The sequence below is a fragment of the Nuphar pumila genome, chromosome 14 (genome assembly GCF_984573655.1).
Source record: "Nuphar pumila chromosome 14, dmNupPumi1.hap1.1, whole genome shotgun sequence".
Classification (NCBI taxonomy): Eukaryota; Viridiplantae; Streptophyta; class Magnoliopsida; order Nymphaeales; family Nymphaeaceae; genus Nuphar; species Nuphar pumila.
The window spans coordinates 16,543,775-16,681,309 of NC_143262.1; the positions used below are offsets into that span (position 1 = coordinate 16,543,775).

General features: G+C 38.0%; 1 protein-coding gene across 1 annotated transcript; it reads right to left on the reverse strand.

Annotated features, from left to right (window-relative positions):
* Positions 1-24,117: 24,117 nt before the first annotated feature.
* Positions 24,118-82,015, reverse strand: LOC149816509 (F-box/LRR-repeat protein 15-like). Its single transcript, XM_089987175.1, has 17 exons — positions 80,786-82,015; positions 73,940-74,198; positions 73,712-73,844; positions 73,472-73,571; positions 73,158-73,355; positions 72,777-73,047; positions 72,579-72,677; positions 72,383-72,471; positions 72,201-72,300; positions 71,942-72,112; positions 45,346-45,498; positions 41,562-41,722; positions 41,232-41,430; positions 29,972-30,441; positions 29,791-29,854; positions 29,403-29,489; positions 24,118-24,438 (listed from the first exon to the last, which is right to left on the reverse strand). Exons 1-17 carry the CDS (start codon positions 81,319-81,321, stop codon positions 24,367-24,369), a joined length of 3,162 nt encoding a protein of 1,053 aa, XP_089843301.1. The 5' UTR covers positions 81,322-82,015; the 3' UTR covers positions 24,118-24,366.
* Between the last annotated feature and the right edge of the window lie 55,520 nt (positions 82,016-137,535).

The window sequence follows — 137,535 nt, forward strand, 5'->3', positions numbered from 1 at the left end:
TATGTGTGTGTGTGTACTTTATTTTTTATACACAGGTTATATAAATTGTATAACGAGAAATTTTTTTCTCGATATTTATATTTCAATAAATTTTTTTATTTTTTTTAAAAATTTGTAACGGATTAGCGACGAATATTATTTGTCGCTAATATCTATCATGAATTTAGCAACGGATTAGGGACGAATATTTATCCATCTCAAAAAACTGAATCAATCGATGTTTTGCAACGAAATGTAATCCGTCGCTAAATTCACGATGGATACTAGCTACATATATGTATTCATCATTAAATTTTAGTGATGGATTATCAACGGATATGTATCTATCACAAAACCAAATCAGTGCTTATTTAGAGACATATTAGCGATGAATCATGAAATTCACTAATCTGTCATGAATTAATGACGAAAGTAGCGACCAAGAAATTACGACAAATGCTATCTGTTTAGCGACGGATTGACGACGGCTTAGCGATAGATAGCATCAAAATTCTTGTAGTGGGATGACTTAGGGGATGAGTAACAGCCAACTTTACGTAAAGTTGCCCATAAACAAAGCTATGTTGCAGCATACTCTTGTAGTTGCCTTTATTTTTGTATAAATTAACAAAAGCAAATGACGTGGGACGTAGTCTTTTATGTCAAAGCAGATTATATGTTCCCCCCCCCCCGAACAGGGCAATTAGCTACATCTCATGATCGAGGGTCCCAAAGAGCACCACGTATGTAAGCATATGCGTCTCGTATCCCCATGTTTGTCAGCATTAATTAGCGTTGGAGTTTGATAAGATTGCAAAGACTTAAGTACCCTCTCCTCCATTGGTGCAAAAAAAAATGACGGTTCTTGAAAATGAGTGGTTGTAAAGACTTAAGTGCCCCGAAGATGATTATTTAAGACCCAGTCTCTGCACTGCAGGATTATCCGAGAAAGAAATCTCCCCTGGTGGAGGCCATGAACATCAACCCTCTCACTCTCTCTCTCCCTTCTATTTCTGCTTCTGTGCACATCCATTAGAAGATCATACATTGCTCCATCAAGCACCGACTGACCTATAAATTGACTCTTGTGAAGCCTGATTCAGAGTTTTTACCCTTACAGGAGAAGGGTTTGGGGGCTCCTCCCAGCGTGGGTATCATCATTCAACTAAATGAGTTGTAGATCCTGATTCATAGTTTTTACCCTTACAAGAGAGGGGTAAAACCTCATCTCATTCTCTCTCCCTTCTCTCTCTACTTCTGTGCACATCCAACAAACGATCTAACATTTCTCCATCAAACACCGACAGACCTGCACACTAACTGTAGCATCGTTCAACTTGATGAGTTGTGGAACCTGATTTAGAGTTTTTGCCCTTATAGGAGGGGGGTTTGGGGGCTCCTCCCAGCGTGGGTAGCATCATTCAACTTGAAGAGTTGTGGAGTCTAATTCAAAGTTTTTATTCATTCATATTTTAAGGCATTAGATCTCATTTTTGAACATTCACGCATGTGCAGTTTGCTTTCATCATGTTCAGTTGCTTTCTAGATTATACTTTGAATTCTTGTGCATTTTAGATCTATCGATTTGTATGTAACCAGAGCTCATTTTAACTTGAATTTTTTACTGCAACTTCATGCATATGTCTTCATGCTCTCCACCAAAAATCAAATCATTATGAGTTTGTTGGCCCACTTTAAAAATCGAGATTCAAAACCTGTTATTTTGCACCGTCAGGATTTTAGCAGAATCAGGACCAACTTGCGGAAGTGATTTCTCCCTAACCAAAGATGATCTTTCCAATCCGTAAAAAGGGTTGTTTTCTAAATTGAATCTAGTTTGTTCATTCCAAATTTCAGCGATTTCTATGGTGTTTTTGTACCAGTTTCGGGTCAAAAACCATAACCCTGTCACCTTGTGTCATTTTAACAGCTTAGATTTTGATCCATTTTGTTTTAATTTTATTTTCCTAATGGAAGATCATTTTTCAATTCTGTAAAACGGGTTCTCTTCGTTTATGTGTCTAACTCATACCTGTAAATTTTTAGAATTTTTCATGGTCAATTATTATTTTATTTTGATTAAATATCAGAACCTTATATCCAGATTTTATAAATGTTCTGATTTTGGCCCCCATATCATGACTGTTGTAGCACTTCTTCAACAAATCATTATTTGATTGACAATATTTTTCAGCAAATTATTATTATGATTTTTTTAAGTCTCTAATGAGTCTCTACTATGATTTATAATATTTTTGGGTCTCCAATGAGCCTCACAATGATTTATAGTGTTGTTCGATCTTTTAACTATGATTTATAGTGCTTTGGGGTCTCCAACGAGCCCCACAACGATTTGTAGTGTTTTTCGGTCTTTTAACTATGATTTATAGTGTTTTCGGGTCTCTAACGAGACCCACAGTGATTTATAGTGTTGTTGGACCTCGCTATAGCGATTTGTAGTGTTTCTCGCTAAACACTACAGCGATTTGTGATACAAATCGCTATCCGAATCAGGACCAACTTGTCAAGGTCATATCTCCCTAACCAAAGATTGGATTTCAAATCCGTAAAAAGTGGTGTCTTCGTTATGAAGTCTAGTTTATTTATGTAAATTTTTAGCGATTTCTATGGTCATTTGATACCCCATTTGGATCTAAAACCAGACCCCTATCAGTCTGCCTTATTTGAGTGACATAGGTTTTTATTTCATTTTGTAAGAGTTATTTCCCATTTGGATCTAAAAACCGAGAAATATTATAAAATATTATAAAACTTAAAAAGTTTGAAACTTTCTCTATGTGTCTCGATTTTTAACAGGTTTGAAATATCAAATAAGCATAAAAAGTTATAAAACTTTCCAGATATAAACTAGACACATAGAGGAAGAAAACCCTTTTTACGGATTTGAAAAATGATCTTCCGTTGGAGATATATGACTCTTACAAAATGAAATAAAAACCTATGTCACTCAAATAAGGCAGACTGATAGGGGTCTGGTTTTAGATCCAAATGGGGTATCAAATGACCATAGAAATCGCTGAAAATTTACAGAAATAAACTAGACTTCATAACAAAGATACCACTTTTTACGGATTTGAAATCCGATCTCTGGTTAGGGAGATATGGCCCTGACAAGTTGGTCGTGATTCGGATAGCGATTTGTGATACAAATCGCTGTAGTGTTTAGCGAGAAACACTACAAATCGCTAAACACTACAGCGATTTGTGATACAAATCGCTATCCGAATCAGGACCAACTTGTCAGGGCCATATCTCCCTAACCAAAGATCGGATTTCAAATCCGTAAAAAGTGGTATCTTTGTTATGAAGTCTAGTTTATTTCTGTAAATTTTCAGCAATTTCTATGGTCATTTGATACCCAATTTGAATCTAAAACCAGACCCCTATCAGTCTGTCTTATTTGAGTGACATAGGTTTTTATTTCATTTTGTAAGAGTCATATCTCCCCAACGGAAGATTATTTTCCAAATCCGTAAAAAGGGTTTTCTTCCTCTATGTGTCTAGTTTATATCTGGAAAGTTTTATAACTTTTTATGCTCATTTGATATTTCAAACCTGTTAAAAATCGAGACACATAGAGGAAGTTTCAAACTTTTTAAGTTTTATAATATTTTATAACATGTCTCGGTTTTTAACAAGTTCGAAATATCAAATGAGCATAAAAAGTTATAAAACTTTTCAGATATAAACTAGACACATAGAGAAAGAAAACCCTTTTTACGGATTTGAAAAATGATCTTCCGTTGGGGAGATATGACTCTTACAAAATGAAATAAAAACCTATGTCACTCAAATAAGACAGACTAATAGGGGTCTGGTTTTAGATCCAAATGGGGTATCAAATGACCATATAAATCGCTGAAAATTTACAAGAATAAACTAGACTTCATAACGAAGACACCACTTTTTACGGATTTAAAATCCGATCTCTGGTTAGGGAGATATGACCCTGACAAGTTGGTCCTGATTCAGATAGCGATTTGTATCACAAATCGCTGTAGTGTTTAGCGAGAAACACTACAAATCGCTATAGCGAGGTCCAACAACACTATAAATCGTTGTGGGTCTCGTTAGAGACCCGAAAACACTATAAATCATAGTTAAAAGACCGAAAAACACTACAAATCGTTGTGGGGCTCGTTGGAGACCCCAAAGCACTATAAATCATAGTTAAAAGATCGAACAACACTATAAATCATTGTAAGGCTCGTTGGAGACCAAAAAATACTACAAATCATAATAGAGACTCAAAAAAATAATAACAATAATTTGTTGAAGAATATTGTCAATCAAATAACGATTTGTTGAAGTGCTACAACAATCATGATATGGGGGCCAAAATCAGAACATTTATAAAATCTGGATATAAGGTTCTGGTATTTAATCAAAATAAAATAATAATTGACCATGAAAAATTCTAAAAATTTACAGGTATGAGCTAGACACATAATCGAAGAGAACCCGTTTTATAGAATTGAAAAATGATCTTCCATTAGGAAAATAAAATTCAAACAAAATGGATCAAAATCTGAGCCGTTAAAATGACACAGGGTGATAGGGTTATGGTTTTTGACCCGAAACTGGTACGAAAACACCATAGAAATTGCTGAAATTTGGTATGAACAAACTAGATTCAATTTAAAAACAACCCTTTTTACGGATCGGAAAGATCATCTCTGGTTAGGGAGAAATCACTTTCGCAAGTTGGTCCTGATTCTGCTAAAATCCTGACGATGCAAAATAACAGGTTTTAAATCTCGATTTTTAAAGTGGGTCAAACAAACTCAGAATGATCTGATTTTTGGTGGAGAGCATGAAGACATATGCATAAAGTTGTAGTAAAAAATTCAAGTTAAAATGAGCTCTGGCTATATACAAATCGATAGATCTAAAAGGCACAAGAATTCAAAGTATAATCTAGAAAGCAAGTGAACATGATGAAAGCAAACTGCACATGCATGGATGTTCAAACATGAGATCTAATGCCTTAAAATATAAATGGGTAAAACTTTGAATCAGACTCCACAACTCTTCAAGTTGAATGATGCTACCCACGTTGGGAGGAGCCCCCAGACCCCTCTCCTATAAGGGTAAAAACTCTGAATCAGGATCTACAACTCATTTAGTTGAATGTTGCTACCCATGCTGGAATGAACCCCCGGACCCCCCTCCTGTAAGGGCAAAAACTCTAAATCAGGCACATAAGTAGAGAGAGAAGGGAGAGAGAGTGAGAGGGTTGGTGTTCATGGCCTTCTCCAGGAGGAACCCTTTACCTCCCTTGATTTCTTCTCTAGAGAGAGGGTTTTACAGTGTTTTACGAAGAAGGAAGAAGAAGAAGATGACGATGGAGCAATGTAGGATCGTCTGTTGGATGTGCACAGAAGTAGAGAGAGAAGAGAGAGAGAGTGAGAGGGTTGATGTTCATGGCCTTCTCCAGGAAGAACTCTTTGTTTCCCTTGATTTCTTCTCTAGAGAGAGGGTTTTACAGTGTTTTACGGAGAAAGAATAAGAAGACATGTTTGTCCTTTTTTTGAACAGAAAAAGAAGAAGACTTTGAAGAGTCAACATCATCCTCGACTTTCTGGATGGAGGACATGTTTGTCCTTTTTTTGAACTGTTTGTTTTTTCTTTTTTGAATGAAGGGCATTTTTGTCATTTTTTCAAACCATCACTTTATGAGAATAATAGCAAGAAAGGGTACTTAAGTCTTTGCAACAACACCAGAGTCCGATGCAAAGTTATGTCAACATACACGGGAATACGAGCCTCATGTGCTTGTATACGTGGTGCTCATTCAAAGCCCCGAACACAGACGTGGGATTCAGTGAATCATCGGGGCGAACATACACCACCTTCTAGCTCTTGGTATAGTAAACACGAGACTCCAATTGAATGGATGGTTGCCTTCAATGTTATCAGCCTGTATCAACAGAAATTCGATATGTGGTAGGCTTGAATCGGCTATTTTTTAATATTATTATAAAATTATTTTAATGGTTTTAACGTGTCACGTAATCATTTGTTATTAATTCTGGGCCCATACAGAACGATTTAATTGAGTATCGCCGATGAAGCTGAATCGGTGGCCCAACGTAGTTTTTGCCCAGCTATAGTGCTAGCATAAAGTTTCTTTTACTGGCGCAGAAATAGACGGCGCCACAGAAAAATGTTCTCTGGCGCAAACTAACGTTGCGCCAGAAAATTTGCAGTGCAGCTCAAGCCTCTTCTAGTAAAAACCTTTTTTTTCAAATATTTTCCCTCCCTTCTTTCCATTTTTTGCGCCAAAACATTTTCGAGACGTGCGGTTCTTTCTCTCTTTTTTCATTCTCCCGTTTTCATTTAAACCCTTACCCAAACCCTGGCCTCTTTCTCTCTGAAACCCTTCCCCCATTTTCGCCGGAACTCTTCCCCACCGGAGGTAACAATAGGACTCTTCTTCTTCTTCTTCTTCTTCTTCTTCTTCTTCTTCTTCTTCTTCTTCTTCTTCTTCTTCTTCTTCTTCTTCTTCTTCTTCTTCTTCTTCTTCTTCTTCTTCTTCTTCTTCTTCTTCTTCTTCTTCTTCTTCTTCAGCGTTGAAGGCGCTTCCTGATGCCGGTACCCGTGAGGTAACTGGATTTCGCAGAGATGTCTCCTCTCTACTTCCAATTTTTTTTGCCGACATTTTCTTCCATTTTTCGCAGAGATATTTCCTCTCTACTTCCTTATTTTGTCGTCTTGATTTTTTTTTCTCTCTGAATGATTCTTCTTCAATACGTGAGTTCGATTATGGAGTTTTGCTCTTTGGGAATCACGAAGACGATGTTCGATTGATGGTATTCAGGTTTCTGTGTTTTTAGAATGAATCTTGAGGTTGCCTCCTTTCGTTCTTGGTGTGAGCAAATCACCCAATCAAGATGGAATATCCCGATGGTCTTTTCCACTAGTACTTTTCTTCAGGTGGTACTTAGAAAATGTTTTTTATTTTTTTTATGAAGGCAATACATGTAAAAATGGTTATTTGTTAAGACTTTCATACGATAATGTGAACTTTGCTTTCACCTTGAGAGTAATGTAAACTTTGGTCTAACATACACAAAATGATAAAGTTCCAAGGCAGGTGAAAAGGAATTGTATAAGATTTTAATACTAATTATCTGTTATCATTTTCTACTTATACATTCCTTTTTCCTTTTCTTTTTGGATTTGTTGGGGTTAGCATACTCCTTTAAGATGGTTTAGTGCTGTCCTTGATTGGATTAGCTCATCATAAGTTTTTCTTAATTCAGGACAGGTAGCCAACTGTTTTTTAGTGCCATGATGTATTAATCAGCTAATTTTTTATAAAGTTTAGTTTCGTTGAATTTTAATTTTGATTCCTGTTATTGTGACTATTTTTCTTCCTTTGCTCCCAGAGCACGAAGTCTTCTAATGCTATAGCAGTAAGATCATCAGCTCAGACAAGGAGGCTGTTTTTCAATGCTTTGCCCAAGAAGGTAGATCTACTTACTGTTTTCACAGCATTGCTAGTAAGATAATGATGGATGTATCATAGCATGTCATGTGATGTGTCCATGTGTCATGTTGTATCATGGGTCTTACCATTTGTTTTTGCATTTTTTGTAGCTTCTAGCTTCCTTAATTGCTTAGCTTTGTTCCTTTGAATCACAGGAGGGTGAGATATAAAGTATTGGTCGAGTTATGTTCGGAGCTGAGCTTCAAGCTTCCAATGGTATGTTCTTCAGCTTCCTTATTCTAATTTTTGTGTCTATTTTTCTGAATTCCACTTTCTGATTGCATGGCATATATCTTTTGCTAACTGTTATTATAAATGAATTGGACTGTAGCGTTGATCCTGAATATGCATGGACATTGGTCTCATGCTTTTGATTTTCATTGCATCCACAGTAGGGGGCATCTTTCTACAATACAATATGATCGTGCTTTCATTGTTCCACTTTGATTGCATTCAAATGGCACCATTATCTTGGAAAAGCGACATAAACCAAAAGCCTGAGACAGAATTATTCTATTTTTTTATCCTATTTTGTCTCCCCAAGACCCTGCTAATGGTTTGTTTTTTTCTGTTATTTGAGATTTGGCATATAGGTGTGATATTGTGTGTTGTGCTTTTGATCCACTTGTGGTACTAGTATCTGCAACTTGTGAGGCCATGAGTACCGTTCATTATAATTCAATTTGTGAGGCCATGTGTACCATTCATTATAATTCAATTTGTGAGGTCCCTGCAACCATCATGTGCATCTATTCTCAACTTCATATTCATGTAAGACTGCTTGTTACATGTCTCGCTAGTTTTCTTGCCCTGTTTATGGGTTTTACAAATCAATAAGAGTCGCCACTGAATATGTATGAGTTAGATCACTGTTTATGAGTTAGCATGAGTTTACTTTCTTAAACAGTCAAGTGCTGAGTTGTAAAATTCATGTTATATTTCTAATTGATTACCTTGTTTCTGCCCGTTTACACCTATCATATTAGGTTAAAAAAGAAATGCAGAAGTGATTATTAATTGCATTCATATCATGAGACTTTGAAAATTTTGTTCTAAGCTGACTTTCATTCCTGGCTGCTGTTGTATTCTCATTGTTGCTCATCTTTGATTCCCCAAAACTCGAATTTCTAGGACTCATTTATTTTTGTTTTATTTGCAGCAGTTGGTACTGTAGGACAACCTGGTAGGCTGGTTAGTGTGTTTATGCTATCTGTCATTGAAGTAGGTTCTAGAGCTGAATGTTTTCAGTTTGTCATAGCTTCTTCATTGAAGTAGGCTCTTGAGCTGAATGGTTTATTATCCACATATGCATTCATAGTTTTCACCATGTCTAGAGTGGCTGTTACATGATCATGAATGTATTTCTTTCATGTATTGTAACAGGAAATATAATTAAAAAAAAGATTTAATGCTTTTATTGGCGCAACAACTCCCAAGTAAACATTTTTTGCTGGTGCAGAACTGCGCCAATAAAGGCACTTTCAACTTTGTGAAAGATCTGCGTCAGTAAAGGATTTTTGCTGGCACAGAACTGTGCCAGTAAAAGATATTTCAAGAAATTGAAAGAATTTTACTGTCGCAGTTCTGCGCCAGTATTAACTTTTTGCTGGTGCAAATTTGCGGCAGCAAAATTTGATTTTTCCTGTCAGTGTAAAGTTACATCATGAAATGCATTACCGATGGTACATTTTCTGGCGCTACTGCTGGTGCATTCTTGCACCAGCAAAGGTTTTTGTTGGCGCTATTTGTGCGCCAGCAAAAACTGTTTTTCTTGTAGTGACATTGGTTGCCTTTTCCATTACGTGTGTCACAGCAAAATCTTTGGTGGTATCCCATGTGGTAAGCCGGGTCATGTGTCAAGCTAAGGCTCAGGATCGGATCCCTCTCCACATTGGTCAGCTGTTGTTTTGGTAGGGTCCGCCTAACCCCATCCTGCCTTTCAAAAAAAAATCTTTGCATGGAAAACGATCATATTATCTCTTAGGGGGCATGATTTCGCCTATCTCTAGGGATGTTAACAGATCGGATGCTATCCGACATCCAACCCCAATCAAACTCTGTTTAGTTGGAGTTGGATTGGGTAAAGAAATCTAAAGCTGACTAATAATCAGATTTGGGCCCAGTTTAGGATTTCATAACCAAATCTGGTGGATAATTGATTTTGACAGATATCCGAATCTGACTGCATTTATTAAATTGGATTCAATATTGGCCTTTCTCCATCAGAATCCAAATATCAATCCAACTCCGATTAGCCAATATTTGATTAGTGGGATCTGGTATTGGTCACATCTGGCCCCAATCCGACCCATTTGCATCTCCTACCTACCTTGTCAATTTGAGAGGGTGATAAGCATATGTTTGATGGTGCGTCTTGCCCACCGCACAGGACAAAAAGCCTCAAAATCATGCATTTTTTAACAAACGTGGGATGCGGGTAGGGGTGGCAAAATCTGACATGACCCGCCAACCCGTTTCTTATGCGGGTTCAGGTTTGGCTTAAACAAGTTCGTGTCGTAAACGGGTCGGGTTCGTGTTAGGGGTATGCCAACCCGGCTGACCCGTTTAATAAACGGGTTAGGCGGGTGGGTCAACCCGTTTACTCGAACCTGACCCGTCAACCAGTTTACCCGAACCCGACCCACTCACCAACCCGCCTGCTGACCCGTCAACCCGCCCCTAACACGAACCCGACCCGACCTGTTTATAAACGGGTTAACCGTGTCGTGTCGGGTTACCCGTTTAATAAATGGGTCGGGTTCGTGTTTGCCACAGTCGACCCGTTTAATAAACGGGTCGGGGTATGCTGACCCGCCAACCCGGCCTGATTGCCACCCCTAGATGCGGGGGACCCGCCGTGTCCATATTCGTAAGATATTTTTGTTTCGCCTTTCCTGTCACAAAAAGAACAGGGACGGGAGAACGAAGTTAAAAAAAATAAATGCCTTGATGGGCGTGCCCCCTCTCTCTCTCACACAAGTGTAGGGGCTTCACCACATGGCAGCAGGCCGGGATGAGGATGACGACGGCGCCCTGTTTCCATTAAGGGACTAGAAGAGATCCCCCTCATGAAAATTAAAGGAGAAGGAGCTCAAAATCCGGTCTCATCTTGGATTTCTAAAAGGAGGTTGGGGAGAGAGGGTTGACGGGGGATGGCTTGAGGAATTTAGTGTCGGCGAGGCAGAAGGTCTCATCCTTGTGGGTGGGCCATGTCCCTGCTGAGGAGGGAACGGGAAGAGGACTCTTTGAGTCTGAGGAAGAGGGGCAGGGATGGTGAGGGAAGGGAAGGAACCAAATCTTCGATCTTCTCAGTGAGGGAGAAGCGGTAGTGGTGGTGGTGCGGAAGGAATGCATCTTGTCTTCAGCGTGCCCACCATTGCCGCCATCTGTGGACACCGTCGTCGACATGAATTGGAAGAGGGATGTTTATGCTAGTTTGAGGGCGATGGCCTTTTTCGCTATCAAACAACGAATTTTTGGAATACACGGTTCAAACAATCGTTGGACTTGGTATATATGTTACGGAACCAACATAACCAACGTTTTGTTGTCTTTTTTGTTCATTTTGTCTAATCCTGAACAAACATACCTTAACGGAACTGCGAAGATCTCCTACCATCCACTTGATCCATTTCATGAGAGCAGATTCACTAACAGGGTCTGAACCCAACCATGTACTGGATGTGAGGGGGGGGGGGGGATGTCCGGGACAGAGCCTTCGGAATGGGGCATTGGCAGTCTATGGAGTAAAAAATGCATCGAGTGCAGGAACACAAGACATGCGTTGGCTTGATCAATGACGTGCGGTGATAGTACGACATGCGTTAAGCAACGATATCATTGTTAGTGCATCATTGTGCGGTGGCACAGATGCGTAGCATAATTTAATTAAGCAGTGTCAGCGGATCAAAAGATGTTGCCTTTGGAGATTTGGTTAAAGATCTATTGGCTTGCAGGATTTTTCACGCATAGCGGTTGGATGCACGGAGGTGCATGTGGGTTAGGGCTAATTCTCCTAGGGATCACCATAGGTGGTTCCACCCGAATATGGTAATTCGGGGCTAGACGAGTGAATGCTTAGGTGTCGGCGAATGAGTCTGGGTGGTGCCCATCTTCGGACTGGAGGTCGCAAGGTCTTGTTCCTTCAGTGGTGAGATTTTGTTGTGTTGTGCGCATGAAATCGCAATACGCTTCATGGTACGCAAGGCTAAGGTAAGTTTGTGTCATTTTCGGAAGTAATAGCTGGTATGGTACGGCTATACACTAAGCGGCATGGACTATATGAAATTCACATTTGAAGATGCGCTTGATCAGCTTCCGCTGGGCAGTTGCGCACGATGTGGTGCGCAAGGCCAATGAAATGATTCAGCACATGAAAAAGTGTTGGTGCACGACCTTTGGCCGTTAGGCTGGCCAAACTGGGCAGTCTGGCGTGTTGCAGGTTTGCAAAAAAATCTATGCCAGTGACAAATTGATATCAAAGCAGAAAGATTCACAGAGACTTTGTTGTTCATTATATGCGACACTGAAGAGGATAATGATGGTTTATCTTGGTTACGCAATTTTGAGCAGCTGAAGTGTGGTTGACCGAGGACAGAAGCAAGATGTTGGTATGGGTCATCTTGTCGATTATAAGCAGAAGTGTAAGAGTGTTGTTCAGTTGACTAAGAGAATATGAATAAGCAAAAAGATTCCTACTAGTTGTGCATTAGGCTCATAGGTGGAGTGCGACATTTGCCTTGTGCATGTAGAGAATGCATGTTGGATTCAGCTGGATGAATTTGCACCTTTGGGTACGAAAGACTCAACTAAACTTCTAGATTATCTCTCAAGAATGTATATTAGCGGAGTGCCCATGTTGAGAAGAATGGTCATTGTTTTGATTCCTTGAGTTGGCAGTTTCTCCGTGGATTGTGTGTGCAAAAAAAGTTGTTATTTGTGGCATGTCGATTTAGTTCCTGCGAGAACGTTTTGCTGACTCCAGATGAGAGTTGCAACATGTTGGCTTTGGATGAGAGTTGAAGTGTTGGGTCGTGTTTTCCTTTATGTGGACGAGTGCTTAGAAAGACGCTTTGAAGGACCGCTTTGGGGTGATATACAAGTAGGCATCTCTTCATTTGAGAATTAGTTTGGAGCGTTGAAAAACCGCAAGTTGATGCTTAAGGGAGTTGATATCCCTACAGCACGCATTGGTGATGGTCTTTCTTTGTGATGACCATGAAGGGCATGTAATTGCCCTTGCTGGGGTTGGAAGGCACCCCAACCATGAGCATAAAGACGACAAGTTTGTCATACGGGCGAGGATGACATGCTTGTGTATGAGACTGCACTGGGGTCCCATGAGCAAATGATGTTCGATGTTGATGGAGTGGAAGACCGTTGTCTAAGTGATCGGAGGCGCGTTAAGGAATGGGACTGGGCATGTTAAAGGTTGTGGCGATGATGAATGAAAACCAGAACAAATTGAGTAGGGTAAAGAAAAAAGAGTAAATCAAAGATAAGTACAAAGTAAAACTGACATATCAGTTAAGACTATGTTCTTACTTACATCGGCATTGTCAAGGACGACAATGGTTTGGGTGGGAGAGAATGTCTCGAACTAAGCCTTCGGAATGGGACAGTGCAGAGCTCTACAAAGTAGAAAATGCATCGAGTGCAGGAATGTGAGACATGTGTTGGCTTGATCGGTGACGTGCGGTGATAGCACGACACGCGATAAGCAACGATGTCATCGTTAGTGTATCATTATATGGCAGCACAGATGTGGAGCGTTGTTTGATTAAGCAATGTCAGCGGATCAGAAGATGTTGCCTTTAGATATTTGGTTAAAGACCTATTGGCTTGCAGGACTTTTCATGTGTAGCGGTTGGATGCACGGGGGTGCGTGTAGGTTAGGGCTAATTCCCCCAGAGATCACCTTATGTGGTTCCACCCGAGTATGGTAACTCGGGGCTAGGCGAGTGAATGCCTAGGCGTCAACGAATGAGTCTGGGTGGTGCTCTTCACGATGGTGTTCAATCATCAACTAGTCTTTGGATCGAGGATCGCAAGGTCTTGTTCCTTCAGTGGTGAGGTTTTGTTGTATCATGTGCATCAAGTCGCAATATGCTCCATGGTATGCATGGCTAAGGCAAGTTTTCGCTAGGCAGTGCACAGGGCCAATAAAATGATTCAGCACATGGAAAAGTGTTGGTGCGCGGCCTTTGGCCGTTAGGCTGGCCAGACTCGGCAGTCTGGCGAATCGCGGGTTTGCAAAAAATTATATGCCCGTGACAATGCCTCCCCACCTATTTAAAAGGGCACAACCACGCCTCCTGTTGCGTTGGTTTTCAACAACATGAAACAATGAAAAAAGCCCGAACTGACCCAGTTACACCCCCGTAGATAAGCGCTGGGGCTCTGTGCGGTTGGTAGGAGCTGTCAGTGCATGTCTCCATGTGGTTAAATGTTGTAGGTTCAAAACTCAAATGGTATGATTGAATAATAATTGGTGGGGGTCGGCCTAACCTCAGTTTGCCTTTAAAAAAAAGAGAGAAGTGCCTTAAATTTGGCTCTTATCGCTAATCATGAACCTATCTCCCAATAAGATCAATCTTTGTTGTCAAGCATTTCAATTCATCGATCATGAAAAACATCATAGCATTACAATTCCACTTTATAACATAAAAGTGCAGTAAGTTTTAAAAACATAAAACAGAAAAGACCATGAAATTCGATGAATATTCCTTTCAAAATATGCTCCCAAAATAGGGAGGGGACTTTACGAGATGATGATATCCTTGGCAGCACATGAAGTGCCTTTAGACTTTTCATATAGAAAAGAATCATACTTAAATGGAAGGAAACAAAGGCACTAGTGGTCCTCCGATCTGTCTACGTATACTTGCACATGGGTCAAGCTGATGGTGAGGCAAAAGTATCCACTTTGACAGCTAATGTGCCCCCTAACATCCCTTTCAACCATGACCATTCGACATAAGGCTATTTCCCCCTCTAGTGGGGGTGGAAAGCAGGGTTGGAGCCAGGAATTTAATCTAGGGTGGGCACAAATACAACAACAACAACTACGCCTTCATCCCAAAACAATTGGGGTCGGCGATATGAACCAACAAAGAAAATCATTCTAGGTCTTCCACATGAATCCTTCTCCTCCAATCATTTTTATCCAATGCCATGTCCTCGGTGAGGTTCAAAGCATTCATATCATTTCCTATCATCTCCATCCAAGTCTTCCTAGGCCTACCCCGACCTCTTTTAACTAATATAATTTCCCATTTCTCCATCCTTCTAACTGGAGCATCATTAGGCCTTCGCCGAATATGTCCAAACCACCGTAAATGATTCTCTCTCATCTTATTTTCAATGGGTGCAACGCCTACCTTCTTACGTATCTCCTCGTTCCGAATCTTATCTTTTATTATATTTTCACACATCCATCTAAGCATACGCATCTTAGCTACACTCATTTTTTGAATATGATGTCCCTTGGCAGCCCAACATTCCGTACCATATAGTAAAGCGGGCCTAATAGTCGTCCTATAAAACTTTCCCTTCAACTGCAATGGCATTCTACGATCGCACAACACTCCAGTTACACTTTTCCATTTCATCCACCCAACCTTTATTCTATGATTTACATCTCCATCAATTTCTCCATACTTTTGAATGATAGATCCCAAATATTTGAAACAATCATCCACCAGTATTTCTTGCACACCAAGCTTCACTACACTCCCATCACTACTTCGTTGCTTACTAAACTGACATTTCATATATCTTGTCTTACTCTTACTCAACTTAAAACCTATTGCTTCTAATGTCTGTCTCCATAATTCTAACTTAGCATTAACCTCAGCTCTAGACTCATCAATCAAAACAATATCATCAGCAAACAACATGCACCATGACACATTTTCTTAAATTGATCTCGTAAGCTCATCTATCACTATAGCAAATAGGAAAGGGCTTAAAACAGATCCTTGATGTAACCCAACCGTTATAGGAAAATTAGTTGTCACCCCTCCACAAGTGCGAACATTGGTTACTACTCCTTCATACATATCTTTAATTATACTAATGTACTTGAGAGAAACACCTTTCTTCATCATTGTCCACAAGTGCGAACATTTCCTATCTCTCATCTTTGCAAGCCTATAAATATCTTTCTCGCCCTCTTTGCTATCCAACTTGTCATAAACCTCCTTATATACCTTATCCCTCGCGTTACGAACTATTTTTTTAGCTTCCTTCTTTGCTATCATATACTTCTCCAAATTCTCATTATCGCGACTCTTACTTAGATTTTTATAACACACTCTTTTAACCTTAATAGCTAATTCGACATCCCCGTTCTACCATGATGTATCATTATCTTGCGGTGAACCGCCTTTAGACTCACCCAATACCTCCTTAGCCACCTTTCTCATGTTACCCGCTATCTTATTCCACATTGATTCTGAATCCTCCTCGAGACACCAATCAGCTTCCTTAACTATCTACTCTACAAACATTCCTTGTTTAGCTCTTTTCAGTGCCCACCACTTAATTCTAGGATCTATCCTATGTCTATCTCTTTTGCGGCATTGTCTAATTCTAAGATCTAAAATTAAGACACTATGTTGTGTAGCTACACTTTCTCCTGGTATAACCTTACAATTGATGCAACAACCCCTATCTCTCTTTCTAAGTAGGAAAAAATCTATCTGACTCGTATTAACCCTACTTTTAAATGTTACTAAGTGAGACTCCCTCTTCCTAAACCAAGTGTTTGCTAAGATCATATCATAGGACAAACCAAAATCTAAAATCCTTTCTTCACTTTCGTTTCTTTCTCATATACCATAGCCTCCATGGATACTCTCAAATATATCCCTACTAATGCCTACATGTCCATTAGGGTCACCGCCGATGAAAAGCTTTTCTCTATAAGATATCCCTTGTACTACTCCATCTAAATCTTTCCAAAATTGATGCTTAATGGAATCATCTAAACCTACTTGAGGTGCATAAACACTAATAATATTAATAATATTTGTGCCTAATACTAATTTAATAAGTAAAATCCTATCACCCTTCCTACGAACCTCAACTATATTATCTATAAACTCACGACTCATAACAATCCTTACTCCATTCCTATTTCTATTTATTCTTGTATACCAAATCTTATATCCCCAAGGTTCTATCACTTTTACCTTCTCACCTACCCATTTGGTCTCTTGTAGAAATAAAATATCAATCTTTCTCCTACACATAACATCTACTAACTCTACCAACTTACCGGTTAAAGACCGTATGTTCCAAGTGGCTAATCAAATTTTATGGTCTTGGACTAAGTTTTTTACCCCCACCCGTCCAACAAAGTGAGGGAATCCTTGCCTATTTGACACCACACCCAGGCGTCGGTGTGACGCGTCGCTTCCGGGTGACGACCTAGCAACCCTTGCCCATTTATCACTGCCTCCGGGCCTATGTGTCGCTCAGTAGGGAACACTCCAACGAAATTCTCATATTGGTTCATATTCATAGGGTATGACTAAGTTTTTATGTTGGCTGTCGCTGGCCTACCACAACCCTCCTCCTTTATCCAGGCTTGGGACCGACAGTGTATAACTAAACAGCTATACACAGGCGGAGTTTAGGGTGGGCACAAATACATAGTAAAAAAAGAAAATTTCTATGAACTATACCAGCAACTGCAAAACAATTGAGGAACTACGGAGTGTCATAACTATAATTAAAAATCTAGGTTGAAACTTAACATATTTTCAGTAATAAAAAAAATACTTAAGATTCGCAAAGTATCATAATAACATGCTTGTATACTCCAAAAATTAGCTTTGTTTGATATAAAGATAAAAAAAATACCTTTCATAAATAATATTGTGCAGCTAAGCTCAAGTTTTGATCTTAAAATGCATTCAGCAAGACTGTGACAAAAGAACACATATACCCTACAAATAAATAATCAATTAATTAGATAATCTTTCAACAGATCTACAAAGGACATTATAAATGTTTTATAAATAACTAAAAAAAGTACAAGCTACTCAAAACAAAAAGGAACATCAAACATATTTAATAAATTTTATGTTTTCAATCATTTATCTTTATCATATGGTTAATAAATGAAAGTAGTATTCAATGAACAAAAGATAATAAAACTAATAGGAAAGCACTAAAATTCTCATCTATGTTAATTGAAACAAAAAAAACATCCTAAAATTCTAAGTTCTAACCAAAGTCAAGTATTCATTATTCATAATTAATGTTAATTAAAAAAATGCATAATACCCTAAAAGCAAAATCCAAAATTCATATCATTTAAACAAATACAAATTGAAACCCTAATTCTAGTTATGCATTTATGTTAATCAAGAATGTAGAAACATGTTTAATGTTAATTATAAAATACAAAAATATTTAAATTAAATATTCATCATATTTAAAAATAAATTAAAATTTTAAATGTTAATAAAAATTTAAAAAACTCTAAAACCTATTTAAAATATTTATGCTATTTAAAAAACAAAATAAAAACCTCAATCCTAGCAAACATCATTTATAGTTTTCATACATAAGCTAATTGAAACAAAAAATTAAAAAACTCTTAAATTTTTAACTAAAATCACGCATGTGGATCATGTATAATGTTAATTAAAAAATACAAAACTACCTAAATTAAATATTCATCTTATTTAAAAATAAAATAAAATTTTTAATGCTATTAAAAAAAACTCAAAAACCTAATTAAATATTCATGCTATTTAAAAAAACTAAATGAAAAACTCAATTGTAGCAAACAACATTCATAGTTTTCATACATAAGCTAATTAAAATAAAAAATAACAAAACCCTCAAATTTATAACTAAAATCAAACATGTGGATCATGTATAATGTTAATTAAAAAAAACAAAATTACCTAAATTAAGTATTCATTTTATTTAAAAATAAAACAAAATCTAAATGTTATTCAAAAAATACACAAAAAAAAACTTTAAAACCTAATTAAATATTCATGCTATTTAAAATTATAATAAATGAAAACCTCAATCCTAGCAAACACCATTCATAATTTTCATACGTAAGCTCAAACAAAAACAAAAATTAACAAAACTTCCAAATTATTGAAATAAAACTATTTAATAAAAAGTAAAAAAAAAAACTAAATCCTAATCCTAATAAACAACAATCGTAATTTTATGTTCTAATTAAAAAATTATAATAAAAACACTAATTAAAAATATCAATTAATGTGTCCAAGAATGAGAGAGAGGACCTTGTCCTGTGCGTATTGTGTCGGATAGTCGAAGATTGCCTATATGCCTCTGGACGATGGTTAATGTTCCTGTGTTGTGTCCTATAGTTGTGGGCCCAGGTCTTTGGGGGAGGGGCCTCACAGAAAGTAGAGAGAGAGAGAGAGAGAGAGAGGTGGGTCGGGGGAGGGAATCAAGAGAGAGGGGGGGGGGGGGGCTCGGCCCTTGTGGAGTTTTGGTTGTGCCGTTGTGGGGTTACAGGTAGTGGCAGAGTGGGGGAGAAAGAGAAGTTGCTATAGGGCCATGTGCCTTGTGATTGCTTGAGGAGGGCGAGAGAGAGAGAGAGCGGGGGCAGGGGGCTGTGAGTGTGGGTGGCTAGGCAGTGTGCAAGTGGTAGCTATGAGGTTGCAGGGAGGGCCAGAGGGCGAGGAAATGTGGGAGGGCGAGAGGGGTTGTGGGGGGGGCTATGGGCCTGCATTGTTGTGCAATTGCGGTGTGGGTCTTGTCATTGCAATTATAAGATGACCAGTTTCTTAAGGCATTTTCACAATAAGCTTTTACTTTTCAAAACATTTTTTAGTGCCTCAAGTTTTGAATAGTGGTATAGCATTTTCATCTCTTTTGCCTTGGGTGGTTGTCCTTGGTCCTACAAGATCAAATGATCAACTTTTTTTTCAGAAAATGATTGTATTATCCTTATAAGCGGCGCATTTTCGAAAATGCCTCCTAATTTGCCAAAATTCTCTTCATGCCCAAATTATCAATTATTGACTTTTTAGAGCATTTTCACCCTTCACACAAGCAAAACTACTAATGTTCACGAAATAGTCATGCAAATCTAATAGTTATTGAGATATTGTAACCTTCAAATGACATATATATCCAAAGAGAATTATAGGGGGGGAAAAAGAGATTTTTAGAAGAACTTGAATAACATTTATTTACTTGAATGGTATTACATGTAAATAAATTATGAGACTACAAACTAAATAGTCGTCATAAGACAATAAGATATTAAAGTAACCATAGAAGGCATGCACTTAGCTGCCTTATCTCCTCTATGAATACATCAGAGTAGTGAGAAGAAGACAAAACTAAAAAAGATAGAGGCCAAGGAGTAGAAGTGCAAGGTTCAAAGAATTTTGTATAAGTAATGAGAGCAAGCATGAATTTCATATTCATGGTGCTCTTTTAGGGGCGGCTCAAGAGAAGTTGATTCCCTAGGCATATTTCAGTGAAGACCCATGTTTCTCCATAATTTTTTTTTTCATTGGAGGCCCTCAACATGTGAAATATAAGGTTATATTCACAAGAAGCTTTTACTTTTCAAAACATTTTTTAGTGCCTCAAGTTTTGAATAGTGGTATAGCATTTTCATCACTTTTGCCTTTGGTTGTCCTTTGTCCTACAAGATGAAATGATCAACTTTTTTTTCAAAAAATGATTGTATTTTCCCTTTAAGTGACGCTCCTAATTTGCCAAAACTCTCTTCATGCCCAAATTAGCAATTCTTGACTTTTTAGAACATTTTTGGCCTTCACACAAGCAAAACTACTAATGTTCTTAAGATAGATATGTATGTCATTTGAAGGTTGCAATATCTCAATAACTATTAGATTTGCATGACTATTTCGTGAACATGATAACATTCAAATAAAAATTTTGTAAACATGATTATCTTAAATCCTAATGCAAAAGATTCACATCTGAAATATGTGATTCTTCTGATATTCACAACCCTAATGTGAACCTTCTAGTATTTAAAAGTTTGAGTTTCGCATCATATATTTAAGTACGTTAAGGCCTTCGCAAAGACGACATACGAACCTCCTTTAACTAAAAAATCACATAAAGTTAGGATGTCTGCAAATGTCTATCATGACCTTCACAAATGTATGTTGTGAATGTCCTTAGCTTCGCATATTTTCTTATTCGAGCTCGACAAGTTCACGTCATACATTTATGGACATCTCGACCTTCATGTCAATGTCACGCTAACCTCCTTTAACTACAAATCTCATAAAGTTAGGGTGTTTGCAAATATTGTATGTGAACCTCTTGTTAATGCAATGTGAATCTATTTTAACATCGAACATCATTACCTTTTTGTGAATCACTTGACCCAAGTGTGTTATGTGTGTGAAGCTTCGTGCAGGCATTAAATGTGACCTTATGTATGTATAAAAGTTGTGTTTTGCATTTAAGGAACATTTTTTATCGCATTAGACTTTTTGTGAGATGGTTTTGTGGTCCCCAACTTGGGTTTTGGCACCTGCAATCAATTTTTGATGAGTTTTCGGCAATTTTTTTTACCTAGGAAGGATTGTTTTTGCCTGAGCACCACCACGCATCATTGGCATCCAATACATCGTCGGCCTTTTTTTATGGTTTGGCACATCATCGGCAACAAGATTTTTTGATAAGCACAAGTTTTCTCGATTGAATCAATTATTTTGTGAATCAGTGGCATGATAGGTAATTATTTTTTTCATATTTAATAATGTATTTTGTTGTTGTTTTAACTCAATTTCATGCCAGTATCCTTTGCCCGCCTTGAATTTTTTAGTATAGGAAATTGTTTATTCTAGAGATGGTGAGGGGAAAATCTGTCATGAAGGCACCAACAACTACAAGAAAATACCAATGGTTGATGATTCCTATATTCTTGTGTTGCAGAAGGTTGATTTTTTTATCAACAGGCTCTATAGCCAAAAGAATGGGTTTTTGATGTAATGCACAAAAAATGTTGCATTAGTATGAGGAGGTTGGCAAACAAATATGTATCCCCATAAAGCAATGATAGTTGAGCCATTTGTAAGAAAATTATTTACAAGAAAAAAGGTTTCTAAGTTTGTATCCAGTATCATGTCACCGATCTACAAAGCATCTAAAGAGAAGGTGTTAGTGGTAAGAAGTTTAAGGATCTTATGACTCTTGATTCCCCAATCATTGCTGACATGTAGGTTTGACTAGAGAAAGTAAGAGACAAAGCCACTTGCAATGGCAATAATGAGATGAAGAGAGAGAGAGGGTACATAATGTGAGGGTAGAGAGGGCAGAGAGAGACCTCAACAAAGGGAGGAAGATAAGACTGAAGTGAGGAGAGGCTGGAGAAGAGAGAAGATCTGCCCCAAGCAAATAAAGAAGTTAATGTTGAGATAGAGAATTGCTAGGGTGTGGGTTGTGAGACGGTGGAGGAGGAACATCAACAAAAGGGAGAGGCCAAGATTGAGGTGGAGGAAAGGGTAGAGAAAAGAGAAGATCTTCAGCAAATAAAGAGGTCAATGTTAATATGGAGAGTCGTTAAAGTGTAGGTGGTGAGAGGGCGGAAAAGGAACCTCAGCAAAGGAAAGAAACTAAGGTTGAGGTGGGCAGTCGTTAGAGCGTGACTGGTGAAAGGGCGAAGGAGGAACCTCAGCAAAGGGAGGAGGCCAATGCTGAGGTAGAGGAGAGGGTGGATAGGCAGGATGGCCAAATTAAGGAGGAAGTGGATGCTCCCATGAAGAGGTTGCAATGGGTTAAAAGGTTCAATGCACAGATTGAAGTCCATGGATAGAACTGTTTAAATCTATTGATATGTATGTAATAATAGGTCAGTTATTTGTTGATGTGTAGTTGTAACTAGTATACTACAATTAATCAATTTTTATATCGATTTAATGATTAAACTATGATAAGTTAGTGTGTATAAGGTATGTTTGTAAGAGAACCAGGTATATTTTGCAATTCGTAATCATGTATTTAATGATTTAGGTGTGCAATGGTTGTGACAATTATTTATTGTTGTAACTAATATATTATAATAAATCAAGTTTAATGTTGATTTAATGATAAATTTGTGATATATGAGTATGTATGAAGCATGTTTGTAAGAGTGTTAGTTAAATATTATTGTTCATAATCATATATTAATGAGTTTGGTGAGCAATAGTTGTGAAAGTTATTTTTTTGTTGATATGTATAGTTATAACTATTGTACTACAATTAACCAATTTTAATGATAATTCAATAATTAATTTGTGATATGTGAGTGTATATGAAGCATTTTGTAATAGAATTAGTTATATATTATAATTTATAATCATGTAATAAATGATATAGGTATGCAATAGTTGCAACAATTATTTGTTGATGTGTGTAGTTGCAACTAGTATACTACAATGAATAAATTTTAATATTAATTCAATAATTAATTTGTGATGTGATTAATTTCATATAAATTTTAGTGTTATTATAGGATTTGTAGTCATAAATGCATATGATAAACATTCATTGACACACCGGTTCTATTTGTAACAAGCATATGAGTAGTTTCTAACACTGTAAAAGGACCAAAAAGACCGATTAGATCAAATGCACTTTCAACAATTCTTGAAAGTTGCACCATAGATTAGTGGTAATAGTCTTGTAAATGCCATCATGCAATTTTAGAATCCTATTACAAACACTTTCTAGTTCTCTTAATTGAGCTCACTATCACTTTGGAAGACGTGGCATGCATCACAAGATTAAAGTATCACAAAGAACCAGTCAATGCACCAAGTTTGAAAACAATTACAAATGTCAAGTTATATTGAGAACAATTAGTGATACATTTGAAGGTAATGAGCTCAAATTGTCATAGTTAAGAAAGACATATGACAACAATAAATCAACGAGGCTAAAGGGAAAGATACCTTGCTTGGGAGGGAAGGTTGATCATAGACAAGACAAGGAGTTGAAAGCATTCCTATTATATTTCCTTGACACTTGTGTATGAAAAGATCATCCATCCATCTTACATGCAACTTATGTGAGTCCAGAATTTTGTCGATGACTTGTGTTTCACTTGCACACCTTTATACAAGTCTGAGTCGGGTGAAGTAGGAAGTTTAGTTAAAGATATAAAAAATATCTTGATTTGATTTATATGAAAACATGAATTTGTGTTCCTTGATGTAATCCGTAGCACAACTTGTCCAATTTTCAGGTTTGAATATGAAAACACAAACATTGAAAGACCCCTTAGACGTGACCTAGTGCATGGATATAATGTATGACAATGTAGAGCAGGTCACATAAGAAAGAGAACAAAGAAAAAAAGGAAAGAAAAAGGATGAAAGAGAAAAAGTCATATGATAGGAAGAGTAAAGCAAGTGGTTTTTTATTTTATAAATAATATAATATACTTATTAATGTTTGAAACTTCATTACGGAGATAAACACATGCTTAGCAATAACGGATAGATTGAAATTATAACACAAACTCTCTCTCTCTCACTCTGTTAATGGTTTACCACTATAAGGCTGGGGCCCATTAGGGCTCGATCCAGGTTGGTTCCACGTCGTTTAAAAAATAAAAATAAGAGTCCTTGCACATGGAACCCAAATAACATGTAAATACTATATATAAAACATACACGAGAATTTTCAACCTCATAGAGGTCTAAACTCGGAAGCTCGAACTTTGAGTGGGAGGACAGAGGAACGCTGCGGAACCATAATATTTACAAGACAACAGAGTTGATTCAAACATCCTACTACGAAGTCATCTCGGTCAAAGATATCTGTCATAAAAAAGGTACAAAACTTTGAATAACACGAGATCCGGTTATACAAGTAGGCGAAACCAGTGGAGTTCATGCACACGAACTGCTGAAGAGACGCTTCAGACTCGGACACACCATACGAAGATTTCCCACGCCAGTTATCTGTGACAAGAATATGGAAATTTGAGGAAATATAAACACCTACTAAGAAACAAATCGATGAGGAAAAGTAAAAGCAGTCTCATAATTTGACCTCATTATTTCAAGAAAAGAAACTCATGATGGCGAACAAAAAGCAAATTTAGAGGTAGTGGCTTCTCGATTCACTGATGAACCAAAATCCTCTAAACACCAATAGAATTAAAGAGGGTGAGTTTCAGTACGCCATGCCTTACGCAGATCCATCGAGATTTGGCTCAAAACAGACAAAAAAAACTGCATAAATATAGTTGAGCCTGTGATGACAAGTTATAAATGACATATAAGCTCCTAATATTTATAGGATATTAGAGATTCGAACATATTAAAAGGAAGAAGGGATTGCTAAAGATGATGCTAGATTAGGTTTTTGGCATACACCCAAAAAATGCACGTTCACGGATACTCTAGTGGGGGATAATTGCGACTTTGGAAACCAGTGGAAAACAGTACCCTGCAGGATCATTTAAATTAGTACAATAATTAGTTTTTTAAGGCTTAGTATGTATTCAGATGTTCTTAATTGGCATTATTATTCAAACAATTATTTAGCTGCTTCATGCACACACGTGTGTGTCTGAGAGAGATAGAGAACAGAGCAGAGCTGGTAAACGAGCCAAACAAACTGAACAGCATGTATTCGGGCACAGCTCATTTACCATATAACCGAGCTCGGGCTCATTCTGGGGCTCATGTCTACCCAAGCAAGCTTGAACCCAATCCAAACGAGCTGTCTCATCTAAAAATAGTTATACGTAATTTTACAAGTTAAGAACAGTGGGACTAGAACAGCAAACGTCTCTCTTACCTGTCATACACTCTAACCAACTGAACAAACATAATTTTTGATATATATATATATAATGTTTTCATGAGATTATATGCTCAACTAGTTTATGCTTAACGAGCAGCTCATGGCTCAGCTCACCATCTATAACCTGATCATGAACGAGTATGGGACAAGCCAAGCTCCGAGTTGCTTGACTTGTTCCCCAGCCCTACAAAAGAGAGACAGAGAGAGAGGGAGAGTTTAGCATTCAGTAACATGAGTGTCTTGGGCATGTTTAGTACCTCAACACATAGTTGTCAGACATCAAATTGAGCCGGTCAACTCGGTGACTCAGTCCGTGAGGGGACCCCAACTGAGTCACGAGACTCACGATTTGAGTTTAATTTGTTTTAGGCCAAAACTTGGGTGGGACTCCATCAAAACCAGTACAAACCGTTCTACTCGACCGAGTTCACGAGTTATTATTAACTATTTCACACGGTAATGTTAATGAATATAGAGGTGTAACTCTTACGTGTGGCATACTTCTCACATCTTTTTTTGGATCCCATTTAATTCTTTTGACCAAATAGCAATATTGGAATTTGGATGCCGATGGAATATGTGCCAGGACCAGAGTTGGTGGGTCCAAGTACCCTATGTGGATCTAGAGGAAAGTGGCAGCAATGGGCCTAGGCCAATGGGTAACTCATGAGTTTGAGTTTGGTTGACCTGAGCGTGTGGTAGGCATGAAATCTGGGTCCAAACTCCAACATGCCTCAATGTTCACTAAGAACGATTGTTCAACCCAACTTAAGCAGGAGAATGAGGCCCATATAAAGGTCAAGGTGGTGCTCTACCTATGCAATCAACAATCAGATGAACATACAAAAACCAAGATTGATCAATATTGTCCCTCTATATTACATGTATTTCGTAAAATAATTGTCAATAGTAAACCAAAATTCCATGCATATAACAAAAAACCATTTGTTACAAAGATTTTCTCGATGAATTGATTCAAGACTCATGTCACTTCATATCAAACATTTGTATATAGTCCAAGTATCATTTACCAAAGATGAATAACAATACTCCCAAGCATAATGCCATGGCTGAAACGTAACAACAACATCAGTACTCTCCTGTGGTCAATATCTATCCACGATGTTTTTGGGAGACGCAATTCTTATTTCCATATGCAAAATACTTCAGTCAAGTATAATGTTATCCCTGGAGAAAGTTTCATCTTTGTGCTTCTCATTGCACCTATTCTTTCTCAGCTATATTGGTGACAGTTTCATTTTGTGCTTCTCGTTGCACCTGATCTTTCTCAGCTATATTGCATACTGGAACAGATACAAATTTTGTAACTAATCTTCACATCATTCATACTTTAGTAGAAAGGTAACTTCCAAGAAAAGTTCCCTTGTTTGACTCGTCTGTTTTTCACCTAGATCTGATGCTACCTCCTTTTTGCTTTACTTCAGATCCTCCTCTTACTTTACTATTTGTCATTCAAATCTAGTTCTAATATATAGAACACTCATTGCATTGAAATAGACTGAACTTTCTTGTAAAACATTTAGGGCATGTTTGTGTGCCACAGAGTATTACTGCAAAAAGGCAGGATTGGCTGTTGAAAACGATATCTCTCCGCAGGGAAAGAGGAGAGCATGTTTGCATGGCCAAGGTGGCCACACAGAAACACGCAGGTTTTCACGTGCTTTCGCAGAAACCCAAGGGTTTCCATGGCATGCACACTCATGCTTAGGTAGTGTTTGTATTGCAGATGCAAAGAGACGTGGACTAGTGCATCTGGAATTCAAGAATAGGAGGGACTCGTGTCCTGCCCAAATGGGACGCAAGGCACTCATGCATCCTATTTGGGATGCAAGGGTCCAGCACTTGATGCGGGACCCCATGTCCGCCATTTCGACACAATTGTCCTGGTGTACAATTTTGTCTGTGCAATCAAATGCCAAAATTTATAATAGGTCAAGGCCATCTCATATCTGTCCTATTTTGGGTTTAAGCAGGATTGCCCATGTAATAGTGTTACCATACAATGAATAAAAGAAGAGAGGGGGTGTCAACCAGAGTTACCGGAAGCTTCTTAGGTAGGTGGGAAGCTCACTTCCCGGAAACTCGCTTTGGAAGCGCAATACTCCTCGCTTCTGAAACTTCATGGGAATCTTGATTCCCCCACGCTTCTTCTATGCTTCCCAAACACATGGTCTATGCTACCTATATGCTTACGTTTCTTTTCATGTTTTTCATGTATTTTCTCACACGCTTTCACTCACTTTCTATGTACTTTCTTTAAATTAGTAACCATCATTGTTAGATTTTAACAAAAATTTAACTCTTTTACTGAAAAATCATGAAATATAAGAATGATCAATTTTATTTTAGTTTTTATTTGTTTCTTGTTTGATTCCTATTCAATTACCATATTGCTTCATTTTTTTTAATATTTTGCTTTTAAATTGATACTTCGCTTCCCGCTTCCTATAAATTTTAAAATGCTTCGCTTCCGCTTCCCGTATCATTTCCTGCTTCCGCTTCCTAGTTTGGCAACCTTGGTGTCAACCGAAACACCAAAATTTTGAGGACCAACATCCTCTTCTCTTTATCATTCTTTCTTCCTCATTACCTTCATTCTTCTGTTTTTTGAGCATTTATACTACCAAAATGTAGAGCTTTAGTGGTCAAGACCATTTAAGTCTTTTACTTAGGGCATGTAGGTGCAATATGGGACCAAATTTCGTGAATGGCATCTCAATGCAATCCATGCGACAATTTTGTTTTATCTCAAAACTAGAATTAAAATGCCTAAAATGAAGCATGCCCAACATTGAGGATCTATTTGGAAGCAGGTAGTTGAGGTAGGAATTAAAGAACTCGGTTGGAGTTCAGTCAAACTACTCTACCAATAGTTGTTTGGGAGAAAGGAACTGAGAAGATAATGGAGGATGTAACTGAAGCACTTACCCCTTTGTTCTTGCACCCAAAAGTGGAGGCAGTATTTGCCAATTCCAGAAAGGGATTCACTTCTCCAATTCCATAAACTCTCTCCAATGGACAACAGCCAACAGAGCATAAATGAACCATGATAGCTATCACTAGATTTGGTCTGCAAAATAATCTGCAAGGTTCTGAACTCTGAAGACAGTACCAAAAAAATTTTGGCGCTAAATGTAGCATCTAACCATGCATAAACATCTTTTCCAAGCAATAGTCTATGTTTTGATTTCTTGAACCACCCCAATTTTTGAATTATTCACAAAAATCTTTCCCGACCTATGTCACACGGACTCTTCTAACAGGGCACCGCACCCGCACCCAGGCGGGTGTGATACTTGGACACAGCTTCCTTTGTGTTAGGTGAAGTCCACCACACTGAGGTCCATTTCTATCCAAAAGTAGATTCAGTTAACCCTAATCAAGTCCATTTTTATCTACATTATATATATAAATACATAAATGCACACATACACATAGTGTTAACTTAAAACTGTAAAAAATTTTATATATATATATATATATATATACCCTCCCCATACCCCGCACCCAAGTTTTTTTAAAGTGCCGCACCCGTACCAGCACCTATGTGACATAGTTCCCAACCTTAGTAGGGAAAAAAATAGGTTGGATATAGGGCATCTTGGGGTGCATCATGTTGTTTAAAAATGAAACAAACGGAACAGTTTGGACTTAGACTGGATACGCCAAAATCAACACATATAATCCCTATCAAATCAACCCACTTTCATTTAGCATTGTTGGTTTTATGCATTTCTTTTAGACGTCCGTTATTGCATTAATATAAACATCAGCAGAATTGGATTCTTGTATTATTCAGATCACCATATCTGTATCCATGTCCACATGAAATATCAAACCCGACACTTTCTACAGAGTTTAGCATCACTCTCATATTCATACAAATCAATCAGGATCAGGCAGCCACTTTCTACAGAGTTTAGCATCACTCTCATATTCATACAAATCAATCAGGATCAGGCAGCTAACTAACCCACATCAGACAGATTCTCAGCACTAATAGACTTAAATGTGATGAAGTATGACATTGAAATTAAGAAAGCCAAAAAGGTGAAAGGAAAGATGAATAGGAAAACAGAGTGGGAACCCTTACCTTCGGACAGAAGCGGATATCCAATGTTTCTAGCATATTGCAATCCGATATTGCATCTTCCACAACTTGCTCTTCAATCCCACAAGACTGCAGGATCATTGCCCAAAAATCATCAAAGGGAAGAAAAGAAAAAATATAGTTCATACACCACTGGTAAAATGTAAAATTTAATGAAAAACTTCATGATACAGAAAAAAAAAGGTATAAAATTGTTAACAGGAACACAATGGGTAGTCCACAACTATCACATCATGACATAGACTTTGATGAATAATGAATATCTTCTATAGCATGTTAGATGTATTATAAACTTATATCCCAGCCAACATATTTGCCAATTGTTATAGTTAATCTCAATGGCGTGTTTAACAGTATGTGAAGTGCCAACCTGAAGCAATAGGCTGGTCAGCCTGGGGCAATCAAGGATCAAAATCTCCAATGAGTAGCAATTGCTGAACCAGAAAACAAACAAGGAACATATTGATCATAACTAAAAGCCAAAAAAGAATCTTAAGCACAAGCACATAACCATCTAAATCTCCTGAAAAGTACAAAAAGAATAATCTAACCTCAAATTCAAGAAACACAGATTGAAACATGCTAAGTTGACTTCCTTCAGATTAGCAGACAAAGATAGGTTCAATGATGACAAATGAAAGCAGCCAGCAGATGGAGGAATAACAACTCTCTTTATGTTTGGGCAACCAACACAATTAAGATTCTGAAGCAACCGAACAGGCTCCTCATTGATCTCGCTGCCATTTCCCAAACCATGTAGCAGATGAATTGATTGATCAGCACTTGCAAACCGGAAACATTGCTCAGCACCCGAGCTCCAATCAAGATCATGCATGTTAGCACATCCATTTAAGCTCACGTGTGTAAGATGGGTACAACAAGCAAGAAGCTCTTCAATAGCAGACTGGCAGATACTCCCATAAGACAAGTCAAGCTCACGAAGGGCTGGAAGAGCACCTCCCTTATGAAGAGCATCAAGTGAGGAGTTATCAAGATACTTGCATGCTTGCAACTTCAGGACCTACAAGAAAGGAAGAACTAATTAATCAATCCTTCAAATAATTCCTCCTATACAAATATGAGTCAGATACGTCCTTTAAATCAACAAATGCATATGCATGCCCTTCAATAGAGGGGAAAAATAAGGTAAAATGCATACATATGCATGAGGTTCATGCATATCCGTGCCCCAGGACGTAGATTTGAAAGTTCACATGATATTCCAAAAACTGTCACCTGGATGCTAGTAGGGGTACGAAGGGTACGACCCAGCAATTTTTAAAAAATGGGGGTACAGGGACACGGATATATATATATATATAGAGAGAGAGAGAGAGAGGAAAGAGTTTGGGTCTAGATGATCCAGACCCAAACTCTCTCTCTCTCCCCGAAGGAGAACAAGAAGACGAAGAAGGACGGGCCAAGTGAGGACCCATCCCCCACAGCCTCTCTCTCTCTCTCTCTCTCTCTCTCTCTCTCTCTCTCTCTCTGGCAGATTAGGAGGAGGTTGTCCAGTATTCTCACTCTATTTCTTCTTTTCTACTTCTTTTTCTTCCTCTTTCATTGTCTTCTTCCTCCTCTTCCTCTTCTTCTTTCATCTTCTTCTTCCTTCTCCTCTTTCTTTTTTTTTCTTCTTCCTTCTAGTCTTTCTTCCTCTTCTTCCTCCTCATTTTTTTTCTTCCTCCTTGCCTTTCACCAAAATCAAACAAAAAAAAGCTTAGGATCAGGGTTGGACTTGATCCATAGCAATGCGGGACCTGACCCATGGTGTACCCGCACTATGTCCTGTACCCGCCCCCGTGTCGACATGGGTACGCCGACCAAACCGTCCCAGTTACTAGTCCAAAATTAGTATTTGCAATGTTAGATACAATTAACCAAATATACAAAAGCAAATCTTTTCATAAAATTCATTAATAATTTCATAATTAAGTCCATAGCAACAAAAAAGGGATTTCTCAAAAAGTTTTACTGTCCCAGATTGCAAGTGTTAGCACACGAGCCCGGTTTGAGCCAAGCTAGGGCTGGTTCGAACTCAGCTCATAAAAAAAAAACTGTTCAAGCTGAATATCTTCACTTCAAAAAAAAATTGAAAACCATTTGAGCGCTGATGGGATTCGAACTCAACGCTCTTCCATAAATGACCAACAGCAAAACCGTTAGGCTGAGACCCCTTTTCGTGGTTGTGTTATCAATAAAATATGTAAATATACTGATTTTATATGCATTATTTGTTAAGATTGTGTATCTAATATATATATATATATATATATATATATATATATATATATATATATATATATATATATATATATCTGTGTGTGTGTGTGTATTCAAATATACGTAAACCGAAATACCCATCAAGGGTATTTCAGTCATTTCAAGTTGTAATAGTGGTCAGCCCATTAGGGGCTGACTTTGTCCTTTTATTTTTTGTTTTTTATTTTTAATATTGTAACATGTGACTGATGGGCAGTCAGCCCATTAAGGGCTGACTTTGTCCTTTTTATTTTTTGTTTTTTATTTTTAATATTGTAACATGTGACTGATGGGACAGCTCCAACTAGATGTTGGAGCCGCTCCCAACGGTCACAAATGTAATTGTTGGGGTCAAGCCCAACAACTGGTTGGGCTGCTCCCACTGTCCCTCTCTTGTTATATATAGGGGTGGCAATCGGGTCGGGTTGGCGGGTCGTGTTGGCAGGTCAGCATACCTCAACACGAACCTGACCCATTTATTAAACGGGACGGCTGTGGCAAACACGAACCCGACCCATTTATTAAACGGGTAACCCGATAAGACACGGTTAACCCGTTTAATAAACGGGTTGGCGGGTTAGTGGGTCGGGTTGGCAGGCGGGTTGGGGTCAAGTAAACGGGTTGGCGGGTCGGGTTCGGGTAAACGAGTTGACCCGCCCGCCTGTAAAATCCCATTTTTTTTTTTAAAAAAAAATTCTGTTTGGACCCGGGCCGGGTCGGGTCCGGACCCGACCCGGGCCCCTTTTTTATTTTAGGGTTTTGCGTAACCCGACGCAGGGTCCCGAGCGCCGCACTCCCCCCCCCTTCTCCCCCTTCTCTTGCGGGAGGATTTGGGAAACCCACCAGGGGTTTCCCCTTCCGATGCCCCCCTTCGCCTTTAAGAGAGAGGTCGGAGGGCGAGGGGAGTCTCGCCTCCCTCTCGCAGCCCTCTCGAGCTTCCTCCCCCGCGCCGGTCTCCTTCGCTGCTGCGCCCGCCGCCGGCCCCCACTCCCAGGTATGCTCCTCCCTCTTCTCTTCTCCTCCCTCTTCTCTTCCTCACCGCCCTTCCTGTCACCTCGCCGGGAGGCCGGCCGACGGCTCACAGCCGCTGCCGCGGCCTCCCACCGCCTCCCTGTGCCATCGGGGCCGATAGGTGGCTTACGCAGCCCCTGTCGTCCCCGCCTCTCGCTGGGGATCGCCGGAGTGCCGGCAGGGGTCCGGTGGCCCCTGCGGCAACCCCCCCCCCCTTTTTTTTTGTTTGTTTTTGCTGCCACTTTGTGGCTTTCGGCAGGGGCTGGCCCCCCTGCCGTCCTGTGTTGTCGGCAGGGGTTGGCCCCTTGCCGACCTGGGTTGTCGGCAGGGGCTCAGCCCCTGCCACCTCGTGCTGTCGGCAGGGGTGGCCCCTTGCCGACCTGTGCCTCCGGCAGGGGCTGGCCCCCTGCCATCCTGTGCTGTCGGCAGGGGTGGCCCCTTGCCGACCTGTGCCTCCGGCAGGGGCTGGCCCCCTGCCATCCTGTGCTGTCGGCAGGGGTGGCCCCTTGCCGACCTGTGCTGTCGGCAGGGGTGGCCCCTTGCCGACCTGTGCTGTCGGCAGGGGTGGCCCCTTGCCGACCTGTGCTGTCGGCAGGGGCTCAGCCCCTGCCACTTCGTGCTGTCGGCAGGGGTTGGCCCTGCCGACCTGTGTTTTCGGCAGGGGGTGGCCCCCCCTGCCGTCCAGTGCTGTCGGCAGGGGCTCAGCCCCTGCCCCTTCTTGCTCCCGGCAGGGGCTGGCCCCCTGCCATCCTTATGCTTCCGTCAGGGGCTGGCCCCCTGCCATCCATTGCTGTCGGCAGGGGCTCAGCCCCTGCCACTGTGTGCCGTTGGCAGGGGCTCAGCCCCTGCCACTTGGTGGCCTTCGGCAGGGGTGACCCCCTGCCGTTGCGCTATGTTTAGGCGGGGGCTTGTTCCCCCACCGCGTGTCTGTTTTCGGCCAGCAGGGGCACACCTCTGCTGCCTCTCTTTTTCCTATAGACAGGATTGTCCTTCTTTTGCTCCGCATTATTATTAACATAGCACTGTTGCAGACCTCGCATCGGACCCTCGCTCTGGCTCCGCGGCCCGAGCCTCGTATCATCTACACGCGTAGACGCACGCAGCTGCAAGACATCCCGAGGTAGGGGAAAGTCGCACGAATAGTATGTATGAACAAAATAAAATAAGACTTCTGAGATAGAATAGTTATTTTGCATACTTGTGTATCTGAAGAAATATTGACTGGTCAAAGTTTACTCTTTGTGATTCTTTTGAAATTGCATAATGTAAATTCTTTGGGTAGACTCATCAAGTAGTTTAATTGGCATGCCTGTTTACGTGTAGGATTACTTAACTGATAATTGTCTATTTTGCATGATTACTCCTTTGAGACTGCATACTTAAGGTAGACTTTATGAATAGACTCAGAATGCACTGCAATTGCTATTGTAATCGAACCTTAAGGCAGGTACGATATGAATTTTATGTAAGATCATGGAGTGTATTGAAGTATGAAATTTACACTTTATTGGTTTTGATGTGATAATATCGGCCTTCACGGGCCAAATTGCTCAGAAAAGCAAAACATGTCATGTAGGAAACAAAAGAGTCATAAACCATTATGTTGCCTCTTATCGTAATTGTACCTCTAGGAAGGTACGATCGTACTTTTGGACAAGTACGTCCCATGCGGGTTACGATGGTGGGATGATGAGGTTGTGGCAACCTCGATGAGTGCAATTAGCAAAATGCTGAGATCACATAAAATGGTGACTATTTCGCCTTCACAGGCAAGATGCTCGAGTGGGTCTAATGGACCAGAGCATATAGGATGGGGCGGCGGTTAAGAAACCCCCGTCGTACCCATCTGATCTTCACGGTTCATCAAGGGAGAGGATGGATGGTACAAAGACTCCGATGAACAGGTTGTTAACAACCACCCCACGAGCAAAAGACTCGGTTTTCCCCAGTCATCGGAGTTAGGGGAATTGGGATTACCATAAATTATCCTAGGTGGTAATTCCCAGGCACTTCTGCAGAAGTTGGATGCATCCTTGGGCCACGAATGCCTTTGGGGATTTACTCTCTTGGTCACTGACCGTCCCCTTAGGAGCGGACTCAGTCAGCCATCCGGGTTAATGAAAACACCTGACATAATAAACCCCCGGATTGGTCTCGGCTGTTTCTACGTTTCGCGTCTGTGCGTACCCACAGGCCAGTTAATATCAGAACTTAAATAATATATTCATGAATAGATATAGATGACTGAGACTTACACTGTTTCTCTTTGCACTTATTACATTTGCTAGAATAGACTACAACTGCTTTAATTGCTTAAATATCATAATTGCTTATCTTATGAATGTCCTGTTTTATTTTCATTCTACTTATCTGTTCGTGCACCAACTAGTTTGTTATGAAACTGACCCATTTCATGGGCAGGTGAGGAGTAGGACTTCACTGGCGGCCGATGGCGTGGTGCAACGTGGATCAAGATTCATTTTCTTTCTGCTGGCGGATTGGCTCTGGGACTTTTTGGAGTTTTTCTTAGATTTATTAAACTTTGGAATAAAAGACCCATTTTGTAATAAACTGCAGATTTTAATCGATTGCCTTATTTCTTAAATTCCATTACGATGTTGTACATGTGAATGATGGTTTTTCAGCTAACGTACCCAGGATTGTTGACTTGTGTCCCTTTCTAAATGTCTTCCGCTGTTGTTTTTTAAATAATAAACTTTAAATCTTTGAAAGGTTTTTCGATAAGGTTTTCGAAATCACAAGTCGAAATTTTGGGGCGTTACACCGCCTAACCAGTTTATTAAACGGGTCAGTCGGGTTGGCATACCCCTAACACGAACCCGACCCATTTAATAAACGGTTTAGGCGGGTTGACCTGTTTACGACATGAACCCGTTTAAGCCAAACCCGAACCCGCCTAAGAAGCGGATTGGCGGGTCGTGTCAGATTTTGCCACCCCTAGTTATATATTGGGGTTCTCCCCTTGTATCCTTTAATGCTTTCTCAAGCATTTTGTAATACAAAAGCATTTATTTTTATTCTCTTGGCCCTGATATGGGTGATGTGCATTGACCCATAAGTGGTCCTTTGTGGTTTGGTTGTGTTCTTGTAAGCCCATAAGAGGCATTCATTTGCTTTTGTTCTTATTTTATTACATGGTATCAAAGCCTTTGTGCTCTTGGGTTGTGATTCATTCGGAAAGGCCAAGACGAGGATTGTGAGATTAGTGGAGCATCGGTTTGTGGGATCGTTGCATTGGAAAGAGCACCATCAAAATTCTCTTCAACAAAATTCTTGCTACATTCTCCTCTCTATCTCTATCTCTATCTCTATCTCTATCTCTATCTCTATCTTTCTCTCTCATGATTGTAAAAATGGAGGATGAAAGAGAAGTGGTCATCTCCATTCTTGTGAGACTCAATGATACTGATGTGGGCATCCATAGTAAAACATAAAACATGGGAAAAGGGTCTATGGGATTTGGTTGATGGCATCGATAGAGAGCCTAAATTTATACTCACCAAGATGAAAAATGGAAAAGTGGCTCTTCAAGAAGAAGAGATGCCTAAGATTGTAACAGAATACGAGAAAAAATGAAAAGAATAAAAGATAAGTCATTCCAAGATAATTGGATGGCTCATCAATAATGTTGACATCAAAAAATGCTTTAGCTTAGCAAAATTTGATTTTACTAATGACGCATGAAAGTATCTTAAAGATATGTATAGTCTCAAGAATATAGCTCACATATGCAACGTGCAAAATAAGGTGAGAACTATGACCCAAGGAGAGATGAGCATAAGGGAATATTACAATGCCCTCTCTCATCTTTGAGATGATTTGGCTCTCCTAGACCCAAAGTGGCATTGACCCCAAGATGTAGAACTCCGTAAAAAATAAATTAGAATGGAGCATTTATACCAATTTGTTAATGGGCTTAGGCCCGAATTTAAAGGGACCAAATTGGCTCTTCTTCATAGAGAAGGTGTACCTACCATAGTTGAAAAAGAATTAACTCTAAAGGAAAATAAGTTGAAAAAGCATCATCTTCTAAAGAGGAAGAATCTGAGCTGGATATGTTAAGGCCCAAAAATCATTCAAGGGCTTATAAGCCCCCTTTGAAAGAAGTAATGAAAATGAAAGAAAATTCAACGATTATGGAAGGAGTCAAAACGATAAAAGAGTAAATCATGAATACAAGAAGAATGGCAAATTAATATGTTATCAATGTTATAAGTTGGGTCATATCAAGCCCTTTTGTCCTAAGAGAAGAGAAGATCAAAGAGATGATAAGAGGTGACTTCGGTGAGACCATCTCTTGAAATAAATTGTGTATATGACTCAAAATGCATCAGCTCATTGTCTTTGACACAACTCATGTAGGCACTACAGCCAATGTTCAAGAATCAAGCTTCTTCCCTCTCAGACGCGGTCATATCTACGTGCATTGACCCCGGTAAGACTTCTTGAATTCTTGATTTCGGTGCTTCTTTTCATGTGACCCCAAATGAATCCACATTATCTGAATGCCATATTAACTCAAATGATTCTTATGTTTCAACCACCGATAGAACTTCTTTAAAAATCAAAGGTTTAGTGAATTCACAAAAACATCAAACCTTTTTTTACCAAATATTAGAATAGTACCAAAATTAAATTTAAACCTCCTATTGGTTTCCCAAATTGTGGATCATGGAAGCAAAGTCTTTTTTCATCTAATGATTGTTTGATATAGAATCTCCAGTCTGGAAAGTTGATTTGGCGAGGCCATAAAAAAAGAGATCTCTATGTTAATGGACAATCTTGAATTATCAAAACATATTTTTTATAATTTTGTGAAAAATAAAGATATAGAAAATTAGCACAAGAGACTAGGACACCCTGGTGTGTCAAAATTACACAAATAATAAAGAAAATGATTTTGTTTGTGAAGATTGCATTCTTGGTAAAATGAAATCTTTACCTTTTAGGCCTAGTCATTTTATTTAAAAGAAACTATTTGAGTTAGTACATTCAGATGTATAGGACCGAATCCGATTATATCCAAAGGAGCAGTATCTTATTATGTTATTTTTTTTATGATAATAGTAGAAGATACTCTTGGATATATTTTCTTAAACACAAATCTGAAGTATTTGATTGTTTCCAAAAAATTTATTGTTATACAAAGACTCAATTCAAAACCAATATTAAAATCTTTAGAACTGATTCCGTAGGAGAATTTGTATCAAAGGACTTCAAAAACTATCTTGACTTACATATCTCATGATTACAAAAGGTTGAGAGACTTTGGTTGTAAATGCTTTGTCCTTACCGACAAAAATGATAAACTTTTTGTAAAAGTTGTTCCTTAAGTTTTCCTAGGCTATGTCAAAAATAAAAAAGGATATAGATATTATGAAATTAAAAGAAACAAGCTATATGTCTCAAGAAATGTCACTTTTCTTCAAAACGAAAATGGATTTCATAAAGAAAAATTCCAAGAGCATTGTGACTATTCATTTCTTTTTTTACCTTGCCAATGAGCATGTGAGTTGTGATGGCATTCACGATGTGAATGAGAGTAACAATGAGGACACTCATGATCCACGTGGGAATGAGAACGAGGGTCTTGATAATATAAACCAACCTCATAATGAAATTCAAATCTATACTCGATGTACCGAAGACCATCCTCCATGTCGTTTAGAAAGATATTCCCAAAATAAAGATATAGATTTCTTTAGTGTTAGAAGATCCATAAGAATTTCAAAGGCTCCTAGTAGTTTTTATCTTATGATTCCTTTAAACCCAAATATAAAACATGTCTAATGGCTATACACTCATATGTAGAACCATCGTCTTACCATGACGCTAAAAATCATCAAGAATGGATTAGAGCAATGAATGATGAAATTGAAGCTTTAAAAAAGGCAAAAACTTGAAAAATTCAAAAAAAAGAGATCAAAATTATAGGATGTAGATGCGTCTATAAGATTAAAAATAAAAGTAATGGGACATTATAAAGATATAAAGTCAAACTAGTAGCCAAAGATATAATCAAGAATATGGAATAGACTATGATAAGACATTTGCTCGAGTTGCTCAAATGACTATTGTTAGAACTCTTATTTCTATAGCATCAATTAAAAATGGCATATTTTTTAAATGAATGTAAAAAATGTTTTTTTAATGGTAATCTCAACGAGGAAGTTTACATGGATCCTCTACTAGGACTAAGTTTAGCACATAGAATTCTTCGGTTGTAAAAAGTATTGTATGTCTTAAAAGCCCCCAAGGCTTGGTATGATCGATTCAGTAATATGATGACACAAGTTGATTTTAAATCTTGTTATATAGATATTGCATTTTTGTTAAGTCTTCTAATGCAGGAATAGTGATATTACTTCTTTGTGTTGATGATACTTATCACAGGAGGTGATAAGTAGGGAGTTAGTCATATCAAAGATGTGCTCAAAGTCAACTTTCATACGATAGACCTTAGTTTTTAACAATACTTTCTTGAAATAGAAGTAGCTTACTCACCTTGTGGTTACTTGGTATCGCAGACTAAGTATGCGGTAGAGATCATAGAACGGTTAGGACTCTCAGATAAAAAATGGGTCGATATTCCAGAAGTTATCAATGCAAAGATGAAAGATGATAAATAACCTCTTAAAGATTCAACTCTATACAGACAAATGATTGGAGCTTTATCTTATCTCTCTATTACTCATTCTAATATTTCTCATGCTATTCATTCTGTTAGTCAATTTTAGCATGCTCCTACGAAATTACATATGAGTGTTATAATGAGAATTATTAGATATATTAAATTTTTTATTAATTATAGGTTATTTATTTCTTCATCTTCTCTGTTGGAAGTTATTGCATATTATGATTCTGATTAAGGAGAGGGTGTGAATGACAGACACGCAACCACTAGTTCTTGTATTTTTGTAAGTGATTCTCTAATTTCATAGAGATGCAAAAAACAGCAGAAAGTGTCCCTCTCTTCCATGGAAGCAGAATATTGTGTCATGGCAACAACTACTTCTGAATTAGTATGGTTGACACAATTGCTAGAAGACTTAGTAGTTCACATTTTAGAACCCTCAAGATTATGTTGTGACAACAAAACCGCAGTATATATTGCAAGCAATCATACATTTCATGAAATGACCAAACACATTGAAATGGATTGCCACTACTTTCGTGAGAATTTTTTAAAAAAGACCATCACATTGAAATGGATTGCCACTACTTTCGTGAGAATTTTTTAAAAAAGACCATCACATTGTCATATGTTTCATCTGAGTATCAACTAGCGGACTTCTTCACTAAAGCGCTCCTGTCACCTAGATTTCACTTTCTACTTGGCAAACCCTTGGTAGTTACACCGTGAGCTTGAGGGGGGTGTTAAGATTGTGTATCTAATATATATATATATATATATATATATATATATATATATATATATATATATATTAAAATGTATGTAAACTTAAATACCCACGAAGGGTATTTCGGTAATTTTACATTGTAATAGTGGTCAAACCATTAAGGGCAGACTTTGTCCTTTTTTATTTTTAATATTGTAACATGTGACTGATGGGACAGCTCTAACTAGCTGTTGGAGTTGCTCCCAAATGTGACCATTGGGGGAGGGGGGGGCAGCCCAACAGTTAGTTAGGCAGCCCCCACTCTCCCTCTCTTGTTATATATAGGGGTTCTCCCTTTCTATGCTTTAATACTTTCTCAAGCATTTTGTAATATAAAAGCATTTATTTTTAACTCTTAGGCCCTTGTGTGGGTGATGTGCATTGACCCAATAGTGGTCCTTTGTGGTTTGGTTTTGTTCTTGTAAGCCCATAAGAGGCATTCATTTGCTTTTGTTCTTATTTCATTACATTATTAACTATATGAACCAAACTTAATCGGGCTAATCGAGCTTAATCGAATTCGATTGCTTGTTCAAACTCAGGTCGGATGAGCCTGAGCCTTTGTTCAAGCTCAGCTCATTTGTCTTTTTGGACGAATTCGAGTCAATCTTAAATGGATCGAGCTTGAGCCGAGCCCAAGCCAACTTGGCTCATTGTGCAGCCCTACAAGTGGTGGACATTTATTCTCAAATCATAGTCGATAGAATCAGCATCGAAAATTTTATTTAAAAAAAAGTTCGAGAACAATCCATATATTGCTTATTAATATGCTTATTTATCAACAAGAAAATTCTAGTAATTTACACAAACAAAAAGTGTAATAATTTTAGAAAGAAGGAAATATTTGTCTGAAAACTGGAATTTCTCATGAAAATATCATTATAACAGAATAAAAAATTCAAATAAATTAATGAATCGTTAGGATTTGTAATGCTGCATCAAGGTTTTCATTTGTAAAATGAGAAATCAAATTCTCACCTAACTTACTAAAAAATTCCAAATATGTTTGAGATGTAAAGCAAGAACATCGTTCCAGATAGGCAAGGCAATCAAAGAACTAAAAGCAAAAGGTAACTCATTTATTTCAAACATTTACAGCTGCCAAGCATACAGACATTACCTTAAGTTGCACACAACTCTCAAAAACAGGTTGCAAGTTCATTAAGAATGTATATGACAAATCAAGCAACGTCAATTTTGGAAGCTGGCGCAATGAGGACAACCCATCAGGACCAACAGATGGACATGACATCAAGATCAAAGACTCGATGTATGGACAGGAAGAAGTTGTAGCTGAGAGGCAATCATCCTGAAGTTGACTGCAAATGAAGACCACACATGTCAAGTAAACACCTGTACATCCTCTTAAAAAAATACCTATATAGAAGAAAAGTGAATGAATTGAAAAACAGATGGTACAAGCAAAAAACAAAAGATGCTGAAGCACTACCTGCAAAAAGATGCATCAAGAGAGACCAAGCTTGGACAATTTATTGCAGCTTGAGACAGCACACCGCACCCCTTCAGTTCCAATACTGCCATTTGTGATGCTTCAAGCCTAAGGGTATTCAATTTGGGACAAATGCCAAGATTAAGTGACCTAAGCCCAACCTACAAGGACCAAAAGATTAAAGATGAAAAAGAGAAAACAGTTTGCGATTGATATATCCAAGGCATTTAACATTTATTAGAGAATACTGAAAGAATGTGACCCAGAGTTACCGGAAGCTTCTTAGATAGGAGGGAAGCCCGCTTCCCGGAAATTCGCTTCGAAAGCGCAATACTTCTCGCTTCTGAAACTTGATGGGAATCTCGATTCTGCCACACTTTTATTCTTTTCATACACTTCTACTCTTCTTATATGTTTTTTTACTCTACTTTTCATGTTTTTATGTGTTTCCTCTCACGCTGCTCACTCACTTCCATGTGTTTCCTCTAAACTGACAATCATCATTTTTAGATTTTGTTAAAAATTTGATTCTTACACTAAAAAATCATGAAATTTAAGAATAATCACTTTTCTTTTAGTTTTTATTTGCATTTCATTTTGATTCCCATTCAATTCTTATATTGTTTTTTTATTCCTCGCTTCCTGCTTCCTATACATTTTAAAATGCATCACTTCTCGCTTTCACTTCCCGTGTCGTTTCCCACTTCTCATTCCTAGTCTGGCAACCTTGGTGCGACCCAAGTTATAAAGAGGCATATGTCTTAGTCCTCGTTAAAATTCTAACCTAACTTTATGAGTACATATTTGCAAAGAATGACAATTAATTCTATAAATGTTTATACAACTCAATTACCTGGTGTTGATTGGCAGAGGACGACTAATTAATTTGACAAGTTCAGAACTGATTTTTTCTCCAAGAAGAAAACATTAATGGGCTCAAATCAAAACCCGATATAGCTGATAATACTGGAAACTTGCTAATAAGTCCAGAGTTGACTATTCAGCACTTTGTCATTAAGGGCTTCCCTCAAGACCGCCAAGCATGACAATGAACTTGCTACAAGAAAACTTAAGGATCTGTCCACACTCTACAAGAAGCCTAAGCAGTACAGATGATGGGGAGCAAACAAAAGACTCCAACCAATACCTTTATTCTTGAGCCAGAATCAGTCTCAGGCATCAGACATTTTAAGAAGGGATTACGATGAACAATCCACAATTTACAAAGACAATCTAGATTACCATCATGAGTTTTCCAACAATAGGCAACATCAGCCATCAAGAATCTTTCCTGTGTTAAAAGAGCACCATTTCCTACGTTCAGTACTCACCATAACCACATGATGACAAAAGCTTGGTGAAAAACTTGAAATGTCCAATCACCAAGTCACCGACTTCACCCTGCTTCAATAAGTATGGTTAGGATGGGAATCCCGTAGAAAACTACAAATGCACTTTTCCATGTGGATTTGGACATTAATGAACATTGAAGGTGCAAACATGGTAAATAGGCAGGTCAATAAGAATCGATCTAGTCGATTCAACTGGTCGTAGATAGATGCCCAGATTTTCAGGAGCAGAGCATCCCCATATTTTTCCAGCACCCTTAAACATGTGCTTGAAAGGATGCTATCACTCTTCACAATCAAAGATCCTTGAATCTTTCAAAGAAGCCTTACTTTCACATGATATATCAAAAACAATCAAGATGCATTTAGATACATACTTTAGGGTCCAAAGAGATCTCAAAATGTTTGAGTTTTCAACTGCATAAGACAGATTTGTATGAAATGGGTTGGGCAAGGGTCAATAGAGAGGAAACATCGCTAACAAGTCCACTAGTATTAGGTATACCTTCCCATTGACCATGCCAAAGAGTAGCAGCAAAAGCAGGTAATGTATCTTTAAGGGTAAAACAACATCCCTAAGCTCCACTGACCATACAACAGTCCACATCCAAGAGAGCTACATAAACTATACTCTTAGAGAAGACCTTACCATTATCAGGTTCAAATCTCACTGGCCACTATCTGCAGCTCAGCTGGTAACTAATCTTCCTCTACGTTTCGCAAGAACTTACACTACGAGTAGAAGCGCGTCAATGGGTCGGACCTGTTTCAGACCCAGGTAGGTCTGAACTTGGATCTGACTTTGAGGTGCTGGTACCAGGTCCAGGCCCGAGTCTGATCGGATCCACATTAAGAAAAACCATACCCGAGTCCTATAAGGATTACATGAACCACACTCGGTGCATACCAGGTAAAATAATATTTTTTATCATTTTTATATTGAAAATCACGGGTCTTAATCGGAACTTAGGTCAAACCGGGGTATGGTATGAAATTTCACAAACCATACCCAGCTCCATATTCTAATTGAACCCTTTGGAAACGACCTGGATTCCAGTCGGACCTCCTTCTTTATCAGGCCCGGGTCAAACCCGACCCATTGACAGCCCTAGATTTGTGATTGCATGTGGTTTTTTCCTAACTTATTTTGTCTAGAAGATAGCACAAGGATCTTCTAAAATTGTAAAAGAAACATAAAATTACTAAATGCGTTACAAAATATATTTTATGGAATTGCAATTTAAGACATATCCATAGGTATGGAGGATTTCCAATGTGGTTCACTCCCTCACTTGTCAGTTTGTCTTATTTAGTTCTAAATTATACACAAACACACACATGCACCATACGCTTTATTAACAAGAGTATGGAGGTTTTATTTTCGGGGTCAAAAACACAAAAAATGAAAGCCTTGAAGTTCAGGCAAGTCTGTCAAAGGAAATTTTTGAATACCTGTCGAATTGACTAGTTGATTCAGCATCTATGTCACATGGGTGCAGCTGCGGGTGCGCGGCACTTTCAAAAAACTTGGGTGCGGGGGTGGGGGGTGCGGCAAAAATATAAAAAAAATTATATATATAAAGTCCAAAAGTTGGACATAAATGACCCTGGGTGCATTGACTGCACTCAGGGTCAGGTTGACAGCATCGGGTGCGGGTGCGGGTGCAGGTGTGGGTGCGGGTGCTGGTGCGGGTGCGGGTGCGGGTGCGGGTGCGGGTGCGGCACCTAGTTGGAGAGTCCCTGTGACATAGTTCAGCATAGTCAACCCATATAGGAATTCACTGGGATAACTCAATGAATGGCCCAGAAATCACACAAGACTACCAAGCCACAAGTTGACTCAGCTGGGTCACACATGCATACATATAATAGCCGATGCAAATATGAGTCACAGTTCATTGGATTCTAAAACCCAGCTTTAGGCAATGTTAGAAGTAATGCTTTCCAAGCAAAATGATCCAACAAGAACTATATGGGTCACACCTAGCCTCCCAAAATTCTTAAAAACACCTATTTGTACAAAAGACCCCCTTGGGTTAGTGCAGAAAGTATGACAGGTAGCGAATTCAACAAGAACTATATAGGTCACACCAAGCCTCCTAAAATTCTTAAAACACACCTCTTTATACAAAAGAACCCCTTGGGTTAGTGCAGAAAGTATGACAAGTAGAGAATTCATGTGGCAATGAATATGAGATAAGTAATCAAAGGTCTAAGTTGGACCCTTCCACCTCAAAACTCTCAAAACAAGTAGTGATAACCATATGGCTACCTACCAAACATTAAGGGTCAGACACAAGAGCAAATCTCATAAATTAAGCATAAAGATTAATAACTTTTATATTTACATTCAGATCAAATAAACCAATGTCAACAATGCAGAAACAAAAAAATAACTTTTAAATGTTAATGAATATATCAACAGGTTCACTTACAGGGTAGAAAGATGCATCTTCGAGATGATCACAACCATCCAAAAAGACTTGCTGAAGGTTTGGACATCCAAGTTCAAGGCTTTTCATGCCACGACAACCAACTAGTGAAAGACTAACTAATGAAGCACTCTTCAGTCCCACCTTTGTCAAGCTCTGGTTGAAAAAAGCGAATATTAGATTTGCTACATAAAAGGCTTTCCGGATTATTAAAAATAAACACCCTCGGTCACCATGCACTGGTAACTGAATTCAGACGGCTAAGGAAAGGAAACTCAAGAAAATGTGACAATCAAATGACAAAAATAATTGAATTGGTATATGAAAGGGGCAAATTGCCAAAGCATGTTTCATTATCACCAAAGAGGTAAACACACATTATGCCACTTGCATGATTCATAATAAGAGCATGAAGCCATTCTTAAGGTCAATTCCAATCATTGTTAAAAATCCAAAAGGCTTACAAGATTGTTACTGCTAAAATAATCACAAATGAATAGCACACAAAACTCAGTCAAGTACTGGGAGAGCCCCAAGTTCACAATAGGATGACCACCCACATTTCAGCTGTCTGTGCCTGAAACTCGATGACACTCACACTTATGAACACCCCAGTTTTTACTTCATGTAATGTTCAAATCTTCTTCATAAATGTGCCTTTAAACTTTGCTGTTTTGAATTTAAACATATTTCTATCAATATTTTTTTATAAATTATAAGCACCTTAATTAGGTTAGCCACTTGGAACATAGGGTCTTTAACTGGTAAGTTGGTAGAGTTAGTAGATGTTATGGGTAGGAGAAAGATTGATATTTTATGTCTTCAAGAGACCAAATGGGTAGGTGAGAAAGCTAAAGTGATAGAACCTTGGGGATATAAGATTTGGTATACAGGAATAAATAGGAATAGGAATGGAGTAGGGATTGTTATGAGTCGTCAGTTTATAGATAATGTAGTTGAGGTCCGTAGGAAGGGTGATAGAATTTTACTTATTAAATTAGTATTAGGTACGGATATTATTAATATTATTAGTGTTTATGCACCATAAGTAGGTTTAGATGATTCCACTAAGCATCAATTTTGGGAAGATTTAGATGGAGTAGTACAAGAGACATCTTATGGAGAAAAGCTTTTCATCGGCGGTGACCTTAATGGACATGTAGGCATTAGTAGGGATGGATTTGAGAATATCCATGGAGGCTATGGTATAGGAGAAAGAAATGAAAGTGGAGAAAAGATTTTAGATTTTTGTTTGTCCTATGATATGATCTTAGCAAACACTTGGTTTAGGAAGAGGGAGTCTCACCTAGTAACATTTAAAAGTGGGGTTAATACGAGTCAGATAGATTTTTTCCTACTTAGAAAGAGAGATAGGGGTTGTTGCATCGATTGTAAGGTTATACCAGGAGAAAGTGTAGCTACACAACATAGAGTCTTAATTTTAGATCTTAGAATTAGACAATGCCGCAAAAGGGATAGACATAGGATAGATCCTAGAATTAAGTGGTGGGCACTGAAAGGAGCTAAACAAGGAATGTTTGTAGAGCAGGTAGTTAAGGAAGTTGATTGGTGTCTCGAGGAGGATTCAGAATCAATGTGGAATAAGATAGCGGGTGGTATGAGAAAAGTAGCTAAGGAGGTATTGGGTGAGTCTAAAGGCGGTGCACCACTAGGTAAGGATACATCATGGTGGAACGAGGATGTCAAATTAGCTATTAAGGTTAAAAGAGAGTGTTATAGAAATCTAAGTAAGAGTCGTGATAATGAGAATTTGGAGAAGTATATGATAGCAAAGAAGGAAGCTAAAAAAGTTGTTCGAAACGCGAGGGCTAAGGTATATAAGGAGGTTTATGACAAGTTGGATACCAAAGAAGGCGAGAAGGATATTTATAGGCTTGCAAAGATGAGAGATAGGAAATCGAAGGATTTGGGTATGGTTAGATGTATCAAAGATGAAACGCAAAGGGTTTTAGTCAAAGATGAGGAGATTAAGGAGAGATGGAAAGATTATTTTGATAAGCTATTTAATGATAGTCATGCTCAAGATCTTGGAGACTTCTCCATTCCTTTTCATGAGATAAATCGTGACTTCATGCGCAAGATTCAAAAGAAAGAAATTGCAGAGGCTTTGAAGAAAATAAAATCAAGAAGGGCAGTTGGCCCAGATGGTATACCTATCGAGGCTTGGAAATGCTTGGGAGAGAAAGGTTTAGAATGGTTGACAAATCTTTTTAACTTGATTTGGCGAACAAATAAGATGCCTAATGAGTGGAGGAAGAGTACTTTGGTGCCTTTATATAAGAATAAGGGTGATATACAAGATTGCACAAACTATCGTGGTATAAAACTCATGAGTCATACTATGAAACTTTGGGAGAGGGTGATTGAGTCTAGGTTGAGGAAGGTTGTCATGATATCGGAGAATCAATTTGGTTTTATGCCTGAAAGATCAACTATGGAAGCTATACATCTTCTTAGACAACTTATTGAAAGATATAGAGAGAGGAACAAAGATTTGCATATGGTTTTTATTGATTTAGAGAAGGCATACGATAGAGTACCTAGGGACGTTCTCTGGTGGACAATGATGAAGAAAGGTGTTTCTCTCAAGTACATTAGTATAATTAAAGATATGTATGAAAGAGTAGTAACCAATGTCCGCACTTGTGGAGGGGTGACAACCAATTTCCCGATAACGGTTGGGTTACATCAAGGATCTGCTTTAAGCCCTTTCCTATTTGCGATAGTGATGGATGAGCTTACGAGATCAATTCAAGAAAATGTACCGTGGTGTATGTTGTTTGCTGATGATATTGTTTTGATTGATGAGTCTAGAGCTGGGGTTAATGCTAAGTTAGAATTATGGAGACAGACATTGGAAGCTAGAGGTTTTAAGTTGAGTAAGAGTAAGACTGAATATATGGAATGTCGGTTTAGTAAGCAACGAAGTAGTGATGGGAGTGTAGTGAAGCTTGGTGAGCAAGATATACCGGTGAATGATTATTTCAAATATTTGGGATCCATCATTCAAAAGTATGGAGAAATTGATGGAGATGTAAATCATAGGATAAAGGTTGGGTGGATGAAATGGAAAAGTGCTACTGGAGTGCTGTGCGATCGTAGAATGCCATTGCGGTTGAAGGAAAAGTTTTATAGGACGACTATTAGACCCGCTTTACTATATGGTACGGAATGTTGGGCTGCCAAGAGACATCATATTCAAAAAATGAGTGTAGCTGAGATGCGGATGCTTAGATGGATGTGTGGAAATACAATAAAAGATAAGATTCGAAACGAAGAGATACGTAAGAAGGTAGGTGTTGCACCCATTGAAAATAAGATGCGAGAGAATCGTTTACGGTGGTTTGGACATATTCGGCGAAGGCCTAATGATGCTCCAGTTAGAAGGTTGGAGAAATGGGAAAATATATTAGTTAAAAGAGGTCGGGGTAGGCCTAGGAAGACTTGGATGGAGATGATAGGAAAGGATATGAATGCTTTGAACCTCACCGAGGACATGGCGTTGGATAGAAATGATTGGAGGAAAAGGATTCATGTGGAAGACCCAAAATGAATTTCTTTTTTGGTTCATATCGCTGACCCCAATTGTTTTGGGATGAAGGCGTAGTTGTTGTTGTTGTTGTTGTTGTTGAAGCACCTTAATTACTTTGTATAAACCACATCTTCATAGTTTTTTTGAATCATATTTTATTCAGTTTTAGCCTCTTATTCATCGGCATCATCTCTCTTTTAGTTCTATTTTTTCTTTGAAAGAAATGAAATTTCATTACAAAAAAGGTGATAAAACATCACCACCTGAATCGGTTAAGTGTTAATATAGGTAAGGAGAAGATAGATTGATTATTTTAGCAGAACCAATCCAAGAAATGTGCATATTGGGTCGTTCCCTAGTCACATACACAAGTACGCCCTTTTGGATCAGACAGGAATCAAGGTGGGATCACCTCTCCTTTAGTTCAAAAATTCACACATTCATTATATCAAGGCATGAACATCATTAGCGCCAGGGGCATTATCATGCAATATTCATTATTATGTGTTTGTTATTTGTGCTAGGTATTTAAGTGGTATTATTGTAACTATTCAGGCTGTGTTGACTTTGTTGTACCGCCCTATTAGGGCCTCTCTTCATATCATACAATATATAAAAGTAGAAGCAGTGATATTCGATGCCAAAATTTCGAGTTTTAATGTCTTTTTTTAAATGACACTCATGTCATGTGCTTTTAGTATGCAATTATGAATTTATTAAGACTTCTGTATTTTTTTCACAAAAAAACAAGTGTTACTTAAATGACACGTGTAATTTTTTCAAACAATAGAAAGCTTATAATTACCATTTAAATAGGTAAATGTTACTCTCTCTCTCTCTCTCTCTCTCTCTCTCTCTCTCTCTCTCTCTCTCTCTCTAATAGGTATAGGTAACTCTTTTTCTCTATCCCAACTTCATTCTACATCTCTCTGCTATCTCTCTCCAAAAAAGGTAATTAGTTAAGTAACTTAGTTAACCCTCTCTCGCTCTAAACAGGTAAGTAGGTAGGTATAACTTAGGCAACTCTCTCTCCCTACCCTAACTCCTCTCTAAGTTTCTCTCATCCCCTCTTAATAGGTAAATCTGAGGTAACTTAGGTAGGTAATTCTCTTTCTCTATCCTAACTTCTCTCTAGGCCTCTCTCTCTCTCTCTCATCCCCCTCCTAATAGGTAACTTAGGTAACTCTTTCCCTATTATAACTCCTCTATGTCTCTCTCTTCATCCCCCTCCTAATAGGTAACTTCCATGTAATTTAGGTAACTCTCTCTCCCTATCTCCATATATATATATATATATATATATATATATATATATATATATATATATATATATATATATATATATATATATATATATATATATATATATATATATATTTGTCAAGGAAGGCGTGTAGATCTTTTGATTGTGATTTCCGTGGCGCTTTATCTTCACAAATTAAACGTACAGTAATTAAAAATCTATGTTTGCTTTATGAGCTTAGTGATTCGATGAATTTTATTAAAACAAGAATTGATATTTCGGTGGGATTCTTATACGAGAGATCTCACCGTAGAACGAGAAAACTATAAGCCAACATCGATGGGAAAGAAAAGTGCAGCTCAATGAGCTCAAGGTAGCGGCTCTTCTCAATCATTAAAGGAGTTGATTTCATTAAACTCGACGTTATATAACCCTGTTGAACACCTTGGTGGATAAGTCTGATGACTTATTTTTCTAGGTTCTTTTTTCTTTTTGTTCACTCCATGATACATCCCTAGATAAGTAGAGCGAATTGCTGATTGCTTATGTACCCTTTCGTATATGTTGTATCTTTTTTGGTTATTCTCAAAGTCATTCATAAAGATGTTTCCAATGCAAGCTCGTAATGCCAATTAATCTTCTAGATAACCATATTAAAGGAAATCACTTCACAATTTCATCCCATAGAGCAATAAGACAAGGTTCCTCGAATGACCGGACTCTCTTACACAGCTTCCCTTCATACGTTAATACTGTCATATCAATTCATCCCATCTGAGGATACAAAAATTTATCCCGCCAGCTAGATAGCTAATGCCTATAAACTATAATGAAAAAACTCGCTTCTTACCAAAATTACGTTCAGATCAACTTCTTAAAACAAATGAGACGCATAAAACAATGATACTTTACAAGAGATCGACAAGCTCTTTGATGAGGCTCAAATTTCATTACAACAATTTCTAATGTGACCAAGATATACACTCACCAGATTAAATGGTATCGACAATCAGAATACACACTTTAGAAATTGCAGCAAAATTAAGGTGGAACGCAAACCCTAAGAACAAAAGAAACAACCAAAAAGATGACAAAAACAAAATCAAAGTCATTGATTAACACACCAGAGGTATTCGACAGGGTTATACAATGGCAGGTCTAACAGAATCAACTCTTTTAAGGATCAAGGAGAGTCGCTACATCGAGTTCATTGAGATGCACTTTCCTGTCGGCAATAGCTTATAGGTCTTTTCGTTCTATGGTGAGATCTCCTATATAAGAATTTCACCGAAATATCAATTCACGTTTTAATAAAATTCACTTGAATCACTTGGTTTATAAAGCAACCATAAATTTATAATTATTGTACCTTTAATTCGTGAAGATGTAGCGCCACGAAAATCATAATCAAAAGATCTACAAGCCTTTCCTCACAAAAATATTAAGAAAATCAAGGAATATATATATGTATATATATATTAAGAGGGGATAGGAAGAGAGAGTTACCTAAATTACCTGGAAGTTACCTATTAGGAGAGGAATGACAGAGTGAGAGAGACGTATAGAAGAGTTAGGAGATATACATATATATATAAGAAAGAGAGAGAGAGAGAGAGAGAGACGTTGAGAGAAGTTAGGATAGGGAGAGAGATTTACCTATTAGGAGGGGGATGAGAGATAAAAACGCAAAGACAAGTTAGGGTACGGATAGAAAGTTACTTAAATTATACCTACTTAATTGCCTATTTAGAGGGGGGGAGTTATCTAAGTTACCTAACTAACTACCTTTTTAGAAGGAGATAAGAGAGAGAGAGAGAGACGTAGAGATGAGTTAGTCTAGGAAAAAAATGCTACCTAATAGGAAGGGGATAAGACATAGACGTGGAGGGAATGTGTGTGAGAGAGAGATAAGCTACCTATTTAGAAGGGGATGAGAGAGAGACGTAGAGAAGTTAACCTTTACGTATTTCAATGGCAATTGTTAGCCTCCTATTGTTTGAAAAAATAACACAAGTGCCATGTAAGTAACTCTTGGTTTTTCTTGAAAAAAAAAAAAACACAAGTCTTGACAAATTCATAATTACAAACAAAAAGCACACGGCAAGAGTGTCATTTAAAAAAGATCATAAAAAATCAAATGGCACATATTCTAGAGGAGGACCATGGACCCATAACTTCATGTAGTGAATATAAGGGACAATGATTCCCTACAATATGAAATAATTGTTTGGGGTTAATTTGACATTGACTTTGGGGAAAGACAGGTTGGTGGAGGTAGTGTTTGGGTCCATCACAAAGCTAAGACCATGGTTGTCCGTATCGTGTCATATCATACGATACGGCACGATACGTATCATTACTTTTTTATATAACGATACGATACACATTCGTATCTCGATACGAGTGTGTATAGTACCTGTATCGGGTGTATTGTATGATACACCCATGAATCAACCTGTATCTTATGATACGGGTCTGGCGCACTAAAAAATACCCTAAACTCGATCTTTTTCATTTTGGGTTTAAAAGCCCTCTTAAGGGCGGACTTTTACACATGAGTAGAGGTTGTTGGAAGAGAACCCACTCACCCTAGATTTTGTGAGATCGATTTGGGGGTCGATTCATGCACAAGGGAGAGAGCTTTTGTGATTTTCTCAAGAGTGCATTTTGACCCATTTTTCACCCAAGTAGGTTAAGGTAAAAAATTCATATTTTTTGCTTGTTATTGAGTGTTTTTTGGGGAAGATGGCATCGGAAGATCCCGCATGGCAATGGTGCACTCAAATAACGAGTGGAAACCGATTGAGAATCAAATGCAACTATTGCAAAAATAGTTTTTCGGGTGGTATATCTCGGTTGAAGCATCATTTAGCCGAGACACATCATAATGTGAAAGCCTGCACGTCAAGCAAATTGTTGGGTGTCGTAAAATGGCAATACCAGTAATTACTTGATGATTTGAGAGGAAAAAGACAAGAAAGAGAGATGAATGAGACAGAAATGGAATATGGGAAGCCTTGGGAGGATGCGTATTACGAAGATAAGTTCCCTACTTCTGATCCTACAGCCCACAACATAGGATCAAAAGCAAAAAGTTTGGCAGCGAAAGGGAAATGTGTGGTTGTTGCCAATAGTAGTGTCGCGGTTGCCGCCGCAAGCAAAAAAAGAAGAAAAATAAAAGGAGCAGGAGGGAGTTCTTCGAGAGGAAGACCAGGAGGTAGAGCTAGAGGTTCTATTAGGAGCTTTTTCCCTCCTAGGACTACTCCTAGAACGCATCCTAACATTCGTACTGCTATGACTCCTTAGTATTTAGTCGAGCAAGCGAATGTCACGGTTGGTAGATAGTTCTATGATGCCTGCATTCCTTTCAATGTGTCAAATTCTCATTTTCAGGTCATGGAAGATATCATAACCATTATCGGGTCTAGATAAAAGATGCCTTCATATTATTCTTTAAGAGGAAAGAGATTGGGTGTAGCATCATGGCAGATGGGTGGACAGATAGAAAGTCGAGGAACTTGATAAATTTCATTGTCTATTGCCCTAAAGAAACCATGTTTTTGAAATCAATTGATTTGTTTGATACACTGATGACATCAGCTGTATTGCTTAGAATTTTTTATCAGGTTGTAGTAGAGGTTGAACCTCAAAATTTTGTGTAATTCCTTATTGATAATGCAACAAATTATAAGGCAGTAGGTAAAAAATTGGCAGAAAATTTTTTATCATTTTTTGGACACCATGTGTTGCCCATTGCATAGACTTCATGCTTAAGGACATTGGCAACATAGATGAGGTACATCATACAGTTGAATGATGCCAAGAAATTACTAAACTTATTTACCAAATGAGAAAGTACACTAGTGCTGTTGAGTTGACTTGTAGTGCAGTTGCAAGATTTGCTATAAATTTTTTGACAGTGCAAAGTTCAATAAAGAATAAAGTTGCACTAAAAAAAATGTTTTCATCAGATGAGTGGAATGCATATTCCCATGCACAAAAAAGAAAGCCCACAGAAATTGTAGATATTGTATTCAGAAGTGAATTTTTGGATTAATGCGTGAAGTTATTGAGAATAATTATACCTTTGGTGAAGGTGCTTCGATTGGTTGACAGTGAAGACAGACCAAGGTTGTCAGACTAGCAAGCGAAAGCGGAAAACGATATGGGAAGCGGAAGCGAGAAGCGATGCATTTCAAAATATATAGGAAGCCGGAAGCGAGGAATAAAAAAAAGAAATATAAGAATTGAATGAGAATCAAAATAAAACACAAATAAAAACTAAAATAAAAGTGACTAATATTAAATTTCATGATTTTTTAGTGTAAGAATTAAATTTTTAATAAAATCTAAAAATGATGACTACCAATTTAGCGAAAGCACATGGAAGTGAGTGAGAAGAGTTAGAGAAAACACATAAAAAGCATGAAAAGTTGAGTAAGAGAACATATAATAAGAATAAATGAAGCATGTGGAAAGCATATGAGAAGCGTGGGGGAATCGAGGTTCTCATCAAGTTTCGGAAGCAAGGAGTATCGCACTTCCGAAAGTGAGTTTCCGGGAAGCGAGCTTCCCACCTATCTAAGAAGCTTTTGGTAACTCTGAGACAGACCAACTATGGCTTATCTCTATGAGGCCATGGATAAGGCAAAAGAGGTCATTAGAGATCATTTGAAGGTGAAGAAAAAATTCTTCATACTTATATGAAACATCATTGATCATAGGTGGACTGGGCAACTTCATCAACCTCTTCGTATTGTAGCATACTATTTAAATTCTGCATTTAGATACTCCCCTGCTTTTAAAATGGACAGGAAAGTCAACAAGGGACTTTAAGATTGCATCGAAAGGTGGAACCCTGGTTATAGCATTCAAGATCAAATTCATAAGGAAATGACAACTTATGATAATACATTGTATGATATAGGGAGACCTGCAGCAGTGCGAAACCATGCCATAATGCGTCCATGTAATTTATTTTATTTATTTCAATTTAATTTTAAATTATTATTTATTTATGATGTTTTAAATGATTGTATATTTGTTAGTGTTTTATAATTGATTTCTCATTTTCCTGTTTTTTTTTCATACTTATAGTAGGTCAGGTTTGGAAGTGATGTTCCAAATCTGAGAGCTTTTGAAATTCGCATTCTAAGCCAAATATATAATAAAAGTGGATGCGAGAGAAACTAGAGTGTCTTCAAGCAAATCCATACCAAAACAACATATTAGAGCACAAAAGGCTCAATGACCTTGTCTACGTTCGCTACAACTTACGACTGAGGTAAAGGTATATAGAATTGTAAAGTTTATTTATCATTTTTATTCAAAACTCAACTAATTTTAATTTTTTCATGTCATCTTTTTAGGCAAATCGAAAAGTTATCAGTAATGAGGCGCAAAGAGCAATTTGATCCCATCAGTTTGGAACATTTTAATAAATTGGATACATGGGTTGAAGAAGAAACAGAAGCTCCTTTGAATGAAGAGAACATTGATTGGATTAACATGGAAGGAGCACAAGAGGTATATGACAAAGACGTCACGTATCTTGAGGATGATGTAGATGTCGAAGAAGAAAATGAACATGATTATGATTATTGATGTATCATGTCTTCATGTTTTATTAAAAAAAATTGTTCTTGTGAGATGTTTTTGTTTATGTAATATAAAAGTATGACTCTCATGGTATCTAATGAAGATATAAATGATTGAATATGTGATTTTATGTATATAGTTTGTGCAATTCATCATTATTTATGTCATGATTTTTTCAGAATTTTTACTAAATTTTTTAGATTTTCTTGATTTTTCTTAAATTTTTGGATTTTTTGAATTTTTTATTAAAAAATTATGATACGATACGATGCGATGTTACTATTATTAAGACTGTATCATAAAACTGAAGTTGGGTCTCTAATATGGATCGAGTTTTCTGTTTTTGATGTAATATGTAATTTTAATGTATTCGGGTATGGATCCAAATCATAATTGATCTAACCCACTTTCTGTTTTTTTTATATAAATACATACATGGAATAGGGCACGACTCCTGAGAGAAAGGAGTCTCCCTTTGCTGCCGCAGCCCTTCTTTTCATCCTGCCTCCTTCCTTCTTGTACTTCACGTGTATGGTGGTCCATTCTAACATGGTATCAGAGCACCAGGCCACTGTGTATTGAATCGTCTCCAAAGAAGGTGTCCAGTGAGACCGACGTTCCAGGTGAGTAGTACCTTCCAGTTTTCTTCTTCCTCTCTCTTCTACTATCTGAATCCTTCCCCAGTCCTTCTATTTCTCACCAATATTTTTCTGTTTAAGGTCTTGTCATTCTCTTATCTCAATATAGATTTTTGTACCCTCGATCGGGACAGATCTGATCCCAGATCTGATCATTAGATCAGACCCTGTGTGACTGCAGGTCTGTTCACAGACCTGAGTGTTGTTCAACTCCAGATCAGATCGTGCATGATTACCTTTATTAGTTTTGGATCTGAAGACTCCCGAGGCCTGAATCTGTCCAGGCGTGATTTCTTTTATCAGTTTTGAACATTCTCGTTTGTTTATATTTGAACCCAAATCTTGACTGCAGATCTGACTCCAGATCTGATCGTTAGATCAGATCGTGTGTGATTTCTTTTATCAGTCTTGGATCCGAAGATTCCCGATGCCTAAATTTGTCCAGGCGTGATTTCTTTCATCAGTTTAAATATTCTCGTTTTGTTTAGATCTGAACCCAAATTCAGATCTGAATTCTTTCTTCTAGTTCTATTCCTTCTACCTTTGTTACAATCCAGCTTGAGTTTTCCTTCCAAACTTTTCCTGCATTCATATTCCATCCGTCAGAATCTATCTTAGATCTGACGTTAATCCTTGAGTATTTGGCAGCAGTCAGACAGGTTCGTTTGCCATATTTTACTTGTTTCAATTTCAGTTTTCATGGATTCTCCTACCCTGCCATCTAGTTTTCTAGGTCAACTTATCTCTGAAAAAATGAATAACTATTTGACCGGGAAAAGGCAGATACTGCCTTTTATTAAGAGTCTCGACCTCTATGGACACCTAGATGGAACGATTTCTGCACCACCAGAATTTATTGTGCAGGAAGTTATGGATGATAAAGGAGAGGCTTCTAACAGGCTGATTCAAAACCCTGAATTTACTGCTTGGAGAAAACGAGATCAGGCTGTTGTAGCCTACATTACCTCTACTCATTCACAAGAGGTTCTTGTAGGTATTCCAGATGAGTGTTCAGAGGTGCAGCTGTAGGAACAGCTTGCAAAGACATATTAACAAATTTCAGAAGCAAGAATTATGCATTTGAAGAGAGAATTTCAGCTCCTAAGAAAGGGGAGCATGACTGTTACAGAATATATGAACAAGGTGAAGATCATCACAGACCAATTGGCTATGGTGGGTTGTATGATTTCTGAAAAAGATAAAGTTCAACAAGTGCTAAACGGGGTTGGGTCAGATTATCACATGCTGGTCACATCTCTCTTGTGTCTTCCTTCACTTCCTAAATTTGAGGATCTTCGGGCGAAATTACTACAATATGAAATTTTCATCAAAGGCGAAGATGCAGGCAACAATTCAGGAAACCAAGAAGTACTGTTTGCAGGGACAAATTCAGGGAGAGGACGTGGTTACTTCCGAGGAGGACATGGGCAGATAAGGAATAATCAAGGGGGGCACGGATTGTTACCCACGCCTAGCACACCGAGCTTTTCTGAAAATCACAAGTTTAAAAATGTTCCAACATGTTATTTGTGCAACAAAAAGGGACATATCAAGGCAAATTGTTGGCACAAGCCGCAAAACAAAGGTAAAATGAATACGACAGGATCATCAAGCAAGGGAAGAGCTGGAGGAAATCAATGGGATGAAGACAGTGTCAAGAATCTTTTGATATCAGCTTTGTCAAGATTAAATTTTAAACAGGGTGATCAAGGAACTTGGTACATTGATTCTGGAGTTGCAGCACATGTGACAGGCGATATTGGTAAGATTTTGAAACTCATCCCTTATCATGGAAATGCAAGTATTAAAACTGGAGATGGAGCTCTCCATCCAATAACTTACACTGGAAATGTGAATATTCCTCTTTCCGATGGTTCCCTAAAATTGTCCAATGTTTTTCATTCTCCTAATATTGTCAAAAACATCATTTTTGTTTCTAAACTAGTTGATGACATTCATTCTTGCATCGAATTTACTCCTTCATCTGTCTGTGTCAAGGATCCACTCACAAAGAAGGCGCTCGTTGAGAGAGAACGAAAGGGAAACATGTATATCCTAAAAGAAGCTCCTTCTTATGTTCGTAGAGTTGGACCAAAATCGTCCATTGGTCAACCATTCAAGTTGGATTCATCTAAAGATGGTTTAAGTCTGTCCTCGTATAATAAGTCAAATATTTGGCATCATCGTTTTAGTCATTGTAATAATTCCTCTCTTGAGAAATTAGTGTTGAGTGGTCTTATTTCAAAGTCAAGTCAGTGTAATAAGGTTGATGGTTTCCTTTGTTCTATCAGTCGTGTAAGAGTCATGTGCTTCCTTTTAATTCAATAAATGAAAGAGCTTCTTTTTCTTTTGAACTTGTTCATTCTGATGTTTGGGGACCTGCTCCACAATCCTCTTTGTCTGGTAGTCGTTACTATGTCACATTCATTGATAGTTATACCAGATACACTTGGATTTATTTTATGAAATACAAATCTGAGGTATTCAAATTCTTCTGTTTATTCCATGCTCTTGTTGTCAATCAATTCTCGACAAATATTCAACATTTTCAATGTGATGGAGGGGAAGAGTATCTATCAAAGAAATTTACTGAATTTCTTCAAAATAATGGAATAAGGTGTAGAATATCTTGCCCACATACGCCGCAACAAAATGGGGTCGCGAAAAGAAAACATCGTCATATCGTCGAAAGTGCCCTAAGCATGTTGCATGACACTAAAATTCCTTTAAGTCTTTGGACATAAGCATTTCACACTGCGGTTTATGTAATAAATTGGTTACCAATGAGGTTGTTAAATAATTTAACTCCTTATTTCGTATTGTTTGGTACTTAGCCTCAATACAGTCAACTACGAGTGTTTGGATGTGTATGCTATGTTCATATTGATAGTTCCCAACGTAACAAATTTCAGGATAAAGCTTGTAGATGCAAGTTTGTTGGGTATGCTGTTGAATATAAAGGATATTGATGCTATGATCTAGACACTCAACGCATTAAAGTCTCACGAAATGTTGTCTTTGATGAGAACAATGTTCAAGACTCAAACAAGGAAGAAAAGGCCACTAAGGAAGAAGAAGGCTACCAGCCGTGGCTTGCAAATGAGTTATTTGATCAGCTTGAGATGGATAACTCTACTCTATGTCATACAGTGATAAATGAGTGTGAACCCATGGAAACCAATGCACGATCTAGAGGGAACATGTTGACAGCTGCTCAGGAATCTGTTATGTCGCCCATTGCAGATGACAAAAGGTTTAAAGGGGCAGTATATGCCAGGAGAAGAGATACACCTCACACAACTGAGCAGGTCAGACGCTCAGAGAGGATTAGACACCCAATTGAAAGATGGGTAAGTTACGAGAACTTTTCCACATAAATGCAGTTATATGTTGCGCAGGTTGAAAAACAGGAAGAACTCATTGATTTTTCTCAAGCCTCCTTGTCATCAAAATGGGCAGAAGCTATGAATGAAAAAATGGGAGCCTTGCATGAATGTAGGACGTGGGAAATAGTTCCTAGGCCGCCGGATAAGAATGTTGTAGGGTCTAAATGGATATATAAGATCAAGTACAAACCTGACGGATCCATTGAAAGATATAAGGCAAGACTTGTCGCTAAAGGCTTCACACAAGCATATAGAGAAGACTATGACGAGACTTTTAGTCCAGTTGTAAAAATGAGAACCATACGACTTGTGTTATCCTTAGCGGTTCAGCATGGATGGCATTTAAGTCAACTTGATGTTAAAAATGCATTCTTACATGGTGATCTAAAAGAAGAAGTCTACATGGAGCAGCCTCTTGGTTATGTAGAAAACAATCCTGAGACACATGTTTATAGGTTGCGACGAGCCATCTATGGACTGAAGCAAGCATCATGTTCATGGTTTGACAGTTTCTCCATTGAAGTACAGCGATATGGATTCATTCGATCTCAACTTGATCATTCATTGTTTATCCTTCGAGAACACCAGGTCAGCATCTTACTCCTCATATATGTAGATGACATTATTATTACAGGAAATTCTTGTAAGCATATAGAGACCACAAAGGTCCTATTGAGTCAGAAGTTTAAAATGAAGGATCTGGGTGTTCTACGATATTTCTTGGGGGTTGAAGTGGATCGACAAAATACTAGTCTCTTATTGACCCAACACAAATATGCTCTGAATCTTTTGGAGAAATCAGGAATGAAGAATTGCAAGCCATTGAATACTCCTAGCCTGTTAAACAATAAACTCAATGCTCAGGATGGGGAGGCATATAAAGACCCAAAGTATTATCGTCGATTAGTAGGGATGCTTCAATATCTTACTTTTACAAGTCCGGATATTGCGTATGCAGTGAATCAAGCCTCTCAGTTCATGCATGATACATATACAGAACACATGAATGTTGTTAAAAGAATTCTTAGGTACTTGAAGGGTACTCTTGGAGATGGACTTGTTTATCATCAATCAAAGACAAAAGGAGAACATAGACAGCTTAAAGTGTATGTAGATGCAGACTGGGCAGGAGATCCAGACGAGAGAAAATCAGTTTCCGGGTATTGTGTTTATGTTGATGGAAACTTAATAGCATGGAGTAGTCGGAAGCAACATGCTGTTGCGCGTTCCAGTACAGAAGCTGAGTACCGATTCATGGCATCTGCTACTACTAAAGTTACATGGTTAAGACATTTATTAACTGAAGTAGGAGAGAGGGTGAACACTGCAAATCTGTTTTGCGATAATCAAAGTGCCATACAAATTGCCTTCAATCCTATCCATCATGGTCGAACAAAACACATAGACATCGATCAACATTTTGTTCAACAGAAAGTTGAGGACAAAGAAATTATCCCAACTTATGTACCAACAGGAGATCAGGTTGCTGACCTTCTTACCAAAGGACTTACGAGTGCGCGGTTTTGGTATCTCAAAGGCAAGTTGTCCATGGTACTGGACCATGCACAACTTGAGGGAGGGTATTAAGACTGTATCATAAAACTGAAGTTGGGTCTCTAATATGGATTGGGTTTTTTGTTTCTGATGTAATATGTAATTTTAATATATTCGGGTATGGATCCAAATCATAACTGATCCAACCCACTTTCTGTTTTTTTTATATAAATACATACATAGAATAGGGCACGACTCCTGAGAGAAAGGAGTCTCCCTTTGCTGCCGCAACCCTTCTTTTCATCCTGCCTCCTTCCTTCTTGCACTTCACGTGTACGGTGGTCCATTCTAACAACTATTGGGTCGATCGATACGTTACTTACAACCTTGGCTAAGATATTGATAAGAAGGCATATTAAAGTAAATTGGGAATCACAGAACCAAGAATAACAACAGGTATTTTGTCAAAGATAATTAAAGAAAACCAGTAAAAAGAGAGTAGAGAAGGAAGAAACCTGGGAAGATTGTTTTTGAGATTGCTTTGTTGATTTTGGAACAGATGGTTAGAGGGATAAAAAATGTTGCTTGAACAATAGCAATGGGAAAAGGAGGGTGTATCAATGTACCATCTTAGGCTGAGTAAAGCTAGGGAAAACATCTACCCATTTGCAATTTGTCCAAAAAAATTGAAATTGAATGTCATTTATATGATATACTCAATGAGATAAACTTTTTCAAATAAAATTATGTGCTTTATATTCATTTATGTATTTAAACTTCTATTTATATTTCATTATGCATTTTAAGTTTTCTCATTAGTGCCTGTCCTTGGACAGGTTAATCTACTAGTAACAATTAAAGTGTGTGCAACCCCCACACATGGGAGAAAAGATTGGGGATTTTTTAGGCTTTGCCTTCTTCCCTCTTCTCCCCTTCCATCTTTACAAACTATTACGGTATCAGAGAAACACATCTATGCATCATCTTAATCATCTAAGTGATGGATGATGAGAATACCCAATTCCCTACTATGAACCCATAGGCTCAACTTCAATTGGCACTCCATCAGAATACTACTCCCAATGCAAGCCTAATGGGTACACCAAATCCCAATCCTAACCACTCTTATCCCAATGCTAGCCTAATGGGTGTGCCAAATCCAATCCTAACCTCTGATATCAAAATTTGATTCAAATCTCGTTTCTCAAAACTACAATCAAGATGAACAATTCTAACTATTTCAATTGGAAGGTGTCATTGTACCACACATTAAGTTTCTTAAGCTCTTGGGTCACATTGATGGAAGTGGCAATATCTCTCACCCCCCCCCCTCCTTTTGAATTATAGCTCGTGGGGATGTTAAGGATGATGGCTCCAAAGAGGTTCTCATGATTCCAAATCCAACATATAAAGAGTAGATGATTCAAAACCAAGGCTTGATTGGGTGGATATATTCTCCGCCTTGTCCGAGGAGATAGTCACAAGTAGTTGGGCTTCCTACTGCACGAGTTATGGAATGTGCTTCATGAAGCATACGCTTGAGTATCACTTGATAGTGTGATGCAACTTTGGCAATCTTTAATGGAACATAAGGAGAATAAATCTATTTCGGAGTGTCTTGTACCTCAAACAAATATATGATCAAATGGCTATAGTGGGGCAACTGGTAAATTAGCACAATAAGGTTTATTATGCACTATGTGGCTTGGGAGAAGAATACAAAAATTTGTGGTAAACATCTCTATGAGAGAAAAACTCCCTTCATTTTTCGATTTGAGGCTACGTTTACTTAGTCATGATGCCATGTTTGGGAGGAAGAATACCACTCAAGGAGCCATCAATAGCCTCTCTCATGATGTTCTATTTGCCAACAACAACTATGGAGCAAATCGAAAAGGAAGAGGAAGAAACAATCATAGAGGAAAGGGATGTGGCAAATATAACTTTGGTGGAAGAGGCATTCCTCCAACTCCCACCGTCAATAATGATGGCAAGGCACTTCATGGTGTGCAGAAAATCCCAAAATGAGTTGTCAGCCGGGCAAGTGGGAGCAGAAAGTGATTCGATAAGCGGAACAGGGAAGCGAAGCACTTTAAAATTTTAGGAAGTAAAAAGCAACTTAGAAGCGAACCAAGAATCGTCTCGTAAGCGAGAAAAGAAGCAAACAGGAAGCAACCTAAGAAGCAAACCGGAAGCAAACAAGGATTCGAAAGAGAAGCGAAAGGGAAGAGAGTAGGAATTGAAAGGGAAGCAAAAATGTATATTTTTCTAATTTATCAAAATATAAGATTTATATTATCATTGACAAAATAAAACATGACTAGATAACATTAGTAAATTAGCAAGAGTATTACTATATAAGATAAAAAATAGAGAATGATTACAGAAAAAATACAAAAAATCACATAAATAAGACTAAAAGTCCCCAAAGATATTTATTGATATTCCCTATTCATACATGAGCTTTTGAGTTTTGACCAACACAACCCAAAGTGAGGAGCTCGCCATATATGCACCATTGCAGACCCCACATTTAATTCTTATGAAAGTGAATCTCGGTCCCAGTCATTATATTTAGTTCATAACTTTATATAAATAAGATCACCCACAACATTTAGTTATTTATTATATCCCCAAATAGGAAACCGATAAAGAAAACCAGATAACAGAACCTAAAAGAAAAAAAAATGATCCAAATTGCTAATATGCTTTGAATTATAAAAAACATGAATGTAAATGCATATATCAAATAATCAAACTACTTTTATATAAGCTAATTGATTGACAAAGCCTTATCAAAACTTTCAAATAATCAAATGTACACTTCAAAGCAGTGTTGTTAAAAACGCGCCTCAAGGCGCAAAAAGCACACCTCGCCTCAAGGCGAGGGCCTTTGTGCCTTGAGGCGCTGTTAAAAAGCGTAAACCCATGTAGGCGTACGCCTCTTGCGCCTTGAGGCGTACGCCTTGAGGCGAGGCGCGCCTCAGCGTGAGGCGCACACGGCTTATTTTGTTGGTCAAATGAGGGTCAAATCCCTCATTTGACCAACAATAACATCTCACCCCCGACCCTGATAAGGGTCGGGAGCCCTAATTTCCCTAATCTCCTCTCTCTCTCTCTCTCTCTCTCTCTCTCTCTCTCTCTCTCTCTCTCTCTCTCTCTCTCTCTCTCTCTCTCGTCTCTCACACTCTCTCGCTTCCCTGCCTCCTCCTTCTCGCAGGAAGTAGCTGCGATGCCGGCAACCCTTGCCAGACACCAGGTAACCCCGACCCCCTTCATTCATCCTTGGCTGTTACTACAACCTTTCTTTTGGATAGTGCTGATCAACAGCATAGACAAAAAAAGAACAAGCTTAAATGTTTAAAAGTTGAAAATGTAGTGTGAATGATTACTGATGCAAAAACACTGATTTGGTCCTCTTGATGCTTGCAACTATGTATGGACCAAGCGATTCACGTGCATGGGTAGACAGTGAGTATTTGAGCTAGCTGCGCAGATGGTTTTTCAACCCAAAAATTGTTATGTCCAATTGCCATTCACGTGTAGAATTTTCGGTTGGCTTACTGAGATATTTCAGTGATTTAACTGCCAAGTCAAATTCCAGATATTGAGGTTTTGCTACGAGCAGTATCACGGTGCTGTAGGCCATTAAACAGAAAAAGAAACTATTGAGTTACTCTTTAAGAAAGTGCACTGCAGCTGTTCCGGACCGCCATGTTTTTCACCTTTTTGCTCTGATGTATATACCTCTTTGGCACTCTAGAGTGCCCCACAAGGCCTTACGGCCTAAGAACCCCGTGTATTCGGACCCTCTCTTCCCCTCTTGATGTACTTTGCTTTCAAGTATCTATAAAGAAGCTTTTTGCATCTCTCTCTCTTGTGCTTGTGCATACGCGTACTCTTGCTTCCGCTCGTGCGCGTGTGTTGTGCGTTGTTTGTGCGCTTAAAAGGCCTGCCTTCGGTGTGTGATTGCCCGAAGCTACGTCACGGGGGCCTTCGCTTCCCATCCCGTGACAAGTTGGTACCAGAGCCTTGTCGACATTGGGAGTGACAATGGCGCCGAAGAAGATTGCCATGACTCCTTCAAGCAGTGTGGTTCCTGCTGAAAAGGACTTCATGGCCGATGATCGGGTGTCAGCCATCTCGCGCGATGTGGCGGAGCTGACTGGGTCAGTGACCAAAATGGAGAAGTTGGTTAATGGAACTTGTGTTGCTTTCAGAGATCTCAATGCAGAGATCAAGACAGCAGTAGAGGGAGTGGAAGACTCGGTGGAAAGTCTTGCCACTAAACTTAACTACTCGGTGGAGGACTTTTCCACCAGATTTGATGCTTTGTTGGGTCGGTTCAACATCATGGCTGCTGAATTGGATGTTGTTCGACGAAAGAATGAACAGTTAGAGCGGCAGTTGAGAATTGCCCCGACTGGCGGTGTTGCGGCATATGTGGAGAGACCACGATACAGGCTACCTGAGCCCGCAAAGTATAAAGGCACGCGGGATTCAAAGGATCTCGAGAATTTTATCTACGAGATGGACCAATTTCTAGAAGCTGCGAGGATAGAAGAGGACGCAGATAGGCTGTGCACCGCAACAATGTACTTTGCGGATGAAGCGACCCTTTGGTGGAGACGTCGCTTAGGTGATGTTCGACGGGGATTGGTTGCTATAACCTCATGGGAAGACCTCCAGAAAGAAATGCAAAACTACTTTCTGCCTAAAAATCAAGAGAAAATGGCCCACAAAAGGTTATTGGCATTGAAACAGACAGGGTCAGTACATGACTATGTCAAGGCATTCTCTTCGATAATGTTGGAAGTGGAGAAAATGGATGATGAGGATCGGTTGTTTTACTTTGGCAACGGGTTGCAAGGATGGGCAAACCAAGAACTTATCCAGCATGACCCCGCAACACTAGCTGAGGGGCTTGCGGTTGCAGAGAAACTTGCCGAGCTGGATAGGAATGACCCTGCATTTCAAGGCAGACAGCAGGGAAATGATCTCAACAACCGAAGGGACAATCGAAGAAATGACCAAGAACAAAATGTTGGTCGGGGAAACCAGCAAAATCATGGCCGTCAAGATGGCCAAAATAATAATCAAAATTGGAATAACTTCCAAGGTGGTAATTATCGTCGCCGCGACTGTCGCATCTGCCATGGGGATCATTGGCAGGATACATGTCCCAATAGAAACCGCGGTCAAGGGAATTGAGATAACCGCGCACCCCGAGTTGCGAATGTTGTTCAGGGTGAGGAATAGGATCAACTTGCAGAAGCGCCAACAGTTGGCGCAATGCAAATGATGAATGCAGTAAAGGTCGCAACCAGTGTGGAACCGACGGTATGCAAAGAATTGATGTATTTGGAACTTTTGCTCAACGGAAGACTTACCAAGGCATTGGTAGACACGGGTGCCACGCACAATTTCATCTCGCGTGAAGAAGAAGAACGATTGGAATTACAGTGGAAACAAAAAGAGAGTCGCATGAAAGCGGTTGATTCAGAGGTTAAAGCCATCTATGGCGTTGCTCGGGATGTACCAGTGCGGATCCACAACTGGTCAGGAAGGATCGCGCTATCAGTCGCACCCATGGATGATTTTAAAGTCATCCTCGAGATGGAATTCTTGAGAAGCAACAAGACAATGCCGATGCCCCACCTCAACGTTGTCAGCTTTGAGAGTGAGAGTCAGCCCTGCATGGTTACTGCGATGACAGAAAAGCCTTGTGAGCGTTTGGTGTCTGCGCTCCAGTTGAAGAGAGGCATGAAAAGTGGTGACGAGACTTTTCTTGTCACAATCCGTGCTACAGATGAGGTAGAAAAAGTCGCGGATGTCCCAGAGGCCTTAGCGCCAGTATTAAAGGAGTTCGGTGATGTTATGCCCGCCGAGATGCCGAAGAAGCTACCTCCGAGGCGCGAGGTAGATCATCAGATTGAATTAATATCGGGTGCACGGCTACCCGCAAAGGCTCCTTATCGCATGGCAATTCCTGAGCTGCAGGAATTACGCAGACAATTGGATGATATGCTCCCGTGCTCTTTCAAGCAAAGCACGATGGGTCGAAGCGGTTGTGCGTCGACTATAGAGCACTGAACAAAATGACGGTGAAGAACAAGTACCCGCTTCCTTTGATCGTAGACTTGTTTGATCAACTTGGAAAGGCGAAGGTCTTCTCTAAGTTGGATTTGAGATCGGGCTACTGGCAAGTGAGATTTGCAGAAGGGGATGAGGCAAAGACTACTTGTGTAACGCGATATGGGGCGTTCGAATTCCTTGTCATGCCCTTTGGCTTGACAAACGCGCCCGCTACCTTTTCGACCCTAATGAATAAGATCTTCTACCCGCACCTCGACAAGTTTGTCGTCGTCTATTTGGATGACATAGTGGTGTATAGCGACTCGATGGAGCAGCATGTTCAGCACCTTCAGATTGTGTTTCAAACTTTGAAGGACCACGAATTGTAGGTCAAGCGAGAGAAGTGCCTATTCGGTCAAAAGAAAGTCCATTTTCTGGGGCATATTGTTGGAGGAGGCACTCTCAAAATGGACCACAAGAAGATTGAAGTTATTCAAGCATGGGAGCCGCCCTCTAAGGTTCCTGAGTTGCGCTCTTTCTTGGGGATTACAAATTATTACCGACGCTTCATCAAGGGATACTCGCAGATTGCGGCTGCGCTCACAGATCTGTTGAAGAAAGATAGACCATGGCTATGGTCTGATGCCTGCCAGAAGGCTTTTGATGGGTTAAAACATACCTTGACAAGGGAGCCAGTGCTGAAGTTGCTTGACTGTCGGCAACCCTTTGAAGTGCAGACCGATGCGTCTGACTTTGCTATTGGTGGGGTGTTGCTCCAAGAAGGACATCCCATCGCATTTGAAAGCAGGAAGTTGAACGACGTTGAACGTCGATACACGGTGCACGAGCGCGAGATGTTGGCGGTCGTGTATTGTCTCCGCACATGGAGACAATATCTCTTGGGATCACAATTCGTTGTGCGCACTGACAATGTTGCGACAAGCTACTTCCAAACTCAAAAGAAGCTGAGTCCAAGGCAAGCACATTGGCAGGATTTCTTGGCAGAATTCGATATGGTCCTCGAGTACAAGCCAGGCAGGACCAATGTTGTGGCCGACGCCTTGAGTCAAAAGGCGGAACTTGCAGCTTTGCTCGCTTGGGAGGACAATGTGAGCCAACCGATGAGCGATCTCCTTGAACAAGTGCGAGAAGCTTCGAAAAGTGACCCAATGACTCAACAATTGATTGCATTGGTAAAGGAAGGAAAGACGCGGAGATTCTGGCTAGAGGATGGTTTGCTCCGCGCTGCGGGCAATCGTCTAAATATTCCGCGACAAGATACCTTGAGGAGGCGCTTGATGCACGAGTGCCATGATACTACTTGGACGGGTCACCCAGGACAACAAAGGACCTTGGCATTGTTGGAACGTGCATTTTACTGGCCGCAGATACGCGATGGCGTAGAAGACTATGTGCGGACTTGCTTGATTTGCCAACAAGACAAGCCCATCAATCAGAGACCCAATGGACTACTGGAGCCCCTACCTGTGCCGAGTCGCCCGTGGGAGTGCATAACCATGGACTTCATTGTAAGCTTGCCGAAAGCACAAGGTTGCAGTTCGATTTATGTGGTTGTGGATAGGTTCTCGAAGTATGCTATCTTCGTGCCTGCCCCGGCCAGCTGCTCAGCCGCTGATACTGCAAAGTTATTCGTGCAAAACGTAATTAAGCATTGGGGAATTCCAGAGAGCATCGTCAGTGATCGTGATGCACGCTTCACTGGCAAGTTTTGGCGAGAAGTGTTTCGCTTAATGGGGACGAACTTGCATTTCAGCACAAGTTTCCACCCCCAAACCGACGGACAGACAGAGAGAATAAACGGCATGCTGGAGGAATACCTGCGGCACTTTGTCAGTGCCAACCAAAGGGATTGGGTTGATTTACTTGATGCGGCTCAATTCTGCTACAACCTTCAAAAGAGCGAGTCATCCGGCCATAATCCATTTGAAGTCGCAACTGGACAACAGCCGCAGACTCCGCACTCCCTTGCTGCGCGAGGACGTGGAAAAGCACCTTATGCATACCAGTTTGTCAGGAACTAGCAAGATCAGACAGAGTTGGCGAAGTCATATCTAAACAAGGCAACCAAGCGCATGAAGAAATGGGCAGATGAGAAGCGTCGCCCAGCAGAATTTCGAGTTGGAGACAAAGTGTTGGCCAAGCTCTTTCCTGACCGCACAGTTTATCTTTCGGGGCCACCACCGAGGCCTTATTCGCAAGTATGATGGCCCCTTCACCATTATCAAACGTGTGGGAAACTTGGCGTACCGACTGGACTTGCCAGCAAACTTTCAAGTGCACCCGGTATTCCATATATGCAACCTGAAGCCATTCCATGAAGATGAAGGAGATCCTCAACGGAGCATGCCTCAACGTGCTCCGATTCCACAGCGAGTTCCTTCAACAGTTAGTGTACCAAGCAGAGATCCAGATATCATCCTCAACCATTCCAACAACTATCTAGGGGAAGTCAAAAAGTACTTAGTGCAGTGGAAGAGATTGCCAGAATGTGAAGCCACCTGGGAGAAAGCCAGCAGCATGTTTCAGCATCGACACCTTGTAGAAGGCTACCATGAACAATTGGCGTCGAAGACGGCGCCAACTTAGGTGGGGAAGCGTGTTCCGGACCGCCATGTTTTTCACCTTTTTGCTCTGATGTATATACCTATTTGGCACTCTAGAGTGCCCCACAAGGCCTTACGGCCTAAGAACCCCGTGTATTCGGACCCTCTCTTCCCCTCTTGATGTACTTTGCTTTCAAGTATCTATAAAGAAGCTTTTTGCATCTCTCTCTCTTGTGCTTGTGCATATGCGTACTCTTGCTTCCGCTCGTGCGCGTGTGTCGCTTGTGCGCTTAAAAGGCCTACCTTCGGTGTGTGATTGCCCGAAGCTACGTCATGGGGGCTTTCGCTTCCCATCGCGTGACAGCAGCCATACATGCGTCTGAAAAAGATTGTTTCCAACCTCTTTCAATTGTGCCTAACCTTTTTTATGAAATGGAGGTTTTGGAGTTTGATTCAGGTGGAAGTGAATCCATGATCAATCTGGACCATGTTTTCGTATAAAAAAATAAAAACAAAAATAAAAAAAGATGCTTGATAACAACGTAATCAAGGTCATGGTCCAGTTTCTTCAACCAAACAGATAAATAAGTTTGTTTTTGGCAATATAGTGTATCTAGTAAGAACCCTTATAATAGGCATACTTCTGATTTGTTGTTTGCTTAAATATTGCTAGAATGCAAGTACAGTGTTAATTACAAACTCTATACTTCTGGTTTTATTTTGTGTTGGTTGTTGCTTCATCAATAAAGCATTTCTTATTTATTTATAATTTTAAATATTTTTTATAGTTTTTTTAAGTTTAAATTTTTTTTTTAGGCTTACGCTTTGCGCCTCGAGGCTTACGCCTCGCCTCAGATTTTGGTGGAGCGCTTTTCACAACACTGCTTCAAAGTCTCATATCATGATATAATCACAAGAAACAAGATCCAACATAGGAGAAGAAACAAAAATGGAGAGAGAGGGAAAGAGAGTGAGAGGCATAGACACAGAGAGCGAGGGAGAGAAGAGTGAGAGACAGAGAGACGAAGAGACGGAGAACAAGTGAGAGACAGAGGGAAAAGAGAGAGAGAGAGGCTGAGAGACAGAGAGGAGAGTCAGAGAACGAGTGAGTGACAGAGGGAAATAGAGTGAGACAAAGGGAGAGAGAGTGAGAGGCAGAGAGACAAAGCAAGGGAGAGGAGAGTCACGACTGAGAGAGAGAGAGAGAGACGGGCGTACCTGAAGATTACACACATGGTCGCCCATCGTCGGAGGAGGTCGTGGCCGAGAGAGAGAGAGAGAGAGAAAACTTGGGAAAGTCGAATAAGGCATCGACTTTCCCTTTTACATGCCCAAAAAGACTGTTATACCCTTAAAAAAGGTATTTCATTCTTTTGTGTTTTTTTAGTAAAAACTGAATTTGTAAGGGCTAAAAATGCCCTTTAATAGAAAGCTTGCTTCCCCTAATTGGGAAGCGAGCTTCCCAATTAGAGGAAGCTCAATTCCAATTGAAGGTAAGCAAGCTTCCCATTTAGGGAAAATGTGTTTCTTCTTAAAAAGGAAGTGCACTTCACATTTAGGGGAAGCACACTTGCCATTTCAAAAGGGTGCTTCCCTAGGCGTTTCGGAAGCACATGGTTTTGCGCTTCCGAAGCGCATTTTGGGGAAGTGTGCTTTCCCGTCTGAACAGGCGCTTCCGGTAACCCTGATCCCAACAATTATGGTGGTTATGGACAGTAACATAACAGTTATGGGAATGACCCAAATTATGGAAATTATGGGCAGCCTAGCGGAAGGATATGGATGGAAACTCTTCAAATTATGCCAATATGGTGTGGCAAAAGGAGGCTAGTTCAAGCAATGCTATGATTGTTTCAAGCATGATCCCCCTAATCAATTTGAAGTAGACGATGCTTGGAAAAAGTCATGCTACTACACAAAAGGAAATGGTAAACTAGAATGTCATGGAGTAACATAGATTGATCAATCGACTTTATATAAAAAATGAAATACTAATATTAATGACAAAAAATACAGGCATGCATACCTCGAACTAGTAAATGACATACCTCGCAGCTATCAAGAACCAATGATTTAAGCATTGGGCAGCCACCACCATCAGAAAATACATCACAAATAGAATTTTTCAGGGATTCACACTCACTAAGGTCCACGTCTTGCAATCTCTGACATTGTAAATGAACAGAGGTCAAACTTTCCTGCTTGTGCAATACCAATTTCTGCATGGTAGATAATAGAGTTAGATTCAGATGTCATCAAACAACAAAGTGGGATAGTTGACAGGCATCGTTTCCACAGAAACCCAACCTGAAGAGCATTTGAGGTGATACTTATCCGATTAAGAACAGGGCAATTAGACACAGTGATAGATGAAAGGGAAGGGCACTGCAAGTTTAAATCAACAAACCTGAAAAAAGCACAGATAATTTGCACTAAGTCTAAGCTTTTGTATAAAAAGTTTAATGTGGATCAAGAACATAGTAACATACTTGCGGCAATGGACAAGACTGATGTTCCGTAAGTGTGGCAAGTCTAAACTGACCGAAGTCAACAGCAAGCAGCAGTCAAGCTGCAGTGCCTGAAAAATTTTCAATTCTACAAGTAAGAACAACTGACATCATGCAGGCAACAGAAAAATGAACCACATAAATAAATGGCTATAGAAAGGAAAAGAACATAACCAACCTCTAGCATGTAGCAGTAAGACAAAGCTGCCATGGAAGAAGAATTAATACCATCACAGTTACGCAGGTTCAGATCTGTTAGCAGCGGTAGTCTGACAGACTTCCAGGAGATGTAACAATCCAGAGCATCAAAAACAAATCAACTGAACAAAGCCAAAAGGAAGAAGGGGGGGGGGGGGGGGGAAGAAAAAATACAAACCTCCAGTGAGATATTTGGGCAATAAGATGCATCAAGAACACAAAGATTTGGGCATGTAAGTGCAATTTCTCTTAAAGTTTCATCACTAACAGAGGAACAGTTTGACATATTTAAGGATGTCAATAAAGGGCATGATGTAGCAATTGATCGTACTCCAGCATCTGAAAGTTTGTTGCAGAAGGCTATGTTCAACTCTTTCAGTTGTGGACAGCTGAGCATGGCATGTGATATGTTGGTACGCTTCAAGGACAAAGATTCTAGCTGAGGACATCTGTAAAATGCCATGGTTCAGAGACAGGAGCACATTGTGATGAATTCCGTAAGAGATTCAGTACAATTTAAGACATTTAAATGAAAAGATTAGCACATTAATCTCTGCACCTTACTGAAATACGGTTTACACGACATTTTGTCATGCTAAGATGGTGCAACCTGTCATGGCAAACAAGTATTTCTGAACTACCATTAGCCAGATTGGATTCTGTGATGTCCAACTTGCTCAAAATGGGACAATCAACCAGAGCATGAAAGAAAGCATCACTGAACTGTCCTTTTCCCCAAACTAGAACTTCTAGGTTCCTGTAGAAGCAGCAATTCATTTTAGCGACATTACATAAAACTGAAAGCAGTCAGGAAAAAAAGTCAAGAAAACATGCACCACAATAGCTACTAATAGCATACACAAAGAAGCCTACCTAAGAGAGGTCAATGCCTTTTGAGCAAGTATATCAACAGCAGGGGTACCAAGAATATTCACTTCAATAGCATTGGGGTATCGACTGCACATATCTGCGACTGCAGGTGAGGATAATTACTAATCTAGTCTCTAATATAATCGAAGAACAAGATGTAAAATCTCATATCAGAATGTGCAGTTTGAACAGGCATGAAATTCCCATGATTCCAACTAGAAAGACAAGAAACAAAGTGCTTACACTCTGATGGTGTAATCTTCCTATTTCTAAAATCCCAACGCCTCCAGAAGTCTTCATGGGCACTAGCTGCTCGCCATTGCCTACATACTCTAGCAGCACGGCAGAGATTAATGAGGTCTAGAAATGAAAAGACCTGTCACACATGAAAATTCTAATTCATGAATAATGACACAATGTAACAATTCCATAAAGTATAGAAAATGCTAATGAAAGAGACAGGAAGCATACCATATGCAACAGATCATCAGTAAGGTCCATCCTGACTTCATAATCCTGCAATTTAGAGCTAGCACTCTCATCTTCATCATCATTTCCACGATCACCACCAGGGTCTGTGAGACTTCTATCATAACTAAGGCTTGAGTTGAGGTAGACTGGCATTTCACTTCCAGATGAAATAGATGTGCCCTGAGGAAGACATTGACCTGTATTGGATGGCGTCCCAGAAATGCCAGAGCCAGAGTCCATGGCTGAATAAGCACATGCACTACAAAAAAGTGGCAAATCCGGATATCAGAACCTTCTCATGATAGGCAGTAGCATAACAAATTTGCAAACATATTTATTATATAAAACCTCACTATTTTCCTAAATGACATTTGGCTGAGATTGTTCCTCATGCATAAAAGCCACAAATGGGAGATGATAAAACAAAAACCAGGAACATGTGCTACAAAAAGAAGCAAAGATAAAATAATACTTTTTTTTTGCAATTTCATTCCTGCATTCAATAATGAATAAATAATAATGTTTCAGTGAATAAAAACAACCAGAACTAAATGATCAGTATAACGGTGAGAACAGAAACCTAACTCAAGATTATACAACCTATTGTAGTACAAGGAGCCTGTACTAAGAACTTAGTTGTAAAAGGGGTTAGGCGGAGCCTAGGCGGTGATCCCCTAAAAAGACTAGGCGGACTAGTCAGTACCCCAATTAAAAAAATTTGAAAAATTAAAAAAAATATGTAAACAAACTGCTAAAATCAATAACAAACATGTATACAAACAAAATCAATCAACAATAAGCAATAGACATAACACATGTCGTTGAACACTATAAAGCAATTATATTAAATAACCTGCTCAAAACAATTAAGAATAAATGAACAATTGAACAAACAAACCATACAACTAACAATATGAATGAACAATATTCAAAAAAGAAAACTAACAATAGACATAAAATAAGGAATAGACAAATAAGAAGAAATGAACAGGAAAAATAAACACACCATGCAATTAATAACCTGCTCAAAAAATTCAAGAATAAATGAACAATTAAATAAACAAACCATACAACTAGCAATGTAAATGAACAATATACAAAAAATAAAATCATGTATATAAAAAAAATAACAACAATAGACATAAAATAAACAATAGAGTCTGCAAATGATTCATCATGTCTGCTGTGTTTTCATTTCACATGGGCAACCCTGTGAATTGGAATCGCATTCTCGTTTGTAAATGTGCAAATGATTCATTTGCACATTTTGATTCATTTACACACTAGAAAGGTGTAAGTAAGCATGCTCCTAGTTTCAAGCCTTTGCAAGTTGTATTGTTCCCCTGACGAGGAGCACAATCAATTTCTTAGGCAAGAAGAAGCAAATGGAGGTGAACTGAAAACCAATATACCCAATGTGGTCAGTCTTTTTTTTATTAATATTTCAGATTAAAAAAAAGTGCATTGCCCTATTGTGCTTCATCACATTTCAGTCTTTGTTGGCAAAGGTGGCGCCTAGGCGACCTAGGTGCAGCCCCACCGCTTGGGCGATTGGGTTTGGGCGGTGGGGCCCTATTTTAACACCTAGGTGCCACCTTGGCTGGGATCGCCTTGGCGATGATCTTTTTTTTTTAAGTTTTTTTTACCCCTTGGTATAAAAAGGGGAAAGGCGTTACTCTCTCTCTCTCTCTCTCTCTCTCTCTCTCTCTCTCTCTCTCTCTCTCTCTCTCTCTCTCTCTCTATGTGTGTGTGTCTCTCTCTCTCAGTTTCTCTCTCTATCTCTCGGTTTCTCACTTTCTCTGGGTTTTCTTCTTCTTCTCTTCCCCCCCCCCCCACCCCTTTTTACTTCTTTTCTTTTCTTTTTCCTTTTATTTTTGTGTAACTGTGTTTGTGTGTTTCATTTATATATGTGTGTGTGTGTGTGTGTGTGTAATGTAATTTATATATAATCTGTTTGACTGTTTCTAAGTTATATTTCTGGTTGACTGTTCCTGAGTTATGTTTTGTGAGTTATATTTCTGGTTGACTGTTTTTGAGTTATGTTTGTGAGTTATATATATATATATATATATATATGTGTGTGTGTGTGTGTGTGTGTGTGTGTGTGTAATGCATATATGATCTGTTTGACTGTTCTTTTTCACAGTTCACACTTCACATGCACCCTTTTCTGTGTAAATATGTAATTATATATTAACATATCAGAAGCATATATTATAATATTCTGTATTTCAGTTATATATTATATATTCTATGTTTCAGTTAATTCAATATGTATAATATATATTCTGTGATTGTGTTTCATTTATATATACATATCTGTGTATGTAATTCATATATAATCTGTTTGACTGTGTTTGGGTTATGTTTCTGAGTTATATTTTTGGTTGACTGTTTATGAGTTGTGTTTCTGAGTTATATTTTTGGTCGACCGTTGATGAGTTATGTATATATGTTTGTGTGTGTGTGTATATCAGTTATATATAATATGTTTTCTTATCCTTTAAATAGTTCACACCAGGGTTATCGAAAGCGCCATAGGGCATGGGGAAGCGTGTTTTTGAAGCATGAAACATGGTGTTTCCGAAACGTGGCGTTTTCAAAACGTGATGAGAAGCGCAAAAAAAAGTTTGGAAGCATGCTTCCCATTTAGGGAAAGCTCTCTTCCCTCGCTTTCCCTTCTTTTTTCTTTTCTTTTTGTGTTTTTATTTTTATTTTTCTTTCTTTTTTCTCTTTTTCATCACTTCTCCCTCGCTTCCAGTTCGCTTCTAAGTTGTCCTGCACTTTCCCCTTCCTAAATTTTTGGAAGTGCCTCGCTTCCTGCTTCCGCTTCCCGAATCGCTTTCCGCTCCTGCTTCCCCGATTGACAACTCTGGTTCACACTTCACATGCACACACAAATTTCTTAGCCTATATCGTTTAGTTTTCAGTTCTTTATAGTTTAGAGATGAAGATTTTCATATGAGATGTTGGTTAAATGTGATGTTTTTAGTTATCATGAACTATGAGTAGTTCGATTATAACTTATGATATTTTAATATGACTTTTAATATTGTTCATTTTAATTGTTTATTTATTCTTAATTTTTTTGAGCAGGTTATCAATTGCATGATTTGTTTAATTTTCTTGTTCATTTCTTCTTATTTGTCTATTGCAGTGTTATTAAAAATGTGCCTCAAGGCGCAAAAAGCGCGCCTCGCCTCAAGGTGAGGGCTTTATGCCTTGAGGCGCAAGGATAAGGCGTAAAAGCCCCGGGGCATGCGCCTCATAGGCCTTGAGGCGCGCCTCAAGATGCGGCACACACGCCTTGAAATTTTGGTCAAATGAGGGGTCAAAGGCCTCATTTGACCAAAAATTAGGGTTTAAAAAAGGGCCCCCGACCCTATATATGTTTTCACGCAGTCTCTCTCTCTATCGCTCATATTTTTCTCACAAAGTCTCTCGTCTCTCACACGCAGTCTCTCTCTCTCTCGTCTCTCACATGCAGTCTCTCTCTCGTCTCTCACACGCAGTCTCTCTCTCGGCCACGCAAGCTTCTTCATTTAGGTAATGCTCCTTCCCCTCTTCATTTACAAAATTTCTTTTCTGTTATTTAGATATGAAAGAAATTTGTATATATTTTTCTTTTCTGTTATTTTTCTGTGTGAAATAACAGTCTGCAGTTCGATTGAGTTCTACTCACCTTTAGCGTTAAATTTTGGGCAGGTATACAACATGAAATAGATAGAATTTATGTTGTATAACATGCATTGTATATACATTTATATGTATGTGTATGTGTGTCTATGTGTGTGCATGCGTGCATGTTTGTATTGGCAGCTACTGATTATGTTAAAAACTCGGTATAACATAATGATTATTTGTGAATGTCTGAGTTGCTAGTTTGGCCTTGTTGTTGGTCATAATGTTTATTCTTAAAACTGGTAAAGAACAACATTAGTGGTTGATTTTTACTATATGTTGTTTCTAAATTATTTTTGTTGTTTTCTTATCTTGCTAAGTATGCTTGACACCTTATTTTCTTATAATTTTAATTGTGGCTTTAATGTTACTCATCTTCAAGCCATTGTATTGATGTCTCTTTACTCAAAGACCACTGCTTGTATTTTGCATGTCACATAGTAGAAAACAGAATTAGATTGAATTTTAAATCTGTGTATTGCAGGTCACATAGTAGAAAATAGAATTGTTGCATTAATGTTACTTTTACATGTTAATCTCATATTTTTCAGTATTTATTTGAGATTTTTTATTTCTTTTTGGTTGTTGCTTCATCAATAAAGCATTTTTTTTATTTGTAATTTTAGATATTTTTTATAGTTTTTTTTAAGTTTTCAAAAAAAAAATTGAGGCTTACGCTTTACGCCTCACCTCAGATTTTGGTGGAGCGCCTCGCTGCGCCTCAACGCTTTTCACAACACTGCTAGCAATACAAACAAAACCTCTCCAATTATGACATAAAAATTTGCAACATGCTCAAAACATTAGTGATTGTGAAGAACTCTTCAGACACCCAAATATTCCAGTCCCTCATGTTAAATAAAATAAGTCTATCTTTTATAGTTAGATCCACCTCATTCAAGCTAGAGCTTTGCTCTCAAGTTCAACTCACCCAAGCATACATATTGTAGCTAAAACCTGAGCTTGATTCAAGATTGTAGCAGGCTAAGCATGAAGACTCCAACTCAGGATGAGTTGGACCCAGCTAGGCTTGTGTATGCCCTTAGCTACTATGTCTACGTTTGTAATGTAAGGAAGAATTCCTAAGGGCAGCAAATTACCACTGCTTTCCTGCTCAAACCATCATTTGGTGTGTCCTAACAATTCCAATATATGAACCACATGCTATCATTAAATCTCTAATTGCACTAAACGGATTACAACAAAATGTGATATCTTTCGTTTGTAAAGGTTTGGACAAATGAAAGATATACATATTGCACATATTGGTCTGGCAAGCATCTCTAAAGATCACGGAACTAGGTCAGTGAATCCAACTACACTCCACTGGATGGTAATAGCTTTGCTAGAGCCAAATATGGCAATGTTGACAACTCCCAGAGAACAAAAGAAACTGATTCACTGATACAAGGTCTGGTCTACAGAAAACATATTTGATAATCTAGAACATGGTCAAGTATTTTGTCAATGGAAGACCAACTGCTGGAGGCAGTTGAAACAGCATATTTCACCAACAAACCAATACAAAGGGAATCAGATATCGTGCAGCTCTCAAGGATCTTTTTGCACACTGGGCTCTTGCAATACCCAGCACCACCTTTTCCTGAGAATTCCAAATGCAGCATGAGAAGCTCTCCAGATCATGTAGAAAAAGGTAATCACTTGACCACCTAATAGACTCGAGTGACAAAGCAACAACTTGTTGTTGGCCTTAAAGGTTGCTCAGAAACAATAGACTCACTGGTTAGGCAATCACTGTAAATAAAGACCAGGTCTTTAATGGCTTTGAGTGGCATTATTTCATTCAATATATGGGTTAAGAGGTGTAAGAGCGAAATGCTTTGCCCCTGCTTTTTTTTAACACAAAAAACTGTAGGCACATTGGACATTTTATTATTAATGATAAAATTTTGGATGGAAAGAAACTTATGAACCTCTTCAAACATTCATAACTAGGGGTGGCAATCGTGTCAGGTTGGCGGGTCGACCCGACGGGTTGGCGGGTCAGCATACCTCAACCCAAACCCGACCCGTTTATTAAACAGGTCGGCTGTGGCAAACACGAACCCGGCCCGTTTAATAAACGGGTAACCCGACACGGCCCGCCAACCCATCTAATAAATGGGTTGGGTCGGGTAAACGGGTTCTCAGGTTCGCGGGTCGGGTTGGCAGACGGGTTAGCGGGTCGGGTTGGCGGGTTGACCCACCCGCCTAACCCGTTTATTAAACGGGTCAGCCGGGTCGGCGTGTTGGCATACCCCTAACACGAACCCGACCCATTTAATAAACAGGTTAGGTGGGTCGACTCGTTTATTAAACGGGTTCATTTTTTCCAAACCCGAACCCGCCTAAGAGGCGGGTTGGCGGGTCGTGTCAGGTTTTGCCACCCCTATTCATAACTTGGCATGTAATGCCTCTATTTGCTTTCTTCATGGAACTATTTTCTCAGAGCATGAGAATGACCAGCATATGGAGATAATCACATTGTCTTTCAGCAAAATATAGAATTTTTCACTTCATATTCGTTTTGTCACAGCCTTACACTTTTTATTTGTCTATAATTATGATTTTGGTTTCATCATCTTAACTAGTGCTCATGAATTAAGCATGAGATGACCGAACTCATGGATTTTATACTCACGTTTCACCAATATTATGTTCTAATATGATAAATCTTTCCCTTTTTCAAAAATCATTTGTGAAACCTGCATATGATGTGTATTTTTGGGCAAAAGGTTTACGGATGTATTTAAGTAAAAACACAAGCTCTACTCTTTTCGTTATTACCTCCTACTCACTTCAATCATTACTTCTTATTCACTTCCTCTTATGCTTCCTAAATGCTTCGCATGTCACCGCATCAACACTAGATGTAACTAATTATCCATGTCCTTGATATCTTTGCTGCTGCACTTGTGGTTCGTGTAATCAGTATGTTGGCTCTTTGATTATTCGAAAATCGATGGCACTGGTTGGGTGTTAGCAGCAGAGATTGTTGTTGTAAGGCAATACAGTTATATTTAGCTGTTACTGTACGGTGGTATAGTGATTGTATGATTTTTAAAAATATGCTCAAGAAGAAAAAGAAAAGATGAGTGACCATTATGGTTCTCCACACACAGCTAACATTTTACAGAAAACAGCAGCAGAGTAAAGTGGATTTACTGTGAATTCACGAGAATTTTCGCTCTCTTGTGCTGCATCTTGTCGTAATCTTTGCAGGTCTCATCCACCCGGAAAGCTTGCTCCAACATACAAGACTGACTCCCAGCACCCTGAGCAAAAAGAAACCTTTCTATCTCAAAAATGGGATCCGGAGCTCTAAGCAAAGACTTCCCCACCTGTGTCAACAGATGTACATTATCCGGACTCCAATCCTCTCTTTCAAGCATAGCACTGAACCGCTCAAAGCTCTCAGAAGATCTAACGTCCGAATAGCGCTCAGGAAGTCCATCAGCTCCACCAATGCCGTCCTTCACAACTTGTTCCGTCTCGGAATGAGCCGTTGGTTTCCAACCATCTTCCCTGACTTCAACAAAACCACCGCTCGCATGTACCGCATTACCAGCATCACCAACCTCCCGAGCACGAGCAACTTCGTCCGCGTCTACATTCAACTCATCCGTTTCATCGTTGTCTGCATCAAAAGCCCACTTCTCGCTGAATCCCACCCTTTCTTCCTCTGTAGGATGCCCATCCATTACACCTCTCAGCAGCCAACTGCCGATCCGAGATCCCCAAAATCCCTAATTCCAATTCACCGAGACAGGCGGGAACGTAATACTCATACACTTTGCGAAAGCCCAAACGTCTACCGCAAAAATCCCCACACGGATCCAATTGACACTCTCTCACATACAGATAGCTCGCTATCCCTCAACCACCAAACCCCAAGAAAAACACCATTCTCCCCCGGATCAACACCCACCAGAATGCCAATATACAACAAAACCAGAAAGGTACAAAAGAAAGAGCCTCCTTTTCCAACAAAAGAGACAATAATAACTCAGAAGCCCCAAATCGGAATCACCCGAAACCCTGGAATCACTGTGAGCGAAGAAGAAAACCGCAAACCGACGCCGATATACAACAAAACGGTAAATTTCCTACGAAAATCAGATAGAGATCCCCAACCGGAACTTCAAAAAGAGCTGATTTGATAGAGAAACCGTCGGCGATCGAACTAAAGGGAAAAAGCAGAGCCTCTCTAAAGAAAAAAAAAATGGAGGATCAGAGAAGGGAAGAGATAAACCCTAGAGGGCACGCGTTTGGGCGATGCGGGGAAATGCGAAAAGGTAGGATCTTTTGCGAACCCTCATCGGCTTTCTACCCGGCGATTCGTCGAGTGAATGAGAAATATCTTTTCGAGCCACATGGGACTCTGACGTACCTCTCTCTCTCTCTCTCTCTGCGCAGGGTAGAACGGTATTTATATAACTGACACGTTCTCATCGTTTTCCTTTTAAGCTGGGAACTATTTGTCCCACCTGTCTTATTTAGGGATGGCAGTGGACCGGGGGAAAGCGGGGCCCCGCCCCCCGCCTCGGCCCGTTTGGACCGGGGATGAAGGGTATGAAACGGGGATGGAGGCGGGGGACGAAGGTTAAAATCCATCTTCATTCGGGTATGGAGGCGGGGATGAACGTACCCTTTTCCCTGCAACGCCACGATCCCCGCCTCATCCCTGTTTGAACCGGGGATGGAGGACATGAAACGGGGATGAAGGCGGGGGTGGAGGTTAAAATTCATCTCCGCCGGGGATGGAGGTTCTATTCTTGAGGCAGGGTGGGGGTGGAGACCTTGCCCCCCGCCCCGCCCTGCCCCACTGCCATCCCTGGTCTTATTTAAGGGATTGTTTGACGGCTTTTTCAACATTTAAACCCAGAACTAAAAGAACAAAATAGACGGAACACATATTCGGTCTCTACTGTAATAAGTGTACTCAGATCAACGTTTGGTGGCTTATCCACGAAAGTTGAGTTCTTTATGTTCAATGTTTGTTACATAGTTATGCCAACAACATGAACACATGGATAATAGGTTGGATAACTTTGTTTTGGATCGTATGACTTGATCCGCCCAATCATACGAGTGTTTTAACATGTTTATTACGGATTTTAGCCGTGAATATTGATCTTGGATTGGATCTAAAAACTAAAAATTATTTAAAATTTAAATAATTCAAGAAAAATAAGAATTAACATTTTTTATATATAAATGCTTTAATCAATGTTATAGTACATATAATTATGAAAGTTTGTCATAAAAATATCAAACCCTAAAATCAAATTAACTATAAAAATTAAATTATCAAACCTTATTAAATCATAAAAACTTAAAATATAAGAAAATAAATCTTAAATAAACCAAAAATCCTAAACTATAAGAAAATAAATCATAAAGCAACGCCTTTTCTTCTTCTTCCTTATGGTGTCGTCTGCTTTCGCCATCAACTTTTCTTCTTCCTCTTACTCTTAGCCGTGACTAGAACACACAGGAGAGAGAGAGTCGGGGGACCCCTCTCCCGAACGGTGATTTACCATTCTTGAGACATGGCAGATGCGCGCTGTCCGCAGCGTCCTTTGTTTGATGGCAAGGGCAACATGCGGGACGCGCCATCAAACAAGCCCTTAGGGATCGTTTGTTTTACACCCAACCTTCATGGGAAAAAGGCATCTTTCACATTAAAGTCATGCTCTTTCCCGCCTAGGTTGAAACAAACACCAATCTGAAAAAGGCAGTGGGGCTCACACATTTTCCACTCAAATAAAGGGTTTCAACGGAAACCCGTGTCACACATCTCCCCTGAGAAAGCATTTTCCACTCAAGGTGGGCTTTGAGGGGATTTCAATTTCCACATAAATACCTTTCTACAGCGTGAAACAAACGACCCCTTAGTTACTTGCCTCACCTAATCGGTTAGGGTGATGGTCACAAATATCGAGATTTTCAAAAACCTTTACAAGCTCAAACAAACACGATATTTTTTTAAAATACTCGTTGTTTTAAGATATCATGTTTTTATCGTGATATTATCACATTATTAACATGATATCTATATTTTTATATCTTTAATGTTTGTTAATGCATATATTTTCTTGTATATTGTTAATTTTAAATATACCAATGTCTTCTTGAAATCTTTTCTAGAGACCAACAACTTTAATTTATCGTGAGATTTTCTTTGGTCGAAAAAATATCGGGTAACGATATATGTGGCTATGGTTAGTGTCACATTCCTAACTTCTAAGTTATATGAACGCCCTTGTGCATAGATTTTATTGGCCTAATTGTTTCTTACATTTTGAAGTTGGCCAACGTACGGTCGCTGGTTTCTTTTACTGGCTTTTGATGTGTGCACTTGGAGAGCAGCTAGGAAAAAGAACATGTTGAATTAAAGGCTTCTTTGGATTATGTTGAATTGGATTCATGACGCCCATTTGTGGGGTATTTTGGTTTGGGTTGTGTGAGCAGAAAAGATTGAGAATACCCAAATTAATCACGGTCCTTGTTTTTATAAAAGTTTTTCAGATTTCAGATGTTAATGGATCGGATTTTGTCCGATATCCAACCAAATATGATTCCATTTAGTCAAATTTGGTCATCCAAAAAGCGAATATGGTTTTGATTTTTTCTTGTTGAATCTGTTGTGCCACACAGATAGGGTTACCAATGGATCGAATTTTGTCTGATATCCAACCAAATATGACTCCATTTAGTCAAATTTGGTAATTCAAAATGAGAATGTGGTTTTGATTTTTTGTTATTGAATCCGACGGATATTTGAATGTTCTTCCATGTAAAAAAAACAAATTTGGTATGAGCTATTCAATATCTAAACCTGATTTAGAGTAAACTCATTTAGGTAACATTGATTAATCATATCCGACCCAAAGTTTTACCCCTTTGGGACGACAACAGTAGGTATGGTAAGCTAAGCCAATAAGACCTGCTCTTTAATTCCAGATGCTGTTTGTTCAAGTCGCAAATTGTAAAACAGTACAGTGGTTGGTAGGAGCTGTGAGTGCATGTCTTGTTGTGGTGGGAAGTTGCAGGTTCAAACCCCGGTGGTGCTACTCTGAATAATAACTGGTGGGGTCTGCCTAACCCCAGCTTGCCTTTAAAAAAAAAGGGGAATCAACACACCAGGTTGCTCGACTTGGTGCAGGTTTCTCTATGCCAGAAATTGAAACAAAAGAAACGTCAAATTCTTGTGAAAGCATGAAAAAAAAATGGTTAAAAAGCATATCTTTCATACTATCCAACTTCTATCATTGTCATCTCTTTGTCATATACCAATATCTTTCAAACCATTATTAAACTATCCTTTACTCTCCAATTATTGCTCTTTGCCAGCAAAAAGTTACTTATTGTTGAATTCTCTACTAATTTTACGTGAAATTGATGTAAATTGAGAAGGCTCGATTTACGAAAAAATCTAACCAATTACGATTATATATAGAAAAATTGAGAATACGAGAAATAACTAGAAAATGCAAGAATTTAACCCAAAAAAGAAATAAATCAAGAAAATAGCAAATCTGAAATTTAACTTCAATCTAACTGTTCAGTCTCTTAGGCCTTCCCTATATTTATAAGAGAAGAATTTGACTCCCTAAACCGATAGCCTTCTAACAAATAAAACTCATCATAATTTAATAAAACATGGATCTTGAATCTAAGATCCATTACAATAATTCAAATACTAAAATAACCAAACTAAATAATATGGATCTCAAATGATCCAACGAGGGATGTGAGCCCAGATATATATTGCTCTGCCCCTCCTGCATCATAAATTCAATTATCAATGAATATATATTATGTTGTTGGAATATTTATCCCCATTGTATGTACCTAAAATCTATCACAAAAGAAAACTCTTGGTTTACATGAGGGTATCCTTTGTCACAAGGTCAAAGCTTAGGCATAGGGAATAGTCACAGTTTTTTAAAAAATTCTGTCAACTCAACCTTATCACGTGAAAGCTTTCCCAAGTGGAGTGGTATGAAAGGATTTACATGTAAAAAGCGATAAACAACAACAACAATAACAACAAAGCCTTCATCACAAACAATTGGGGTCGACGATATGAACCAAAAAGAAAATCATTTTGGGTCCTCCACATGAATCCTTCTCCTCCAATCATTTCTATCCAATGTCATGTCCTCGGTGAGGTTCAAAGCATTCATATACTTTCTTATCATCTCCATCCAAGTCTTCTTAGGCCTACCCCGACCTCTCACTGTGATGATTTGATGTTTGCTTCATTCATGATAAAAAATAATTACAAGCTCAACACTTTCTCATGTACTTTGCATGAAATAAACGAGGCCTAATGAGCAGCAGTGATCTCAAGGGTTTTAGTTAATGTGGTGATAGGGGCCTTTCCTTGGTCTGGCCATGAAAAAGCAAAACAATTGTTTTAATGAAGATTTTTCCCAAAGTATCCACATTTTCATCTTGTGCACGTCAGTAGACAAAGTTTAAGGCTTGTCGATTGAAGATATTTGTGTTGTAAATATTGTATTACCTAATAGAAGATTGATAAATAGGTCAAGTTAATACATATATCACAATTTATTTGATATGAAATGTGCTTAGATAGGATTGTTTTATTTAATACTTTACCATACCATATTAGCACTATAGCTCACAGAGAACTACATATATAAATAACAATAAAAACATATTAAGACAAATGATGTAATGATCTCAACATCCCTATCCAATTTGCAAGGTATTTATTAGATTGATATAAGAACACATGCAACTATACCAGTATACCCTTATCAAAAGATAAATGTAGATACATATTACAAAGAAAGAATAATTTATAAGAGAAAGCAACATTATCAGTTTTTAAAGAATTTGTTTCTAGTTAAGGTAGTAAAAGCATTAAAGGTGAATTAAATCAAGAATAGAATGATAAATAAATATTTGAATAACAAATACTCCAAAGGTTAAATCTACTAAAAAAAGACAAGATTTTGTCCCATAAAGTTAATCTTACAAATTTTGTTGATTGTATTAAATGACAAGTGCTAGTACAAACCACTGCTGGAGTCGATGACATGGGCAGAAAAGTGGTTGAGGGTGCTGAGATGAAGGCGTCAGATCAAACCCCGTTGACACATGGGTGTGTTCGTATCTTTCAGAGGTGGGCCACGTAAGGCTGGTGATCGGGGTGCCCACCTGGGGTTTTCCTTGCTTTGGCGAGGGTTCCTCCTCATAAAAAAGACATAACAAAGTACTGAGGCAATATACTTAGCAATACATTTGTTATAGAAAACACCCACTGCTCAAAGAAAATTCATCAAACCACCACTAACAACCATATACTGACATTGTTAAAAAAATAATTTGAATTCATGGAATACAACATTGATATGTTTTTACCAATATCAATGCCTCGGGTGCATCTTTTTTATGGTAAGACCAGAGCCAAACGAGAAACTATCCCTCATGAGCAAGGGGGAGCACTCATGTAGTTTTGCACTTGGTCAACGTATGGGACAACCAAACCATTGTGTGATTTCTCCATGTTAATCGAAATAAATACCAAGATACTCAATCAAGGATTCCTTGCTGTTGATGTCTCTAGTCTCTAGTGAATACAAGCACTCACCATTGTCAAAATTGAATCAAATTGGCCCGAATTAGGTGATTTGAAATGGAATCAGCCTTATTTTGTAGGCTATGTTTGGGAGCCTTGCAATGGAATGGAAACATGGTTTCAGTGTGTTGCCAAAATAATGTTTCGTCAGTCGGAATTAGGATTGAGGTGTGTATAGTGAAAGATAAAGGAGAAGGAAATAAGGAATAGATTAACGGCCTACTTCAGAAGAATCTTTGATGTGATTATCGAGAGCTCTTGGTGTCTCCTACCGAGGAAGGGGCTAAAGAATTTATCCTCTCATGGGTAGTCATAACCAACTTCATTGAATTTCCAAACACGCTAAGAATCCAATGAGGAGTGGGTCCACCATTAACCTGGTGGTTCTTATCTTAATGGCCCACTACTCAAGTAGGACATTGGATACCATGTGAGACTCATTGGCCACACTGGATTCGTATCAAGATCCAATATCTCTCACTTTGCCATATGAGACGAACACCCACATTGTATCATAACCAATGCATTATGTATTGGACTCATGACATTATATAGTTTTTACATATGCTATTTGGATTTCACCTTCATGATATATCTCTATCATGAGGCTATTTGTAAACTAGGTTAGTTTTTTATCAAGTCATAAATTTTATCATAATAATTTATTTCAAGTATTCATCATTCATTGCATACTAAGTCATGCAGTCTAAAGATAAAAAATGAATACATCATAATGTCGTTCTCACGTAGTTATGAGGTTCTTGCGGCTCTTCAATGATCATACCATAGGACAACATCACGTTCACGTGTACACTAGTGGAGTATTATGAATTTTATTGATTCATAAATCCATGATTTACCAATCATAGTAAATACTTCAACTTTTTAAACTTTCAAATAGTTTATACAACCCCTATCCATGTGAACTATCACATGGTGGTTACCACCTGATCATTTTAGATCAATATATTCAGATAGTCATATATGTGATTAACCGTGTTGCATTTCATGAAAAAAAATATCACTTTATGTATTCATAGAGGCATACCATAGGGAGCATTATTTATCATCATATACAAATAAATCCTCACATGCATGTGTAAAATTATAATTCAGTGCCCACTTTTCTAATGCATTGCATTTAAGCAATATTTGCATTAAGCCATGACATCATGTGGTTTTACATACATTTGCTAGACTTTTCCTTCAGTATATATGATCATCATGAGGATACTCACATACGAGGTTGACTTTCCATCATGAAGTTAAGCATAAATCTCTATATCAAAATTAAGTTTGGATATACACCACATGCATATCCAATGAGAGTTATCTCATTATCATTTGGATATGTCAAATATGATAAGACAATTCTAAGGCTTTAATCAGACCACAAGCTTGAACATTTAAGTTCAAATACTTTATCGGATCCGCATAATATATATATATATATATATATATATATATATATATATCCAAATTTATTGGATTTATAGGAGTTCATATCCAAATCCGACTTGAGATGTTGTCCATCAAGTCCAACACGATACATATTAAAATGAATCTTTATGCAAGCTTAAATAAAACCATGAATCTCATAGAATTTGACCATAATGCAAATTCATATCCAAAACCGTATATTTTAAATGCAAATGGATTCATATTACACATCCAGTATTCTACTTATCTAAATCTAATTGTATCAATCCTCAACCTATACAAATATATGTCATTATTAGTTCTGAATATCTGACATGATACTATCAAGATTCAACATAAAACTTGGATCAAATATATATATATATATATATATATATATATATTATCATTGGATCAATTTTGGATTCATATCTCATATTAAGGCATAACACACATCCAGATCCAATCATAAATCTTGAATCAAATCTAGATCCATATTCCATATGTTAATTAGACTTATATGGATCAATCACAAACTTGGATCAAATTTAGATAAATACAAGTTCAACAAAACTCAAGAACATTGTTTCGATATAAAACTAATTCAACTGGATCTATGCTCAATCAATTTGATCAATCCATATCCAAATATGTTTAATTAGATCTAATATGCTTTACTGGATCAAACTAGATCTATGTTGCCTTACTAGATCCAAACATCTGATCTAATACTGATCAGATTCAATCTTAATCCCAATATTATATTTAATAGATCATACAATTAAACTTGATCTAAATAAAAATCAGATCAATACAAACCATATTGGATCTAGATATGAATATAATATTAATGCATATATAAAACATATGCAGATACAATATTTCAAGATCCAAAAAATATCAGGGTAGAGCTATAAAGCAATTCATAACTGGGTCCAAAAAGTTTTACGAGAACCAACCAAGTTTATAAAAAGCTACCTGAACAACTTGACCCAATCCATATCCAAACTTGTCTTGATAACTCTCTAGGAGGTATTCTGCAAGCCCGAAGCACTTTTCTACAAAATTAGAAAAGTCAAAAACAGTCATAAGTAAATTCAACAATCCAGAACACTAAAACATAATTTTCAAATTTTTTTGAGTTTAACAGAAAATTGTAGGTGCTTTTCTATAATTTCAAAAAAGTTTAAAAATAATTATGAGAAAATCCTTAAATTATAACCCTAATTATGATATTTTTCACAGAACAGGCCTGTTTTTGGATTTTTTCAGAAACTGAAGCCTAAAAACATAATATTAAATAAAATAGGGACTAAATATGAAAAAAAAACAAAGGGTTCTCATTTTGTTGAGAAACCCTAAATCCCTCTTTTGTTTTCTCTTTTTTTTTTCATTCATCTTTTCTGTAGGTTCCTTCGGAGCCACCGCCAAGGTTTTTGGCCACCACGCGATGAAGTGGGGTGTCACCATAGCTCCTGAAGGTCAGCTGGACAGAGTTTCGCACTACTGTTGCCACTACCACCGACGATGACCTCTGGCTGGTGATCTCCTCGATGATGGTTTGAACATGCTGGAGGTAGGGGCAGAGCACCCTAGCCTTATCCTTCCTTGAGGCCTCCATCGAACCCCAACGTCACCGCCACTCAAACAACTCGTCTAGCTGAGCAACAACACCGATGCTATTTCTTTGGTGCTTGCTCTTCAAAAATGTTGATTCACATCAATTTCCTCCATCTATGCTCAGACCAAGCCTGTTGTAGCATGATGACCGCGAGAAGGTGTGCAAGACCTTCCACTTTAGGCAGGTGGACAAGGGCGATGGTCTGCCACTCTGCCTCCCAAATCTCATAGTCACCCTTACTGCCGATGGCCAAATCAACGAGGGTGACAGGAACGACCTTGAGCATGAGCCTCTCAGCTTCGTCATCGCAAGGTCTCGACCGGATCAATTGGCACTCATCGAGCCTGGACCTGAAGGACTGCTCAACATCTGAGAAGCGACAAAGGAAGACCTGGAGATTCTTAAAGGAGGGGATGGCGTCTAAGTCAGATTTGCAAGAGAGGGATTTCTCCATGAGGGGTTTGTAGTGTTGGGCGAGCCAAGCAAAGACGAAAGCATGCTTTTCTTCCATCAAGGGGCGAGGCTTTGGCTCGAAGGAGGTCGGGGCCACCATCATAGCGGTCGCTTCGTCTTCCATTTATGTCGGTGTTGTTGCCCTTAGTGGTGGTGGTCATCAGCAGAGAGAGGGAAAATGACTCTTCTACTTGAACCACAGTTGCTTGTTGCCTCTCAACTGAGCGAGATATTGAGCGTGAAGCTCCCAGTGCCCTGCTCTTCTATTGCCAATGTTGGTTGCACTTGGTTCACGATGGACTGCAATAGACCCAAAGGGAAAATAAGAGAAAACAAAACAAAACTGAAAGACAAAGAAGCAAAAGGTGGGGTGGCGGTTGTCGCCACCTCATTCGGTATCTCCAGCCAACGTTGGCAGCTTTGTTGCCCCTAATGTCAGCAACAGAGGGATTTTCTCCACCACCATTGCAGCAAGCTTTTGTAACCTTCCCTTTCTTGATTTGGGATTTGATGTGGTGGGGTTGGTGCGCTGAGAAGGAATGATAGCTCCAGGCAAAAAAAATTTGGGGTCCTCGGTCGCACTTTGTGTAGTGATCCTTGCCAATGATGTGGTCGAAGAGTTCATCACCCTCACAAAGCTCCATGACCAGGTTCACTGACCCCTTGTGACTATAACAAAAAATTAAAAGTGAAACACATTAGTTATGATAAACGATTGCATACCGTGAATGTTGACAATAATCTATCCAACACCTCCTTCGGGTACTCTTTTCATTTAGCGACCGGTCCTACAAGATGCTGAAGTAGTGACTTCCTAATTTATCGTATTACTTCTTGTGGCTCAAACCTCATGTTGTACATGAATTGATACACATTAACAATTGGCTGTCGATATACAGTATTTATAAGATAAGTATTGGACAAGTGACAATGAAATACTTATGGTCGACTATAGATATACACTATTTGAACGAATCATTGTGTGTCAGGCTGAGAAGACCCTGCATCCGGCGTTGTATCGTGATGTGTATGAGTAGCTAGTGTAGGTGGGTCATGTGTAAGTGAAACATCACCTACAAAATAATGAGTTAGAAATTCACATAATGCATTTTTAAACTAATCAAGTATATAATTATTTAAATGATATACATATTGAAGCATTATGTGAAGACGAAGGTTGAGACTGGCCATCACTGAGCTGGGATACTCTAAAGATGATTAATAAGTAATAATTTTTATATCAACATATAAGCAAAAAATATAATGAATGCCTATATTTAAATATAACACAAAGACATCTACCTAATGATGTCCCACTGCCTCCACTAGGTGCTCGACCACTGTTACCTCCACGAACCATATTCTAACAAATAAAAATGTTATTTTGATCAATTACATGATATGAAATTCCATAGATACATAATCAAATAAAAAACAACTTCATGCAAGCATGAATACAGTCACATCAAATATGACAATACATTCAAATCATTTAGATCACATCAATGTCAAACATGTATCAGCAACAAATACACTCAAATATCCTGCTAACTACTATTATGACTAACATGGTCTCTAAATTACAAAAATAAGAGCATATGAGAAAGTGATGCGGTATGTATTACAAGATGTATTTCACTAGCTCGAGCATGCTTTCTCATCACTTGTTTGACTTTCATATTCTTCCTCTTCTTCCTCGTCCTCTTCGTCTTCTTCTTCATTGGGTCGCCATCCACTTGGTATATCATTTAGATCATTCTTCTATAGGTATGCCATGAGACAACAGAGATGTGACATGCAGACCATGTGTGACATTGTGACCATAAGAGAAGTCATACATATCATCTTATTGATAGTAATCACTCTCTTCAGTTAACTTGTCTTCTTGTAATTGATCATACTCGGGGTATAGTTTAGACTTCACCTTACAAACTGCCCACCATTCATTTTTATCTATCTTTCTTGTACTCGGATATGAAGTATAGTAAACTTGTTGAGCTTGCGTGGCTAATATGAATGGTTCATATGTTCCAAACCTTGATTTATGATTCAACTCCACAATGCCTGAGGCTTTGTTGACTCTTATTGTTGTGGGATCAAATCAACGACACTTGAATAAAGTTACCCTTTTATTAAAGCCTAAGTAAGTCAACACTATTATTTCTTCAATAACACCGTAGTAGTCAAGTTCATTTTCACTGTAACAGCTACCCTTGACACACACGCCATTATTCATTGTTGACTTGTTTACACCGTAGTCTTTTGTATGGAATCGATAACCATTTACGATGTATCTATTGTAACATTGCACAACTTTGGTAGAAATTATTTTGTAAATCACATATTTCTTGGTCATTAACATCACTATGGCGGACCTATAAGCATAAACAATGAATGTAAACATGATTAATTAAGTAACATATTGTTGTTTACACGGAAAGAATGCATGTCATTGTCCTTACCAACTCTTTCAACCATGCCACAAACTTATTTTCACATTCTTTTTGTAATTTTGAATCAGTGAGATGGGGAATTTCTCTTCGCAACTCCAGATCAAATGGTCTGGACTTAAAAAATAATTATATTACCGAACCATGTACGTAGAAAACTTAGTGTAACATATTGTGTATAACTTGATGTAGGGGTTGATCTCTAAGCAATTTAAAAGGATATAGATTTGTGTTGCATCTTGCTCTCGATCTTCCAAAAATCTTGATGGACAGCTGCCAAAGGCATTCCCAAGTGGTTTAAATATTGATAGTTTGTCAACCACAATAACTTGTCCTTCATCATCATTACGAGGTGGGCAAGTGTAACGTGTTGCAATGTGAGGCTCAAAGTATATAGATGTGAAATATAAAATCTCTTCTAAAGTGTACGCCCCACAAATTGAACCCTCTACTCTTGCTTTATTTCAAATATTTCTTTTAGGTCAAACATGCATCTGTCAACAATATACATCTAGTAATACAATAAATTCTCAATAGCATTAGAGAGAAAAATCTAAATAAAATATACCTTTCAAATGGGTACATCCACTGATATTACACAGGACCACCAACCCTAAGTTTGTATGACAAGTGTATGATCACATGTTCTATAACATTGAAAAATGCTAGAGAAAATATATTATCTAGCTGACAAATAGTAGTGACGACAGAATCCTCAAGATTTTTTACCTCAGTTACTACAACTTTCGATGCACACAATCTTCTAAAAAAATGACTGAACTCGGATAATACCCCACATATAGGTTTGTGTAATATATCATGAAATGCTAGGAGAATCAACTGTTGCAAGATAACATGACAATCATGGCTCTTCAACCCATAAAATTAATCCTCGTCTATCTTCACAACTCGAGCAATGTTAGAGACGTATCCATCTGAAAATGTCAACTGTCTCAACCACTGGCATACGTGCTTTACTTGATCTAATCGAAGCACGTACCTTACCTTTGGTTTCAGAAGTTTGTCATTATACTGTTTGAGTTCCAATTCTAGTCCTTTACATATTACTTTTAAGTCTATACGGGCCTTCGAATTATCCTTCGTTTTTTCTTTAACATTGATTACCGTATTGAATACATTATCAAACATTTTTTTCTTCACATGCATCACATCCAAATTATGTTGTATCAATAAGGTTGACCAATATGGTAGTTTCCAAAATATAGATTTCTTTGTTCAATTGTGATCCTTTCCAAATCCAAGGAAGAGCCTCGCACTACGAGCATCTGTCAGTCTATATGAAAAGTATCGCAATCGTCTTAAAATCTCTATGCCATACAATCGTGTAGGTGGACTTTCTATTTCAGTTGTGCCTACTTTGAACGCATTCCTTTGTCGTCAGAACGGATGGTCACTGGGTAGAAATTGACGGTGGCAATCAAACCAACACGGCTTCCTTTTATGCATCAATCTAAAAGACTTTGTATCCTCCGTGCAGTACGGACATGCCAACCTCACATGTGTGCTCCAACCAGATAACATACCACATGCAAGGAATTCACTAATTATTTATAGAATAACCTTCATATTAAAGCTTTGTTTTTTTTTTTGGGCATCGTACATGAGAACACCGTCATCCCACAATATTTTCAGATCATCAATCAATGGTCTTAAATATATATCAAGATTTTTGCCTAGAGACGTCGGGTCAGGGATCAATAGAGATAGGAAAAGATTTTGACGCTTCATATACAAGCTTTAAGGAAAGTTGTATGGGGTGACAAATACTGGCCAACACGAGTATATGGTTGATCTACCTCCAAATGGATTAAATATATATGTACATAAACTAGGCCTAACATTTCTCACTTCCATTGTGAAGGTCTAATGAGTACGATCAAAGTGCTTCCAAGATTCCGCGTCAACAGGATGCGTGATCTTGTCTTCATCATATCGAACTTTATTTGCATGTCATCTCATGTGTGTAGTTGTCCTCGAAGACATATACAATCGTTGCAATCTAGGGGTGAGAGGAAAGTAGTGGAGCGACTTGTATGGCACTTCTCTTGACCTCGTATTATCATTGCCCCTTGCCTTTATCTTGAACCGAGATGCCCACATGACAGACACGATCTGCCATTTTTTTGATATTTGAAATACAACATGCAATGATTTAGATAAACATTTATCTTTTAATACTTCATACCTAAAGAATTGACAATAACCTTCACACAATAAAAATTTTGTTACAATTTATCATCTTTGGGCAACATACTCGTTACAATAGAGCACAAACGACCAAAACATGACTGACTCAAATTATAATCGGACTTCAAATTCATTAGTTGAAAAACTGCCAACAAGATAGTGTCACTCTCGCAACCATTTCAAAGTAGCTCATCAGCATCTCTATGTAAATCATAAAATCAACTAGCTGTATCGTTTGCTGCTTCTTCCTCTACTCAAGTTGGTACATCACTAGGACCCTTAGTAGAACCCAGTTTTGGTCCTGCGACATCAAATATCAAATCCATATATAGATTATCGTTCACCACATCCACTCTTGCGTCAAAATTATTCTAAATTTTTTTACCATAAAGCGTTCAATTTTGATAATCACTCATAAAACCCTTGTTGTATAGGTGATGTCTAACGCCATAAGGTTCTACGAATCGATTATTCTTACACATCGTGCAGGAACACCTGATCTGACCTGTGAGATCCACTATACTGACACTTGCCATTGCAAATTCAATAAAATTGTCAACACGATCCATATATTCAAGCAATACCTCCATGTCAATTATCCTACGGTACATTCATTCACGGTTTACAGTCATTTTGTCCTATGGTGTTAGAGATATTATCCTAACCAGTTAAAAGAGAATCATATGAATACTATGATAGAAGAAAATATCTGATTTATTATGCATTCACGGTGGATGTAATAATTTGATATAACACACACACACACACACACACATATATATATATGATGTCATTCAATCATAAGAACTATGATGCATGCATTGATAACTTTATATTTTCATGTGTAAAACCAATCATTTGAAGCATGTTTGAAGCATTGATAACTTATCATTCATTTTCATGTGCAAACTCATTCATAACATGATACATTCATTTAAAGCTTGTTTTCATGATACAATTTCACATGGAAGACATAATCAAATTGAAATTAACTTTATGCAAGTATGGATACAGTCACATCAAACATTACAATACATTCAAATCATTCATATCAAAACAATGTCAAATATGTACATGTAGCAAACACACTCCAATATCTCGCTAACTACTACCTTGACTAGCATGAAATCCGAACTCCAAAAATAAGAACACTTCTATTTCTATACATTAAAATCATTTTCAGCATGATCTGCGAACTCCATCAAAGCAATCCCAGATATCCACAACTAAGTGAGTGCGTGAACAAAAAAATGTTGCATCTAAGAAATTAAATAACTTGTGATGCACTTGCATCACTTACTCACCAAGGTATTTATTAGATTTGCATTTTACTTGTTTCTTTTCGCATAACATTTTAAGTCGCATGTGATGCTTAGCATTAAGCATCACACATTTTCTCTGTAACCCACCTGCAATGCACATTACTCTTGCCAACCAAAAACATATGAAGAAAAAGAAGAAAACAGGCGAAGGCCTCTGTCGAAAAGTACCAGCGGCGGGGGACGACCCCCCTGTCGGCCGAGCAAATACAACAGTAGGGGGCAGATCCCCATGCCGCAGTTGCTTAAACAAGGGCAGGGGGCGGAGCCCCTTGCTAGAAAATACCAGGGCAGGGGTGCGGGCCCTCCTGTCGATCAAGCAAGCACAACAGTAGGGGGGGGAGGATCCCCCTGTTGTTCTTGCTTAAACAAGGGCAGGGGGCGAAGCTCCCTGTTGGAAAGTACCAACGACAACGGTGCACCCCCTGCCGACCGAGCAAACACAATGGCAGGGGGGGCGGATCCCCGTGCCGTTATTGCTTAAACAAGGGCAGGGGGGCTCCGCCCCCTGCCAGAAAATGTCAGTGGTAGGGAGGCTTCGCCTCCTGCCGGCCGATCAAACACAACGGCAGGGGGGTGGATCCCCCTGTCGTTGTTGCTTAAACAAGGACGGGGGGTCTCTGCCGGAAAATACTAGCGGCAGGGGGCGGGTCCCCTGTCAACAGGTTGGAAAGAGGGACAGGGGAGAGGCGCGAGGGTATGGGAGGCGAGCTCACCGACGTGATCGCTGGTGGATTTCAGTCGAGTTGCCAGAACTGAAGGAAGAGGTGGTGGGTCACCGGTGGGGTCGTTGAGGGAAGAAGGGGAGATGGCGTCAGCCAGTGTGGCAGGAGAGGGATGGGCGTCAGTCGGTGTGGCTGGAGAGGGATGCGATCGTTGGAAGGGGGAGAAGGGAAGGGAGGAGGTCACCGGAGAGGGAGGCGGTCGCAGGAGAGGAAGGTGGTTTCCAGAAGGGGGAGAAGTGAAGGGAGGAAGTCGCCGGAAGGGAGGGCAAGCAACGAGGTGAGAGAAAGGAAAAGAAAGGGGGCTCGTATTAGGGATTTATGAAAAACTTAGCGACGAATTCGCGATGACAAAATTTCATCGCAAACTCTGTCACAAATTTGTGATGGAGTAGCGACAAAAAATTTCTGCCGTTGATCTGTCGCAAAGTTGCGATGGAGTTTTTCTGGTGCGAATTCGTCACTAATTAGCGATGGATTTAGGACATAAAATTTTCATCCCTAATTTCGCAAATAATTCGAATGTTAGAGACATATAGATTTCTCTAGCTAATCCGTTGCAAATTTATGATGAAAAATATTTGTCGTTAATGTTTGACGAAAAAAATTCGTCGCCAATTAGAGTTTTTTTTGTAGTGGTTGAACCATCCATTTTTTTTTAATATGACCCGTTCAACTTTAAAGTCAATTTGGGCCCAATTCGCGATTCAAATGGACCGATTCAATTCGATTCCGATAACATTTGTTTTTTAACTATTGAAAGTCAATGTGTGGGTGCATACAACTACAAAACTCATTAACCCAATTTTCAACAAGATGGACGGTCAAGATAACTGGGTTCTGTGAGAAAAAATGGTTAATGTTTGCTACCCTGGTGGTAAGGAATCCTTTTTACATTTGACTATTCAAATGTGATCTACATAGTGGGTTAGTAGAAACTGACATTTGGATAATGTTTTTACTTACGTGTCAGATTTTACAAGATTCAAAAATCAATAGCCTATAATATATACCAAAGCTTCAAACCTCTAAAAAAACATATTTTTATATATAAAAAAAAAACTATGTTCCACTGGTTCATTCACACCGGGGGGGTGGGGGGGCAAATGCTATCCCGAAAAAAATTGGATCTTTATCTTTATGCGATGTGCTTGGTATTCTTTGTGCTCTACTATACCTATTCACAAATATCTTCTCAGCCCAACGATGGGGACTTCCCTTGTCTGATAGGAGCTGCACGTGCTAAAAAACCAATGGTATAGTTGTATAACTGGTAGGTGTCCGCCCAAACCATACTACAAATATCGCCAGATTTATGAAAATCTCGTGATAATATTGCAAGAAATTGCTTGAAAGTTTAAAATGGTAATTTCCGGCAAGATTTTCAAAATATTGTGAGATTTATTAAAAACATAAATATCGCTATTTAAACATGATATTTACTTTTAAAATGGTTATTTGTCGTGAAAAAATCATGTACTTTTATTTTTAAATATTTTTTATTAATATTTTCTTATAAAAGTAAATTTTATATTTATTTATTGCTGATATTTTGCTGAAAAAACACAAGATTTATGAAAAAATTTCAAATTCTCGGGAGTTTTTGTTTTAAAACTAGATTTCCGTTTACGTTTCACTGTGGCCCACACGCAGCTTGCGTTTATATATATATATATATATATATATATATATATATATATATATATATATATATATATTCTCCGCCCGAGAAGTGAGAGACATGATGAGCTTAACAGGTCAAGGGAACTGATAACAGGTTGCTTTGATGCGTTCATCCATGCGATGAACGGCATGCCAAATACCCTGAAGGAACTATTTGTTCAGCCGTTCATTTTGAAAACCTTGGATGCCGCTCATCCAAGGCATCATCAACGGCTCTGAATAAAAAACAAATGTGGGACCCATTTAAAAGGCGTACCTTCTCTGACCTCATACGCACTCATTAAAAAAAAAAAAAGGTATGGTACAGACACTTTAAATGCGAGCGCTGTACGGACCATCGACTGCACCATTGTCTGATGTCTGGAGTGGTCGCAACAGAGACTGGTCTGGGCTCGATAAAGCAGTCAAGGGAGCCCGGGTGGGCCCGGTAGGGTATCTGTCAGGCAAAAGAGTGGTACAGACTGTACCCTACCCAGCCTAGCCCAATACGCTTACCAAGGCCACCAACCGGGTCCAGGCTCACTTGGATCGAGATGAGACTCATACATGGAATATTCGTTATCCGTTTTCAGAGTAGCCAGATATTTGGTGGGCCCACCAAGGTAGATCATGTGAGCTACCGTACATCTTCGGGATCGTGGGGATGCCTTGCAGCCCCCCAACATTGAAATCTGGTGCAAGATCCCAACGATGAAATCATCCTTTTTTCATAGTTATTGAAAAGAAATCATCTCTATCTTTCCCTGCTGGTTCCAATGTTTTTTTTTTAAGTGTAAATTTTATATTATATTGTATTTTTTTTGTTAAGAGAAACCGCCTCAGGCGCAGAGACCTAGCGGTGCTGGCTCAGTATATCGTGTCGATGTAAAACTCTTAGGGCTTACCCCTAGACCCCAAGGAGTCACCTAAGCAACTCATGAGATTTGAACCTAGACAGCTCTTAAATTATGTTTTATTAATTCACTTTTACAACCAACGAATTAGCGGCAGTCCTTGACTTCTCTGGGTGAAAAAACAACCTTTAGCGGCGGTCAATGACTTGATGATACATCAAATGAAGTGTCACCGTTGATTCCGTGCGTGATCAATGATAATGCTCGTCACTTTTTTTTTCAGTTTTGAACCCTTTAGTGCAGTCACTGACAGTTGCTATTTCCTTTTTTTTTACACTTGGGCAAACGAGTGTCATCCAATGCTCATTCAAGAAACGCCCCATTCAACCTTAGGCGCGAGCGAGCGAACATATATATATGAAAACTGAAATATGTTAAACAACCAAATATGTTTGCTGGTATGAATCGAGACTTTCATAGTTTTTTTTTTTGCAAATCTAACCCTCAAAATGCATTCCGCTTGGGAATAAAAAGTTAGATCAATGTAATTCGGATAAAAAAATATGATTTTTTTATACTTGAATATTTATGAAAATTCTAAGCCATGGATTTTGAACCTTTAAAAGATCTTCTTATACATTGTAATTGGATGATTCAAGAGTCTCTTTTTATAAAACCAAAAGTCTAGTCCACATCTGTAAGGTAAAATTTTAAAGAAAAAGGCGTGATTTCTTTCATCAGTTTAAATATTCTCGTTTTGTTTAGATCTGAACCCAAATTCAGATCTGAATTCTTTCTTCTAGTTCTATTCCTTCTACCTTTGTTACAATCCAGCTTGAGTTTTCCTTCCAAACTTTTCCTGCATTCATATTCCATCCGTCAGAATCTATCTTAGATCTGACGTTAATCCTTGAGTATTTGGCAGCAGTCAGACAGGTTCGTTTGCCATATTTTACTTGTTTCAATTTCAGTTTTCATGGATTCTCCTACCCTGCCATCTAGTTTTCTAGGTCAACTTATCTCTGAAAAAATGAATAACTACTTGACCGGGAAAAGGCAGATACTGCCTTTTATTAAGAGTCTCGACCTCTATGGACACCTAGATGGAACGATTTCTGCACCACCAGAATTTACTGTGCAGGAAGTTATGGATGATAAAGGAGAGGCTTCTAACAGGCTGATTCAAAACCCTGAATTTACTGCTTGGAGAAAACGAGATCAGGCTGTTCTAGCCTACATTACCTCTACTCATTCACAAGAGGTTCTTGTAGGTATTCCAGATGAGTGTTCAGAGGTGCAGCTGTAGGAACAGCTTGCAAAGACATATTAACAAATTTCAGAAGCAAGAATTATGCATTTGAAGAGAGAATTTCAGCTCCTAAGAAAGGGGAGCATGACTGTTACAGAATATATGAACAAGGTGAAGATCATCACAGACCAATTGGCTATGGTGGGTTGTATGATTTCTGAAAAAGATAAAGTTCAACAAGTGCTAAACGGGGTTGGGTCAGATTATCACATGCTGGTCACATCTCTCTTGTGTCTTCCTTCACTTCCTAAATTTGAGGATCTTCGGGCGAAATTACTACAATATGAAATTTTCATCAAAGGCGAAGATGCAGGCAACAATTCAGGAAACCAAGAAGTACTGTTTGCAGGGACAAATTCAGGGAGAGGACGTGGTTACTTCCGAGGAGGACATGGGCAGATAAGGAATAATCAAGGGGGGCACGGATTGTTACCCACGCCTAGCACACCGAGCTTTTCTGAAAATCACAAGTTTAAAAATGTTCCAACATGTTATTTGTGCAACAAAAAGGGACATATCAAGGCAAATTGTTGGCACAAGCCGCAAAACAAAGGTAAAATGAATACGACAGGATCATCAAGCAAGGGAAGAGCTGGAGGAAATCAATGGGATGAAGACAGTGTCAAGAATCTTTTGATATCAGCTTTGTCAAGATTAAATTTTAAACAGGGTGATTAAGGAACTTGGTACATTGATTCTGGAGTTGCAGCACATGTGACAGGCGATATTGGTAAGATTTTGAAACTCATCCCTTATCATGGAAATGCAAGTATTAAAACTGGAGATGGAGCTCTCCATCCAATAACTTACACTGGAAATGTGAATATTCCTCTTTCCGATGGTTCCCTAAAATTGTCCAATGTTTTTCATTCTCCTAAAAAAAACTATAAAAATCGTAGTTAGTACCAGTAACATATTTTTGTTACCCTATATATACAAACAAAGAGAGAGATAAGTGAAAACATGCTAAATCAAACGTGCTAAATGGGTTTTGTGATCTTTTAGTGTTTTGTTCACAGTTCCGACCCCATAAATATGTAGGGCATGGTTGGTTTACGAGGAATCTACACTTTAGATCATGTGTTTTTGATAAAAAGAATGAAAGAGCCTAAAAAATTTACAAAGATTTTGAACCATTGATCTTTCGAATATTATAAAAACCAACCCATATGTCAGAATCAAACACTTCAAGAGCTGTTCCCTATAAAATCAAGTACATATATCACATCTGAATGATTATAATTTAAAAAAAACATGAAAACCCCATTTAGCAGCTTTCATTTTGCATATTACATTTAGCAAGTTCACATTACTCTCCCGCCCTTTATATATATATATATATATATATATATATATATATATATATATATATATATATATATATATATATATATATATATATATATATATATATATATATATATATATATATATATATATGGGGAATGAAAACCTCTCCAATGGAAACCCTCTCAAACCTTCAAAATAATTATTTTTGTTATTTTATTCAATATGCTGACTATAGAGATGTGTTCAGCATAATTGATTTACTATAATTCAACACTTTAATCATGAATTTTGGATAAAAAAATGGCATTTGGAGCCTCACAATTTTTGGAAATTATACCTTGTTGATTTTGAAAATTATAAAAACTTATCCATGTATCAATCAAATGCTTGAACTGATTCCTATAAAGACAAGCATATAAATCACATCTGTATGGTCAAAATTTTGAAAAAACACCAAAAATATAATAAAACGTCCATTGAAGAGGTTTTGAAGGTTTTTCCTTTGGGGAGGTTTTCATTTCCCTATATATATATATACACTTAACTTAACGACGGAAGCCAAATGCCAAGTGATACAAGTATAACGCCAATATATCAAACTCTTTTAACTAAGATAATGCTATAACTTGGATTTATTTTTTCATAAAGCGATGAAAAAGTATAACAAAATCTCAAAGCTTCTACGGCTGGCCAACTTTAATTATCCACAAAGTTTATCATTTTGAGTTATTGATGCAGGAGCAGAGCTTAAGAACTGGGTCCATGGATCTGATAGGTTCTATTTTGTTAGTTTGGATATTATCTATTGTTTTGGGTCGTGTAACATGAATTGAAATTATATAAAAGATCCAAATCCGAATAAAATTTTTTTTATTAGATTATGATACTTTCTCAATTTGTGTTTATCAAACAACAAGTTTAGGCTTATCAGGATTAGGTTCTCATCTTTAAATGAACGAGATGCTCGTAGGATTTTGTATATTGGAAGATTGAGAAAGTTGTTATTTTTATTTTCAAATTATTTAAAATTCATGTTATTTTTTTTAATTTTCATTTATTTTCCTACAATTGCTTGCTTTTTCTTAATCAATTCCTAGTATGGTCAGATTTTTCCTGCAAATCCAATTTTGGGTTGGCAAAAGTCATAGACATCATTAAGGTTAAATTTTGAGAACCCGCTTACAAGGGCTCCTTACTTGGTAGGAGCAACCTATAATCGTTGAAAAATTTTTGCGACGTCATAAGTTCAGAAACCATGAGGGTGTTGTTTGCTGCAAGTATATATTCTGCAAATCTTATGTACCTCCGTAGTTTCAGCATGCTATAGAGAAGATGGGGTAAAAGCAAAATAGAACGTCTTATTTTTATTTTTTTTACGAAAAATGAAAGATGATCTCCGCACTTGTAGAGGGGTGACAACTAATTTTCCTATAACGGTTGGGTTACTTCAAGGATCTGCATTAAGACCTTTCCTATTTGCAATAGTGATGGATGAGCTTACGAGATCAATTCTAGAAAATGTATCGTGGTGTATGTTGTTTGTTGATGATATTGTTTTGATTGATGAGTCTAGAGCTGGGGTTAATGCTAAGTTAGAATTATGGAGACAGACATGGGCATGGGTCATGAAGTCAAATGCTTGATAGGGTTTTGGTTTTACTTTTTTTTTTCATCCAGCACAATGTATGATCTTTGTTAGGATTTACAGTTTTGATTTATTTTTTAAAATAACATTAATGGTAAATTAAGATTTTAGTATTTTTTTGTGTTTTCTTTCAATTAGCATTAGGTGTGACCCCAAGAATATTAGGAGTTTTGTTATTTTTTTCAATTGGCATAAATTGATGACATTTTTGAAATGTAGGGTATTTATTTGGATTTTCCAAATGGCATGAATATTTAATTAGAGATTTTTTGCTCTTTTTTTCTTTTTAATTATCACTAATAGTGATGTCATTAATGAATGCTTGATATCAAATCCTTATTTTTTTTTTATTTTTTTCAAGTTTTAAGTTTTTTATTTTGTTTTTTCAAATTCTATGAATATTTAATTAAATTTCTAGGTATTTTTGAATTTTTGTTTTCAACCAACATTAAACATGGTTGTATGAATGCACACTTAATTTTAATTTGGAATTATTATTTTTTTAAATTAACATATCTATGAATGATGTCTGTTAGGATTTGTATTTTGATTTGGTTATGTTAAAATGACATAAATATTTAGTTATGATTTTAAGGGTTTTCAGTATTTTTTTCAATTACCATTAGACATGAATCCATGAATAATGAATGCTTAATTTTGGTTAGAACATTAGCAAATTTTGTATCAATATTAATTTTGCTATGATTTAGGCTATTAATTTACTTTGTTCAAATGACAAGAATGTCTAGTTATGGTTTTAAGGGTTGTCTGTACTTTTTTTCTTTTCAATTAGCAATTACGATAATTTTATGTTTGATTTCAAGTAGGATTTTAAGGTTTTTTTGTGTAATTTGTTTTTGTCTTTCATATAGTTAGATTTTCATGGAGGTAGCTTGACCATCCAATTATTTTTGCAATGGGGACATTTGATTTGATGCAGGAAAACTTTAGCCTTTTTTGAAAATATATTGTTAGTATAATTTATTAGTAATTATTATTATTTTTTTTTACCATGCAATGTGCCACCCTAATTAAGATTCTTAGCTAACGGGTCTTTGGTTGAAAAATGGGATTCTTTCTTCGCATAAACAGATTTTCATGTTTTAATGGGAGATTGTGGTTCATGTAGAAATGCATGGAGCCCCTTACATGCTCATATATATATATATATATATATATATATATATATATATAGAGAGAGAGAGAGAGAGAGAGAGAGAGAGTATGTCTATCGCCTTCTCATATTTTCCTAAAGGACATTTGTTTTCTAAGGTCATTTTGAATATTTGAAAATGAGAATCTTCAAGAGCTATGTCGCAAAGACACACCACTTTGGGTGCATATCCCTGGTGACACGAGTGGACACACTGACATTGTTGACTATTATTTTTATATTTTAAAACTTTTGTTATTTCTATACTGTTAAAATATCAAAAAATAGTTTTAATTGATTAAAATTTTAAATTTTACTCCTGGGAGTCGAACTGGCGTCACATGACTTTCGTGTCCACGAATCTTTGGGACATATATCAAGAGGGTAATCCCTTTTTTTTCCTTGTTTACAAAAACATGCTTGATTATTGGCATTATTTTGACAAACAAGATTTCTAAAATGTCCTCAAACTTTATTATTTTGACAAGAAAAGCAAGATGAATTGTTTTATCAAAGAAAGGAAAAAAGGAATTTTTGTATCTATCTGATTTTTTTTTTGTGCAAAACACTTGGATATGATGGTCAAGTGTGTCAATGGGTCGGGTTTAGTTCAGAACCAGGTAGAACCAAACCTGGCCCCTATTTTTGGGTATGTTATCGGGTCTCGACCCATGTCTAATCGAACTCACCATAAGAGAAACCATACCCAGACCTGGGCCATACCCGACAAACCATATTTTTTATCATTTTTACATTGAAAAATTGTGGGTCATGATCGAAACTCAGGTAAAGTCCGACTCTGGTTTAAAATTTCACAAACTATACTTGGGTCCATGTATTAATCAGACTTTTGAGTCTGAACCCTGGGTCGTGTTATTTATCACCATACCCGTACCCTATATGGTTTGGTTTGGGTTCGGTCTGGGTAAACCCAACCCATTGACACCCCTTAATGATGGTTTTGACGATGACTAGTTTGCTAGATTAAAATTTGTTTAATGAGAAGTGAGGTCCCCACTAGCAAGTCGAGCGTCTTTTCTCCTGTTGAAGAGGGATCTACTTTGTCAAGAACATTGGCCCCCTTATGGTGTGTAACTCAACGTACCACACATATGTGGTCCTATAAAATGGTTGTATTTGATGGTGTAGAAATACCACCAAAACTTCAAAAGAAAACAATTATATGAATCATGATAAGCGTGAGAATCAAGTCTCATTTTGGACTTAGTTAACCATTTTCTAGATGATGATGGTGAAAACAATGACCAATAGGTAGAGCTTTGAGTGGGCATGAATAAGATTTAGATATAAAACAAGGGTCTAGTTTCAAGCAGGGTATAGTGCACTAGGCTAAGGTCAATCGGACAGAGTCTAGGTGTAGATATACTTAGAACTCAGGTCGGCCTGACTAAGGGTAGGTCAACTATTTATAGGTGTTAGACTAGGTCCTAGACCTAGGGTTGAGACTTTCTAGGCCAATAGATCCAAATCCAAATCCCATGTACGAGAGCGAACTTGATTGGCCATTAGAATGAGCTGGCATGGTCTGATTAGACATGGGTTTAGCTTAAGAGCTAAGTCAAATGAATTTGGCATGCTAAGGGGGCTGAGTTTTTTATTTTTATTTTGAAAGGATTTGGGGCAAGTTTTTAAACTTTTTTGGCAGGTTTTGGGTCCAAAACATTTTTCAAACATTAACTAGATCCAAAACAGCAAGTTTTGGTTGTACGTGAAACCTAGTTCATACATGTGACAACTCAAATGGGTCTGACCCAGGTTGGATCCTGATCCAACCACAGGGAAGACAACTTGGCTATATAAGTGAAAATTGGGTTTGGATCTTATTCAGATCCAAATAAGGACAAAAGCTTACACTGAATTTGATCTGAATCCAATCACATGGGCGACAACTTATAATGGATCTAATCAAAATCCAAACACTTTTGGCAACAACTTAGCTGAGATGCAAACTTGATTTGGAACTAATCCAGATCCAAATTATAAGGCCGACAACTAAATTGGATTTGATCTAGATCCATTCAGTTTAGGCGACAACTTAGGTTGAGATCCAATCTTGGGATGACAAAGTAGATCCAAATCAAAACACAAGAATGATAAGTAAGGTCCATATCCATATTATACGTACGATGACACTTCAATCTGAATGACATTTTACAAATGAGACTTTGGATTAGATCTAGATTAAAAAACATATCCAAATGTGGTGAAAGCCTTATTTTGACTAGGGATGGCAGTGGATTGGGGAAAGACAGAGATTCGTCAAAACCCGTTCTGTTTGGACTAAGGATGGACGTAAAACGGAGAATGAACTGGGGATGAAGGTGAAAATCAAAACCTGTACAGGGATGAAGGTGGGGATGGACTTACTTTTGCCCCTGCCCAACCCCATTCTCGATTTTCGTTAATAAAATTATTAATATACTTATATATATATATACTCCTAACCCTCATCATCAAGGAGAGGAAGAGTTTAGGCCCTAAACTCTTCCTCTCCTTGATCCTCTTAAAATAGGAACGGGGGATGGAGATTGACCAAGGATGGAGGGTAAAATTTTGAGACTGGGTGGGGGGTGAAGACCTTGTCCCTCGCTGCGCTCCGATCCATTGCCATCCCTAATTTTGAATATAACTTTAGATTTGAGTGTCTATTTGAGATGTTTTTAGTTGCGTTGAAAAGCTTACGATGTCTGCTTAAACTTCTTTTTTTTTGGTATAGCTAGCAACCATCATTTTCAGACCTTAAAATGCATTTATACTTTTGGACATGAAACAACGGTGGTTGGAGAAAACATACATTTGGACAAACTCTATAGCCTGAGAGCATGTGAGCGACCTCTTAGTGTTGAAGGCAAAGAAGTTGAGCTGCAATAAATACTCCCACCTCTAGCCCCAACGCAGCTTTAGAAAAAAGTTCAAAAACCATTATACTTCATGAAAGCTTTTTCTTTTTCTTTTTTCCCTTTTTGAAATAAACGATTTCACTAGGGTTTGACACAACCAATATCTGCAGCAGGGAGAGAAAGAATACTCCACAGAAATTAAGCAGGGTTACTGAGTGCTGAGTGCACTTGAGGACAAATTTCAGGTTCCCCAAAGCGTACAAGGGTGAAGTTACCCTGGAAAGTAGAGTCAGTATCTAAGAAGTTTCTTCCTACCGTCTATACAGTGTTCACCCATAGTTGACACCAAAGAGAGAATAGGGATGGCAGTGGACTTGGATGGTTACCGGTTGTAAGCTCTCCACCCGCGCCCCCTATCAAAATTTTGCCCTTCATCCCCGGTTCATCCCCATGGTGGGTTTTGATTTTCACATCCATCCTTGGACCATTCCACATTTCATGTCCTCTACCCTCGCCTCCAATAGGGAGCGGGTTCAGACAGTTCCCATTTCTCCCAAGTACACGATTTAAATGATCATTCTTTAGAGCCATTAGAGGAAGGAGAGAGGAGAGAAAGGGGACCTGCTTTTAGGGTTAGGAAGTAGGAAATTAGGATTAATATATATATATATATATATATATATAATTAAAATGTTATTTTATAATAGAATAAGGGTGTATTAGTAATTTTATTAACAAAAATCGTGGATGGGACAGGCGGTGCTAAGAGTAAGTCCTTCCCCTCATAGGTTTTGATTTTCACTCCATTCCCCATTTCATGTCTTCTATTCCCACCCCAAACAGGGCAGGTTCGGACAGATCCTGGTTCCCCCTCCCCTGGTCCACTGCCATCCCCTAAGAGAGAGATAGAGATGGTTCCTCCAATCATTTATATGGTGGGATCGGTACTGATTTTTAATGTTCCAAGTCATGTTTTGCAAATCAGACCTTACAAATGTGTTCAACATGATTTATTTGTCAGGAATCAATTGTTGGATAGTGTTTTTCTGATAAAAATATAATTTTATGGGCATTGAAATAAAAAAAATTTAGATCATTGTTTTTTTTTTACTTTATAAAAACCAGCTCACATGCCATATTCAGATGATTCTAAAATTGTTTCCTACTAATCAAACCATGTAGATTACATCCATAAACATCTGATTGGAAAAATGAACTAAAAAAAAAAAACTGAGACATCAAAATCGTCCATTCCCTCTTACCTGAGTAAGAGAAACCAATCTCTCTCTCTCTCTCTCTCTCTCTATATATATATATCTATATATATATATATATATATATATATATATATATATATATATATATATATATATATATATATATATATATATATATATATATATATTATGGTAATGAAAGGGTGCTCCCGGGGAACCTACTCCCACTTAATTGAAGTTTTAGAAATCATTTTTTTTGAACCCTTTTTTGTTGATCAGACCCAATATAGATATGATCTATAGGCATTATTTTGTAGAAAACAAAATTTGGATCATATGATTATAGCATATATGTGTGTTTTTTTAAGACCTTTAAAAATCAATGGCTCACAATGTATCAAAATTTCATGATTTAAAAATTCTTTTATTTTATATTAAAAAACATGATCGAAAGCATGATAATTCCTATCAAATAAACTGTGTTGAGTACATGCATAATTAAGGTTTGATTGAGAAGAAGATACAACCATGATTTTAGTATGTGGGAGGAAGTACTCCCGGAGCAATACTCTCACTCACACACACATATATATATATATATATATATATATATATATATATATATATATATATATATATATATATATATATATATAATGAATAAGATTTTTAGTTTGATGATCAACTTCTTGTATAAACTCAAAATTGCTCATAGTTTTGAACAATGAATACACCATCGCTTGGATAGAAAGAAGAAATAATTCTATTTCACTATGGGGACCAACTTATCCCAGGATGGTGACAATTCAAACGGTTCTCAGATAATCATGGCCTGTAGCTTCTCCCATATCTCTGCTGATTTTGGTTCTATGCATGGAGGCTTTGATATTTCAATGGTTTATGCTGGTGAAATCCTGATTTTGACATCAACGTGCAACAACGAAAAAGACAGAAAAGTTTTAAGATATGTTCAGATTCCTGAAGATGACCAAGTTCATGAACTAAAGTGTTTTCTCATACAAGTAGTTCAACTGTCATTTTATATATAAATAACTTTTGGAGTTAATGAAACTTAAGTCATGACCTGAAACCTAATCAATTTTGCAAGGATCAGACTTCATAATTTTGAGTATATTCATCTTACTTTTTGGGTAATTTACATATAGGCAACTAAGGAATGACAAATTTACGTTTAAGACCTCAGTTCTTACATATTTCAGATAAGTGACTACCATGTTCCAGAAATTATTCCGTATGACGGACTGCATGACTTTTTGCTCTCTAAAGTTACTCTTTTAGCCTTGACATTTGATGCTTTAAACAAAAGAAAAGGTTAAAAGTGTTATTTTAAAGAGTTAATCAGAGTTTGGTGGCATGAAGAGTAACTCAAGCGGTCATTTGAGCAATTTGTTGAAAAGGTGGGTGCTTATCTTAAAGACGTGTTCCCAAACAAAGCCTAAATATAAAGAATGCGTGTTCCCAACAGAGCCTAAATATAAAAAACACAAACATTTAGACTCTATTTGATAGCTCGAGATGAGAAGGAAGATGGGGATAAATGTCACATACCCAGCCAATTACTCCCAATGGTGTTTGGAAGCCAAAATTTGAGAGAGAAGAATGATGATGAGAGTGGTGAAAAGAACGGAGATAGGCCATTTTCAATAACAAACTCACAAGCAGCACCCCCCACCACCACACACACACACACCACCACCACCACCTCCACGCACACACACACACATTTTTTAAATAAAATGGGTGAGAAAGCTATCTGGTCTTGGGGCCTTACTCGAGGGAAGAGACCATGATTTGATTTCCTCAAAAGAGATGCCTTTTTACTAAGCCGTTTGCAGATTCCAAAAAAATAATGGCAGAGGGCGGATTGACCAACCTTCCAAACATGTAATCCTGATTCATCAAAAAGAGATTTAAAATAGTTGGTAATGCCCACAATAAGTTCATCGCCTTCCAAAACTAGAGATTAAATTCTGATAAAAGGAATCTGATTAAGACGCCTTATGTGAGAAGCTCTAAGGTAAAAAAATGTATTATTTTGCTGTCCACTTTGCAGCCAACAGATCCTAGATCTTTGTTTCCATTTGATCTCATCTCTCAATCGCCAAGTTTGAATTTTCTTCTCGAGATCTGAAAGTCCATCCCTAAGAAGGCCAAAATTTGGATCATGAAAGTCTAAAGAGTCTACTTAAAGTTGAATGTTGGTGTGAACCTCGTCAAATTTGGACCCACCATGTTCAAATACCCATTTTTTCAAAAAAATCTTGCATCCCCTTCAATTTCTTCATTAATTTAAATCCTACCCATCTTCCATCAACCTGGATGGCCCATCTTTCTGAGACAGTAATTTGAAAGCCTGAAACAGTGAGCCACCAATCTTTGAAACGAAACTTTTTCTTTGGCTTTAGCTCCCGACCAAATTCCAATAAGATTGACCCATGATCCGACACAATCCGTGGGCAAATGGTAACCGTGAGATCACGGTAAGAATCCACAAAACTCATTAAGAGGCGATGACCCTGTCAAGCTTCTTAAGGCACGAGTTGGGAAGATTTGGGGCAAACTCAGAGGAGACAGTGGGCTGGGCAACAGGGAGGAGATAGGGGAATGGGTAACATGTCAGAGATGGAGGGACGAGTCGGGTAATGATCTGATTCGAATAAGGGGGAAGGTCCGACCCAAACAGGGTCCAAGACTGGTCCGAATCAGGACCCGAAATGGCCAACCCGAGGCATATGATGAGTGTAGTGACCCGATCCGAAGATGGAGAAGAGACATATCCGGAAGATCCATAATAGGAGAGAGAAATGATGAGTGTAGTGACCCGATCCGAAGAGGGGGGAGGAGACATATCCGGAAGATCCATAATAGGAGAGAGAATGAAGAGCGACATTGAGGGAGGGAGACCCAGATTTCAAAGAAGTGTTAATGAAGGTTGATGAAATTAAAGAAACAGAGATAGGGATGGAAGGGAAAATAACAAAAAATGAACATTGACGCTTGGGAGAAAGGGAAACCATTAGCGTAGGAAAGGAGGATAGGCCAAGAAAAGAAAGGAAAAAATTTAAAAAATCGTTTTAACAGTTTACCTCATTTACGAGATTGGCCCTTAGTAAACGTCATCTCCAAAGTGGGGTCCACCAAATCTTGCTGTTCCACGCGTCCCTTGGGGAATAGGTAAACTGTTCAGAACCGTCTCACACAGCCAAGGACACCTCATAGTCTGATGAGAAGCGTCCGTAACAATGGATGTTGCACGTCTCTATTGGATGGAGCACCCTCAATGCCCTCATCCGAAGCTAAGAGAAGATGGTTGCCTATGGTCAGGTAGGATAGGAACTTGGAGGGTTCATATCATCACCCAAACAGGGAGGTCTGCACAAAGAATGGGCTTGATAATATTCGGCTGAACCGGAGCACAAGCAGTTGAGAACTTGGAGGAGTTAGGGATTCGGTTTCGGACTACAAACAGGTTGGGGTTATTTTTTGCCACGTCCAAACTGCATTTAAAACAAACCTTGCAGCATCGGAAGTTGAGAAAACTCCATAGCTTGCACCACCAATCCCCGTGTCATGCCCAAAAAATAGACCATAGTTTTCAGTGGATTCATACTCGAACACTAGCACTTTGTCTAGATTCTTGAGATATCCAAAGTTGACATCGCGTGTTTGTCTGCAATGGGGACCCCAAGATGCATATTCTGATAAAGGTAGGATGCGATCAGTTGGAACACGCCCTACTATGGCAGGCCACCTATGATGTTCATGGCAAAAACTAGATTTGATATCCTTGAAACGTTGAGCCTTTGACTCCCACGACCTCTGCCCCCATCTCTCACTTCAAAATCTAAATTCGTTTTATGCTCAATGAATAATGAATGCTTGAGTTTGGTTAGAATGTAGTTTTGTTTTGTTTTTTTTGAATTAACATAAATTAATGATTTTTTAAGATTTAGGGTATTTATTTAGAATTTTTCAAATGACATGAATATTTAATTAGGGTTTTAGTTTTGTTTTTGCTCTCTTTTTTTCAATTATCATTAAGGATGATTTCATTAATGAATGCATGGTTTTGGTTATGGAACCATTATTTTTTTACTTTAGGAATTAAGTTTTTTATTTTGGTTTTCTAAATTCTATGAATATTTAATTAGACTTTCTAGGTATTTTTGAGTTTTTTAATCAACATTAAACATGTTTCTATAAATACAAAAATAATTTTAATTACAATTTTAGTTTTTTTATCAGTTAACATATTTATGAATGGTGTTTGTTAGGATTTGTGTTTTTGATTTTGTTATTTTAAAATGACATAAAAGTTTAGTTATGATTTTAGGGGGTTTCTATTTTTTTTTCAATTACTATTAGGCATGAATTCATGAATATTGAAGGATTAATTTTGGTTAGAATATTAGCAATTTTTTTATCAATAAGATTTTTTTTAGGATTTAGGTTTTTTAATTACATTGTTCAAATGACATTAATGTCTAATTCGGGTTTTAAGGGTTTTCTATTGTTTTTTTTTTCAATTAGCATTTATCATCATTTTATGCTTGATTTCTAGTGGGATTTTAGTGGTTATTTTGTGTAATTTGTTTGTCTTTCATATAGCTATACTTTTATGGAGGTAATCAATGTAGATATTCTAAACAGAGCCTTGGATTCTGTGGCTACTATACGAATCCTATTGACTTGCAAAAATATGAAAAAACCCACCTAATTTATCAGTTATTTACAACAATATGCCTCAACTTTTCATTCACATTCAAGAGTTCTTTGCATTATACCTTTTTTTTATTAAAGGACATAATGTATTTCAAATGCCTGTCTGAGTTATACAATCACATATTCATCTTTTTGTTGATAAAATAACTCTTCTTACGTTCTTGAGACAAATAAAATAATAGTGAGGACACCAGTTATTTTGTTTCTCCAAATAGTGGGCTAACTAAGTGATTTTCTACGACCAAAACGCATATTTGAGAAAGAGACGTCTTAGAATTTTGGTGGCTTCTATTTAAAGGAGAGTATGAGCATATAATTTGCTTCATCTTTCGTAACAGAGCAAATTTTATGATTTTTTTCTCGTGCATGCAAAGCCACTGGTTTGGATAGAATCTTTTGCGGCCACGCCTACTATTTGCAGCATAATATGCTATATAAGGGGGCGATTTTTGCGGACAGACCTGGACAAGGACACCCTGTCCTGTCCATGAGCAGCATGGAACAAGGATAACGAGCAACACATTTTTTGTTTTCTTCAGAAGTGTCCATGGTGTCTTGTCCTCTTTTGTTCCAAGGAAGCTGGACAGAACTCCCCTGGACATGAAAAATTGTTTTAGAGGGACACTTTTTCAAAAGAGTTTTGCCTATCCATGCGTCCCGTGTTTGCGTGGGTGCAAGAGCATGCATGGACCCCATGCTTTGCGCAAAAGGTGGACACCACCATCTGTAGATGACAAGGTTTGTCATCTAACAAGGGATGATTTAGAGTTCAAAACCTACTTGAGGCATGTTTTACTTAGGGATGGCAATGGACGGGGGCGGGGGACAAGGTCTCCACCCCCGCCCCCGTCTCAAAATTCGAACCTCCACCCCCGCCTCCATCCCCGCACGGGTATGAATTTTAACCTCCATCCCTGCCTCCATCCCCGTTTCATGTCCTCCATCCCCGGTCCAAACGGGGATGAGACGGGGCGGGGCCCCGTTTCTCCTTGGTCTATATTGCCATCCTTTAGAAGGATTGGGGATGGGATGGGGCGAGGCAGGGCGGGGCCAGGCGGGGATCGTGATGGGGATGGGGCAGGGCGGGGGAAAACGTAAGTCCATCCCCACCTTCATCCCCGCACGGAGATGGATTTTAACATTCATCCCCGTTTTATGCCCTTCATCCCCGGTCCAAACTGGGCGAGGAGGGGCCCCACTTTCTCCCGGTCCACTGCCATCCCTAGTTTTACTGTAAAGTTGAAGCTAGGTGTACTTTCCATTGGGTAGGGAGGACTTCAAAAGGTTTTACCAGCCAGTGGTTTGCTAATTGCGAATGTATGAGAGGTTTTCCTAGGCTTGATCTCAAAAGAAAAATAAACAGCTAGTCACTAGAATACGTTAACTGAAAATATATGAATAGGAGTGTGAACTAGGCATTTCCAACCTTTTCTTTGCCATGCAGATGCAGTAGGCATTGTTCATTTGTTACGAGTTGACTATTGGATCATGTATTTTCCATGAAAAATATGATTTTTGGATGCTTGAATATTTATAAAAATTTCAAACCATTGATTTTTAAGCATTAAAAGATCTTCTTATGCATAATAATCAGATGATATAATAATATATTTCTATAAAACCAAACATCTAGATCACATCCATGCGGTAAAATTTAAACAAAAAAATAATAAATCTTGGTTCATACTTCAGTTCAGACATTTTCAGTTAACATATTCTAGGTCCAAAAAAATGTGTGGCATAATATACAGTAACTGTTCACGCAGTATCAGTTTTTGAGGGCCAACTTGGACATAATTGTGGCTGGATAAAGTCAAGACAACTTTTAAGGCCAAGTTGGCACACACTAAGTAAAATCTTTCATTGCAATCATTAACTTTTGCAATGCTCAAGTAATATACTAATGGCCAAAAAAGGGAGGTCATAACTCATATGCTCCTGATTTGGGCACATGCAGCATATGCTCCTGATTTGCAATCATTATCGGCTTCAAGGTTGTCTTTGCAAGGAATAATTTTGCGATAGTTAAAAAAAAATGTTTTTATTGGAAAATATTGTATGTTTAAAATTAAAAAAATATAAAAATAGAATAAACCATTAAGAATAAAAAATATTAAATGTTAATATTCAATTAATAAAGCAATAATATTTCAGCATCTTCAAAAACTGTGATTTCTCGAAAACATCTTCATTTGTTGGGATCATATCGGGATCTGAAAATATCACAATAAATCAAAATAGCGACAATATTTGTTACTATGAGAGAGAGAGAGGGAGAGAGAGTCCTTTGATTATGAAATCTTATTTAAAGGGTTGATACCATTTCACCAACGAGGTAAACAAGGATGCAAACAAGTAAGATTAGATTCGGATCTAGCCATTACTGTATCCAGTTTAATCTGACTCATATTTGGATTCAGGGTCGAATACATAATGGTAATATGGTAAATCTGGATCATATTAGCTAATCCGACATAATTTATGTCATATAGTTGGATTATCCGTGGGGTTTGAATTTGGTTCGGACTCCCATTTGGATTTGAAAAGAAATCTGCACCTACAATCCAAATCCAATTATTAACCCAATCCAGTTTAGATTAGTTGGATACCTGATCTGAATATGCATTAAAAACATCAATTAGCGACAGAAATAATCCGTCATAATTTTGCAACGGATTAACAAGAGAAAATGAGTCATCCCTAAAATTGAAATTAGTTGTAAAATTAGCGACAGAATAATATCTGTTGCTAATCCGTCGCTACTTAGCGACAAATACTTTTTCATTGAAAAATATGTCAGAACTTAGCGACGGCATAGCGACAAATATTATTTTGTCGCTAATTAGCGTCGGTGTTGACGACAGAAATGTTCTGTCGCGAATTCGTCACTATTTTTTTATGTAAAGCGTCCATCTAAGGCACAAAATTATTTTTGCTCTCTCTCTCCCATCCGCGGTGCTCGCTTCGGCCACCTACCGCTCTCCGGCGATCGCCCCGGCCACCTCCCGCTCTCCGACGACCTCTCTGGCCACCACCCTCTCTCCGGCGATCGCCCCGGCCACCTCCCGCTCTTCGACGACCTCTCTGGCCACCACCCTCTCTCCGGCGACCGCCCCGGCCCCCTCCCTTTCTTCGACGACCGCTCCGGCCCTCTCCGCACCCGCTATTCCGCCGACCACCCCCGCGTTGCTTGCCTCGACCACCTACCGCGCTCCGGCGACAACCCCGACCACCTTCCGCTATCCGATGACTGCCCAGGCCACCTCCCGCTATCCGACGACTGCCCCGGCGATCTCTGCACCTGCACTTCCACCGACAACCCCCGTGCTGCTCTCCGGCGACCGCCCCAGCCATCTTCGCCCCTGCTCTTTCGTCGACCCACCGACAGAAAAGTATGTTGGTGAACTCACCTCTTGTACCCATGCCTCCTTTTTGTCCCTCTTTCTAACTTGTCAGCAGGAGACCTGCCACCCCCCCGCCGCTGGTATTTTCTGGTAGGGGATCCGCTCCCCTGTCGCTGTTATTTTTCGGCAGGGGGGTGGACCCCCTGCCCTTGTTTAAGTAAGGGCGACAGGGGATCGCCCCCCTTGCCGCTGTTATTTTTTGGCAGAGGGGCGGACCCTTCAGCCCTTGTTTAACCAAGGGTGGCAGGGGATCCCCTCCTGCCGCTGTGATTTTTTGACAGGGGGGCGGATCCCCTGCCGCCCTTGCTTAAGCAAGGGCGGCAAGGGATCTGCCCCCCTTACCGCTAGTATTTTCTGGTAGGGGGGGCGCCCCCTGCCCTTGTTTAAGCAAGGGCGGCAGGGGATCCGCCCCCCTGTCGCTGGTATTTTCTGGCAGGGGGTGGAGCCCCCCTGCCATTCTGTTTGCTCGGCCGGCAGAGGGATCTCCCTGCAGGGGGCAGAGCCCCCCTGCACTTGTTTAAGCAACAGTGGCAGGGGGATCCTCTACCCCTGTCGTTGTGTTTCCTCGGTCGGCAGGGGGCCCCGCACCCCTGCCGTTGGTACTTTCCGTCAGGGGGCTCTCGCCCACTGTCTTTGTTTAAGTAACAACGACAGGGGTGAAATTCCACTAGAGGGGGGGGGGGTGAATAGTGAAATTCTAAATAGATCGATAAATTAAAAATATAATGCAATAAAGGCACAACACATAAACACAGAATTTATACTGGTTCGGTCAAAACCCTGACCTACATCCAGTCCCCAAGCAAACCACTTGAGCTTTCCACTATAACATCCGAGTTACCGGATAAATAGTACAACACCCTCTTCCTCAGAGGTCTTCTTCTCTCAACAGAGAAGCGGCACACACTCTTCCACAGAGGTCTTCTTCTCTCAACAGAGAAAGACAACACCCTCTTTCACAGAGGTCTTCTTCTCTCAACAGAGAAGGACAACACTCTTTTTCTCAGAGGTCTACTTCTTTCAACAAAGAAAGAATATAGTGAATAACAGAAAGTTACAATACTTCCTATAGAACCTTCAGAATGATATGAATGCACGAATGAAAGATTCTCAGAATGTTCTGTTCTTTTCACTCAGAGGATACTCTTTGTCAAAGAGTTATTCTTGACTTTTTCTCTTTCTTTTTCTAGGCTCTCTTTCAAATATTGAATAGGAATTTTTCTCGTTGTAAGCTCACATGTCCATTTTTTTTTCTACTTGAATAGTTCATTTGAGTGTGTTTATATAGCTTTAAAAAAGTAGTCGTTACCTTTTTGAAATCGTAGTCTTTTTGAGATGTGAAATGTCATGTCATTTCAAAAACCGAATTGGTGGATGTTTGAAAAAGTCTTCTTTCCATAAAAGTAAAATATGGGGTACAATAGTCGTTGTAATATTTTAGGTATTATATATTTCATGTAAAAAGTCTATTTCTTACAATAGTACATTGAACGTTGGATTGTAGGCTATCATGTAGTTTTGTCTTTGTTCTAATTAATGATTTGTGGTACATAAGTACTTCTTTACTTAAATGCGTGTAAGTACAATCAATGCTTTAAGATCTTTATTTGTATATAGTCATATCAAGAGTTTTCTTTATGATGTGTTTTTCAATGTCTACAGAGAGAATGAAGACTTTAAACAAGTCGACATTCTTGAGATGGATATTAACAAAGATTTCTTACAGGAGGTATTTAATGCTATACAAAGAGAATGCTGACTTCAAGTAAGTCGACATTCTATGGGTTTGTAAAAAAGTAACAAAAGTCTTTTCAACATATATTATATTTGTATTTCTTTGTGTAGCCATTTTGCATGTTTTGTCTTTTTCCTACATATTTGAAATCATTTCTTTTTAAGTTGTCTTATACATGATAGAAGGTACAATTATTGCTTTTTGAAATCATGAAACATATCATGTCAAAATACTTTTTCCATAAAGGTTTGTAAGAAGGTACATTTATTGGTTTTCAAAAAAGGTGCTTTTTGAAACTATCGTATACTTTTATGAAATAGCTTTTATGAATGAGTATGTAATATGCATTATGCATGCTTCTGAAGGTTCTGTTACATATGACTCTAAAGAAGAAAAAAGTCTTCAACTTGAGGTAACCGATCTCTTTAGATGATCTTTAGGAATGCATGGCTCATCAAGTTTTTTCTTCAAGGAGTATGATTGCACCATAGTTGTACTTGAAAAGGAGGTCTCCATACTTTTTGAGTGAGATGTCCTTGCATCAAATACTCGTTAGATATATGGCAAAACATATCCAGTCATAATATAACATTTTTCAAGAAGACATATTATCATATTATATAAAATCAAATACGATAGTGTATCATATTATGTGACATCAAAATAGAGTTTCTCAACATTCTCCCCCTTTTTTATGATGACAAAATATGCTCCCCTATCAAAAGGACATTATGCATAGAAATAATAATATCATAAAAATATTAGAAAAAAATGTTAAAGAGAGTATTTTTCTCCAATAATGGAGACAAGAGTTTTCTCCCCCTTTGTCATGGACAAAAAGGAAGGGATCAGAGTAAGTAGAGTTATTACAGACCAGAATAATTGAAAATTATTACAGTCCAAAAAAAAGTTCACTCCGAAGGTGGAGAGGATTGAGGTGTTCGGGCGTCGTGATCCTGCTGGAGAGTTTGAAGGGTCTGCTGCATCGAGGCTTGATTCCGAAGGAGAAGATCCTGAGTGTGCTGGACATCCAGGATTGCAGAAAGGTAATCATATTCGGATAAGGGATCTGTGTCATCAGAGCCGGTATTATCAGTGTGCAGGGGCCTTGGATTGAAAGAAGTAATTTTGAGTATCTGCGAAGGATAGAGGATAACTTCATTTTGAAGGGGTACCTTGAAGTATTTTAAAATGTGAGTTATAAAACACCCAAAAAAAATTGGTTAAATTTTTTGATAGCAAATAAAGTGGGCGAAGATGATGTTGGACCAATTTATCGGAGTAGAGCAGAAGATTGAGTAGAGGAGGAAAGAGATTTTTCTGGGTACTAATCCCTTGCGAGGAGGCTTGGGATAGAGATTGTGAAGAAGAATATGAGCAAGCAATTGAGCATGGGGTTGGAGATTTCTCATGTGCCAGGGAAGGTGTGTGAAGTGAGTACAGAGAAGAATTTTTTGAAGTATCGAGTGGTCGAGTGGTACTATGTTTGTTAGATCGGTGCCGGTGGAAGGAAGGTTGAGAATATTGCCTAAGGAGGAAGCATCGAAGAACATCAGGCGTCCTCAGACCTTGGTGGTGATAGTAGTGTGGTTATGATCGGTGGAAAGATTTGTGTAGAAGAGACAAACAAGTTCGGGATAGTAGGAAGCTTGAGATGAAGTGTCTAGTAAGTGTTTAAGTTCGGAGAGAGATTGTTCGAGGTTAAAAGAGGCGAAGTCTTCGTAGTGAACCAATTCACCTTCATGAATTGGAAGTGAGAAAAGAGAGTTATAAAAGTGAAATAGATCAGGAAACCTAAGATCAATGACAATGATCAAATTGGTTGAGGAGGAGGCCATTGCAAGAGCGTAGAAAAAAAACGAGCAAGTGAGAAGAGCTTGTAAGGAGTAGTAGTTTGTAAGAGAATAGAGATATTCGTGGGGAATTGGTGAGAGATGAATCAATCTATTAAATAGAAGGAGAAAAGTAATGGTGATAAGAAATGAATGTCATTGGAAGAGAAGGATTTTTAGATTTTAGCTGAAAAAGGAAATGCGTGAGTTGGAAATTAAGAGGCTTGTGAATGACAAATCAAATCAGTTTTTGGATGATAGTGTATAGTATGTTAAGAAGGACATAGTTTTTTTAAACAAGTTTTCCATGTAGAGAAAGGTTTACTATGGGAGAGTTTGTCGAAGTTTGAGATGTGTCATGTGATGCGTATGAACTATCTTACGTGGATTTTAAAGAGTTTCGTGTGATGAAGAGATGTAAGAAAAGTTGTAAAGTGAAGGAAATAATGGCCTAATAAAACAAACAACTTTTTAAGCCAATTTTTATGAGGGCAAAACTAAATCCGTGAGAGATGAATTTGGAATAAGACAAACAAGGATATTTGAGTGAGATGCAATAATTTCTTATTTAAGAAATATTATTATAGGTATGCGTGAAAGGAGTGTGAAAAGTCATAAAGAAAGGTGAGTTGATATACGATTTTGAAAGAAAGATCATAAAGGACAACAATCACTTAATATATGACATAAAGTCATGATTGAAGTTTGGCTTAGAGGACATGGTTTTAATGGAGGGAGTTCATGGTTATTGAAAACAATGAATTTAGATATGTAGTGGTCACGGATGGAGAGTCTCTTCATATGAGATAGAGAGAGAGAAGAGAAGAGAATAGAATTTGTACTAATAATAATAGCAAATGGAGTACAAGATGTCGAAAAAGGAGACTGTATACTAATATTTCATAAAAGATGTGAAGAATGAAAGGACGATAAATGATTGTACTTAAGCTGTGATATAATATATGATATAGTAAAAATTTACGTGAATTATAATACTTTATTTTTTTTTAAAAGGTGGTGAAAATAAGAAGGATAAAACACTCGATAACACAAAGTTTAGTGAAGAGTTTTGATAGAAGGAAAGGAAAGCATGAAAAATGATATATCACTTGAATGATTAAAGGTATGATAAAATAAGTGAGGAATATAATATCATGTTGAGGTTCGGCTAGCTTATTGTAAGAGAGATTTTCACAAAAGGACAAAAGTGATAAAAGGTGTTATGAGATGAGTGATGTGAACAATGTCATGATAGCTTTTACTTAATATAATTTGTTCTTATGGATATGAGTGAAAGGAAATAGGTCAAGGAGTCATTAATGATGTGTACTTGAAAGATGACAAGTTGAAAGACATAAAGAATGTGTCATGATGAATGTGCTTTTATGAGTTTTTAGAGTATACGTGAATATAGAAGCATAGTTTGACTTTGAAAAGTAAAGTGTATATATGAAATCGATAAGAATAAAAACCGATTAAAATAAAATTTTAATAGAACTCATAAGATGTTTTAGTCTTAGTAGGTGAGATTAATTATCAGTCACTTAGTTTGAATATTCCTAAATCTCTTCTAATTCGTGTAAAGTCTTCATGTTTTAATGGTTTAGTAAAGATATCTGCTAACTGTTGATTAGTGGGTATGAATTCGAGTTTAATTATGTTGTTTAAGACTGGTTCTCTTAAGAAGTGGTGTCTTATTTGAATATGCTTAGTTCGTGAGTGTAAAATAGGATTTTTAGATGGGTTTATAGTACTAGTATTATCACAGAAAATAGTTGTATTTTCAAAATTTAAACCAAAATCTTTCAAAGTTTGTTTCATTCAGATAACTTGTGTACAAGCTAGGCTAGCTACAATGTATTAAGCATCAGTAGTTGATAAGGATACACAGTTTTGTTTCTTACTGAACCATAAAACTAGTGAGTGCCCTAGCATATGACATGCTCCACTTGTGCTTTTTCTGTCAGATTTACTTCCAGCAAAGTCATCATCGTTGTATGAGATTAGATCAAATGTAGAGGATTTTGAATAGAATAATCCAAAATCAACTGTGTCTTTTAAATATCGCATTATTCTTTTTACAGCTTTAAGATGTGATTCTTTTGGATTTGACTGAAATCTAGCACACAAGCAAACACTGAACATAATATCTGGACGGCTAGCAGTTAAATAAAAAAGTGATCCTATCATACCTCGGTATACCTTTGTATCAACAGACTTACCATCTTCATCTTTGTCCAAAACAGTGGTTGTGCTCATAGGGGTGGTTTTTGAAGCTGTTGAGTTCATGTTGAACCTCTTTGGAAGTTCATGAGCATACTTGGATTGATTGATGAAAACTCCATCCTTGGTTTGCTTAATATGCAGTCCAAGAAAGTAGTTGAGTTCTCCCATCATACTCATTTCAAATTCTTTCTGCATGGACTTAGAAAATTCTTCACAGAGAGTGATGTTAGTAGATCCAAAGATGATATCGTCCACATAAACTTGAACAATTAAGGTATGATTATTCACCATTTTTACAAATAGAGTGGAGTCTGCTTTGCCTACTGAAAAACCATTCTTTAATAAAAAGGTTTTGAGTCTATCATACCAAGAACGGGGTGCTTGTTTTAAACCATATAAGGCACGTTTTAGTTTAAAAACATGATCTGGATATTGTTCATTTTCAAAGCCTGGAGGTTGTTTTACATAAACTTCTTCATTTATAAAACCATTTAGAAAAGCACTTTTAACATCCATTTGATAAAGTTTAAAATCCATATAGCTTGCATAAGCTAAAAACATCCTAATAGATTCAAGTCTAGCAACAGGAGCAAATGTTTCATCAAAATCAATACCTTCCTCCTGGTTGTATCCTTGAGCTACTAGTCTTGCCTTGTTTCTTATAAAATTACCTGTTTCATCTAGCTTGTTTCTGAAGATCCATCTTGTCCCAACGATCTGATGATCCTTTGGTCTCGGTACAAGATCTCAAACTTCATTTCTTTGGAATTGATTCAGCTCTTTAGTCATGGCTAGCATCCAGAACTCATCGATGATGGCTACATCAATCTTCTTTGGTTCAAGTTGAGAAATGAATGTCATATTTGCAATCCGTTCTAGCTGAGCTCTAGTCTAAACCCCCTTTGTCAAGTCTCCCAAAATCTGCTTTTGAGGATGATCTTTGATTTCGACAAATGTTCTTTGATGATCATCTTCATTAGAATTGGCTGTGTTATCTAGGAACAAATCTGTACTTTCAACATCATCATCGTTAGTCTGTTTAAGAACAGATTGATCAATAGATTCACAAAAACTGGCATGCATAGATTCTTCAATAGTGTATGAACTCTTATTAAAATCTCTATAAGCTTTACTATGACTTGAATATCCTAAGAATTTGCCTTCAATAGATTTAGCATCAAATTTATCCAGGCTATCTTTTGTGTTAAGGATAAAACATTTACATCCAAAGACTTTAAAATAGTCTATTCTTGGAGTCCTGTCATAGAATAATTCATAGGGAGTTTTATTTAATAAGGGTCTAATCAGAACTCTATTTGAAATATAGCATGCAGTATTAACAACTTCTGCCCAGAAAGATTTAGCAAGATTATTATGTTGGAGCATAGTTCTAGCAGATTCCTGAAGGGTTCTATTTTTTCTTTCTACTACCCCATTTTTAGGTGCAGCTCTAGGAAAGGCAAAGTTATGAGAAATACCATGCAAGTTACAAAAAAATTCAAAAAGTTCATTTTCAAATTCTCCTCCATGGTCACTATGGATTTTTACAATGGAACAAGAAATTTCATTTTGTAATTTTTTGCACAAAGTTTCAAATTGACAAAACGTGTCACTTTTGTTTTTCAAAAATATTACCCAAGTAAATCTTGAGTAGTCATCCACAATGATAAAAACGTATTTATTGTGATTAAGACTAGCTACTCTAGAAGGACCAAAAAGATCCAGGTGGAGAATCTCTAAAGATCTTTTGCTTAAAATGATATTTTTTGATTTGAAAGATGATTTTGATAGTTTTCCTAGTTGACATGCATCACAAAAATAATCCTTTTTAAAAGTTATTTTGGGTAACCCACGTACTAACTTATCTTTAGCTAATTTATACATGTATTTGGAGTTTACATGACCCATTCTCATGTGCCATAAATATTGAGTGTCATTATTAGCTATAAGACAATGTTCAGTGATGTTTTCTAGGTATAGTTCATATATATTATTTCTTCTTATACCTTTTAAGATGATGTTCTCGTTGGTGTCTGCTATAAGACAAGCATCATGATTAAAGCTAACATTATAACCTGTGTCACACATTTGACTAATACTTAGAAAGTTATGTTTTAAGCCTTTAACCAAGAGAACGTCTTTGATAAGAGGTTTATCAATATTATCAATATTACCAATACCAATTATCAAAACCTTGTTGTTATCTCCAAAGGTGACCGTTCCTCCTTCTTTATGATGAAGAACAACAAAAAGGTCTGGATGTCCTGTCATGTGCTTTGAACATCCACTGTCTAGTATCCATCTCTTCTTCTTCTTTGGAGCCTGCAAAACATTAAGTAAATTTTTTTTTTGTACCCAGTCGGGTCCCTTTTTGTTAGATTTTGGAACCCAAATCCATTTTGATTTAGGTTTGTCTACAGCTTTAAAGGAGTTTAAGGAATTACAATTATAGTACTCCTTTTTAGGTTCAGAAGAAATTTGCACAAAAGTAGTCTTTTGATTCATACAAGAAGGCTTGTTGAAATGAGAGTAGCCAATACCATTCTTGTAGAAAGAGACTTTTTGAGAGGATAGGAGTTTATCAAAGTTCTCTTTTCCTTTAGTAAACTTGAAAACCGTTTTCATAAGGTTCTCAGTTTTCCTTTTTAATTCTGAAATTTCTACTTGCAGATTTTTAGGCTTGGAGCTAGTAGAAGAGATTTCAAAAGTAATAAGAAGATTTTTCTTTTGTAACTCAGAATTTTCAATACTGAGTTTTTCATTTTTCAGAATGAGCTCTAGATTCTCAGATTTCAAATGTCTATTTTTCAGAATCGTTTTCCTTGATTCTTCAAAAAGTTCCTGAAAAGCATTTTGAAGTTCTTCAAAGGAGAAATCAAGGGATTCACTTACAGAGCATTCTGCCATGAAGCACATGTTGGCGGTTTCTGCTTCATCATCATTTGACTCTTCACTTGTGGATGGTTCTGAATCATCCCATTGAGCATGCAGAGCCTTTTTCTTGAAGAACCTTTTCTTTGGTTTCTCAGTCTTGGATTTTCTTTTGAGAAGAGGACAATCACGTCTCAAATGACCTGGCTTATTACACTAGTAGCACATAGAATCTTCCTTTGGGTATTTTCTTTCTTTGTGCTTATTTGGAAGCTGGTTCCTTCTCATAAAGCGCTGGAATTTTCTGGTGAGTAGCGCAATCTCAGTTTCTTTTTCTGAGTTCTCATCCTCAGATAGGGCTGAGAAGGCTAGAGCTTTCTTTAAAGGTTGTTCCTCTTCCCTTCTTTCCTTCATGTGGACTTCATAGGCCATAAGATTGCCTATTAAATCGTCCAGGGTAAGCTTGGACAAATCTTGAACTTCTTCAATAACAGTAGTCTTTTTCTCCCAATCAGTTGTGAGAGATCTCAAGATTTTATTCACCTTTTCTGTCTGAGAGTGGGTTACACCCAGAGATTTCAGATCGTTGGTGATGTTGGTGAATCTGGTGAACATCTCTCTGATAGGTTAATCTTTGTTTATTTTGAACAACTCATATTTTCTGACATGAGATGAGATTTTGGCTTCTTTCACTTTGTTGGTTCCTTCATGAATAACCTCCAAAGAATGCCAAATATCATATGCAGATTCACATATAGATATTCTATTGAATTCATTCTAATCAATGGCACAATATAAGACATTCATAGCCTTTGCATTTAGATTTGTCATTTTCTTTTCTTCATCAGACCATAAGCTATAGTCTGTGGATGAAGATGTGTATGGATGCTCAACAATTTTCCATACAGCAAAATCTATGGACTTGAGAAATATAGCCATTCTACACTTCCAGTATTCATAGTTGGAGCCATTGAAGAAAGGAGGACGAGATGTGTGTTGACCTTCAATATCATGAGCATAGAAGGTAGATGCCATTTGTGCTGGAAGACTTGTTATGTCGAAACCAGCAAACCTGCTCTGATACCAAATGAAATTCCACTAGAGGTGGGGTAAATAGTGACATTCTAAATAGATCGATAAATTAAAAATACAATGCAATAAAGGCACAACACATAAACACAGAATTTATACTGGTTCGGTCAAAACCCTGACCTACATCCAGTCCACAAGCAAACCACTTGAGCTTTTCACTATAATATCCGAGTTACCGGATAAATAGTACAACACCCTCTTCCTCAGAGGTCTTCTTCTCTCAACAGAGAAGCGGCACACACTCTTCCACAGAAGTCTTCTACTCTCAAAAGAGAAGGACAACACCCTCTTTCACAGAGGTCTTCTTCTCTCAACAGAGAAGGACAACACTCTCTTTCTCAGAGGTCTACTTCTTTCAACAAAGAAGGAATACAGTGAATAACAGAAAGTTACAATACTTCCTATAGAACCTTCAGAATTATATGAATGCACGAATGAAAGATTCTCAGAATGTTCTGTTCTTTTCACTCAGAGGATACTCTTTGTCAAAGAGTTATTCTTGACTTTTTCTCTTTCTTTTGTCTTTTCTTTTTCTAGGCTCTCTTTCAAATATTGAATAGGAATTTTTCTCGTTGTAAGCTCACATGTCCATTTTTTTTTCTACTTGAATAGTTCATTTGAGTGTGTTTATATAGCTTTAAAAAAGTAGTCGTTACCTTTTTGAGATGTGAAATGTCATGTCATTTCAAAAACCGAATTGGTGGATGTTTGAAAAAATCTTCTTTCCATAAAAGTAAAATATGGGGTACAATAGTCGTTGTAATATTTTAGGTATTATATATTTCATGTAAAAAGTCTATTTCTTACAATAGTACATTGAACGTTGGATTGTAGGCTATCATGTAGTTTTGTCTTTGTTCTAATTAATGATTTGTGGTACATAAGTACTTCTTTACTTAAATGCGTGTAAGTACAATCAATGCTTTAAGATCTTTATTTGTATATAGTCATATCAAGAGTTTTCTTTATGATGTGTTTTTCAATGTCTACAGAGAGAATGAAGACTTTAAACAAGTCGACATTCTTGAGATGGATATTAACAAAGATTTCTTACAGGAGGTATTTAATTCTATACAAAGAGAATGCTGACTTCAAGTAAGTCAACATTCTATGGGTTTGTAAAAAAGTAACAAAAGTCTTTTGAACATATATTATATTTGTATTTCTTTGTGTAGCCATTTTGCATGTTTTGTCTTTTTCCTACATATTTGAAATCATTTCTTTTTAAGTTGTCTTATACATGATAGAAGGTACAATTATTGCCTTTTGAAATCATGAAACATATCATGTCAAAATACTTTTTCCATAAAGGTTTGTAAGAAGGTACATTTATTGGTTTTCAAAAAAGGTGCTTTTTGAAACTATCATATACTTTTATGAAATAGCTTTTATGAATGAGTATGTAATATGCAATATGCATGCTTCTGAAGATTCTGTTACATATGACTCTAAAGAAGAGAAAAGTCTTCAACTTGAGGTAGCTGATCTCTTTATATGATCTTTAGGAATGCATGGCTCATCAAGCTTTTTCTTCAAGGAGTATGATTGCACCATAGTTGTACTTGAACAGGAGGTCTCCATCCTTTTTTAGTGAGATATCCTTGCATCAAATACTCGTTAGATATATGGCAAAACATATACAGTCATAATATAACATTTTTCAAGAAGACATATTATCATATTATATAAAATCAAATACGACATTGTATCATATTATGTGACATCAAAATAGAGTTTCTCAACAGGGGGATCCCCCCTATCATCGTATTTACTCAGTCAGGTTGGTACTTTCTTGTGTCTTTGTCTTTGGCGGGCAAAAATAATGTGCATTGCAGGTACGTAACAAAGCAAAATGTGTGATGCTTAATGCTGAGCATCGCATGTGACTTAAAATGCTATGCCGAAATAAACAAGCAAAATGCAAATTGGGTACATACCGCGCATCACATGTTATTTAATTTCTTGGATGCAACACTTTTTTTTTCACACACACACTTAGTTGTTGATAACTAGGACTGCTTTGATGGAGATTGGAGATCATGCTGAGCATGATTTTAATGTATGAAAATAGAAGTATTCTTATTTTGGAGTTCAGATTTCATGCTGAGCATGATATTGGAGTGTATTTACTGCATGCACATGTTTGACATTGTTTTGATATGAATGATTTGAATGTATTACAATGTTTGATGTGACTTTATTCATGCTTGCATGCAAAATTTTGCAATGTATTACAATGCTAATTTTTATTTGATTATGTCTTCCATGTAAAATTGTATTATGAAAAGATGCTTCAAATGAATATATCAACTTATGGAATGTGATTTCATATTTCTAAATATCCTCGTGATGTGTATAAATATGATGTGATGGTGTTACACACGAAAATATTAAATTATCAATGCATGTATAAAAGTTCATATAATTGCATTTTATATTAAGCATATTTGTGGTATACAGGGGAAGAAAATTTACGCATTAACTGAAATAAAAAAATTATACACAAACAATCACCAAACAAGAATTAATAGCTTAATTAGATATTTGTTCGTCATAGCATTATTATGATTCTCTTTTAACTGGTGATGATAATATCCGTAACATTATAGGACAAAATGACTGTGAACCGCGAATGGATATACCTTAGGATAGTTGATAATGAGGTGTCGCATGAATATATGGATGGTGTTGACAGTTTTATTGAATTTACAATAACAAGTGTCAGTATAGTGGATTCCACCGGTCGGATCAGATGCCCTTGCACGATGTGTAAAAATAATTGATTCGTAGAACCTCATGGCGTTAGACATCACCTATACAGGGAGGGTTTTGTTAGTGGTTATCAGAATTGGATGCTTCATGATGAAGAATTTTAGAATAATTTTGATGCACGGGTGAATATGATGCACGATAATCGATATGTAGAATTGATATTTAATGTCGCAGAACCATAAATGGGTTCTGCAATGGGACATAGTGATGCAGCAACTGAGATAGAGGAAGAAGCAACAAACGATGCAACTAGTAGATTTTATGACTTACTTTAAGATGCTGATGAGCCATTGTGGAATGGTTGCGAGAGTCACACTATCTTGTATGTAGTTCTTCAATTATTGAATTTGAAGTCAGAGTATAATTTGAGTCAATCATGTTTTGACCGTCTATGCTCTGTTGTGAAGAGTATATTGCCCAAAGATGAGAAATTGCCAGAAAATTTCTACCGTGTGAAAGTTATGGTCAACGCTCTAGTTATGGGATATCAAAAGATAGATGTTTGTCCAAATCACTGCATGTTGTATTTCAAAGATCAAAAAAATAGCAGATCATGTCCGTCATGTGGGCATTGTCGGTTCAAGCCAAAGACACAGAAAAATGGTAGCACGAGGTCAAAAGAAGTATCATACAAGTCACTTTGTTACTTTCCTCTCACCCCTATATTGCAATGACTGTATATGTCTTCAAGGATAACTAAATAAATGATATGGCATGCAAATAAAGTTTGACATGATGAAGACAATATCACACATCTTGCTGACGCGGAAACTTGGAGGCACTTTGATCGTACTCTTCAGAACTTCGCAATGGAAGTGAGAAATGTTAGGCTATGTTTATGTACAGTTGGATTTAATTCATTTGGGGGTAGATCAACCTCACACTTGTGTTGGCCGGTATTTGTCACCCCATACAACCTTCCTCCAAGCTTGTGTATGAAGCGTCAAAATCTTTTCTTGTCTCTATTGATCCATGGTCTGACTTCTTCGGGCCAAAATCTTGATGTATATTTAAGGCCATTGATTGATGAACTGAAAATACTATGGGATGACGGTATTCTCACGTACGATGCCCATAAAAAACAAAAGTTCAATATGAATGTTGTTGTTTTATGAACAATCAGTGACTTTCCTGTATATGATATATTATCTGGTTTGAGCACACATGGAAGGTTGGCATGTTCGTACTGCATGGAGGATACAAAATCTATTAGATTGACGCATGGAAGGAAGTCGTGCTGGTTTGATTGTTATCATCGATTTCTACCCAACGACCATCCGTTTCGACAACAAAAGAATATGTTTTGAGCAGTGGCGGAGCCACGGGTGGGCATGGGTGGGCGGTCGCCCACCCTAGAATTCGAAATCGAGTCGACTTGTGACTTGTGAAACTGAGTCGACTCGGGATCCGGGCTCTCGATGCGTCTAGAGCCTGTCGAAAGGGTCGAGGGGTAAAACCATCGCCACTTTTTTTCTTTCCTATTTGCTCTGCCCTTCTGTTCCGGCGTTCCATCACCGGCAACCCCATTCGCCGGCTCTCCTCCCCTGTCCTCTGCATCCATCGGCGACTGTCATCGGCCTCCCTTCGGTGAAACCGCGGTGCCCCCCAAGCTCTGATGACGCGAGCCACCGGTGTAGCAGTAAGACCTTCCTCCTTGTTCGCCGATGACCATCGCTAGCCGGCGTAGCCGCCGACCGTCGCACTATCGCAGGTAACCTCCTCTCTCTCTTGCTTTTCTAGTCGATCGGCAGACAGACACAATAACCCTGTTTGCGGTTTCTGAGAAACCGAAGCCTTCGGTTTCTCAGAAACCGCAAAGCGTCAGACGACCCATGTTGCCGACCAAAAGACCTGCCGGCGAAGACTGCCAGCACGACGCCCAACAGACTTCGGCGAACATCTGATCCCCTGTACTTTCCGGCGATGGCAGCTGAATGGCCGGCCATAGCTTAAAAGTCAAAACACCCTTGACCTTACAGAGAAGCCGTTAAATTTCATGTGAAAACGGCGACGCCTGGCGATAGAAACCATTGTTGGCTCCCCGATGACGATCCATGGTCGGAATCCCTTTGAAAGAAACTCATCCAACGATGGTTTCAGGATTCCGCCCAACTCGGTGGTCTGGTGATGGCTGTGAGCCTGTGATGTCGGCGATGAAACAGGGATGTCGGCGGCGCCGGAGAGGCCGTTGGTGATCGAAGCCCCTCATGGCCTTAACTCCTCGGTGAGCATCAATAGGTAATCAGAAAATTGGCAGCTGATCATGGCTATCGGTCACTGATCGAGGTAGCTGACCCTCACCGGTGGAAGCAAAAAGGGGAAAACCCTGCTAATGTAAAACAGAGTCTATCTGCCAAAATATTTCTTTATACTAAAAAATTTGAAACATTTCTCGCATCGAATGAGAACAAATTTTGTCATGGTCTGAAATTCATCACAAATTTGACTTTTATCAAGAGCTTAATTTTCTATGACTTTTGAGTTTGCTTGATTTTGGTAAGCTGAGATATATTTCAGTATCTTTGCTTTTACATGTAATACATCTTTTGAAGTTTTATGCCTAGCCGATTTGTTCAGAATGAATGCATGTCTTCTAGTTAATAAATTAAAACAGATTTTTTGTTTTCATTATTATAGGATGTTAAGGGCATTTGAATATGGGTACGTAGAATGGTTGTTTCCTTTGCATGTTGATTCTTCGCTCTAATGCTTTGCTTTAGTTATATATACTTGCAGATCAAACAATAAAGCATATCTTTTCATTTATTTGATGTTGTTTTTGATTCTTTTCCCCATGTGTTTTATCATTAATTTATTGTTACCACTTGACCTCTCTTTCCATTCTGGTTCTTGGCCATTTACTTAGATGGTCTATTATTTTGGATGCAAAATCCACAATGGATCAGTTCTTTTGGCTTTTGTAGATCAACTAGACCCTTTTATAGTTCACACTTTTGTTGTAGTTTCTATGCTCATAAAGTATAGGACTACAATTCTCTGAGACTTCTGCTAGGTACTATTTGTGGTGTCAATGTTTTGCTTGGGGATTAGGTTGGCCAGTGTGAATGCTTTCTGCTTGGTTGTGCTATCTGAGTAGGAAGATGTATAAGATTTATCCTGTCAGGTCATTGAATGGAAATGGTAGTTTATACATCATCTGGGTCGCTTGACTTTCTCAACTTGTGTTTTTCCGGTGGGGGGCTTCACCCCCTTTTCCTCTGCGAGCCCTTCCCGACAGGGGGCTTTGCCCTCTGTCCCTCGATTATCGGTTGGGGCTTTGCTTCTGATTGCCACTTCATGCAAGAGATTTGAGCTTATTCGAGAAGCAGAATTTATGCGAATTGTTGAAGCACTTGCATTGGGTGAACTTGAAACAGGACGAGGATTAAATCAAGAAATAAGTTCCAAACGACCTGGTGATACTCGGTGGGGTTCTTATTACGATGCTTTGGTTAATTTACTCAATATGTATTCTTCTGTTATTCAAGTGTTAGATTTCATTGCAGAAGATACATATTCAGAAAAAAGCGCAGATGCAATTATTTTATATCATCAGTTGCAAGATTTTGAATTTTTTTTTTGCTTACATTTGATGTGTAAAGTTTTGGGAATAACTGATGATCTTTCACAAGCACTTCAGCGAAAAGATCAAGACATTGTGAATGCTATGAGTTTAGTCACTATATCAAAACAATGCCTTCAAGGTCTGAGAGACAATGGATGAGACTCTCTTATAAACAAAGTGCTCATGTTTTATAAGAGATTTGATATTCTGATTCCTGGTCTAGGGGACTCACATACACCTCAAGGACAACCAAGACGTAAGGTTGAAAAGATCACTACATTGCAGCATTATCGTATTGATGTGTTTTATGCTATTATTGATTTACAACTTCAAGAGCTGAATGATCGTTTCACTGAAGCAAATACAGAGCTCCTCCTTTCAATGGCATGCTTGAGTCCAAAGAATTCTTTTTCTGCTTTTGATAAAGATAAGTTGATTCGTCTTGCTGAGCTTTACCCCAAGGACTTTTCTACAGTAAACATAATTAGACTTGAAAATCAATTGGATATATATATATTGCAGACATGCGAAACAGTGATCAGTTTTCAAGTTTAAAATCTTTAGCAGAGCTAGCAGAGATGATGGTAGCAACTCAAAAGCACATTGTATTTTCTTATGTGTATCTATTGATTAAGTTGGCATTAACTTTGCCAGTTGCAACAACAAGTGTTGAAAAAACATTTTCAGCTATGAACAATATCAAAAGTCGTCTACGTAATAGAATGGGAGATGAATGGATCAATGATGCTTTGATTACTTACATAGAGAAGGAGACATTTGATACCATTAGTGATGATGCAATTATGAATTATTTTCAAAATATGAAAAATAGAAGATGTCAATTGTAAAATTTTCATGAATTTAGTTGTTTTTATTTCTTAAGTGAACAATCTTTATTTTAGTTTAAAAGTACAATTTAAGGTTTTATCTTATTATGTTCATAAATTTAGTTGTTTGTGTTTGTAACAATTGTATTTTAATTCAAAGGCTTATTTAAGTTTTATCTCTCCACGAACGATTGTTCATCCAGCAAAATTTTTTGGCTCCGCAACTAGTCCGAATAAATGGATCATCCTTCAAGACCATAGCATTGTCCCCGAGACCCGAAGTCTGCCCACCCAAGGAAAAACTTCTGGCTCCGCCACTGGTTTTGAGCAGGCATAACTGAAATGAAAGGTCCACCCACAAGGTTGTCTGGCATAGAGATTTTAAGAAGATTGCGATACTTTCCATGTAGAGTAACAGATGCATGTAGCCCGACGCCCTTCCTTGGATTTGAGAAATATCATAATTGGACAAAGAAATCTATATTTTGGGAACTACCGTATTGGTCGACCTTATTGATACGACATAATTTGGATGTGATGCATGTAGAGAAAAATGTGTTTGATAATATGTTCAATACAATAATGAATGTGAAAGGAAAAACGAAGGATAATCCGAAGACCCGTATGGATTTAAAAGTAATTTGTGATGCATGTTTGACCTAAAAAAAAGTTCGGAATAAAGCAAGAGTAGAGGGTTCTATTTGTGAGTCGTACACTTTAGAAGAGATTTCAAATTTATCATCTATGTACTTTGAACCTCACATTCCAACACGTTACACATGCCCAACTCGCAATGATGATGGGAAATAATTTACTGTAACTGATAAATTATCGATATTTCAACAACTTGGGCATGCATTTGACAGTTACCGATCAAGACTCTTGGAAAATCAAGAGCAAGATGCAACACAAATCTATATCATTTTTAATTGCTCAACAATTGACCCATATATCAAGTAAGTATACTTAATACTAAGTTCTATACGTGCGTACAAAGTTCAGTAATATAAGTATTTGTTAAGTGTAGATGATTTGATCTGGAGTTATGAAAAAAACTTCCACATCTCACTGATGCAGAAGTACAGAAAGAACATGAAAATAAGTTTGTGGCATGGTTGAAAGAGTTGGTAAGGACAATGACATATATTCTTTCCGTGTAAACAAAAATAAGTTACTTAATTGGTCGTGATCACAATCATTGTTTATGCTTGTAGGTCCGCCATGGTGATGTTAAAGATCAATGAATATGTGATTTACAAAATAGTCTGACCAAAGTTGTGCAATGTTACAACGGGTACATCGTAAATGATTATAGATTCCATACAAAAGACAACGTTGTGAACAAGTCAACGATGAATAGTGGCGTGTGCATTAAGGGTAGTAGCTACGGTGAAAATGAACATGATTACTACGGTGTTATAGAAGAAATAATGGATTTGACTTACTTAGGCACACATAATAGTGTAATTTTATAAGTGTCATTGGTTTGATCCCACAACAACAAGAGTCGACAAAGCCTCAGGCATTGTGGAGGTAAATCATAAATCAAGGTTTGGAACATATAAACCATTCATATTAGCCTCGCAAGCTCAACAAGTTTACTATACTTCATATCCGAGTACAAGAAAGTCAGATAAAAATGAATGGTAGGCAATTTGCAAGGTGAAGTTTGAACTATACCCCGAGTATGATCAGTTACAAGAAGACAAGGTAACTGAAGAGAGTGATTACTATCAATCAGATGATATGTATGCCTTCTCTTATGGTCACGATGTCACACATGGTCTGCATGTCATATCTCCATTATTCGATGATACATGTATGAAAGAATGTAATCCAAATGATATACCAAGTGGATGAGCTCCCAATGTAGAAGAAGACGAAGAGGACGAAGAGGAGGAGGAAGAAAAAGAATATGAAAGTGAAACAAGTGATGAGGAAACATACTCGATTTAGTAAAATACATGTTTGAGTGCTATGAATGATTTGAATGTATTGCCATGTTTGATGATGTAGTAGTTAGCGGAATGCAGGTACATGTTTGACATTGATATGCTATGAATGATTTGAATGTATTGCCCCATTTGATGTGACTGCTATACATGCTTGCATGACGTTATTTTCGATTTGAATATATATCCAGGAAATTGCATATCATGTAACTGATCTAAATAACATTTGTATTTGTTAGAATGTGGTTTGTGGAGGTCACAGTGGTCAAGGACCAAGTGGAGGTCGTGGTAGATTATTTGGTAAATGTCTTTGTATTTTATTTAAATATAGACATTCATGATGTTTTTGCTTATATATTGATATAAATATTATTACTTGTTAATCTTTTTTATAGGATCCCAGCTCAGTGATAGGCAGACTCAGCCTTCGTCTTCACGCAATGCTTCGATAGGTATATCATTTAAATAATTGTATACTTGATTAGTTTAAATGTACATTGTCTGAATTTATAACTCAGTATTTTGTAGGTGATGTTTCACCTACACATGACTCACCTACACCAGCTACTCATACAAATCACAAGACAACGCTAGATGCAGAGTCTTCTCAGTATGACACACGATGACTCATTCAAATACTGTATATCGATAGTCGACGGTAAGTAATTCATTGTTACTTATCTAATATTTATCTTATAAATAGTGTATATTGATAGTCTATTGTTAATGTCTATAAATTTATGTGCAGTGCGAGGTTCGAGCAACAAAAAGTATTACGAGAATTTAGAAAGTCATTACTGCAACATCTTCAAGGACCGGTTGCGTAATAGAAAGAGTACCCGACGAAGGTGTTGGACAGATTAATATCTTCATTCATGGTATGCAATCGTTTATCATAACTAATGTGTTTCATATTTAATTTTTTGTCATACTCCTGTGTGCTAACTTTCTGAAAGTATTTGTAGGTTTTCCATTGCTTCGCAGCTGCAAACGAGGAGAAAGACGTGAGGGTAGTGTGGCAGAAGGTGGTTGCCAATCGATTTGCCGACATGCTGCACAATATAAAGACTGCAGCAAAAAAAATAGCTGGTGAGATA

Bases quoted from the DNA above. Each gene is read 5' to 3' on its own strand.
- LOC149816509 (XM_089987175.1), bottom strand. From the start codon at position 81,321: ATGGATGGGCATCCTACAGAGGAAGAAAGGGTGGGATTCAGCGAGAAG. The intron at 45,499-71,941 runs GTATGTCATTTA...TTTTTCAACCAG, and splicing joins TGGTTCTTGATAGCTGCGAG to AGCTTGACAAAGGTGGGACT. The intron at 41,723-45,345 runs GTAAGTGAACCT...TGGTCCTTGTAG, and splicing joins AAGATGCATCTTTCTACCCT to GTTGGGCTTAGGTCACTTAA.